The sequence below is a fragment of the Salmo trutta genome, chromosome 28 (assembly GCF_901001165.1).
Source record: "Salmo trutta chromosome 28, fSalTru1.1, whole genome shotgun sequence".
NCBI lineage: Eukaryota > Metazoa > Chordata > Actinopteri > Salmoniformes > Salmonidae > Salmo > Salmo trutta.
In genome coordinates, this window is record NC_042984.1 from 36,294,586 (window position 1) to 36,428,632 (window position 134,047).

The 134,047-nt window shown below is 43.6% G+C and overlaps 5 protein-coding genes across 8 annotated transcripts; 3 read left to right on the top strand and 2 right to left on the bottom strand.

The window, feature by feature from the left end:
• Positions 1-1,635: 1,635 nt before the first annotated feature.
• Positions 1,636-74,966, bottom strand: LOC115166126 (protein bicaudal D homolog 2). 2 transcript variants are annotated; one of them, XM_029719845.1, is made up of 11 exons: positions 74,370-74,966; positions 36,844-37,056; positions 20,982-21,134; positions 19,705-19,919; positions 19,327-19,573; positions 17,215-17,472; positions 16,918-17,121; positions 16,223-16,747; positions 15,532-15,683; positions 7,276-7,516; positions 1,636-3,925 (listed from the first exon to the last, which is right to left on the bottom strand). In XM_029719845.1, exons 1-11 carry the CDS (start codon positions 74,607-74,609, stop codon positions 3,923-3,925), a joined length of 2,451 nt encoding a protein of 816 aa, XP_029575705.1. In that variant the 5' UTR covers positions 74,610-74,966; the 3' UTR covers positions 1,636-3,922. The 2 variants fall into 2 exon arrangements, with proteins under 2 accessions (XP_029575705.1, XP_029575704.1); XM_029719844.1 differs by having other exon boundaries at positions 1,636-7,516.
• Positions 74,967-93,946: 18,980 nt separating this feature from the next.
• On the top strand, positions 93,947-98,145 carry adtrp1 (androgen dependent TFPI regulating protein 1). Of its 3 annotated transcripts, none has more exons than XM_029719849.1 (6): positions 93,947-94,123; positions 94,835-94,984; positions 95,130-95,231; positions 96,008-96,123; positions 96,265-96,482; positions 97,383-97,483. In XM_029719849.1, the coding sequence occupies exons 1-5, from the start codon at positions 94,079-94,081 to the stop codon at positions 96,470-96,472; spliced, it is 621 nt and encodes a 206-aa protein (XP_029575709.1). In that variant the 5' UTR covers positions 93,947-94,078; the 3' UTR covers positions 96,473-96,482; positions 97,383-97,483. The 3 variants fall into 3 exon arrangements, with proteins under 3 accessions (XP_029575709.1, XP_029575706.1, XP_029575707.1); XM_029719846.1 differs by lacking the exon at positions 93,947-94,123 and adding an exon at positions 94,364-94,578; XM_029719847.1 differs by lacking the exon at positions 93,947-94,123 and adding an exon at positions 94,365-94,578 and having other exon boundaries at positions 96,265-96,437; positions 97,383-98,145.
• Positions 98,146-104,094: 5,949 nt separating this feature from the next.
• Positions 104,095-111,335, top strand: LOC115166128 (protein tyrosine phosphatase domain-containing protein 1-like). Its single transcript, XM_029719850.1, has 10 exons — positions 104,095-104,514; positions 105,027-105,123; positions 105,926-106,091; positions 106,185-106,265; positions 106,381-106,502; positions 106,602-106,739; positions 106,843-107,876; positions 108,183-108,377; positions 110,586-110,696; positions 110,796-111,335. The coding sequence occupies exons 2-10, from the start codon at positions 105,114-105,116 to the stop codon at positions 110,928-110,930; spliced, it is 1,992 nt and encodes a 663-aa protein (XP_029575710.1). The 5' UTR covers positions 104,095-104,514; positions 105,027-105,113; the 3' UTR covers positions 110,931-111,335.
• On the bottom strand, positions 111,110-116,089 carry fbxw12 (F-box and WD repeat domain containing 12). Its single transcript, XM_029719851.1, has 10 exons — positions 115,884-116,089; positions 115,590-115,627; positions 113,746-113,915; positions 113,523-113,647; positions 113,113-113,319; positions 112,858-113,022; positions 112,517-112,742; positions 112,167-112,348; positions 111,772-111,902; positions 111,110-111,653 (listed from the first exon to the last, which is right to left on the bottom strand). The coding sequence occupies exons 1-10, from the start codon at positions 115,977-115,979 to the stop codon at positions 111,554-111,556; spliced, it is 1,440 nt and encodes a 479-aa protein (XP_029575711.1). The 5' UTR covers positions 115,980-116,089; the 3' UTR covers positions 111,110-111,553.
• Positions 116,090-117,091: 1,002 nt separating this feature from the next.
• On the top strand, positions 117,092-131,952 carry wnt7ab (wingless-type MMTV integration site family, member 7Ab). Its single transcript, XM_029719852.1, has 4 exons — positions 117,092-117,474; positions 118,189-118,415; positions 121,465-121,736; positions 130,140-131,952. Exons 1-4 carry the CDS (start codon positions 117,404-117,406, stop codon positions 130,620-130,622), a joined length of 1,053 nt encoding a protein of 350 aa, XP_029575712.1. The 5' UTR covers positions 117,092-117,403; the 3' UTR covers positions 130,623-131,952.
• Positions 131,953-134,047: the final 2,095 nt, after the last annotated feature.

Sequence of the window (134,047 nt, forward strand, 5' to 3'; positions counted from 1 at the left end):
ACTCACCATTGCGTACACACTCACATACAAAACACACTTGTGCACAAACACATAACCATATCATATCACTCAAAAAAGAGTGAAGAATCTCATTGGATTCAGACAGACACTGGATACCACTGTATTTGTCAGTGTTATGGTGACCCCAATTGGTCAGAGAGGATACTGCACCAACCACTGTGAGACGATGTTGCATGCTATTTCAAGTACAATCATACCACCTGAATTTTGAATGGAGCAGTGGGATAGAACATATTCCACTGACCCATATGGCATAATGAACAGGAAATGGGGGAGATGCCATGACGACAAAGCCTCCACTGTGGGGGATAGTGATGTCATAAACTGCCAATGGAGTGACCTCTCACCTTTCTTTCATACAGTATCCTGATTCTGCAAATCGGGACTTTTTTCAGTTGGGGCAGTCTCTGTTATGTAGTGTGGTTGGTAAATGGTACACTGTAGCCTAGTTGTATGTGATTCTTTGTGTATGAATAGTATGTATTATAGTTTTTATGTTTGAGCCCTGCATGCAAACCACTGATTGTCTTGATTAGAGCACTTCTTCCATCACTCAGACATCACACTCACTGTTGGCCATACACACACATTGCTTTTCAATGTCACCAGATTTGGGACAGAATTTGTTCTGTACTTGTGGGGTTTCAGAGACACAAAGCCAGTCATCCTCATCAGCCCCCCTTTACAGAGAGGACTAGAGGAGGAAATCAGGCGTTTAGAGCAGAGCACTGCTTGCAGAACTTTCGCCTCTCTCCCACCATCTCTCGCTGTGATAGATTATTTAAAAACTCAATGAATGGTCCTTTTGTTTCCATTATACTTCTGTAAGATGGTTATTAATCAAAATTGCACAGTGGTCTAAAAATGCAATTTATAAACTTGGACATTAGAATAAAATAAATCCTTCTTTTTGTAGAATGACAGCTTCTGAATGGGACCAATTCTTTTATTACTTGTATTGTTTATCAGTTTCTATATTTTGTATAAATTCTTCTTTTCTGAAAATCAATAGAGCTCTACATATTCTTGCCATATAAAACCGTCCACGTGGTATAAAACTGTTGCATGAGACAAATGGGGCAAGTCTTTATGACTCATGGAAACTGGTCCTAATGGAGCGTGGACAGGAAGTTACTGGGGGTGGAGAGGTCAAGAGTCACCGGGTTTGTTTGTATGTGGGAGTTTTTTCTAATACACAGCAGCAAATTATGGATAAGAGAGAGGGAGGAAAAGGACAGAAAAAGAGAGTAAATGGAAAAAAAAGATCTAGAGAGTTAAAGAGATATAAAGGGGAGAGATATGGAGAACAGAAAAAGAAAATGGAAAATAACAGGAAGAATAGAGAAGACAAAGGATGAGGGCAGGGAGAGAGGAAAAAGAGGGGGAGTCAGACAGAAGGTGGGGGTGGAAGAGTTTTGTGCATTGTGTGAAATTTGATCATGTCATGGAGTCTTTACAGACAGCTGGGAAGTCCCCCCTCAGTTCTCCCTCATTCTGTTTCCCAGCTGGGGATCTTCTGGGGGGGAGCCTGCAGCATCAGACTGGCTCCACAGTTAACTCTTAATTTACTTACAGTGGGAAAGTTTGGGATGAAAATACACACGGGACACTTTGTCTTTTTAGTCACATTTATTGATTTGAACCAGTATGACTACCTTTACACAGACATAACACCTCTCTATAGGAAAACAAAACCAAACACTTTCATAGGATTAGCTCAGCAGTAATACATTAGACTAAACTCATTTTTTCATCATTTTATTTTTTCACTTTTTCAGCATCTCCAAAGTTATAGGTTTGTTTTCGATTCTGTGTAAAGGTTCCCATGACTGAAAAACATGCATATGACAATAAGTTTTAATCAATATGCCACTAATAAAATGCACATTATTGATAAGAATACAGTACTGTATGACAATCCAAATAAATACCAACATACAGATGAAGTCGTTATTTCATATAAAGGTATCAAACTCAATATGGATCAATACTGAAACACAATATGACAATATAAAGTTTGCACGGCTAGTGTATTATCACAATGCTATCGCTTCCAGCAAACAGAAAACTTTTCTTTTCCTCGTAAAACAGCATTTAAATTGCACTTTATTTTCTCCGTATTTTTAGCTTCTGAACCATATTGATAACTTTTTACGCCTCAACAAACAAGCATTGGCTATGATGGCACTATTCAAGCTTGTTGATGCAAAATCTGTTTTCTATTTCCTGAAATCACAACACTTTAATATATGACGTAAAAAAAGATTCAAGAATAAAAAACAAAAACAAATAAAAGAGAAAATGTGCTCTCTGCACATTTGCCAACAATACTATGGATATTACATTACCTTCACCATACAAAGCTAGAGATCATGTCGATGTTTCCAATAGTACACTGATCTGCACAAACACACAGTGGTGTTTGGAACATATTGTTCAAAATGAGGCCAAAGGGATTTCTTTTGGTTCCCAAAGTTTGATAATAAAAAAACTACAATTTCTCAACACCCCTGAATTTGCTGTTGGGATCACTGACCTGCAGAATTCAATACAATATCAGTTGAATTGAGCTAATTTCAAAACGATCATCTCACTCCTGCAAAAAGGGCTACTCCTCTTTGCATTTATTGCTGCTCACAAAGTCATTCAACCCAAACTCCTCCCCTAAAAAATGAACAAAAAGTACTAGTCTACAATTCTCCCTTGAAACAATGAAAGGCACTACTGGTCAGAACGAAGAACAAAACAAACCCAAAGCATAACCCGGGTAGCGCTTCAGCAGAAAGCCACAGCCCCAAACTACACCTTTCTCACTGATGTACGGCTTGTCTTTCTGATTCTTGATTCTTTTCAAACCTAAACGGTGTACCAAGATTTGGCACGATAAACAAAGAGAGAATTAAACAATTCCAATTTGGAATTTAATCGTTGCACTTGCAGAGAATTATGTGAGCCAGTGATCCCTTATCAGTGTGACACCCCTGATAAGAAGATGGAAAAAACAAAATAATTTTGTCACTCCATTTTTTCCCCCAAGAACTTCTTACCATTTTTTGAGTCAGAGCGTCGTCAAGTTTCTGCGCGTTATCTTTGAACTATTCCTAGGAATAATAAATACATGAAAACCCCAGAATTAGCTCACCCTGGATTTTGTTTAGAACATGGCAGTAGAACATACATAAAAATCAAATCAACAGCATAATAAAGTAATATGATGGCAATAAAAGGGTGGTTATTCAGATGGATCAATTCTCAGACGCACAATACCAATAGATGGACTCTGGTTTGCGGTGAGACTTTAGGAGAGTAAATGGTCTCTGTAGATGGTACAAAGAGACAATATACAAGAGGAAATATATTCCTACTAATATATGTGTATACTTGACTAAATAAGTCACAAACCATAGCACTACAAACCTTTCCTAGGTTAATAATATAAAGTTATATAATCCTATAATAAAAGTGCACAGGTTAAAGAAAACAAAGAAACTAAAACAAGATAAAACCAGACAAAACAGTTGGTTGATTTACATTGAGAAAAGACAACGGTTCCCCTGGCTTCTCATTGGAGGGATAACTCCGCCAATCACAAACTCTGATCATCATTTCATGAGGAGGGCAGAGTTCACTGTACTTGTGAGCATCGGCAGCAGCGCTGGGAAATGTGAAATACCTGTTCATTCCCATGCATAGGACATAGAGGTCATGCTATATAGCGAGTTAAAGGGCAACCTGGAGGAATATTTGATTTTCATATCAGAGATTTCATTTGATCTTTTTAGTCTTGAAGTGGGTTTCATAATCTTGGCCTATAGGGCTATCTGTTTTCTGCACAATGAATGTGACGTCGGCATTGTGAGAGGATCCTGTGTTGGAGGATCCTCATCCGGGCAGAATTAAATTACTGCAAAACGGAGAAACAAAGAAATCATAAAAATGTGCATTATTGGTACATTAGAGAGATGTTAACTTGCTCAGAAATAATTTCATTCCAATCAAAAACACTAAATAACGAAGAGTAAAAAAATGTACACCGAAGCCCCAGTTAGTTACAGTAGCTACTAACTACCGGTTGGTGCAAACTGGGTTAGTTGTCCTGAAGCAGACTGTCATATCAACATTGTGTCAATATGTTTCAGAGGAGCTGATGACTTCACAAGTACCATGACCTTTGACACCTCCAAAACGCATGATGAGCCCCAAAAGTTTAAACCACACCCCAGAACCAGGTCAGTTATAGGAGGGGCTTTCCTTAATGGCATGCAGGTTAATGAGAATGGGTGTTTGTTTTTTTTTTAGCATGGAGGCATTCAACCAATCAGGAATCAGACGAAGAGCGTGTGAGAGAACTCAAAGGTGAAGTGGGCGGAGCCTAAAGGCAGAGGTAGGAGGAGCTTATTCTGGTGGCATTCTATTGATGACACCAGATAAACAGACATTGATTTCAAACTAAACCAAGAGAACTAGGGAGGGTCTCTCTAGCCACAATCACATCCTGGATTATTAAATATATAGATTATTCAGTGAATCTATAGAGCCTACACAAGGGAACAGGGATAGAGGGTCAACTAATTTTAATCAATGTCCACTGGTAAAATACCACACTTAGAGACAAAGTAGTCAAACAAAAACCTCATGTAAATAAATATTTGTCATTTTAGAGCATCTCCCTCAGAAAACCCTGGAACTCATTTCCCCAAACACAGTATCAAAATCATGTTCAGAATCGGCTGAGAGAGCTCGTCTTTCTCAGCTCTCCAGCCGCAGGTGCTTTTAAACACCAGTATTACTTCTCTCTCCTCTACTACTCTCTACACCCAGCGCAAACTGATACAAACAAAGTGTGAATCTATCACTGTCGCTTAAGTGGAACAAGAACAGAATCGTGATTTTCCCTCCCGTGGAGGTTTTTCTCTGATGTGAGCGATAGCCTTGTTTCCATACTGTGTGGTGTGACTAAAGGCCTCGTAGGGCAGCGCAGCACATACTCAACTCAAGCAGGGTTGAGGATGTACCTCGTTCTGAGGAACCAAAGCTCTCCCTCTCTATATCCGAGAGAGGTGGCCTAGGAGTATCCTAGAAGATTAGAACCTGATTACGATCGTATTATTAAGAATATATAGTTTTATATAGGTTACTGGTAGAAAAAGCATAATTGAATTAATCTTCAAGAATCTCCTCGCGTCAACCCTGCTTTTAGCATCATAAAGCTAACAACGTGTATGCATTACATGAATTTATCTAACACAAGCCCCACATCAGTTTTTTAATCTGCCTGGCGCTAGATTGCAAGGGTTAAAGCTTTTTTTGGGACAATAAAGACAGTACATTGGTTGTCCTCTCACATCCACACAGCATCTCAGAAATGAATCTATTTGCAATATTTGGAGAAAACAACATACACACAAGGGTCTTTCACCTCAGTGTCGGAGCTGAGATTACACACACACACACACGCACGCACGCACGCACGCACACACACACACACACGCAGGGTTCCAGAACACACGTGCGCAAGGACGTTAACTGACAATATTCAGGGTTTTTCCCCACAATCCCCCTCTCTACTTAAAGGGAGAGTGGCGTTGCAGGGCGAGCAAGCTGCTGACAATCTAAAAGAGAGAGGGGTTGTCATGACAACAAAGCGACGAACCACAGGTTAGAGACATGAGTAGGACAGGGTTTTCAGCCACATAACCACACATAGTTCATTTGAGAGCTCAAAAGGGCCTCCCAAAAGAGAAAGAGAGAAGCAACAGGGAGAGAGAGGAAGAGAGATCAGCATTAGGCTGACAGATAAAAAGACAGGGCTTTACATCGATAGATAGAAAGATAGATGTAACTAATTTCAAGTGTTTGTGTCGACAGGCACTTTGCCGAGGGATATTGGTCGGTTTTGTTTGTAGAATTATGATCCAGATCTGGGTGCCATTGATTTTTGTGCTCTTTTAGGATCTTTTCTGTTATTACAAAAATCACCATCAATCAAAACTATATTGTATCTGTTCACAGTTATTTGATCATTTTCTTTCGTTCTTAAGTAATATGGCTCTGAGAGAATCCACCAATATGACATATACTGGGTCACATGGAATAGCCCTGTTTGTTTCTGCAGACGTTAAATAACTGCTCTGGTTCAAATGTAGAGCCCTGTAGCACATGTGCATGTGCTGCGACACACCTGTTTACAGAGAAAAATGGTTATAAAGCTCAGTAGCATTTTCAGCTGCAAAAGCCATGCGATTGGACTGCCTGACTCTACCGTGTTGGTGTACAGCTTAAAGGATCTTGAAATTAAACCCCTGTGGTCTTAGGTGCTCCTTTACCGCCCACCTCCGACATCATTAATTATCAGCCAACCCGCTTTGAGAATTTTGAATTTCAGTTAGAAAATCCAGCAAATCACACTGGGCTCCCTAGCAACAGCACGGGGAGTTTGCATATTGTTTTGTTTAATTTGTTTATGTAAACATTAATGAGCAACCTGATTGGTCAGTGGGTTGCTGGGGCTGGCTCAGTCCTGGGGGGCCAGGAGAGAAAGGGGAAGAGGAGCGGGGGCTTTATCGAAGGAGCACCAACGCCAACAGGCAAGCAAAACGAGGAGAGGACGTCAACTTCTGTCACATGACCCTAAAAGTGACACCCTCTTCACAAGTCCCCACCCCCCAAATGCATTATGGTTACCAGGCAATATACTCAGGGGGGTCAGAACACACTAAGCACAAAAGCTGCCACCTTTTACATCATCAAGTACAGCACCATGACGGCAGAAAGAAGAGACACCCCATAATATCCACAGAAGCCCAACGGCGGCCGGTTGAGGCCATATCCACATGCCATACATTATGTCTACTACAATCCCAAACTTCTAGGGCACACTGTACTGTACGGTACAGTACATACACATCTGCATTCCCCTAAGCGTTTACACTAGCAGGCGTGAGTGGCCTTACGTGGCCATAGGCATAAGTATGTACTATAGTTTAGACATACACCAGGCTCTATGAGGCTGCAGGCTGAGCAGGCAGGGAGCTAAGCGAGCATAGTAGTGCTCTTTAACACTAAGTCAGGGGAGGACCTCGGGCTCCTCCCCTCTGTACACAGCAGTCCCATGCTGACAATGCAGCTGCTTCAGTCGCAGTAGATCTTGTACTTCTCGCTGCAGAAGACCACTGGGCCTCCCAGGATGCCGTTGGGCATGATGTTGGGCTCACTGGGGCGACCGATGCCGGCGCAGGTGAGCCCGTGACTTACGTGGGGGTTGTTGGCAGTGTTGGTCTGGCCGTTGGTGGTCCTGCCGTTGGTGGTCCTGCCTTTAGGTTTGCCCCCGCGGCGGGTCTGCTCGGTGTCAAACTCCAGGTCCTCCAAGCGCTGGGTCAGGGCTAGCTTCTGCTGGATGGCCATACGGAGGAGGGAGTTCAGGGTCTTCTTCTCATCCTCTGCCGCAGACAGCTGTCTCTGCATCTCATCCAGCTGAGTCACATACTCGTCACAGCTACAGTAGAAGGAGGGAGAGGGAGGGAGAGAGAGAGAGAGGGATGGAGGGAGAGAGATCACATTAGAATAAGGCATTTGTCTCCAACGTCAGTGAGATTCCAGTCCTTAAACATTTACTGCATTTTCACTAGCCATCCAATAGGTGGCAGTAGAAACCTCCAGTGTTAACAGTCAAAGGCACAGTGATCTGACAGTGACTGTGGTCTGTATGGTTCACTACCATTGGTAACGGTCTGGATCGCCAATCTGACTGTTCATATTGTCTGTGGCTATTTCAGATGGATTTCACTGACCTTCAAGCCCACTGAAAATCAATGCAAGAAAAAAGGCTTAACCTACATTCGTCTTGACCTTTGACGTACTTCCCCAGTGCCCGTCTTCTCCACCAGATAAAGCCCTTGAGGTGTCTACCAGAGCCTTGCCATCCGGCAGTCTACCATTTCTTCAGACTCTCTCTCCATCTCCCCAGCACCACTCTCTTCTCCCTGGAAACCTCTCTGTCCTAAACTTTTTTGTGCTGAGCGATAAGTGCTTTTTGGAGGTCAGTTCGATTTCGGTTCGATTATGAAAAAATAATCATGGTTTTCGATTTCGGTTTTGATACTTTTTTTAAACATGAAATGCACTATGCATTATGTGGGTTGAATGCTGTAACAATACAGAATAAAACAACTAATACAAGTCACATGATGGTTGTGAATGCCCATTACTGCTTATCACATATTAACCATCATTTATTCACATTACGTCACATTAATAAAAATGTTCAGCTGTTGTGTATATTACATTTGTTTTATTTCAAGTCATCACCTCATCTCTATAGAGCTGCTTCCTGACAAAATAGAGCTGCTTCTGACAAAATCACAATTTTGTAGTTTTCAATGTAAATATGGCATACTTTTATGACTGCTGAACACTATCAATCACTTAAACCAGTGGTTCCCAAACTGTAAAGGAACTTACTCTTTGTTGTAATAGTAGAATGCACAAGGTGACATCATCAGTTCCTCATCATGAGTCATGTTAGTCATTGCATACCTTAGAGAGCTATTTATAACTTGTCAGAAATGTCCAGATCAACTAGCCCATGTCAGCTAATGTTTTTTAGCTAGTTCTTTTTGCCCAGACTTTGTCGTAATGTTCGAGTCACTCAAATATGATATGAATAAACATTAGACATGGCAAAATGTATTGAATTGCAAGAACATTTGTTTTAAAACTGCAACATTTCTCTGCACCTTACGACAAACTGTGTAGAATTGCAGGAAATATGTTTTAAATCCAAATAATTGAAAGATGTAGGTGAAAAATAACTGAAAAAATAACAAAAATGTTGGTTAATGCTCAGCACTATAAATATCCTATTCAAGTAAGAACAATAGGAACTCATTTCACCCCAACAAGACTCACTTAAGACCTCATCTGTATTGCACTGGGGCAGTAGAAAATGTTGAGATGTATTTACTATTCACTAAAAGCCCAGCTACGCATGATTCACTTTGTACTGCTAATATCCAAACACAGTATGCATATATATGCAGAGTTTAATGGCTGAACATATACCCCATTTGAATGTATCCCGGGGTTGGGGTTCATGTGGGCTGTGTTGATGTTGACTATAACCCCTATTGGTGTAATTAACATTCATGAACAGCGAGGCTGAGGGCTGAGGTTGAAAGCAGCTCTACCCGGACGTCTGTCTGCATGACAATATGAGGAGTCTGAGCACAGAGTAAGTTAATAATAGATCACACACAAAGGAGGAAAGCTTTAACCCAACTCCAAGATCCCCCCCTGCGTCACTTTAGGAGTGGGCTAAGGGAGAGAGCAAACAAGAGAGGTGCAAAGAAAAGTATGGAAGAAATACTCACCAAACTGAGATTTTCCTTCCTCTCACTATCACTCAAACAACTCTCTCCACTCTTTCTCTAGCATCAGTGTAATATAACATCAAATATCAATTCTGCCTCTCACGTTAGTGTGAAATAGCACAAGATATTAACTCTCCTGTCGTCTCTCTCTCTCCCTCTCCATCTCTCTCTCTCCACGCAGGTCCAAAAAACTAGGTCATGCTGCCTGGAATGTAGAGGCAGGGGTTCATATCACTGTCCATCTGCTACACCCTTCCTCTTTCATTATTAATCATTCTGCCCTTCACTCTCTCTACCTCTCTTTCCTTTCTCTGCACCCTCATATTACATCTCTCTGTCATCCTCCCTCCATCCTTCATTTATATCTCCATCATCCTTCCTCCACCCTCCTCTCTTAATGTCCTCTTCTCTGTCTGTCTCTGCTTTCTCTTGACAAACTTGTCTACTCTCGGTACCTGCAGTCACTCCACCCCCCCACCTGTCTCCATCCTGCTGACACAGCGATCTGAGATGACATTCCCCAGTGATAATGGTAGCCACACCTCTGCAGAGATCTGTGCAGTACACCACCTTGCCTTCCAGCTGTCATTCAGCCTAACCCACATTGGAATGAAATTCCTGGCATCTGAGAACACTCCTTCAGTCCTACCTGCAGGACAAGAACAGTCTATATAAGGGCAATTACAGGTCACTCTGAATCTAAATGTGGGACAAAAACACTCCCTGTTCTATCTGGTGGATTGGAATGTTTCCTCTACACTTCCAAGTGTCAATTACAATCTACAATGAGTGGAAAAGAACACCTTCCTAATATTGAGTTGCACCCCCTTTTGCCCTCAGAACAGCCTCAATTCATCAGGGCATGGACTTTACAAGGAGTCGAAAGTTGAACTGATGTCTGTGCCCAGTGCGTCTTCTCATTGGTCACATAGGCTCGTTGAAGTGTTGTGTTATTGCACATGGGCGCTCCCCATGATGTATACATCCTCTCCCCCCACATACACAAACACAAACCCAGCCCCCCCTCGTGGGCGTGCAGTCGGACTCCCACTGGGGGACACACCCAGACAAAGGGGATCAGTGCAGCTTCATTTGACCCAGTGTGAGATGGCGAATGGGGGGGGGCGGAGGGGTTCCCAGGGGTCGCAGTGCCCTTTAAGATGGACCAACCATGCTGGGTGGAGGGTGAAAGAGGGCGTGGGTTTTCCCGGGAAAAAAATACGGGCTTCCATTCTAGGGATGAAGGGATACAATGGGGCCCTTCTTGGCCTGATAGAGAGGGACTGGAGGGCCACAATGGCCCTGGGTGGCGGCTAGCCCTTTGTAGAAGAACAGTCTCCACATTCAGAGTAGTGTGGAACAGAGTCTCCATGTCTCAGATGATCTACAGTAGCCACGGGTCACGGGACACACACAGGCGTACTGCACACACATGCTCTCAGAGTATAACGTGCACAGCATACACTCATATCCACACCCACGCACTGCATGAAACACGATGAAACGTTCATAGGGAAGGGTATGGACGACACTGACAGGCACATACCACAGGAGGTTGGTGGCATCTTAATTGGGGAGGACGGGCACGTGGTAATGGCTGGAGCGGAATAAGTGTAAAGGTTATTATGAGCCGTCCTGCCCTCAGCAGACTCCACTGGCGCATACGCCCTAAATATACTGACAAATGAGTGTAGAAACACAGCACTACAGCACATTTGTTTGTCACATGGAGTGTGAACACAGACACACACTCACCTCAGCTGTTCTCTGGCTATGTGGGAACAGCATTGGTCATTGTGGAGGAGGTTGAGTGAGAGGATTTAGGAGGGAGGAGAGGGGAGATAAAGAAGGAATAAAATAACCAACAATGAAAGTAAGAACAAAATGGGAATCAGAGAAACACAAAGAGATAGAATGAGAGTGTGTGCCTGTTCAATTTGACTGGGGGAAGGCTGTTTGATTCTTTGCATGTATAGTGCCTAGAGCCTGCTAAGAGCAGGCATGTTCAGGCAGTGCTTAATTGGAGTCCAATCCTGCACCTCTCCATTTTCAACTGTTTTGGTCCGGAATCTATTTGGCCGGATCCGGTAACTTTCGTGGCATGATTTTTTTCTTTTCACTTTTTTAAATGTAAAAATTATAATAAAAGCGATCAACGTTCATATGAGTTGCCTCTTCGTTAATTCTCCTGCCCCCACAAAAAAACGTAATGTGAAAAAGTTGATTTTAAGTCCTGGCCTAATATTTGTATGTTTGAGACCAACGGGTGGCCATGGCTGTGTGAGCACGACTGTATCTCTCACATAACTAGAATGAGATTAACTTTCTACGATCTCTCTCCCGCTCTGCTCTGATAAACATGAGCCTGTAACTCTCCAGCGGTGCACTTCATCATTTATTTCCTTATAGAATCATACCCGCGCAAAGGGTTCTGGTGGAACTGCAGCACCCATGATAAATTGAAATAAATTTGCCAAAGTTATAGAATTACTACTGTCTGTTCCGAAAAAAATTTAAGCACTCAGAATAGCCTACTACACAATGATAAGGCCTATAATTTAGCCACAGAGGATCAATAGCTTTTTTTTTTTTTTTTATTGCCTAGCTGTGGATTGTAGTCCAATAACAACGAATAGCCTACAGTCGGGAACGCACTGCAAATCCGTCAGTGAATAAACAGCATGCAGAAAAAACAGGCCTTACGCAACATTTAAAATCAATCGAGGGAAAACAAAGGTTGGAAAGCAAATGGCTCCTGCTGAAAAGAGAAGACGCAAAATATTTGATCAACTTCCAAATATTGTTTTACAAAGTAAAACGAGAGAGAGAGGCTTTTGGCACGAGTGCATCGGCCATCACCAACGAGTGAGCTGCGCATCATTGGGTGAGTCAGTGAAACTGGAAAGCATTTTAAGGACTACAGCTCAGAACTCCCCCACACCCCTCTCTCTTGCTCACTTTTTTCTCCCGGCACCTCCCAATTTCCAAATGAAGCACTGGTCTTAAGAATGTAAGAGACTGGGTCTTACTGTAAACTAAATAACACAGTCCACAGCTGGAGTACAACACACATACACAAGATGGAGACGTACAAACTGACATAGAATACACATATTAGGAGCTTGCATTATACAAAAGAGTCACACAGAGATTTGCACATTCAATCAGTCCCACTCCATTCACTCTAACTCTCTCACTCTGAGGCCACACACTCGAAACTAAGGCAGTCCACTGAAAATCTCAGGAATCCCCAAATCTACATTTAAGTCGACAGAGTATGTCAAAGATGGAATAACCATGAGAAAGACTGAAATTAGCCCCTGTCGAGAAGCTTAAATGAAAGACTCCCTCTCTCTCTGTAGGGTAGAGGGCCTTGTGTTTTGCTGTGAGGATGGATGAGGGGAGCGAGGGAAGAAACAGGGGGAGTGTGGGAAACGTGGGTCAATCACATCCCTCTGCCTCTTAAAGCCTTTCAAAGAGGCCTCCCCCCTCCTTCCCCACCATCATTCTATAGGCCAAAATTAGCATACCAATACGTACAGGCTCCAGAAGGACCTGAATGAACACCACCACGAATACCCAGGCTGTACACTGCCCAGAACATACTGAGGCTGCGTCCAAAATGGATCCCTATTCCCTATAGTGCAGTATATAGGGTTGGGTTGTCACGATAACAGTGTTGCGATACTCAGCGATATCGTGGCAAGGAAACAAAACACGAAGTGGATTTCCTATAGCACAAAACTTTACATACAGTAGGTTTTTTAAAGGACCAAAGAGTTTAGCCTGCTTTGTGCTTTTTGCCATCGTAGATACTGGTCTCATGACAACCATAATATAGGGGGTAGCAAAAACAGAATATTAATTATATCTAAGGCACATAGAAATCACCACACAAGGTAAAGACTGAGGGATTTCCTGTGGCCCCCTGAGCAGAGTTGAGCTATGTTTTGTTTTGTTATGTTGTGTTATGAGCATCTTCAGTCTCTTACGACAGCAAAGAGTGACAAGGGAAAGGCACATTTAACATGCGTGCCTCTCTGGCGCTGCCATTTTCCTCTGTATCATATCTACCACCCTCGTTCTGCTGCTAATAGCCAGTACCTCTTAAAGAACACTTGGTTTGAAACCCTGATTGGTCAGTGAAAGTTATTCTAAGCAGAATGCCAGTTCTTTTCAAAATGGCTTCCTCTGAGGTGCTCAGTGAGAGCTGATTTCCTCTCATGTCTTCAGAGGGATGGCTTAACACCCGCATCAACAGACCATCTGGCCCTGCACTGCACCAAATCGTTATGACAACAGAAACACACCCATATTTGCAGAGGAAGACAGTTTTCTCCGCCGTGTTAATCGATAAGCTACTACAGTTACATAGAATTTCTCAATAAGACCAGCTAATGGACTGGGAGTGCAGATATACCGTAGCATTACTCCACTGTAAATATGAGGGGTGCCGAGTGCACACTCTCTATGGATAGTGCAGCCCTCCCTTCTCTCCTGCCCTCTCCTTTCCTTTCTGCACAGCTTGATATGAACTTTGCTGTAAGTGGAGGAGTCTTAAAGACAGAGAGAGACTGCCTCACTGCCATCTGGTTCAGGGAGGGTTTGCAGGAGAAGGGAGGACGAACTGAGCTCCACATCAAAACAACAGAGCAAACAAAGTACTACAAGAATGTGCAGTGGGCTACATGCTTGTATATAGTGTACACACATTGCACACACACTCTTAGTCATTGTCACACTCCCACCAACATAGACCCCCAGCAGAAACACACACTCCTTCAGGAGGAAGACTACAGTACAGTGAGACTATGGTGAAACTAGAGTACATTGTATCCGAGGTAGTTATCCAGACCAGGTCGAGGTAGGGATTATAAGGGGAACCTTTGGCCTGCTTCTTATGGGAATCAGCAGGCTTAGCCAGCAAGGGGTTAACGTAGCCCCTCCATCTGATAAGCAGTCACTGGTCATAAAACACTGCTTCTCCAGCATAGTAATTATTACAGATTAGAGATGTGTCCGTCGTATGGCCATCCTCCACTGGCCCAGATTCACAAAGAAAAACAACACTCCTATTAAACCTGTCGGTTATTAAAAGCATGCTATGTTCACGTCGTTAGCATATGGTAAATATGGCTTACCATGTGGTATTAAACACACATTTACCTTGTGGTTGTCGCGAGTGTGGTCTTAGGATGGTGTGTCTGTGGTGTTACTGCTTGGTTAACATAGCAAAAGTGGTCAGATGGACACTGGGACTTCTAGGTGTTTTGGTCAATAAATCTTTCCATTTAATTTCAATGGCGACAGCGTTTTAGTAGGCTACATACATATGTATGTAAACAATATAAACTGTATGTAAACATATTGTAATGGTATTGTTTTTTTTATGCAGTGCTTTTCTTTTGGTATGATGGGTTTATTTCTGTAGATAAGCTAGGTAGGTATAGTACTTGTCTTGTAGTGTGACAAACAAAGCATAAAGGAATGAGAGAGCCTAATCTCATATGCACAGATTAATCTGTTATAGTATATAGACGGAGCACGTGTCAAGGCGTGTTCTTGGATCATGGGTGACTGACTACTCTCTTACTGTGTGGCTAAGGTATGTGATAACATGTTAAAATGTGTGTTCTAAACTAGGAGTCGAGTAGTGTGTTCCTAATAGGGCTGGGGACCTCACGATACGATATTTAGGTGCCGATGTGATATGTATTGTGATTCTCATGATTCTATATGTATTGCGATTCGATACTGCGATTTTATTGCGATTTGGTGTTCCAAACATATTGCTCACTATATGTCTGTTTCAGAGAGACGAGAGAGCATGAGAAAATGAGTTTTGATCAGTCAGGGAATTAAAAGTTCTAAAAACATGTTGGCTCACTATTTAAAAAAGAGATGGAGAACAAGGATGAAAAATACTGGAGTTTTGGCGCAGGTACAGTTGACTAGCGCAAGCTTATGCTACCTACAGTACCAAAAACAACTTCTTTTTTTAATAGATTTTTTTTACAAATCGATTCTTGGGCGTGAAATATTGATATAATATTGCGATACGTAACTGTAGCGATTTTTTTTTCTCCCATCACTAGTTCCTAACTTGTTTTAAACAGGGCGCGTGATAATGTACTCCTCTTACCGTGTGGCGAACATAGCTCGGAGTGAGGAGAAGGTAGCGGCATCCTCCTTCAGGGCCTTCAGCTCATTCCTCAGTTTCATCATGGTCTCCGTCACCATGGCCTTCTCGTTCTCATACTTACTCTTCAGATTGGCCAGCGCCACCTCAGCCGTCTGTAGGGGGGACACAACACAACAACGGTCAGACCAACGAAAATGGGTCATTTTGAGTCTTTTTCCTGCAGCTTTATGTCATTAGAGTCTGTTTTAGTGCGTGACCTTTGAAGGTTCAGTGGGGAGCAGTTCGGTGGGGAGCTGGCTGGATTTAAAGACTACAGGTGTGTTTCTTTATGAGAGGCTTTTATCTGAGAGTCAGATTCAGGAGCTGAGGAACACACACCCTCTTCAAAGATCTGACAGCAACTGGACACACAAACATTAGGGTTCTGGGCTGTTAGGGAGTGTCTGCTTTAGTAAGCTTTCATCTTTTTTAACTCTATCACGTAGACACACACAGAAACAGACACAAGCACACAGACACATACAAACACTCACAGCCACCAGCTGTCTCTCCATGTTGTTTTGTTATGAATCTTGGCTGCAGTGCATTTGCTACGACAGCTGAAGAGGCTTTAGACAGCCACCTCCCTGCCTCAGTCTCCCGACTGATTCTTAGGGGAGGGAAATACAAACATGGAGGTTCCGTATCTGACCTGCTTGTTGGCTTTGAGCACGGTCCTCAGTGTAGCGATCTGCTCCCTCTTGGTGCTGAGCAGGGACTTGAGTTTGAGGATCTCCTCCATGCAGGCCTCCTTGTCCTTATCAGCCACGGCGCCAAGCTCCAGAGACGCCACCCTCTGACGGGACAGCTCTGTGGTGCGGTCCACCGCCAGCTGCAGGTGCTTGATCTGGTCCCGGATGATGGCCACCAGGTTGTACACGTTCATTGGCTCCCGGGGCGAGGGGGAAGAGGAGATAGGGGACGAGGCGCTGTCGGCAGCATCGGGGACGGGGAACAGGCCCTTGGTGAGCAGGATGGGGGAGCGGCGGCCGCGACCTTCGGGACTCGTGCGCCCGCCCTTGCCTTCCTTGTAGAAGTCGAGCATGATGCGGTTGGGAGTTTCGTTGTTGCACATGCACACGTGGTTGTAGAGGGTGGCCAGCTCCTCGCTGAAGGTGACCAGCTCATCCTGCGCCACGTTCAGGCTGCCCTGGGACTCGCCCGCCACGTCACTCACCTTTACAGATAGAAAGAGAGAAACTTTGTCAATTAATACAATTTTATTGAAGAGAGAAATCCTACACAGAGAAAAGTGAAAAGAATCGACTACAGATAACCATTCATCAATATAACACCACATTAACTAGCCTAAGATATTGGCACTGTCTCATGGAGGGTGTTTCTCACCTTGCGCAGCTCCTTCGCCAGGATGGCCTTCTCCTCTCTCTCCACACGGCTGGTCTTCTCCAGGGAGGACAGCTTCTCTCCCAGGGCCGTGATATCAGTCTCCAGACGGCCTCGCTCCTCCTCGTAGCGTGACTGACAGGACTGGTACTCTGCCTTCAGGGTCTTCAACTCCTCCTTTAGCTCACCTGCCTCCGACACTGCAACCTGAGACAACCAGAGGCAGAGTTAGGAATAGCCAGAGTTTTAGGAATACAGTAGCTTCAACATCTGTGTATGTGTGTATACATGTTCCATTACCTTGTACTTGCACTCCAGGATCTCGGGTCCGTTGATGTCTACCTCGTAGTAGTCTCCATCGTCGTTGCTGTCGCGCTCCTTCTCGTTGTCCAGGGCTGACTGGCGCTCCTTGCTGGCCTGGAGCCTCCGGATGGCATTGAGGTTCTCGCTGAGGCGGCTGACCTTCTCCTGGTGCTCCTCTAGGGCCCCGTGGGCCTGCTCCAGCTGCTTCTGAGAGTCCTGCAGCGTGGACATCAGAGACACCTTCTCACGCTCCATCTAGACAAGGGGAGACGGAGCATAAGACAGATGTATTCATTTGGTAAGTTAAGTAATGTTAACTTACCAAATGAATACATCCGACAGAAAAAAGACTGACACAAATTATAGACAGATGACCATTTAGGCATAATTATGCAGGTTTAATCTTCCCATTTCATTGTGTTTGGCTATCCCTCTTCTTCTCTACCCAATGCATATGATTGTCCTAAAGGATGATAAAGGTGGCTGTTTTTCCAAATAACAGATAACATCTCTGGACGTTTTAGGGGCTAACTGAGGTGGCTGCAGTATAACATCTCTGGAGGTTTTAGGGGCTAACTGAGGGGGCTGCAGTATAACATCTCTGGAGGTTTTCGGGGCTAACTGAGGGGGCTGCAGTATAACATCTCTGGAGGTTTCGGGGCTAACTGAGGGGGCTGCAGTATAACATCTCTGGAGGTTTCGGGGCTAACTGAGGGGGCTGCAGTATAACATCTCTGGAGGTTTTCGGGGCTAACTGAGGGGGCTGCAGTATAACATCTCTGGAGGTTTTAGGGGCTAACTGAGGGGGCTGCAGTATGTTACCAAAGGCAGTGTGTCTCTGTGCCCAACCAACCACAGCATTAGAGGGCAAGGAGAGAACTGCCAATTCAGAGCCTAGGTGACCTTGGAGAAGTCTGGACTGGGTTCAATTCTTTGTTGGCAGAGGGACCAGGGTCCACTTACACACATAAGTGCTCACACAGAGCAGTGCAGGCCTCAGCAGCACAGAGCTATTTTCAGAGGCTCGGTGTGTGCCAATAATTAGTATCACATTCCTGTTTACATTAATCTATTATTCAGCTGTGATGAATGAGTGATCAATGACAGGACTTAAAAAGTGAACATGGTTTAATTAATATCTATTTAGAATACTAGCCAAGATAGGTATAGGAAGGTACTTTTAGCTCTCAGCATACTGTATCTTTAAGCACAGTATATAAAAACATAATTATGTGATGATATTGACACTAAGAATAGCACTTGCCATACCCCACCCCCCTTCTCCACCTAATCTGTCCCCCTCCCTAATTCTCGTTGATGACCTTGACAAACTTGTTGGTAATGCCAAGCCATTTTGGATCTGATTGCACAGTGGGGGGTATGGATTCTACTGCAACTGAGGAGTAGGGTGACCTGCTGCGAGCGATTATTCAGTCTGTGATCGATAGGACGAGGAGAAAGGGAAGAGCATTGGAGCAGCTGAATTACTGAGTAAAAAGGTTTGGGTTTCCCTGTTGCAATTCCCGCCAGTGATCTGTGGAATGGACTGCCAGTGGAGAAAAGATCCAGAGGGCTGGTGTACACTATTTTGGCTTTATGCTGAACACTAACACCTGCTGCTGCCCATGAGATTCAGTACCAAAGGACCAGAACAGGTTAAATGTTCTGTGTTAAGGGTAGGAAGACCCAGGTCCTAAGGTCATTATTCTTTTCACCCACAGGTATCCAATCAGTACACACACTGGTAACCATGGAGACAGTTGAGGCGTTCTGATGTTCTGACAGATGGCCTAACACTGTGATGTGTGTGTGTGACATCCTGGGGGTGTGTCCTACAGGATTTGCTCCCCATAACAGGATTCAGAGGCGTGTAGCCTGGCCAAAAGAACCACTGGACCCACGTGGCTATCAAAGTTAGTTTTGAACATTATTTGAGTATCAATGTGTATTGTATAATTCAAACCTTGGTGTCATTCATATCATACACAGTGTAAACAGATTCACTGAATGAATGACCTACTATGGTTAAAGCTGCAGCAGCTGGATATACCTCACTGTTAACCCTATCATACTCAATGAATGAACGGTTTGTAGGGTGTAGCTACGTACCTGCAGCAGCTGCTGTTTGAGTTTCTGGATCTCAGAGATGTTCAGTTCACTCAGCAGGTCATCTACCAGGCTGGGGACGGGACGGAACAGGTCACCCTTCTTGTGCGCAAAAGCACGGTTGTCCTCAGCAATGGCGTTGGCCAGCTTGCTGAAGCCGTTCTCGTAACCATGGAGAGCTTCGTCGTTGTTGGGTTCCGTGGCAGCGTCATCGCTGAACTTGAGTCCATCCAGAGAGATGCTGAGGGGGCTGGTGAGAGGGAGAGTACCAGAACATGAAAACATGAAGTTCACTGTTATTCTCATAACAGTTCGTACTATATAATTTTGTCTAAGGCTTTGGTGGATGCATGAGGTGTGACTTTGATTGTGTGTGTGTACCTGTGGTACATAGAGTCTCCTATGCTCATGTAGTGGGAGAGCTCTTTCCTCAGGGCGGCCTTGTGCTCACGCTCAGTCTTGATGGTCTCCAGCGCTTCCCCTAGCTGTCGCTCTGCAATCTCCTTCAGGCGGATGGCGTCCTCCAATTGGCTGTTCAGGAACTGGGTATCCTCCTCCAGACGACGAATCTCGTGCTTCAGACCCTCAAACTCCACCTGTAGGGGCGGGACAGACAAGAATGTGTCAAAGCAGAAGGGCGGGGGCTTATATGAGAGAAATGCAAATAGGATGCCATACTGGTTTAATCAACTAATTTTGTCACCATAAAATGAGGGCTTTTAAAAGTGCAAAATTGCCTTTTTTATTGTCTTTTCATCTAAATAGGATTTGGTACTGTAATTGGCCAATTAAAACTATATCCTACAGGTCTTTGTTTTAAATTCATTCCTCTAAATTTAACAAACATAATCCCTTCATATAGGGCAGATGGAGAGTGTTAGCAGTTCCCACATAAAAATCTATTTCAAAAGGAAATCCCCTATTTGTAGATTCTCTTATATTTCGTGTCTGGTTTTACTCTTGCCATCAGTGTGAATGAAAATCAGAGTATTTGCTTTGCAACTCTGTGTCTCTCTCTCTCTTTGTGTCTCTGTGGTCTACGGAGAGGGAAAGCTGGCTATCAGAAACACACCATTTAAACTGTGTTACAATCAAACATGCTCCCGCTCTCTCCGGGCGCAAATAGGTCTCCACATAAAGCCTAATCTCTTTATTACATCTGAGCGTGGTTTCTCTAATCTGAATTAAATCAGTGTATTCCAGGGCTTGTTTGGGCTGTGGCAGCAGAAACTGGATAATACAGGTAGAGGTCTATGGTGTGTGAACATGGACAACTGGGGGTTGCACATAGACTGGGATGTGTAGTAGACAGTAGTGCAATGCCTTGATTCAGAGAGCCTGCAGCAATTGGGTTAACTGAGCCTAATGAGCAGTTTCAGCTAAATGCAGATAATTGTAGTGAGGAGGAGTTCATAATGAAGTGTGAGTGGAGGAGTAACCTGCAGAAGCGAGGGAGTACATATAAAAGGTGGGTTGATCTTTTCTAATTTTCCTTCCCATTCCCCATTCCATCTAGCCCCACCCTAATCCTCTGTTTGAGCAAGGAGACCTGTTTCTGAAGGAACATGTTCCCTTTCCTGTTCTCCTACCATCCCCCGTGCCCCACCCCGAGTCTCACTACCTCCCTCCTCTCACAGTATGGTTGTGTTAATCCTTACCTGGGTCTGTTTGAGCATGGAGACCTGTTTCTGCAGGGAGATGTTCTCCTCCTCCAACTCTGTGTAGTCCTGCAGCAGACGTGCCTCCCGGAACTTATACTCCTTGATGTCATCACGCAGACTGGTCCGTTGCAACTCCACCACCTGGCTGTTCTGTAGGAGTGAATTACAGGGACAGAGGGAGAAGAGGAGAGAGGGATGGAAAGGGACAAAAAATAAGAAATATTGTCAGTGAACCATATTTTTGGCTTTTGTGCGAGTGTTTTAATACAGCCAATCTGCCTGGATAAGTATGTGCACCCATCTAGCCTCGCTCAGCGTGTATACACTGTGTGTGTGCGTGTGTGTGTGTGTGTGTGTGTGTGTGTGTATCCAGGCGCCAGGTTTCTCTATGGGCGTCGGGCCACAGGGTGCCTGTCTGCCAGTTCTGATGGCACCACGGCGAGAGCACCACACTTATCTCCCAGATGGTGACAAAAGCTCTGACACAGGAAGGCACAGTAAATGAGTCAGAGATCTCTCCCTGCCCCCTCCTCCTGCAGTGACAGACTGACAGGCTCAAAGCCAACAGGATCAGATATGCCCTGCAGAGCGGCAAGCCTGTGTCCTCACCGTCCCTCTCCGTCCCCCTGTCTGTCCTCCTCCACACCCCTTCCTCCCCCTCCGGTAGACTCGATCAACTCCCCTACCACCACCCATGAACCTCCCCTTGCCGTCCCCCATCACTACAAATCCCAGCCAGCCAGCCAGCTCTTATCTGACAAATGCAGGAAACCTGAGTCTGACGGTTAGGCAACATAAAAGCTTTACAGTAAGGAGATACTCAGCAAAGGGGGTGTGTGGTGCTTACTCTGAATGTACACTACCATTGGCCAGTTTTATTGCTTCTTTAATCAGAAGTACAGTTTTCAGATGTGCTAACATAATTGCAAAAGGGTTTTCTAATGATCAATTAGCCTATTAAAATTATAAACTTGGATAAGCTAACACAACATGCCATTGGAACACAGGAGTGATGGTTGCTGATAATGGGCCTCTGTACGCCTATGTAGATATTCCATATAAAAATCTGCCGTTTCCAGCTACAATAGTCATTTACAACATTAACAATGTCTACACTGTATTTCTGATCAATTTGATGTTATTTTAATGGACAAAAAAATGTGATTTTCTTTCAAAAACAAGGACATTTCTAAGTGACCCCAAACTTTCGAACGCTAGTGTATGTGTGTGTGACTTTGAAAGAGAGCATGTGCAATTTGTTCTCTGTAGTTATCAGTTTTGTGCATGAATGCATTGACTTTGAGAGTGAGTGTGAGTTCAGCTGCGCAGTGTGCTCTCTTTGATTCTGTTATTGTGTGTGTGTGTGTGTGTGTGTGTGTGTGTGTGTGTGTGTGTGGGTGTGTGTGTGTGTGTGTGTGTGTGTGAGAGAAGAGTTCGAAATGTAAACTCCGAAAACATCTTAGTAATTTGACTCATCACTTTAATACAATCAACCAATTTTTATTTTTTACTCTCCATTATTCATCTAATACGACTTCATGCCATTATTAGCTTAGCTTACAGATAACATTACATATTCAGAGCAAAGCAAAATCCCTGGTGTAATAATTAATCACTAAGTCCAGCGCCCGATTGATGCTGATGGTTGGGTGAAGGCTCATGAATATTCATGAGGCAGTGTGCATGTATAATGAGCGTGGGTGTAGTCTATAGTGCCTGTGTGAAAATTATGGTGCATTAATGAATAACGCATGATTTACCATACAAGATCAGACCTACTTTACAACTGTTGCGCCTTCTTCACCACGCTGTCTGTGTGGGTGGACCATTTCAGTTTGTCCGTGATGTGTACGCCGAGGAACTTACAACTTTCCACCTTCTCCACTACTGTCCCGTCGATGTGGATAGGAGGATGCTCCCTCTGCTGTTTCCTGAAGTCCACGATCATCTCCTTTGTTTTGTTGACGTTGAGTGTGAGGTTGTTTTCCTGACACCACACTCTGAAGGCCCTCACCTCCTCCCTGTTGGCCGTCTTGTCGTTGTTGGTAATCAAGCCTACCACTGTAGTGTCGTCCGCAAACTTGATGATTGAGTTGGAGGTGTGCATGGCCACTCAGTCATGGGTGAATAGGGAGTACAGGTGAGGGCTGAGAACGCACCCTTGAGGGACCCCAGTGTTGAGGATCAGCGGGGTGGAGATGTTGTTTCCTACCCTCACCACCTGGGGGCGGCCCGTCAGAAAGTCCAGTACACAGTTGCACAATGACGAGTTTGGAGGGTACTATGGTGTTAAATGCTGAGCTGTAGTCAATGAACAGCATTCTTACATAGGTATTCCTCTTGTCCAAATTGGATAGGGCAGTGTGATTGCGATTGCATCATCTGTGGACCTATTGGGGCGGTAGGCAAATTGGAGTGGGTCTAGGGTATCAGGTAGGGTGGACGTGATATGATCCTTGAATAGTCTCTCACTTCAAGATGACAGAAGTGAGTGCTACGGGGCAATAGTCGTTTAGCTCAGTTACCTTAGCTTTCTTGGGGACGGGAACAATGGTGGCCCTCTTGAAGCATGTGGGCACAGCAGACTGGGATAGGGATTGATTGAATATGTTCGTAAACATACCAGCCAGCTGGTCTGGCATGCTCTGAGAACGCAGCTAGGGATGCCGTCTGGGCCAACAGCCTTACGAGGGTTAACAAGTTTAAATGTTTTACTCACATTGGCCACGGTGAAGGAGAGCCCACAGGCTTTGGTAGCTGGCCGTGTCAGTGGTACTGTATTGTCTTCAAAGCGAGCAAAGTGGTTGTTTAATTTGTCTGGGAGCAAGTCGTCGGTGTCTGAGACGGGGCTGGTTTTCCTTTTGTAATCCGTGATTGACTCTAGACCCTGCCACATATGTCTCGTGTTTGAGCCGTTGAATTGTGACTCTACTTTGTATCTATACTGACGCTTAGCTTGTTTGACTGCCTTGCGGAGGGAATTGCTACACTGTTGGTATTCGGTCATGTTTCCGGTCGCCTTGCCATGATTAAAAGCAGTGGGCCGCGCTTTAAGTTTTGCGCGAATGCTGACATCAATCCACGGTTTCTGGTTAGGGAAGGTTTTAATAGTTACCGTGGGTACAACATCACCGATGCACTTGCTAATAAACTCGCTCACCGAGTCAGCGTATACATCAATGTTGTTGCCTGAGACTATCCGGGACATTTCCCAGTCCATATCTCTGTAGCTAAGCTATTACCTAGAGTCTAGACTTACTGGACAGTGCACTTAAACTTAGTGTTTTTTGCTTTTCTGGTTTTCAATACTCCTTTCAGTACTGATTAACAAACTTACTGTAGATGGTAGGCTACACTTATAAAGACAGTTTGAGGCTAATAAGTAACTGAAGGGTTAGGCTCTATAATATAATGACCATAATGAGGAAAGTTGAAATGTAGAAGGGCTTTTGCCTGCTTATCTGTTAATGTAAATTACATGACCTCTGTGCTCAAGTCAGTACTTAAGCCCCGTACAAGACATTCTGACATTTAGTTGAACCATATCAACAATATCCAGCAATGTAATTCAGCTTCCCCTATACACCCCCAATTTAGCAGTGACACCAGTGACACGTTTCTCAGAAACCTAATTTGGTCAGCTGCAGGACTGCAGTTCTCTGCACACAGGGTTGAAATAAGGCCATTTTAATGGCAATGACCTACTTCTGGATGTAAGAGCACTTTCAATGGAGAGAGTTTAAGAGTAGAGTCCAGGAGTAGGATACATCTATGTTAACACCATTGAGGTCTGTGAACTGCCATGGAGTGTTTCAATTTGTCAAGGATAGACAAAATAGCCAGGTGGTCCAGGTCTCTTCAGGCCCAGGCCCCAGGGTCAGTTGCCTCAGCTGGAGGGTCAGTGCTGTCTGGCCTTAAAGCGGCAATCAGCAGTGGAAACAATAACAAAGTGAACTCCCCGCCCCTGTTTTAGTAAAAAGCTGAGGGATAGGGCTGGGTAAATATAAGAACTCTCAAATTCATAGACAGAGCTAGAGATGCAAGGACTGACCATCCATATGTCAAAAATATAGTTTTAACCATGTTTTGAGGCAATATGGTGTTTGTTTACATTCACTTGGTTTACAAATATCGGAGTAAAACAATCTTAGATTTTGGGTTCTAATGATGTACGACAGTTGAACTAAGCTCATGAGGCATTTAAATACATTTAAACTCAGTTTGTCACAATTCCTGACATTTAATCCTAGTAAAAATCCTTAGGGCAGTTAGGATCACCACTTTATTTTTAGGATGTGAAATGTCAGAATAATAGTAGAGAGAATGATTTATTTCAGCTTTTATTTCTTTCATCACATTCCCAGTGGGTCAGAAGTTTACATACACTCAATTAGTATTTGGTAGCATTGCCTTTAAATTGTTTAACTTTGGTCAAACGTTTCGGGTAGCCTCCCACAAGCTTCCCACAATAAGTTTGGTGAATTTTGGTGTAGTGGTCTGGGTGTAGCTAGTACAGAGGAGTCAGGCGCAGGACAGCAGAGATGAGTAACACAAGTAACTTTACTCAAATAGTCCAATAACATGTCGTAATACCGAACATACATGAAACAATCATGCACAAAAACCATGGGAAAAACAGAGGGTTAAATAATGAACATGTAATTGGGGAATTGAAACCAGGTGTGTAAAACAAAGACAAAACAAATGGAAAATGAAAACTGGATCGGCGATGGCTAGAAAGCCGGTGACGTCGACCGCCGAATGTCGCCCAAACAAGGAGAGGGACCGACTTCGGCGGAAGTCGTGACATTTGGCCCATTCTTCCTGACAGAGCTGGTGTAACTGAGTCAGGTTTGTAGGCCTCCTTGCTCACACACGCTTTTTCAGTTCTGCCCACAAATTTTCTATGGGAATGAGGTCAGGGCTTTGTGATGGCCACTCCAATACCTTGACTTTGTTTTGTCCTTAAGCCATTTTGCCACAACTTTGGAAGTATGCTTGGGGTCATTGTCCATTTGGAAGACCCATTTGCGACCAAGCTTTAACTTCCTGACTGATGTCTTGAGATGTTTCTTAAATATATCCACAGAATTTTCCTACCTCATGATGCCATCTATTTTGTGAAGTGCACCAGTCCCTCCTGCAGCAAAGCACCCCCACAACATGATGCTGCCACCCCTGTGCTTCACGGTTGGGATGGTGTTCTTCGGCTTGCAAGCCTCCCCCTTTTTCCTCCAAAGATAACGATGGTCATTATGGCCAAATAGTTATATTTTTGTTTCATCAGACTAGAGGACATTTCTCCAAAAAGTACAATCTTTGTCCCCATGTGCAGTTGCAAACTGTAGTCTGTCTTTTTTATGGCGGTTTTGGAGCAGTGGCTTCTTCCATGCTGAGCGGCATTTCAGATTATGTCAATATAGGACTCGTTTTACTGTGGATATAGATACTTTTGTCCCTGCTTCCTCCAACATCTTCACAAGGTCCTTTACTGTTGTTCTGGGATTGATTTGCACTTTTCGCACCAAAGTACATTCATCTCTAGGAGACAGAACGTGTCTCCTTCCTGAGCAGTATGACAGCTACGTGGTCCCATTGTGTTTATACTTGCGTACTACTGTTTGTACAGATGAACGTGGTACCTTCAGGCGTTTGGAAATTGCTCCCAAGGATGAACCAGACTTGTGGAGGTCTATCAGTTTTTTTCTGAGGCCTTGGCAGATTTCTTTTGATTCTCCCATGATGTTAAGCAAAGAGGCACTGAGTTTGAAGGTAAGCCTTGAAATACATCCACAGGCACACCTCCAATTGACTCAAATTATGTCAATTAGCCTATATGAAGCTTCATTTTCTGGAATTTTCCAAGCTGTTTAGAGGCACAGTCAACTTAGTGTATGTAAACTTCTGACCCACTGGAATTGTGATACAGTGAAGTATAAGTGAAATAATCTGTCTGTAAACAATTGTTGGAAAAATTACTTGTGTCATGCACAGAGTAGATGTCCTAACCTACTTGCCAAAACTATAGTTTGTTAACAAGACATTTGTGGAGTGGTTGAAAAACGAGTTTTAATGACTCCAACCTAAGTGTATGTAAACTTTCGACTTAAACTGTATACGTTATATTCTTCAAGACTCAATGGGTATATATTATTAATTTATAAGAAAATATGTTATGTAGCAACTGCTGATTGCTCCTTTAATGAATAACAACCAACATACAAATTGATTAAGAGGCTCCTCAAACTGGTTAGGATGCAAACGAGGGTTTTGACCTTTGACCCTGCTTTCCGTAAAAGCCCACTCTGCCCTCGACCTCACTGGCCACACAGAGGTCCTCAGAGACTGCCTGACAGAAAAGGTGAGCTGTAGTTGCACAGTGGGGGTTAAGGTGGCTGTGTGCATGCATGCCTGCCTGCCATAAAACATGAATAACATTTACTCAGGCGAATGACGGAGCTCTCCCCTGAGGGTGTTAGTGATAGGGGCACAGGGGGTAGGAGATGGGTGGTCTGGTTTTATTTATGTTGCTACCTTTAAGGACCCTGTCAATGGGAGGTCTCTGATTAGCATGAACAGATGTATGGTTTATGAAACCACCCTGCCTACTGCCACTATAGGGACCCACCAGCTGCCTCACTAAACACTCAAACCCACCTGACCAGGGAGTGTGTGTGCTTGGCTAATGCTTCAGATCATTCATGTTAATGTGTGTGTAAGTAGGAGTATGTAGCTGTGTGTTAGATTAAGCCTAGTGTGCAGTATACTGTATGTGTGTAGGACATTTGAGTACTATTGAAAAGTCCTTGACTGGTCTAATCCTCTCTCTGTAGGGGATGCAGTGAGTGCCGCTGTAAAAGACATGGAAGCACTAGCTCAGTCGATTCTAGAGGTCAGAACTCCTTCCTCTGAGCTGATTCAGTCATACTGGAACTATACTCAACACTTCACTTTCTCCAGCTCCAATTTCACAACTAAAACTGCCTTTTACAGCATACTGAGTCTTAACCAGCTTAGGGCTCAGCGAAGCTTTGAGTTGACGCCTAAAGTGTTTGAGCTTAACACTGCTGTCGATTAGGTAGGCTTTGAAATGGTGGTTAGACTCTGGGTTGGTCTTAATACTATGGGATATCTGGAGTGTGTTTCTGTGAAATACCACATTTACCTTTTCCCATTTCCCAGATGGCACGAGACGGGATTACTGATATGACGGCACTGCCTGGCTTAATTTCACTGGCTGGCTTAATTTCGCATCCCCCCTCTCCTCTCTGTGTATCCCTTTTAGAGGCTGCGTATCATATCAAACAGTCACCCTTGAGTTCTCTTTCCAGGTCAAACATGAACTCTATTAGATCTATCTATCACACGGACAGGAGCAGCCTTGTCCAGCTCCGTTTACAGACAGAGATTGTCTAGCAACACTGTGTTGCTCAGAGCCGTAGAAAACGTAGAGTAGCCTATAGAGCAAAATTAGGAAAATTGAAATGTCTCTGAGACATGATTCAGCCCAGTACAGCTGTACTACCCCCAGGATGACAGAGGAGGATGAAGGGAATCAGACATACCATCTCACAACCCCCACCACACACATACTGTACAGAGACAATTCTATGGGAATACTATAGATCAGAAATCTTGCTGTTTTGCCAGAATCTGGGTGAAAATAGATATTATTTTATTCAGCTTGTTGCTGGGAGTGATTTTCATTCTATTCAACACCCCAGACACCGTGACTGGGACAAACACACTCAAGGTCACGTTCAAAGCTTTGAAAAGAATGCTAAAAGATCAGATCTCTAGTCTTCCCTTTGTGTGTGGTTGTGTTTGTGTGTAAGTCTAGAGGGCTGATATAGTGCATGCATGTGAATGAGTGCTGAGTGCTGATTGAATGAGTGCTTCTGTGTGTGTCCAGGGGTCATAAATGTGTGATGTACAGTATGTGCATTAGTGTGAGTGTGTGTGTGTGTGTGTGTGTGTGTGTGTGTGTGTGTGTGTGGGGGGGGTGTCTGAGTGTGTGTGAGGGGAGGGGGGTCTGTGTGAGTGTGTGTTTGTGTGTGTGCACTGGAGTGTGAACTGTAGTACGTGGGCGCATGCCTGACAGCTGTTGTACAGACTGACTACCAGCCTATCGATCCAACATGAACAACCACTTTGGTGTTACTGGACGTGGGGCCAGTGTGACACTTTCAAAGCCCCGGCCCTTTAAATCAGATACGAAAAGACAAATATCATTACGAATCAATGGCAGATCTTTTAAAGGTATTTAAGAGAGCCATGCTTTAGTGACTATAAATAGCCATCAATCTGAGAGACATACGGAACTGGGAAGGGTGGGGGATGGGGACAGGGCAAGGTGCGTTGGGCGGGGTGGGAAGATTACCCAGGGAACATCTGGAGGGCTTAGTGCCCCTGGTTTCACACCTGCTCTGGGCAGACGGGGTAGGTTGGCTCCCCGTAAACACCACAAAGTCAATGTCATCAGATTAGACACACAGCTGTACAGTGTCTCCCTTCTCCTCCTCCGTCCTTCCAATTCCCCATTTCTCCCCTTCTCTCAAATCTCAATCTCCCCTTCCCTCTCTAATTCTCTATCCCTTCCCACTCTACCCCTATTTTCTTCCCTATTTTTTGTCTCCTTCCCTCCCTCCTGCTGCTCACCCCATCACAACACAGGAGGAGATCATTCAAGGTAGAATACACCTTTAATATATTGGGTTTATGCCAGCTAATGTTTAGAGGGAGGGAAGAAAGAACCACCGCCCCATCATCATTCAACAACCATTCACCATCTCCTTCAAAGAGCTACTCCTCTATTATAAAAACCCTACAACCCAACCTCTGACATTCTAGAACATCCATTCTTGCCCTTGAGCATTTTCTAGATCTTTTTTTCTCCTTCCCTCGTTCCGTCTGGTCTATAATCCAGCTAATTCAAGGGTTATAATTGAGTTTGTGAAATTAAAGGGGCAGCTTAACGTCAGAGGTCTACCCACAGTGTCAAATGAGGCGGAAAAAACAATCATATTTCATGTCTGAATGACCAGCTCATTACTCTGATTGGCTAAGCCAGAGCTCACTAATGTAATGTGTAAGGGGGATAAAAAATGGAATGTTACATGTTATAGGTCAGACAGTTAAACATGGGAGCAGTGCAGGCTACACGACTACACGGTCTATCCCTGTCCTCTACTGTGTATCTGTAAGGGGATTTCTGCTACCATGTCTGAATAGTCACTAAACAGTATAGTGATAACGAATCCGTCTTTGTGTGGCTGTGAGTGAATTAGTTAAGTTCTTGAGCGGCTCACTATGGGAATTCTGTGAGTGTTGAAAAGAGTGCGGGAGGCAGCACAGATTCAGCCTGTGACATGAGAGCTTGAGTCTAATGGAGTCACGGTCATTACCGTGCCCATTGTATGGCTTTAATCCTGTACTGTAGCTCGCACCGTGGCATAGAAGTGTGGCTTATCACTGCCCGAGGCTCTCAGTCACTGGCTGGGTGTCTATGGGCCTCGTAGATGGCAGACGCTTTTATGTGACGTATGAACACCGTATACCAGTGGTATGTTAAACAGGATCAACTGAAAGAGAGGGGGAGGGAGGAGGCTACAGGATTGAGAATGCATTCCTAGGATATCTCAGACAGTCAATCATAGACAGCTGCCATTTTAGATGTTTTATAGGTCTGAGTAGTGTATAGGCTTTTACTAGCAATAGGTTAACTGTGATGGATGATTATTGAGCATGGTAGGTCATTGAGGTGCAGTGGGGTCATTACCTCATGAAAACAAGCTCACCTTATGAACCTGTCTGACAATTATTTATCACATAAAAGACCCTCTGCATCCGATGGCAGACGGGTACTGTATCAAGACTTGTTTATGTTGTCGTGACTGCCACTTTGTAATAATAATAATAATGAATAATTGGCCCATGTAATAATTGGCCCATGGGGAATACAGTTGATTGAATTAAATTGATTTGTGAAAGCTCCCATCGTTCACCTATATTTCCAAATCTCTCATAGAGAAAAAATGTCAACAATCACAAGGCGACCCAACTCTGTCTATGGAGTCACATGACAGATCAACTGACAGAGGTTTGGGATAAAACCATCCCCTTGACTAAATCAGGGCTGCCAAGCATATGCCAGAAAAAGAAACAAACACATCACATTTCAGAGTCTCTGTTTTCTCCTCCTCCTAACGGATTTCCATCTCCTCTTTCCACCCTCTCCCTTTCTCCCTCCATCCCTAGCTGCCTAATTTGAAACCCAGCTGACAAAAGGGTTCTTTCAGAGTCCTCAGTCCCATCACAATGCCAGCCTCAGTGCCCTGGCTCCCAACCGCTGCCCGCCTTCTGCTGGCTACCTCTGCCCATAAAGTGGCAGTGGATGGGTGTCATTAGCTCCTATACATAGTGAGATGTACACTCCAACTCCCTCCATCTAGGCAATTAGCCCTGGCCGCCCACCATGCCACTGCACCAGTGTGTGTGTGTGTGTGTGTGTGTGTGTGTGTGTGTGTGTGTGTGTGTGTGTGTGTGTGTGTGTGTGTGTATTCACAATGAGGTTGGCACCTGCAGGCAGACAGAGCCACACAAACAAGGGAACCAGTCGAGCACCGGTAACAGCACTAAACTGAAGACTGGCTCACAGCATTAATATGGTGCTAAAATCCGTATTCACAGAGAAAGAGTGATGTACAGTTGAAGTCGGAAGTTTACATACATCTTAGCTAAATACATTAAACTCAGTTTGTCACAATTCCTAATATTTAATCCTAGTAAAAATTCCCTGTCTTAGGTCAGCTAGGATCACCACTTTATTTTAAGAATGTGAAATGTCAGAATAATAGTAGAGAGAATAATTTATTTCAGCTTTTATTTCTTTCATCACATTCCCAGTGGGTCAGAAGTTTACATACACTCAATTAGTATTTGATAGCATTGCCTTTAAATTGTTTAACTTTGGTCAAACGTTTCGGGTAGCCTCCCACAAGCTTCCCACAATAAGTTGGGTGAATTATGGCCCATTCCTCCTGACAGAGCTGATGTAACTGAGTCAGGTGTGTAGGCCTCCTTGCTCACACACGCTTTTTCAGTTCTGCCCACACATTTTCTATGGGAATGAGGTCAGGGCTTTGTGATGGCCACTCCAATACCTTGACTTTGTTGTCCTTAAGCCATTTTGCCACAACTTTGGAAGTATGCTTGGGGTCATTGTCCATTTGGAAGACCCATCTGCGACCAAGCTTTAACTTCCTGACTGATGTCTTGAGATGTTGCTTCAATGTATCCACATAATTTTTCGTCCTATCTATTTTGTGTAGTGCACCAGTCTCTCCTGCAGCAAAGCACCCCCACAACATGATGCTGCCACCCACGTGCTTCACAGTTGGGATGGTGTTCTTCGGCTTGCAAGCCTCCCCCTTTTCCCTCCAAACATAACGATGGTCATTATGGCCAAACAGTTCTATTTTTGTTTCATCAGACCAGAGGAATTTTCTCAAAAAAGTACAATCTTTGTCCCCATGTGCAGTTGCAAACCGTAGCCTGGCTTTTTTATAGCGGTTTTGGAACAGTGGCTTCTTCCTTGCTGAGCGGCCTTTCAGGTTATGTCGATATAGGACTCATTTTACTGTGGATATAGATACTTTTGTACCTGTTTCTTCCAGCATCTTCACAAGGTCCTTTGCTGTTGTTCTGGGATTGATTTGCACTTTTCGCACCAAAGTACGTTCTTCTCTAGGAGACAGAATGTGTCTCCTTCCTGAACGGTACGACGGCTGTGTGGTCCCATGGTGTTTATACTTGCGTACTATTGTTTGTACAGATGAACGTGGTACCTTCAGGCATTTGGAAATTGCTCCAAAGGGTGAACCAGATTTTATTTCTGAGGTCTTGGCTGATTTCTTTTGATTTTCCCATGATGTCAAGCAAAGAGGCACTGAGTTTGAAGGTAGGCCTTGAAATACATCCACAGGTACACCTCCAATTGACTCAAATTATGTCAATTAGCCTATCAGAAGCTTCTAAAGCCATGACATCATTTTCGGGAATGTAAACTTCTGACCCACTGGAATTGTGATGCAGTGAATTAGAAGTGAAATAATCTGTCTGTAAACAATTGTTGGAAAAATTGCTTGTGTCATGCACAAAGTAGATGTCCTAACCGACTTGCCAAAACAACAGTTTGTTAAAAAGAAATTTGTGGAGTGATTGAAAAATGAGTTTTAATGACTCCAAACTAAGTCTATGTAAACTTGACTTCAACTGTAAGTGCAAGTATGTAGGTAATAAGTGGATCCATGTGTTCATAAAGAGGGGGCTGATACTCTTCTGTTACTGCAGACACAGCCTAAGTCAAACATAAGCTATGTTTGGAGAAAGACATCTGGCTTCCATAAAGCCAATCTTAAGGCTTGTTTCAGTCGCCAGAGTCAAGTAGCAACTGGCTATTTTCTAGAGCATGACGAAAATTGTTAGTACTTTATTTTTTGGCCCTAATATCTATAAGAAACGCCAGACTGAAAGCAAAGTGTGAGGATTTGATTACCTTGCCGCAGATGTGTTTCCAAACTGACGGGGTGTCAAACTCCCTTAGACAGGGAGGCCTTCAGACCCTCTCCCCTCCCAGAACCGGAGTAATCGCTAACTTGAGCAGCAAAACGCTGTCGCAGAGCTTAACTAAATCTGATGAGTCCCAACATGGAGGGATTTGGGGAGAGGGTTTAAACAAGGAAGGGAGAGAGTTAGCGGGAGAGAGGTTGGGAGAGAATGAGGGGGAGACAGAGGGAGAGAGAGAGAGGGCTCACAGCATGCTTTAATGATTTTCTGCTAACAAAATAAAACTCTGAGAAATTAATTTGTTTTTATTAAATACATTTCACATGAGAAGGAGACACAGGAACAGTTTTTAGGCTTATGGAGGTGAAGCACCACTGTATCGTCATGCCCTTCTTGTAATCTACTGTATATACCTTATCCTCTCCCTGCTCAGCAGCCGGTGTCAGAAATCCCTCCTCATTATTTCACCCTTAATACCTACTACTAAGAGAACACAGCCCTTCAGATCAAACAGGACAATCTAAAAGTGAGAGCCCCTCTCTTTCTTCCCTCCTTCTCTCCTTCTGTCTCTCCCTCTCTTTCTGTCTCCCTCTCGTTGTGTCAGACAGCCGGGCTCAAAAGTTCAAAGCTAACCACCTCCCCAAGAGGGGCCAGGCCCCCTTTCAACATGCCGGCCCCTCTCGTTATTTCAATCTCTTCATTGCTGGCTCAGCCCAGACACACACAGGCACACATACGCACACACACACATACACGCAGTCCCCGCTAATGAGGCTAATTAGGCCTGAATGTAAATGACATTTAAAAACAAAAGAGAGCACAGACGATACAGGATGCTATTATGATGATTGGGGATGTATGACCTGATGTCTCTGAGACAATGTGGGTGTATGTGTGTTAGTAGGGCAGTGTGTGAGGGGATGTCTCTGAGACAATGTAGGTGTATGTGTGTTAGTGGGGCAGTGTGTGAGGGGATGTCTCTGAGACAATGTAGGTGTATGTGTGTTAGTGGGGCAGTGTGTGAGGGGATGTCTCTGAGACAATGTAGGTGTATGTGTGTTAGTGGGGCAGTGTGTGAGGGGATGTCTCTGAGACAATGTAGGTGTATGTGTGTTAGTGGGGCAGTGTGTGAGGGGATGTCTCTGAGACAATGTGGGTGTATGTGTGTTAGTGGGGCAGTGTGTGAGGGGATGTCTCTGAGACAATGTAGGTGTATGTGTGTTAGTGGGGCAGTGTGTGAGGGGATGTCTCTGAGACAATGTAGGTGTATGTGTGTTAGTGGGACAGTGTGTGAGGGGATGTCTCTGAGACAATGTGGGTGTATGTGTGTTAGTAGGGCAGTGTGTGAGGGGATGTCTCTGAGACAATGTAGGTGTATGTGTGTTAGTGGGGCAGTGTGTGAGGGGATGTCTCTGAGACAATGTGGGTGTATGTGTGTTAGTGGGGCAGTGTGTGAGGGGATGTCTCTGAGACAATGTAGGTGTATGTGTGTTAGTGGGGCAGTGTGTGAGGGGATGTCTCTGAGACAATGTGGGTGTATGTGTGTTAGTGGGGCAGTGTGTGAGGGGATGTCTCTGAGACAATGTAGGTGTATGTGTGTTAGTGGGGCAGTGTGTGAGGGGATGCGAGTGGTGTGTGGCATCTCACTGGCTCTTATCTGGCCCATAGCAGACAAGAGGACAGGCAGGTGGCACGGCTGGCGCTCTCAAGCCAGGGAAGGATGCCAGATCTGATGTGAGAGGAGAGGCACGCCAGTGACGCCTGGGCTGGCCGATGGGCACTGCTGATAATCTCAGGACCTAGTGCCTGTACTCTGTGTAATGTGCACTAGTGCCACAGCATTAATGCATTACTAATGCAACAATTAACCTATAACCATAATATATGCATAATGCCTGATATGCCTAGTTTGCCTATAGTAGCAATAAGCATTTTTTTTGGGGGGGGGGGATCAGCTTCAATATTGCAAATAGATTGTGGCTTCTATCAATGTAATTGTCTGCATCATTTCCAACACCCCATATATTTTTTAATATATTTTCCTTTATTATTTTCCCCTAACCCTACCCCCCTTCCCCTAATTGGAGTAAACTAATGGACAACAACACGAGTTTTAATGACTCCAACCTAAGTGTATGTAAACCTCCGACTTCAACTGTATATAACATTCTATTGGTTGCAAGAATTTTGTATAATAATTTACATAGAAAAACTCTACGTTTTGAATCGATGTGCCATGGAATTGTAAAAAAAAAAAATCTCTTCCTAACTATTTTGCAATGTGTATGGCACAGCTGTCAATTCTTTGGTCCTTAAATGAAACTGGTATACTTTTTTATTTATCACAATTTTCTCTAACCAAGAAGCAGTTGTTAACCTTTCCCTTCATCACGCCACAGCAGAGACAGACCGTTAAGTTTCCCCTGCTCTCTCCTTCTGTAATTTCAGCCTCGCCCAGATCCCCAGGGCTGCAGAGACAGGACCACATCAGTACGACAGCCATTATGGCGCTCGTTCAATCAGCCTGATCTGTGCCAGTTCACCACAGGGGCTGAAACTATCAGGGTGTCATTAGTCCTGCCTGGACACGCCAAGCAGAGTTCTACCACTAGCACTGGAGTCAGGCAAGTCTGGAACTGTAGTCTAGTATCCACAGGCAGGGTATAAATAAACAATATCTGAATGTATAGCAAATTTGTGTGGGTGTGTACATTGTGCAAGTGTCGCCAAGTATAGATAATTGGGAAAGCTTCAATGCTAGTATGGGTACGTGTGCGCACATACATATCTGCAAAGTCGAAAGTGTGTGTGTGGGTGTGTGTATCAGCAATTGTGTAGTTGAGAATGTGCAAGTGTAATTTTGTTTACTTACATGCACATATAATAGTCTACAATAGGATCTGATCTCATATACCCAGTCTATACCCATTATCAAATCGAATCACAAATGGTCCAAAAAACATTTCACATCATTTAGCAGATGCTCTTATCCAGAGCAACTTACAGTAGTGAGTGCATACATTTTCATCATACTGGTCCCCCGTGGGAATTGAACCCACAACCCTGGCAATGCAAGCGCCATGCCCTACAAATCCAGTATTTAACTAGAATCTAGATCAAATCAAGATAGGATTACAATGTGTCTTTTGTGAATATAGTCTACACCTGTCCAGAAAATATAATCTTATGTATTTTAATACAAGGTGGGGTATTAGTCTGTATGCAAACTCGTATCTATAGTAGGATGTGGCAACTGAATCTGTTCTATCTCCCGCTTTTTTTCTCATCTTACCTCTCTCATCTCCTGGGCGATGGAGGCCAGGCGTTCGTTCTCTGACTGGGTGTTGGTGAGGACATTACGGGCCTGGCGGAGCTCCGTCTGCAGCTCCAGGACCCGCTGCTCGTAATAGGCCTCCTTACACACCGCCTCCTGGATCAGAGACTCCTCCCTGCTCTCCCCATCTGCAGCCACCTTCTTATGGTTGGAGTAGGCTTGTCCAAATGCCTGGAGAGAGAGAGACAGGAAGGGAGAGAGGTTAGGGTTTGGTAAATGCAGTGGAAAGGCTACTGTAGGCATATGTTTGAGAAGAGCACATGCATGTGAACACTATTTCAGAGAGTTCCAGCACGTAGGATTTACTCAGCTGATCTCCTGAGCTACTTTTCCCATTTGGAATTTCATCCATTTTGAAATGAGCCTATTTGTTCAGCTGAGGTTCAGCTGGGGACAGAACCAATTAAACAGAACAGAGAGGAGGAGAGTGCTGTCCCAAAAACTCTCCCTCCTAAAATAGTATATCCTGGAGAAATAACCTCTCAGTCATAACAGTTCCCACCTGGACGCCATCCTCCTCCTCTAACACCTCTATTCCTCCCTCCATCATCCCCCTCTCTTGCCCCTACCGACTCTCTCTTCTCCCCCACCCTCTCTACCCATAGGACGCTAGTCCATACTGCACATGCTCAACCAGAGACCAAGCAGAAGGCAGTTCAAACAAATAGGAACAAATCCAAGTAAAGCAGAAGACAGGCTATAGGAAACCTCCTAGACAAACACTGTCCCTCTCTGATTATAGAATATAGTCTAATGCTCTTAAGATCATTTATGACTACAGACAGATAAAATTAGGAAATCATCCAAATTCCCCAGATTGACAGCCGTTTAGAAAGGGAAGATGTCTCTACTACCACAGGCCAGGGACACACAAGAGTGTGACAGTGAGAGAGGGCTTGTATTCTCTAATCCCTTTTTGTCTCTTTGCTGCTATAATGGCCCTTAGTCAATAATGGCGTGTTTCACTTCACTAATAATTGTTCCTCTGTCGGGACTTTTTTCTGAAATGGACCATGGGGCAGCCCTATCACAGTGCCTGGTCAGAAATTTCTGGCCACACAGAGAGACTCTAGGTTTCTCTCTCCCTCTCTCTCTCGCTCTCTCTCGCTCTCTCTCAGAATAATCACCCTCTGATTACAGATTTAATTTCCAATCCCCCAGTGATCCATTTGATGGAGATTTTAATTTATCATTTTGTCTCTCAGCTGGACTACAATCCCTATGTCTGTTTTCACCTGAGGCTATCAGACATCTGACCTTGCTTTTAGCTCCTCTCACTCTCTCTCTGACCCTGACACGCTCTACAGTACACACTCTACAGTACACACTACAGTACACACTATAAAGTACACACTATAAAGTACACACTATAAAGTACACATGCACGTGACTGTGGCCAGATTAACTCGTTTTTATTGCGTTTCAACATAATCCCAGTAATTCCTTCCTTTAGAGCAGGGGTATTCAACTCTTACCCTACACGGTCTGGAGCCTGCTGTCCCTGTTTAGAAGGGAAGAATGAAAAAACGCAGTTGAGTTTGAGGGCTTTAGAGAATAAAGGAAATCTGCACTTTAAAATTACATTTCTGAAATTGAACTATTTACAGACGGAGTTAAAATAAAAATCCTGTGCAGAACTAGTTCAGTGGGTTACAGCCAGACATGAAAATGACATCATGTCTCGTTCATGATGGACGTCTCACATGATGGGGAAAGATATAGAGATTGCAGAAAAGCAGATAGAATAAACATGATCAGATAAACATTCCAGCTGAGAACACTGGAAGCTGGAAGCCTGGAATGGCTCTAGAATGGTGGAATGGTTCTGGCTGTAGCATGGAAAAAGGAGTCAAGGATCTCAGGCCACCTAGAGAACACCAATCTACACACAGGCTAGCACTGTGGAGCATTGGCTAACGCACTCATCCACAGGTCTGGAGAGCCTTATGGGGTAGAAGAATGTAAACATAGGACTCATGGAGCTTGAGGGCTCATATGAACATGCCCCTCTGAAGGCCAGCACTGTGTTCGGTTTCCACACAGACTCAACACTGCGCCCAGAGACCTTGGGATACCATAACGGGTGATAAATGACCAAGCTTGTACTACGTTGACAAACTGTATCCACACGCTTTGAGTGCTATCCCACACCACATGTGCCTCAAAACGAGCTCCTGTCCACCCAAAGCTCAACCCACCAAAACAACCGCATCCCCTCTTTGATTAAATCGTCATTAAGAGAAGGGATTAACCCAATCAGAAAGTAGGGGAATCCTATCACGATAATCTGGATTGGGGGGGGCTCTGACCCTATCAATCTAATCTAGGGGGCACGGGCAGGCAGGCTTCAAATGGGGGGCACTGAGCCGAAATCCGCTGACCCAAGCCCCTTAATCTCATTCCCTATGTGTGGGGTAACTTTTGGGGGATGGGGAGGGGGGAGCGCAAGCAATCCATAAACTTAACGCGGCACCCCTGACACACAGCCCAAAAAAATCACTAATGCAGCACCATATGTTAACTGTGAGAGGATGTGAGTAAGAATTAGCATATTGCGATATGGCTAATAAAAGGGGAATTCATGATAACATACATACAGTTGAAGTCGGAAGATAACATACACTTAGGTTGGAGTCCTTAAAACTCATTTTTCAACCACTCCACAGATTTCTTGTTAACAAACTATAGTTTTGGTAAATCTACTTTGTGTATGACACAGATCCTTTTTCCAACAATTGTTTACAGACAGATTATTTCACTTAAAAGTCACTGTATCACAATTCCAGTGGGTCAGAAGTTTACATACACTACTGTGTATGTTTACATACACTACTGTGCCTTTAAACAGCTTGAAAAAATCCCGAAAATGATGTCATGGCTTTAGAAGCTTCTGATAGGCTAATTGACATCATTTGAGTCAATTGGAGGTGTACCTGTGGATGTATTTCAAAGACTACCTTCAAACTCAGTGCCTCTTTGCTTGACATCATGTTAAAATCAAAAGAAATAAGCCAAGACCTCAAAAAAAATTGTTTAGACCTCCACAAGTCTGGGAGCAATTTCCAAACTCCTGAAGGTACCACGTTCATCTGTACAAACAATAGTACGCAAGTATAAACACCATGGGACCACGCAGCCATCATACCGCTCAGGAAGGAGAGGCGTTCTGTCTCAGAGATGAATGTACTTTGGTGCAAAAAGTGCAAATCAATCCCAGGACAACAGCAAAGGACCTTGTGAAGATGCTGGAGGAAACAGGTACAAAAGTATCTATATCCACAGTAAAACGAGTCCTATATCGACATAACCTGAAAGGCCACACAGCAAGGAAGAAGCCACTGCTCCAAAACCGCCATAAAAAAGCCAGACTACAGTTTGCAACTGCACATGGGGACAAAGATCGTACTTTTTGGACAAATGTCCTCTGGTCTAATGAAACAAAAATAGAACTGTTTGGCCATAATGACCATCGTTATGTTTGGAGGAAAAAGGGGGAGGCTTGCAAGCCGAAGAACACCATCTCAACCGTGAAGCACGGGGCTGGCAGCATCATGTTGTGGGGGTGCTTTGTTGCAGGAGGGACTGGTGCACTTCACAAAATAGATGGCATCATGAGGTTGGAAAATTATGTGGATATATTTAAGAAACATCAAGACATCAGGAAGTTAAAGCTTGGTCACAAATGGGTTTTCCAAGTGGACAATGACCCCAAGCATACTTCCAAAGTTGTGGCAAAATGGCTTAAGGACAACAAAGTCAAGGTATTGGAGTGGCCATCACAAAGCCCTGACCTCAATCCTATAGAAAATTTGTGGCCAAAACTGAAAAAGCCTGTGCGAGCAAGGAGGCCTAAAAACCTGACTCAGTTACACCAGCTCTGTCATGAGGAATGGGACAAAATTCATCCAACTTATTGTGGTAAGCTTGTGGAAGGCTACCTGAAACGTTTGACCCAAGTTAAGCAATTAAAAAGCAATGCTATCAAATACTAATTGAGTGTATGTAAACTTCTGACCCACTGGGAATGTGATGAAAGAAATAAAAGCTGAAATAAATAATTCTCTCTACTATTATTCTGACATTTCACATTCTTAAAATAAAGTGGTGATCCTAACTGACCTAAGACAGGGATTTTTTTCTAGGATTAAATGTCAGGAATTTTGAAAAACTGAGTTTAATGTATTTGGCTAAGGTGCATGTAAACTCCCGACTTCAACTATATGTATGTAAAGAAGGTGACAGCTGACTTTAAGAGAATGAATCAGTCGGATATTTGTGGTAACGCAGAAACGAGCTACAAGCTCTAGCATGTTGAAAGGGAATGGGAGAAGACAGAACCCACTGGAGATTTGGCCCTATGAAGCCAACAGGGTCTGATTCCAAATGAGCCCATATATTATGGGATGGATCTAACCAGACTTCCTGCTGGGTTCTGATCCCTATAGGCCCCAAGGCAGACAGCAAAGCACATCATCACAGTTAGCTTCATCATCATGTGATGTTCTGGGGAGGGGGATGATGTTGTGTCATCTCTGATCTTTCTCTCTCTGTCTGCTTCTCTCTCTCGCTCTCTCAATTTTTCAATTCAATTCAATTTAAGGGCTTTATTGGCATGGGAAATGTATGTTTATATTACCAAAGCAAGTTAAATAAATAATAAACAAAAGTGAAATAAACAATAAAATATTAACTTTAAACATTACACTTCCAAAAATTCCAAAAGAATAAAGATATTTCAAATGTCATAAAATGTACAGTATCTATTGAGTGCTGTAATGATGTGCAAAAAGTTGAAGTACGAAAGGGAAACTAAATAAACATAAATATAGGTTATATTTACAATGGTGTTTGTTTTTCACTAATTGCCCTTTTCTTGTGGCAAGAGATCACAAATCTTGCTGCTGTGATGGCACACTGTGGTATTTCACCCAATAGATATGGGAGTTTACCAAACTTCTTTGTGGGTTTGTGTATTTGTTTTGTGGTAATTTTAAATTGAACCTTTATTTAACTAGGCAAGTCAGTTAAGAACAAATTCTTATTTAAAACGACAACAATGACATAATATGGTCATACATTTGGCAAGAGGTTAGGAAGTGCAGCTCAGTTTCCACCTCATTTTGTGTTTTGCCAAATTGAATTACACACTTGTTGTTTGTGTACATGGATTTTATAATGTCGTTGCACACTCTTGGCATTCTCTCAACCAGGTTCCTCCTGGAATGCTTTTCCAACAGTCTTGAAGGAGTTCCCACACATGCCACGAGTTTGCAAAGCTGTCATCAAGGCAAAGGGTGGCTACTTTGAAGAATATCAAATATAAAATAGATTGATTTATTAAACACTTTTTTGGTTACTACATGATTCCATATGTGTTATTTCATAGTTTTGATGTCTTCACTATTATTATACAATGTAGAAAAAAGTAAAAATAAAGAAAAACCCTTGAATGAGTAGGTGGGTCCACACTTTTGACTGGTACTGTAGTTTTAATCTGTAGTTCGAATCAGTTTTTTTCCCCCCCGGTTGCCAAATGCTAAACAAACAAAAATTCCTTAACAAAATCATGTGTCCATGAAGTCATTATTGGACAAAAATGTTTAAATCCATGCATGATTAACATGAAGCATCAGTTGTGTGTCCCAATCTTTATATTACTTTCGCTCTGGTCTTCCACAACATGCGGGAGGATACAGCGCAATAGCTGCTCTAACTGCGACGTGAATAGTCTATCCACGGCATAGCCTCCGTCTCCCATAATCTGCATCGGATGAGCTCATAAATGCTGCTGCTACCCACAGAATGTTTTTCAGAGATCTCAAGTTATGATGCTGCATGCATTTCATCAAACAACCAATAATAAGGCATGACTGTGTTTGGTTCGGACTGCGTTCTCACCTGCAGCGAACCGCACCACGGTACTAACTGAACCGGACCAAGACCGCTCGTTCTGAGCGAACCATGGTGCATTGTTTAGTGGGCTTCCAAGTGCAGATAGTGTTCACACCAGTCAAAACGAACAGAACTAAGGGACTTAAAAACTTCTTCGGGATCAGTGTTTCATGGGATGGTTGAGCTAACGTAGGCTAATGCGATTAGCATGAGGTTTTAAGTAACAAGAACATTTCCCAGGACATAGACATATCTGATATTGGCAGAAAGCTTAAATTCTTGTTAATCTAACTGCACTGTCCAATTTACAGTAGCTATTACAGTGAAAGAATACCACGCTATTGTTTGAGGAGAGTGCACAATTTTGAACATAAAAAGTTATTAATAAACAAAATTAGGCATATTTGGGCAGTCTTGACACAAAATTTTGAACAGAAATGCAATGGTTCATTGGATCAGTCTAAAACGTTGCTCATACACTGCTGCCACCTAGTGGCCAAAATGTATATTGCACCTGGGCTGGAATAATACATTATGGCCTTTCTCTTGCATTTCAAAGATGATGGTACAAAAAAATACAAAAGAACGTTGATTTTTTTCTTTGTATTATCTTTTACCAGATCTATTGGGGTAGATTCTCCTACATTCCTTTCACATTTCCATGAACTTCAAAGTGTTTCCTTTCAAATGGTACCAAGAATATGCATATCCTTGCTTCAGGGCCCGAGCCACAGGCAGTTAGATTTAAGTATGTCATTTCAGGAGAATAATAGTTATTCCCCTGTAATCTGACAATACAGACACCACAGAGTGTTAGGGTTCAAAGGTCACTGATTAGAGGACAAGGCCTATCAGGACTGAAAAGGAGCTAGCTGTCAGTCAAATCTGTTATATGATCCTAGACAGCTCCTGGTCAAAGTCCACCTGCTTAAAGCTATACATCAGCTCAGAGAGCAGGTTAGAGTAAGGTTCAAGGGAGGGTCAGGTCAAAGAGTTGAACCTTGTTCTTCTATTCCAACAACCATCATCGAGCTGACAAGGTACAAATCTGTCGTTCTGCCCCTGAACAAGGCAGTTAACCCACTGTTCCTAGGGCGTCATTGAAAATAAGAATTTGTTCTGACTTGCCTAGTTAAATAAAGGTAAAATAAAATAAAATCCCCCATCCAGCCACCCACTCACACACCACATTCCTCTAAACCTGTTATCTTCAACCTTAAGAAGCTGAGCCTGTGATGCCAAACTAAACCCCAGCCGCATGAGATATTCTATTTTTTCCCCCTCATGTTCCGATGCGAGAGAAGCAGGCGTCTTGTTAGAGGGGTTTGAGCAGGGCCAACCCTGTGGGTGAACGAGGGGAGAGATCCTCCGGAGATCCAGCAAGACCTTCCGAAGCAGAAGATCAAACTAGCAGAAGCTAAGCCCAATCTTCTCCGTTCTCTGCTTCTTGGTGTGTGTGTGTGTGTGTGTGTATACACTACTGCGGTCCACTGAGAAAGGCCTATGGTGAACTAATCGATGCCAGATAGTAGTTTAACATTTTTTTTATTTTTTTTATTTCACCTTTATTTAACCAGGTAGGCAAGTTGAGAACAAGTTCTCATTTACAATTGCGACCTGGCCAAGATAAAGCAAAGCAGTTTGACACATACAACAACACAGAGATACACATGGAGTAAAACCAACCTACAGTCAATAATACAGTAGAAAAATAAGTCTATATACAAAGTGAGCAAATGTGGTGAGATAAGGTAGGTAAAGGCAAAAAAGGCCATGGTGGCAAAGTAAATACAATATAGCAAGTAAAACACTGGAATGGTAGATTTGCAGTGGAAGAAAGTGCAAAGTAGAAATATAAATAATGGGGTGCAAAGGAGCAAAATAAATAAATAAATAAATACAGTAGGGGAAGAGGTAGTTGTTTGGGCTAAATTATAGATGGGCTATGTACAGGTGCAGTAATCTGTGAGCTGCTCTGACAGCTGGTGCTTAAAGCTAGTGAGGGAGATAAGTGACATAACATTGCCTCAGGACCAAACCCTGTTAGAGCCCATTCTATCATGATCAATCCCATTTGGATTTGGATCAGCTTCCTCCAATCTCTGACCTTGTGATGATCTGACCCCTTAAACTCAATTTTAACCCCACACTGCTATCCCCCCATTTTCCATCACAAATAAACAGAAAAAAATGGCCCTGAATGAAAAACAGCGGGAGAGAGAGAGAAGAAAAAGACAGAGACAGGGAAAGGCAGAGAAAAGGCCAAAGTCTTTGTTTGGAACCAGACAGTAGAGCGCTGCACTTTTCGTAATGTCACACGACACACAGTGAGGTAGCTAATGACCAGAGAGAGGGGTTATCTGGCCCCTGCATTGCAATCTTGAATTGGAAGGGATGGATGTGAGTAGCATACTGATATAGAGAGTAGCCAGTCAGCACACGCAACACAAACAAACTGCAGTACTGCAGGAAATAACACAGAAATTGCATGGGCTTCACAAGCTCAACAACAAACCAAAGACTGTTCAATGTGATAGTATCTCTGTGCCAGATTCTGATAGCTAAAAGAATGGTATGCACCCTGGCTGTTTCAGATAGGACAGGATTGGGCACGCTCACTGGGCAATACCACACAACACACCCACAAGGCCGCCACCACCACCCGCATTACAGCCCAGAAACGTGAGAGAGACGGCAGAGACCTTTGGATGAGCACCACACAGTTTTAAAGATAAACATACTATGAACTTCAACTAGGTCTACAATGACTATGGAAACAAAAACACTGACTCACAGTTAAACATTTAACTGAAGGCTAAATACACACACTTTCTTAAAACCACAACACTCTCTGTAGATTATACCATTACCAATACCGAACCATTCAAACTCACACCACACTCCCAGCTCTGGCATGCAGAAGCAGTCGTGTCATATTATAAGAGAGGCCTGTAATGGTTACCCAGACAGGCAGTCATACAGCTGATGATAATCAGTACCTTGACCCTGCATGCCCCCGCAGTGCCTCAGCTCAGTGATGACTGTTCAGTGTTTCAGTGCTTTGAATGTCGTCCGAGCAGGGGAGGTTCGAAAAAAGAAAAAAACTCAATGGTTATTCCTGACTTGTGAATCGCACCACACATGGCGTGAGAGAACCTTCTGCAGTAAACAGAAACATTCTCCCTCCTTCTCTCTACCTCCCTCTCTCTCCACCTCTTATTCACGGGCCACTGCACAGACAGTGCAGTTTGTTTCTCTACATCTCACAGAGCTTTGGGGTATGTGTGCAGTTTCTATATTTAGCGGCCATTATCAAATGCTTACAATTATGGATATCTCCCAGTGTGCTCTTCATAATGTGGACACGCACACGGACACGGGCGGACAGACACACACTGACCTGGCACTGGAGGTTCACTCACATCCACTTACTCCCTATAACAGCATCTGAGGACATTTCAATTTCTAAACGACAAAAACGCGGACCCGGTTTTTCCCTTATCTACATCTACATAGCCTTCGTGAGGAATGTCAAGCCCTTCACATGTGTATGTTTGCCTCTGCTAATCATTTACCTAGGAGAACAGTGGCACTGGCGATTGATGTGCCACAGTGATCTCAAAGCCAATGGCACAGTGTTAATGAGTGACACCCCTCTCTGAATGAGCCTCTTCACCTCTTCTACAGAGAGAGAGAGAGAGAGAGAGAGAGAGAGAGAGAGAGAGAGAGAGAGATGTGAAAAGTGGATTCCTTACATCAGTGTTAACACTGTTTCTTTCCCTATAGTTCAAACCTCATCTCCCTAATCACGGAACACCTACAGTAGGCTCTCATCATGTCACACATGAAAATTTGATCTGGGCTATGTTACCGTGACAAATGGGTCTGTTCTACATGTACATTCAACAGATAGAACCCAAGTGACATGCTGTATTTTCCCTCCAACCCTCAGCAGATCCAGACATGAGTCATCTAACAGGAGATAAAAGATGATGATCTGATTAACGACTAGGCCCTTCATTACATGGAACTATTTCAGAATGAGAATCATAATTTCAGAGAGCAAGAGGGGAGCAGGGTGAGAGAGGGAGGGAAGGAACAGAGAAGCAAGGGGGATAAAAAAAAGAAAGGAAAGAAAGAGGTGGGGCGAGAGGGAAGAAAGAAGAAAGTTAGGGAAACGGAGGTAAAGAAATTAGCTTTTGTCTAGCAGAAAGCCATATTGATTCTCTGCACAGAACAGAGCCACTGGACTTTTTCTCACACACACACACACACACACACACACACACACACACACACACACACACACACACACACACACACACACACACACACACACACACACACACACACACACACACACACACACACGGCTTTACACACTTAACAAACAAGCTATTGCGCATTTTCATTTTTCCTATTTGCCCTCCAGTCAGGTGTACTGCAGCACCTGGTGCCCCATGCCTCCAGAGAGAGGAGTGTGTTCAGACTTCTCACTGCTGCTGAGGTTTTGAAAGCTGCTAGCAGCACACACACTGAAGGGAAGGAATACTACACCAAAGAGACTAGGGAGCAGTGTGTGAGAGGTTAGACAACTCGCAAACACACACAAAATGAAACTCACAGACACACAATAGGAAAATAGCTCAGCAGAATAGAGTTTTTTCTGGTTGGGGATCAGAGTGTTTTTGTGTTTTCCTCTGCTCAGCATGAGACTAAACTTTCGAAAGACTTGAGGGCTTGAATCTAAACTTCCACTCCTAAGAAACAACTACTAGGCCCGAGAGAGTGTACAGCTCTAGGGCAGGAGGGTAATGCTAGATGGAGAACGCCAGAGAGGTTGCAGAAATGAGAACCCCCCCTTAACACAAACACACCCACACACCTCTCTGCAACGTCTCCGCGCTACAATGCCCTGCTATTCCGACTTAGGAGGCTCTTTACACGGCTGGCAGAAAAACATCAGCCTACCGTGTATATCTATGATGCAAAGGAGGCTGCTGAGGGGAGGACAGCTCATAATAATGGCTGGAACAGAGCGAATGGAATGGTATTAAACACCAGGAAACCATGTGTTGGATGTATTTGATACCATCACACTCCAACACCATCATTAAGTTTGCCTGATGACACAACAGTTGTAGGCCTGATCACCGACAATGACCAGACAGCCTATAGGGAGGAGGTCAGAGACCTGGCCGTGGGGTGCCAGGACAACAACCTCTTCCTCAACGTGATCAAGACAAAGGAGATGATTGTGGACTTCAGGAAAAGGAGGACCGAACGGGGCTGTAGTGGAGCAGGGGGTGCAGTGGAGCAGGTTCAGAGCTTCAAGATCCTTGGTGTCCACATCTCCAACCAACTAACATGGTCCAAGCACACCAAGACAGTCGTGAAGAGGGCACGACAAAACCTATTCCCCCTCAGGAGACTGAAAGATTTGGCAAGGGTCCTCAGATCCTCAAAAGGTTCTACAGATGCACCATCGAGAGCATCCTGACTGGTTTTATCACTGCCTGGTATGGCAACTGCTCGGCCTCCGACCGCAAGGCATACAGAGGGTAGTGCGTACGTCCCAGTACATCACTGGGGCCAAGCTTCCTGCCATCCAGGACCTCTATACCAGGTGGTGCCAGAGGAAGGCCCTAAAAATTGCCAAAGACTCCTGCCACCCTAGTCATAGACTGTTCTCTCTGCTACCGCACGACAAGCTGTACCGGAGCGCCAAGTCTAGGTCCAAGAGGCTTCTAAACAGTTTCTACCCCCAAGCCATAAGACTCCTGAACATCTAATCAAATGGCTACTCAGACTATTTGCTGCTGCTACTCTGTTATTATCTATGCATAGTCACTTTAATAACTCTACATACATGTACATATTACCTCAATTACCTCGAATAACCGGTGCCCCCACACATTGACTCTGTACCGGTACCCCCTGTATATAGCCTTGCTATTGTTATTTTACTGTTGTTCATTAATTATTTGTTCCTTTAATTTTTTTTTCCTAAAACTGCATTGTTGGTTAAGGGCTTGTAAGTATGCATTTCACTGTAAGGTCTACCTACACCTGTTGTATTCGGCACATGTGAATAAATAAAATTTGATTTGATTTGATTCCACTCCAGCCATTACCACGAGCCCGTCCACCCCAATTAAGGTGCCACCAACCTCCTGTGCTGTGATCCTTCCTTTTTTATTCCTTGAATGTACTCCTAGTAGCTGTGTTAGCTATCACGTCAGCTGTGTTAGCTATCATGGCAGCTGTGTTAGCTATCATGGCAGCTGTGTTAGCTATCATGCAATCTTCATCTTGAACCCTTATTTTAGCAGGTTAGTAGGCTGGGAACAACACATTCTATTTTACAGATCTCCAACACAAGAAGAAATGTTGAATGTATCATTTGGAAGTTTACTGAAACACCTGTTGTGGGAGGACCCATAACCTTGCACTGTTATTAGACTACACAGAAAGAGAGAGACTGTGTCTGTATCTGTCTGGGGCTCAGTGTGTCAGTAGGGTAAAAGCAGTCATTATCTACCCCTGATGTGGCATTAATCCACCGAGCTTTGCACTCAAACACTTTCTCTTTTTTTATATAAAGAGGTGTTATCTGTGGGTGGTTTTTAGCAGTTAGGGCCTATTACACGATATGGAATGTTTTATGTAGGTAGTATAGCCATTATGATTCCAGGCCAGAGTGAAATGTACACTTGCCCTAAATAAACCATGTTCCATATTTAACATTTATACAAAATAACAGAAATATGTGCGGTTACGAGGTAAGGTAGTTTTCTGAACGGTTTGGATCTGAACTGACTTGGTGGTTTATTTACATAGGAAGAACACTGGAGGTTAAAACTCTGAGGGAGAGAAAAAAATTTGTGTTATTTCTCCCTCCCCACAAAAAAAGCTGTTATTCTGCCCGGGTGCTGTTTCGCAACTCAAAGGAGAGAACCGGATTTCTCAGAGCAATTTTCTTAGTTTATTTCCCCGTCTCAACAGACAAATATGGAACGGGCAGGTTAAACTAACAATGCCTTACATGCCACATTAATTCTGATTACAACCTCTCACTTTTGGTTATTTGAAAATGAAATAATCTCCAAAATATCACTATTTTTATAACAAGTCATAGAAAGTTGGTTGCAATTTCAGTTTTTTGTGGTTAAACTCAAATATACTAATTGATAAAAATAAAAAAAATCGATTAAATGTTTACAAAATGTATAATCTTTGTAAATGATATCATAAATAGGACTGGTGGAGTTATGTCACACATACAGCTAACAAACATACATGGAAATTTCTGCTCTACCCAAAATTACAACCAACTAATTGCAGCATTACCGCAAAAATGTTTTACAGTGTTGATAGCATGATGGCGCCGACAGAGATGGTTGCCTCGCTTTGAGCTCTTAGGAAACTATCCAGTATTTGTTTTTTTATGTATTATTTCTAACATTGTTACCCCAGGAAATCTTAAGTCTTATTACATACAGCCTGGAAGAACTATTGGATATATGAGCAACGTCAACTTACCAACATTACGACCAGGAATACGACTTTCCCGAAGCGGATCCTCTGTTCGGACCACCACCCAGGACAATGGATCTAATTCCAGTAGTCGAACCAAAACAACGGCGCCGCAGTAGGGGCAGACGAAGCGGCCACCTGGTCAGGCTCTGTAGACGTGCACATTGCCCACCACTCTCGAGTATACTACTAGCCAATGTCCAGTCTCTTGACAACAAGGTAGACGAAATTCGAGCAAGGGTTGCCTTCCAGAGAAACATCAGAGATTGTAACATTCTCTGTTTCACAGAAACATAGCTCTCTCGGGATACGTTGTCGAAATCGGTTCAGCCACCGGGCTTCTCCATGCATCGCACCGACAGAGATAAACACCACTCTGGGAAGAGGAAGGGCGGGGGTGTATCCTTGATGATTAACAGCTCATGGTGTAATCATAACATCATACAGGAACTCAAGTCCTACTGCTCATCCCACCTAGAATTCCTTACAATCAAATGCCGGCCATATTACCTTCCAAGAGAATTATTGTCAGTTATAGTCACAGGTGTACATTCCCCCTCAAGCAGACACCAAGACGGCCATCAAGGAACTTCACTGGACTATATGCAAACTGGAAACCATATATCCTGAGGCTGCATTTACCGTAGCTGGGGATTTTAACAAAGCAAATTTGAGAACAAGGCTACCTAAATTCTACCAGCATATTGATTGCGCTACGCGCATGGGCAGTATCCTCGACCACTGCTTCTCTAACTTCCGCGATGCACAAAGCCCTCCCCCGCCCTTCGAGAAATCCTACCACGACACCATCTTTCTCCTACCGTCTAATGGCAGAAACTCAAACAGGATGTACCAGTGATGAGAACCATTCAACACTGGTCAGACCAATTGGAAGCCACGCTTCAAGATTCGTTTGATTACGCAGACTGGAATATGTTCATGTCAGCCTCAGAGAACAACATCGACCTATACGCTGCCTCGGTGAGTGCATTTATAAAGAAGTGCATTGAAGATGTTGTACCCACTGTGACTATTAAAACCTACCCTAACCAGAAACCGTGGATGGATGGTGGCATTCGTGCAAAACTGAGAGCGCGATCCACCGCATTTAACCATGGAAAGAGGTCTGGGAATATGACTGAATATAAACAGTGTAGTTATTCCCTTTGCAAGGCAATCAAAGAAGCGAAATGCCAGTACAGGGACAAGGTGGAGTAGCAATTAAACGGCTCAAAGACGAGACGTATGTAGCAGGGTCTACAGGAAATCACGGACTACAAAAAGAAAACCAGCCATGTCACGGACAACGACTTCATGCTTCCAAACAAACTAAACACTTTCTTTGCCCGCTTTGAGGATAATACAGTGCCACCGTTGCGGCCCGTTAACAGTGCCACCATTGTGGCCCGCTAACCCCGCCCTGTGCAATTGGGTCCTGGACTTTCTGACGGGCCGCCCCCAGGTGGTGATGGTAGTAAACAACATCTCCACTTCGCTTACCCTCAACACTGGGGCCCCACAAGGGTGCGTGCTCAGCCTCCTCCTGTTCACCAACGACTGCGTGGCCATGCACACCTCCAACTCAATCATCAAGTTTGCAGACGACACAACAGTAGTGGGCTTGATTACCAACAACGACGAGACAGCCTACAGGGAGAAGGTGAGGGCACTCGGAGTGTGGTGTCAGGAAAACAACCTCTCACTCAACGTCAACAAAACAAAAGAGATGATCATGGACTTCAGGAAACAGCAGAGGGAGCACCCCCCTAACCACATCGACAGGACAGTAGTGGAGAGGGTGGAAAGTTTTAAGTTCCTCGGCGTACACATCACAGACAAACTGAAATGGTCCACCCACACAGACAGTGTGGTGAAGAAGGCGCAACAGCACCTCTTCAACCTCTGGAGGCTGAAGAAATTTGGCTTGTCACCCAAAACCCTGACAAACTTTTACAGATGCACAATCGAGAGCATCCTGTCGGGCTGTATCACAGCCTGGTACGGCAACTGCACCACCCTCAACCGCAAGACTCTCCAGAGGGTGGTGCGGTCTGCACAACACATCACCGGTGGAAAACTACCTGCCCTCCATGACACCTACAGCACCCGATGTCACAGGAAGGCCAAAAAGATCATCAAGGACATCAACCACCCGAGCCACTGCCTGTTCACACATCTTCCATCCAGAAGGCGAGGTCAGTACAGGTGTATCAAGGCCATCAGACTGCTAAACAGCAATCAATAACTCAGAGAGGCTGCTGCCTACATTGAGACCCAATCACTGGCCACTTTAATAAATGGATCACTAGTCACTTTATACAATGCAACTATAAATAATGCCACTTTAATAATGTTTACATATCTTACATTTATCATATCACATGTACATACTGTATTTTATTTATAATGTTTACATATCTTACATTACTCATATCACATGTATATACTGTATTTATACCATCTATTGCACCTTGCCTAAGCCGCTCGGCCATCGCTCATCCATATACTTACATGTACATACTCTCATTCACCCCTTTAGATTTTTGTGTATTAGGTAGTCGTTGGGGATTGTTAGATTACTTGTTAGATATTACTGCACTGTCGGAACTAGAAGCACAAGCATTTCGCTACACTCGCATTAACATCTGCTAACCATGTGTATGTGAAAAATTTGATTTGATTTGAAAATGGAAGAGGAAGGGAGAAAAAGTAAGGAACTTGTCTGTCGGCCTTGCATTAAAGACCAAAATAGGTTAAAGAAAATTGTGATAAATAAAAAAGTATACCAGTTTCCTTTTAAGGACCAAAAAATTGACAGCTGTGCCATATAGACTGCAAAACAGTTGGTAAGATGTTTTTGATGTACTGATTCCATGCACATAGTTTATGAACTGATACGCAATATAACGCCAGAACGTGATAAATATGGGGATACAACCTTCCCAGCTCTAAAGATTTTGTCATTAGTCATTAGATCATTTATTTTGGTACTGTGCATATGTAGCTTGTTTTTGGTTACAGATCGAGGAACGGCTGAAGAATTGCAACATTTACCTGGAGCTAGCTCTGGAAATAGCACTACTGGGTGATTTGAAAAGTCATAGTCAATCGATCAATAACATAATAATACTTATAGCAAAAATATTTATCTTTAATTTACAATCTGTAGAAACTATGAGAATAGAAAGGTTTAGAACTTTTGTTAAACATCACAGCACAGTTGAAAAATGTATGGCAAATAGAGATAGATGGGAGGGGTTGAATGGAGCTGAAGGGTGGGACTAATAACAACAAGATAACTAATGTAAAATATACTTTGTCCATAAAATGTATATAGGTTCAGAACTTTTGTGAAACAGCAGTTAAAAATATATGGCAAATAGAAATCAAACTGGATGGACATCAGAAATAGATGGGAGAGGTTGAGGAAGGAATAAAAACAAACAAAATATAACTATTGTAAAATAGATTGTGTCTGTAAAATGTATATAGTATGTATAAGCTGGAAGTAGAAGCCTACGTGTTGTTGTTCATTAGTTTACTCCAATTAGGGGAGGAGTGGTAGGGTTAGTGGAAAATAATAAAGGAAAATATGTTTAAAAAATATATGTATGTATCTCTTTATTTGGTTACTACATGATTCCATATGTGTTATTCCATAGTTTTGATGTCTTCACTATTATTCTATAATGTAGAAAATAGTCAAAATAGTAAAAACCCTTGAATGAGTAGGTGTGTCCAAACTTTTGACTGGTACTGTATATATTTACAAAAAAAAGATATGGGGGATTGGAAATGATGCAGACAATTACACTGATGGAAGCTACAACCTGCAATATTAAAGCTGATCTACCCCCTAAAATTAAAAAATGCCTTCATTGCAGTCTATTGAATAGTAAGGGAGGGACCGATTGTATTTTGTAGTATTGGTTTTAATCCAGTCTATTGAATAGTAAGGAACCATCTGTATATATAGAGGATGTTTATAAGCAGCAGTCTATAGAAAATAAGGAGAGCAGCTGTAAGGGACTGACCTCTAGAGGTTGCTTATGCAGTCTATTGTTTGGCTGCTGAATCTACTATCAACCATGAGGAAAGGGAACTCTCTAAAGGGAGAGCACTGATTCTAAAGGTCCAATATGGACCATACATCAGGTTCGCCTATCAGTGATTGTGTCTGGCGTTGATATCATTACTCATATCACAGACGCTCAGTGCAGCGCAGGCTTAGTCAGGACTTAGTCTCTCTGTGATTTGCAATGCAAAGACAGACTTATCTGGTGCCGGGCCGTGCGTCCATTGCTCTAACCGCTCCCCGCTATTAAACAGAGGGAGATTTGTCTATCTGTCTGTCTGGGCCATATTTCATTGATCCACACGCCCACGGCCGAGGGGAACAGCCGTCGTTATGGTTACCATGCCAATTACTGTGACAGAACCGGGGGCGGGCAGAGGGGGCTGGCCGAGGGGACACTCTGACACAGATGGCTGTTTCAGAGCACTGCTGCCCTATCGCCAGAGACCGAGAGAGACCGAGAGAGAGAGAGAGAGAGAGAGAGAGACCAATGTGGTGCTCTGATTCCTTACACTCCTTTTCTCCCCAACTCCCCTCACCAAACTGACCAAATCTTCTCACCTCTCTTTGGTGGATTTTAAGTATTTGTTTGGGTCTGTACTGTCTCTGTGACAGTGTCATGATGATTAACAGTTCTACATCCATGAAGTGAATGAACTCTCCTCTGTGTATTAAGTCATCCCCTCAGACTCATTCTTTCTTATGTCACACACACACACACACATACACAAACACAAACAAACGTGATTGCATTCCCTTGCCAAAGCCAAGGTCAGGGAAGGGGGAGTAACTCCCAGACCATAATCAATTTGTTTTCCTCTTCCAGAGTTCCGGTCAGGCTTGTAGAGAAGGGGGTTTAGCTGGTACTTAGCACAGTCTTGGAAAGCAGCATATCACTCAGCTCATTTTAATATCATTCCAATTCATAAAACCAGCTGTCATTTAATCTGAGTCATTATCTTACACTAGATGAATATTGTATATGAGACCGTAATGCACTCTCCTAAATCAGCACAGTCTCATATCACTACTCAGACATGTCTAATCAATCAGGAAGTGAGGAAGGGGGTGGGGGTGAGGGTGAGGGAGGGAGAAGTGATTGTGACCGATATATAGCAGATTTGCCTCCTTCCTGTGGATCCCCAACTCGTAAAACGACTCTATTCACTCACCCGGTCCATCCCTCATTCCAAACTCCTTCCGTATCTCCCTCTACCCTCTTACACCCCAAAACCTTTAACCTCCATTCCACACCCATCCACCGCTCACCCCAATTCCCTCTCTGCTAACCCACCCACCCTAACCAACCCAGTCTCTTGGGCTAGCCCCCTACTCCGGATGGAGAATAATGACCCCTTTCCCACTAGCTGTAATTACAGTCTCTCTCTCTCTCTCTGTATGTGTGTGTGTGTGTGTGTGTGTGTGTGTGTGTGTGTGTGTGTGTGTGTGTGTGTGTGTGTGTGTGTGTGTGTGTCACTGTGTGTGTGTGTGTCACTGTGTGTCACTGTGTTTGCATGTGTGTCACAGTGTGTGTGCCACTGTGTGTCACTGTGTTTGCATGTGTGTCACAGTGTGTGTGCCACTGTGTGTGTGCGTGTGTGTCACTGTGTGTGTGTGTGTCACTCTGCCCTCTCTCCCAGTGGGGTTAAGTCTCAGGTCAGGAGGGACATGGATGCCATATGAGACCCAATTTGTCACATAGACAGACAGACACTGTCATATGCATTTTCCATTCTGCATTACAATGGCAAAAGGCTAGGTTCCATATGCACCACACTATTTGGCCTTTCAGACACTTCACATCCAAGAATTGCATTGACTTTTTGACAAACGATCGATATCTTAGCATTAGGCCTCCTCCATTAATATGCTCTAACTCTAACATACACAATGCACTGAAATACTTGGGAGAGAAATACAGTGCAAATGCAGGTCACATATCCCTCATAACACAGCCTAACAATGGTTAAGCACTTCCACTTTGAGTTGTGGCTCTCTAAACTCATTAAGAAGGCTACTGATGGGACCGAGCAGGGTTTTGCTCTCCTCTATTCTCCTCACACCTAAAAGACAGCGTCCTTGTTCCCACAGGAAAGTCTGGCATCGGGCCCTGCCCTCTCTGCATCTCTTAGTCCAATTTCTCAAAGACCCCTGAGAGACTGTAATTGGCTGTGTGCCAATCTCCCCCTACCTTCCCTCATTTCTAAAACACACAATCCATCCCCCCTCCAACCCCACTGCCATCCCCCTCCACGGTCTACAAGTCCGTTGCTGTGATCGTTCTTGATCTACCCCCCAACGCTCCACCCATTTTTTACCACCACCCCGCCCTCCCCATCCATGCCTGACATACAATAGCCCATATAGCAGTGGTCCACTGGGGTTCCCTGACTAGGGTCCGCTCTCCTCCACACCCACCCAGCACCAACTCTACTAGTGTGTGAGCCACCAAGGCATAGAGAAGAGTTTAATTTGGGAGAAAGGGGGTGGCATAAGGAGAGTGAGAAGGGGCCCAGACCCACTGGCCTACTTTCACTGAGGGCCTGGGGAGGCAGGGGAGAGGGATGGCGCGGGGGGTGGGGGGACCTGTCATGATGATAATGGTCATGTTAACAGAAGCCCCGGGCGAGAGCCTGGAATGAGAGGGTGGCCCGGTGGAACTGGGTGTGGTAGTGTGGTGGGACTCCAGAGACAGAGTAGAGAGGGGATCTATTAAATCTAGGCTACTTCATGGTGAGAGGCTCTAAATCAACCCCTGTGGTAAAATTAATATAGACAAGAGGAGTGGAGAGGAGAGGCCACTTCATGATAATCACAAGTGGACACGGCTGACAATTATAGCGGAGCTGAAGAGGAGGGTGTCAAAACACATTTCAACAGGGAACGATAATATCTGTTGACTATTTCCTCTAGACTCTACCATCAGACCACAAAGCAATCAAAAAGCTCCTGAAGGCAGACCTTGGACCTACCTTGATACACTATACTCCCACTGCAGCCGAGGTCTTCTACATGGCAAAGCAAATAGTCAGCTGCAGACTGCAGTGTAAGATGGATGGATGGGTGGACCACCGAGTCGGACACCTTCCTGTGTCGGAGACCCTCGATTGAAGATAGGGGTGAGGCTGGTCATGCCTGTGTGTTCGTGTGTTCGTGTGTGTGTGTGTGGGGGGGGGGGGGGGGGTTGGGGGGGTCAAGGCATCCACCAACTGTCTACTTATGCCATAAAATCCTTATTCCTGCGCTCTGTATTATGCTAATTTGTGCAGGGTAACTCTATCCCCTCCCCCTGCGGCCTGCGCTCCTCTTTTGTTTTTGGGCACACTCCCGTACCCCAAGGGGTTCTCTCATACACCCTCGGGGCCAATTCTTCCCCAATACGCCCTGAGGGTGTTCTTCTAGGGGAGAGGCTAGTGTAATAGCCAAGTCAGTATCGCATTCACACATATTCACTAGAGCGCGTATATGTGTGTTAGATTAGAAGAGCTTAGTGAATGCTTATAATGACACTGGTCCAACTCTCCATGTCACAGAATCAGTGTCAGAGCGTCAGCTCAGAGGGGTGGGTATCCTCCATTTCCTTGGCGATAGCCAGAGCAGATTTCCTGAGAAGAAACAAACACATTTCTTCCACAAACACCCATCTTCAGTCTTGAAAACATAAAGGTGGGTGGCTTTTAATGAACTCTTTGCCTCTGCTCCATCTCTCCTATTCTCTCAAAGACGTCAGGTCTGGTCCATAGAGCCATATTTCAGCTGCTTCCGGCCTCCTATTAATACCCAGCTAGGGTTGTGTTGCGGTAAACAGGATACAGCGCTGGACTGTAATTCAATAGAGGGAAGGAGCTGCGGAGAGCATTAGGGAGCTTGCTGAGGGAGAGGGGGCAGCCTGGGAGTCAGATTCAAGATGGCATTGGTTAGGAGTGAGAAGGCCAAGCAGGGGTGAGATGACTATAATACCCTTGACAGTCTAGAGCTGCCCTTGCTGTATGGCCTTACCTTTCTGCCCTTAACTTCTGAGGATGGCTGGGGGCAAGAAACATGTCTTGTTGTTTGGCTCTGAAGTAGGGACATGATCCTAAATCATGTGTTAAAGGTCTAAAATCACAGAACGGGGAGAGGGAAGGTATAGTGTTGCTCACAACAAGAGTGTAGGAGTGTGGTAGGGTGTAAGGCTATCTGTTTCCCTGTATCGGTTAGGGTGTGTGGGTGTAAACTAAACTACTGTATCTCAAGTTGCCTGGAGCACTTGGCAGAGAGCATAAACAGAGTTTGAGGGGGATCCGATGATAGAGTTAATCCACACACTCTAATAAAAGGAACAATGCAGGCGAGAGTCAAAACACACACACACACACACATTTATACAACACACACGTTTATATAACACACACGTTTATATAACACACGCGTTTGGAGAAACAGTATCACATAACCAGCCAAAGCACTGAGAAGCATTTACTCTTCACAAGGTGGAGAACAGAATCACTACATAACCAAGTGACTTGGGTTACTTAATTCAGTGAGTTAGTATAGTGCAGTATAGTGCAGATCGTATGTATCGGTAAGTGAATCTAAAAGTACCCAGTGTCTAGCCGAAAACCAGTGAAAGTCATGGGACTAACTCAGTGGAGGCTGTTAAGTTGAGGATGGCTGATAATAATGGCTGGAATGGAGCAAATTGAAGGGCATCAAACACATGGAAACCATGTGTTTGATCTATTTGATACCATTCCGCTGATTCCGCTCCAGCCATTACCACGAGCCCCTTCTCCCCAATTAAGGTGCCACCAACATCCTGTGGACGAACTAGCCTTTCTCTCTCAGAATATGTGTAATAATAATCATCAGCACAATCATTGTGATATAGGACACATTACAGAGAGAAAATTAAGAAACACCAGTTGGATACAAAATGTGCTGAAGAATACATTCTGTGGTGAAGACAAAACGTCTAGCCTAATCAGCTAGTTGAGAAATGGACTGAATGTGATGACGGAGAAAAAAAGAATAACAGGACAGGGAGGAGGAGAGGAGGAGGAGAGGGGAAGGAGTGGACCCAGGAGTCCTGTGTGGCTCAGTTGGCAGAGCATGGTGCTTGCAACGCCAGAGTTCTGGTTTCGATTCTGTTTGGCACCAGTACGAAAAAGTATGAAAATGTATGCACTCACTACTGTATGTCGCTCTGGATAAGAGCGTCTACTAAATCAGGGTTTCCCAAGCTCGGGTCCTGGGGTCCCCACCTGGATGCACGTTTTGCTTTTTGCCCTAGCACTAAACAGCTGATTCAAATCACCAACTCATCATCGAGCTTTGATTATTTGAATCAGCCGTGTAGTGCTAGCGCAAAAACATTGGGTGATTTGTGTTGAGGCATTAATGAAGGTGATGAGTGGAGGAGGCAGGAGAATGTCAGCCGTACACATAGAGACCAGAGCTCTTCTGTTGGAGTCGTGACAGAGGACCTCAGTCCAGCGATGATGACCTCATCCTCTACTTATAGACTGATCTGGCTATAGTGCTCCACTAACAGAAGTGGAAAAATGACCCTGCTGGGCCACCGTACTGCTACTCTTAATGCACTGTGACTGGATTAATTAATTCAGAGCTGCCTCAATCTAATGTCCAAACAAGTAATCACTATTCCCCACACACACACACACACATTTTGGGTCTTTGTGCCCTCCTGAATCCCAAGGGTACTCCGGGTGGGTGAGGATGTATTTATGTATGTATGTATTATGTACAATGTATTTTTATAAATAACAGCTGGTGCACGATATCTAAGTAAAGTATCTCATGATAAGCTGTAGACCACACTATCTACCTAGAGAGTTTTAATCTGTATTTTTCGTAGCTGTTTACATACCACCACAGACTCTGGCTGTGTAGGACAGTACGACAGCATTGAATAAACTGTATTTTGCCATAAGCAAACAAGAAAACGCTCTCACCCAGAGGCAGCCCTCCTAGTAGCCGGGGACATTAATGCAGAGCAACTTAAATCCGTATTACCAAATTTCTATCAGAATGTTAAATGTGCAACCAGAGGAGAAAAAAAAACTCAGGACCACCTTTACGTCACACACAGAGATGCATACAAAGCTCTCCCTCGCCCTCCATTTGTCAAATCTGACCATAATTCTATCCTCCTGATTCCTGCTTACAAGCAAAAATGAAAGCAGGAAGCACCAGTGATTAGATAATTGAAAAAGTGGTCAGATGAAGCAGATGCTAAGCTACAGGACTGTTTTGCTAGCACAGACTGGAATATGTTCTGGGATTCCTGCGATGGCATTGAGGAGTACACCACATCAGTCATTGGCTTCATCAATAAGTGCATCGATGACGTCGTCCCCACAGTGACCGTACGTACATACCCAAACCAGAAGCCATGGATTACAGCCAACATCCGCACTGAGCTAAAGGCTAGACCTGCCACTTTCAAGGAGTGGGACTCTAACCTCGGAAGCTTATAAGAAATCCCACTATGCCCTCCGACGAACCATCAAACAGGCAAAGCATCAATACAGGACTAAGATCGAATCGTACTACATCGAGCTCTGACGCTCATCGGATGTGGCAGGGCTTGCAAACCATTACAGACTACAAAGGGAAGCACAGCCGAGAGCTGCCCAGTGACACGAGCCAACCAGACGAGCTATACTACTTCTATGCTCGCTTCGAGGAAAATAACAATGAAACATGCATTAGAGCAGCAGCTGTTCCAGAAGACTGTGTGATCACGCTCTCCGCAGCCGATGTGAGTAAGACCATTAAAGAGGTCAACATTCACAAGGCCGCAGGGCCAGACGGGGCCCCTCAGGGGTGCGATGACACAACAGTGGTAGGCCTGATCACCGACTACGACGAAACAGCTTATAGGGAGGAGGTCAGAGACCTGGCCATGTGGTGCTAAAAACTAATTTTTTCACAATTCCAGACATTTAATCCCAGTAAAAATTCCTTGTTTTAGGTCAGTTAGGATCACCACTTTATTTTACTGCTTTTCTTTAATTACTTGTTACTTTTATTTCTTATTCTTATCCATATATTTTTTAACTGCACTGTTGGTTAGGTGCTCGTAAGTAAGCATTTCACTGTAAGGTCTACACCTGTTGTATTCAGCGCATGTGACTAATAAAATTGTATTTTATTTTATAACTCCAAATTGCTGTTATCCTCAGGCTAACGCCCTCCGAAAGCTGAATACAGCTAATATGGCCCATGCTCTAATCTGAGGTTCATACTGCACTAGAGAGGCTAGATGCAGGTCGGGAATTAACCCACTCTAGGGCGGCATCGAGAGAAGTAGCAGTCTCAACTGGGCATATGTTTAGAAACGGTGGCTGAAGTGAGTAAAGAAAAAAACTGAACTTCTACGACACCAAGTCTGACAGGACTGAGGACAGGGTCAGCGAGAGTTGGCCAGGGAGAGGGATCGTGACGAGACACAGGTAAGCCGCTTGATCTACATTTTACATTTTTACATTTTAGTCATTTAGCAGACACTCTTATCCAGAGTGACTTACAGTAGTGAATGCATACATTTCATCCAATTTCATACATATTTTTTTTTTTTTTTCTGTGCTGATCTCTGATCTGACGTGGCGAGAAACCTCCCCATTGCAGTCAATGATGACATCATCCTGCATACAATGGTAAAGGGGCAGTCCATCTCCACATGGCGTCCAGCATGTGTGTTGCACTATAGGCCAGAGAGGTTATCGAACAGACAGCTACCCTGGAAAGCTAAGAGAGACATACCAAGCACCCGAAATTCAAAACCTTTGCCCTTGCTGATGTCATGCCTGCTGTCTCCCAAAGTCACAACAGTTCACCAGCTTCCCTGTCTAACCCTCTCCCAACCAGAGACTCACCCACACCAAACCTCATAACTGAAGGGAAACAAACACAGCTGCTTCCCCTCCTACACCACCCAGCCACCTTGGCCCTGTGGACTGCTTCACTAACCCGCAGCTCCTGTTTCAATACAGCCAACAAACAACCCAAAGCCCTTCACTGTACAGTACCTCAGACTTAAACACCCAAACATATGCTTGATCTGTGATGAATACAGCCTGCTGATCTTTTATCCATCATTGAGGGAAGAAACAAAAGCCCTTAAAGTTATTAAGCTTTAACAGAAGTTGGTCTTATTCAAATTTGGGTGAGATTGGGATCTTTTTGTTTGTATAATCCAAGCCACCATATGGTCACTCGGTCCAAATGACTGTAGTTACACCAGATTCACAAGGGCCTCCCTTGACATGAACCTCTGACTCAAGTTACACAAATCTAGAGTGGAACTCCTTCCTGAAGTACACTATATATACAAAAGTATGTGGACAGCCCTTCAAATTAGTGGATTTGGCCATTTCAGCCACACCCGCTGCTGAAAGATGTATAAAATCAAGCACACAGCCATGCAATCTCTATAGACAAACATTAGCAGTAGAATGGCCTTACTGAAGAGCTCAGTGACTATCAACGTGGCACCGTCAAAGGATGCCACATTTCCAACAAGTCAGTTCATCAAATGTCTGCCCTGCTAGAGCTGCCCCGGTCAACTGTAAGTGCTGTTATTGTGAAGTGGAAACGTCTAGGAGCAACAATGGCTCAGCCGGGAAGTGGTAGGCCACACAAGCTCACAGAATGGGACCGCTGCGTGCTGAAGCGTGTAACACTCACTACCGAGTTCCAAAATGCCTCTGGAAGCAACGTCAGCACAAGAACTGTTCGTCTGGAGCTTCATGAAATGGGTTTCCATGGCCGAGCAGCCTAAGATCCTAAGATCACAATGCTCAATGCCAAGCGCTGGCTGGAGTGGTATAAAGCTCGACGCCATTGGACTCTGGAGCAGTGGAAACACATTCTCTGGAGTGATGAATCAAGCTTCACCATCTGGACTAATCTGTGTTTGGCGGATGCCAGGAGAACGCTACCTGCCACAATGCATAGTGCCCACTGTAACTGGTAGAGGAGGAATAATGGTCTGGGGATGTTTTTCATAGTTTGAAATAGGCCCCTTAGTTCCAGTGAAGGGAAATCTTAACGCTACAGCATACAATGCCACTCTAGACGATTCTGTGGTTCCAACTTTGTGGCAACAGTTTGGGGAAGGCCCTTTTCTGTTTCAGCATTACAATGCCTCCGTGCACAAAGCGTGGTCCATACAGAAATGGTTTATAGAGATCATTGTGGAAGAACTTGACTGGTGTGCACAGAGCTCTGACCTCAACCCCATTGAACACATTTAGGATGAATTGGAACGCCGACTGCGAGCCAGGCCTAATCGCCCAACATCAGTGCCCAACCTCACTAATGCTCTTGTGGCTGAATGGAAGCAAGTCCCCACAGCAATGTTTCAACATCTAGTGGAAAGCCTTCCCAGAAGAGTGAAGGCTGTTATAGCAGCAAAGGGGGGCCAACTCCATATCAATGCCCATGATTTTGGAATGAGAGGTTCGATGAGCAGGTGTCCACATACTTTTGGTCATGTAGTGTATGTATTTTTGAAACATTGCCGACAATGCTTTCTGCTCTACTGCCTTATGGAACCACACATCGTCTGTCTGCATTAATCCCAGCTAGCCCATTCCATGGGACACCAGAGTAGCAGGACAGACCCAGTGGAGACATACAGACGTTGGAGTAGAAGGGAACAAGTGCCGGTAGAGCACCAGGCAGGGGAGGGCAGGGAAGCACCAGGGCAGCAGCAACCAGGCAGGCACTCTTTTCCCTGGGCTGAGTGTCGCCCGGGTCCTGGCCTTGCTCCCAGACATCCATAAGCCCTGAGCACAGCGGCTGGGATTCATCCTCTTAGACCAAGAAGGGAGAGGATTTGGGACTTTATTTAGTGCCATTTAGAAAAGATTACCCCTTAATTGCGGAGCGGGTGTCCAGCACAGGGCCGCCAGATATGAAAGGAACGGTTAAAATACCCTCTAAAACAATATGGGGAGGGGGTGTGGGGATCCCAAAGTACATAGTTTAGAGAAGCATCCATATCAACCACACATGGTCTGGTGGCTCCAGGGAGGGAGGCCCTGCCAATCACTGACCAACCCCACTATTAGAGCGCCATATTGGGGCAAACACCCCAGACAAACACCCCCCTACTAGAGCCCAATCCAACCGTGGGACTACAACAATCAAACTGAGGATGACTTTAGGACATCTCTTCCCTTACAAGGGAGCAAATGTACTGTGTTATCCTATTTTTAAAAGGCATCTAATAGATAGGGCTGTGACGTTCATGGAATTTTGTCAGCCTGTGATTGTCAAGCAAATAACTGACGGTTTCACGGTAATTGACCGGTAATTAACAAACCCATTTAGCATCTCCTGGCTTCAACACAAGCCACTGATGCAGACCTTTGGAACATCTACATTTTAAAAAAGTCTAATAAATCCATGTAATATAACCTACACCTTCACAATAAATCCATTACTTATTTTAGACAGGTTTAAAGAAACATGATATGAAGAAAATGTAGTCTATTTCAGAAGAACAGAACAGCATACTCTGAGTTGTCCTTATGTTAGGTCCTGATCTGGCTATGCCAAATGGCTGTTGGGTACACTATTTCATTTAGAATACAGGATTTGCTTAGAATTCCGTGGCATTATTTTATATTATTTTATAGTATGAAGAATACAATTGAACAAAGCTGAATAAAATAGAAAGGATATTTTCTCCAAATGATTTCTAATGGAGTGTGCACATGCGGCTATTCTGTGTTGAGCGTTAACAAAGAAACAGGTCCTCCTATATTCTTAATTTAGAGTTATTTATGTAACTTTAGTTGTTCTACAAACGTCGGGCTATATGTTTGGATTTTTAATACATGGTAAGGCTGCATGATGCGACTCTAATGATGACTTGAAAAAAGTTTTTTGTTTTATTGCCGACCTGTACACACTTTATCAGTCTCTCATTCACAATTTGAAAAGTACTTGATAACAATGCGCACGCAGCAGTAGGATATAAGCACAAATGTTCCATTAGTGGAAAATAATACTATCAAAAGTGACCGCAAATGCGATAATGCATGTAATGCTTTTATTATAAAGGTGCATTTTTATGGTGAAAAGTACCTTCACCAAACTTGAAATTCACACGCTGCTTATGTATCCCAGTTAGACTCTACACCCCTTGTAAAGCAGAGTAATGTGCTTAATTTTAAGAAGTTATTTGGCTACTTTCTTTGTGATACAAACCTTATCAAAACATATAGGCCTATGGGCTAGGCTACATGAGGTGTGCAACTATGATTTGAAAAAGTTACAAAAAAAGGGCATTGCTTCTTGCTTTAAACTGGGCATAATTCACAAGTGATAATATATCATTCACAAGTGATATGCTAATATTGTCACCCATCAGACTCTTCTTGATTTAATCTTGTCTTTAAAAATACAGTTGAAGTCGGAAGTTTACATACACCTTAGCCAAATACATTTAAACTCCTGACATTTAATCCTAGTAAAAATTCCCGGTCTTATGTCAGTTAGGATCACCACTTTATTTTAAGAATGTGAAATGTCAGAATAATAGTAGAGAGAATTATTTATTTCAGCTTTTATTTCTTTCATCACATTCCCAGTGGGTCAGAAGTTTACATACACCCAATAAGTATTTGGTAGCATTGGTAGCATTGTTTAACTTGGGTCAAACGTTTTGCGTAGTCTACCACAAGCTTCCCACAATAAATTAGGTGAATTATGGCCCATTCCTCCTGACAAAAGCTGGTGTAACTGAGTCAGGTTTCTAGGCCTCCTTTGCTCGCACACGCTTTTTCAGTTCTGCCCACACATTTTCTGTAGGATTGAGGTCAGGGCTTTGTGATGGTCACTCCAATACCTTGACTTTGTTGTGCTTAAGCCATTTTGCCACAACTTTGGAAGTATGCTTGGGGTCATTGTCCATTTGGAAGACCCATTTGCGACCAAGCTTTAACTTTCTGACTGATGTCTTGAGATGTTGCTTCAATATATCCACATCATTTTCCTACCTCATGATGCCATCTATTTTGTGAAGTGCACCAGTCCCTCCTGCAGCAAAAGCACCCCCACAACATGATGCTGCCACCCCATGCTTCACAGTTGGGATGGTGTTCTTCGGCTTGCAAGCCTCCCCCTTTTTCCTCCAAACATCGTGGTCATCATGGCCAAACAGTTCTATTTCTGTTTCATCAGCCCAGAGGTCAATTCTCCAAAAAGTACGATCTTTGTCCCCATGTGCAGTTGCAAACCGTAGTTTGGCTTTATTATGGCGGTTTGGGGGCAGTGGCTTCTTCCTTGCTGAGTGGCCTTTCAGGTTATGTCGATATAGGACTTGTTTTACTGTGGATATAGATACTTTCTAACCTGTTTCCTCCAGCATCTTCACAAGGTCCTTTGCTGTTGTTCTGGGATTGATTTGCACTTTTCACACCAAAGTACGTTCCTCTCTAGGAGGCAGAACGAGTCTCCTTCCTGAGCGCTATGATGGCTGTGTGGTCCCATGGTGTTTACACTTGCATACTATTGTTTGTACAGATGAACGTGGTACCTTCAGGCATTTGGAAATTGCTCCCAAGGATGAACCAGACTTGTGGAGGTCTACAATTTTTTTTCTTAGGTCTTGGCTGATTTCTTTTGATTTTCCCATGATGTCAAGCAAAGAGGCACTGAGTTTGAAGGTAGGCCTTGAAGTACATCCACAGGTACACCTCCAATTGACTCAAATGATGTCAATTAGCCTATCAGAAGCTTCTAAAGCCATGACATAATTTTCTGAATTTTCCAAGCTGTTTAAAGTGTGTATGACCCACTGGAATTGTGATACAGTGAATTATAAATTAAATAATCTGTCTAAACAATTGTTGGAAAAATTACTTGTGTCATGCAAAGTAGGATGTCCTAACTGACTTGCCAAAACTATAGCTTGTTAACAAGAAATTTGTGTAGTGGTTGCAAAACGAGTTTTAATGACTCCAACCTAAGTGTATGTAAACTTTCGACTTAAACTGTATACGTTATATTCTTCAAGACTCAATGGGTATATATTATTAATTTATAAGAAAATATGTTATGTAGCAACTGCTGATTGCTCCTTTAATGAATAACAACCAACATACAAATTGATTAAGAGGCTCCTCAAACTGGTTAGGATGCAAACGAGGGTTTTGACCTTAAGTGTACGTAAACTTCCGACTTCAACCGTACTAAATAATATATGTGTGAAATTTGTTTTGATTTAGATTGGACAATTATCAAAAAATACATTTACATTTTTTTATTTAACCTTCATTTAACTAGGCAAGTCAGTTAAGAACAAATTCTTATTTACAATGACGGCCTAGGAACAGTGGGTTAACTGCCTTGTTCAGGGGCAGAACGACAGATTTTTTTACTTGTCACCTCGGGGATTCAAACTGAGAACCTTTCATTTACTGCCCCAACCCTCAAACCACTAGGCTACCTGCACTTAAATAGCAAATGGAGGACGCGTTTCCTGTGGTTCATCTTCATGCCAGCCAGGTAGGCTATACTCCTGTTGTAAAGATAATCAATGTGCTAAATATATTCTTAATATTAGGAAAGTTGAGAAATAAATATAGTAGGCCTAGCCTATAGAAAGCTGATGGGATCCTCCTCTTTTTAATAGAGGCCATCACTCTGTTTTCTTGCGCAATTGCATAGCCTATAGAAATGTTGCGCAACATGAGCTCATGGTATCTCATGAAGTGTTTGATTAGATTTTCGATTACATTAGCATTGTTGTCAGAGTGATTAGAGGGATAATGGAGTCCTGAGTACCAGGCAGTTAGCAAGTTGGTAGTCTACTAAAGACTATCAGCAGCATCAGAGCTTGGAGAAGCCTAATTACCGTGACTAAACTGCCTTCATGACTCATGACTGCCGGTGTGGCGGTAATACGGTCACCACAACAGCCCTAATCCTAGGGGTTTGACACAACGAACACAGTGGAGGGGTTTAAAGTCACACCTAACATCTTTGTTAAAGGACATATAGATATGTGCTTTAGCGATCTGGCATTTAAAAAGGGACAAAGTCCTTACAAATACAGCCACAATGGGACCTCTCTCAATCTCTCCTGAAGTCATTCCTCTGTGTTCTGGGAGCGTTTGACGCTCCCTTCATCTTTGACACCCAAGACCTGTTAACTCTATCGGGCTTAGGCACACAAAGGCCAGCGAGCCGAGCACAGAGTGCCCAGTTCTTCTGAGTTTAACTGTGTTTAGCCTCCGATTGTCAGGGAGAATTCCACAGCCTGATGCACAGCTGCTGGAGAGAGAGGGAGCGAGAAAAAGAGGGAGAGAGGGAGGGGGCGTGACTGAATGGCTATAGTGTGTTCTCTGACACTCTCCACAATGTCACAAGAACTCAGAGAACACTGACCTTTGTCATGACAACAGTAGTGTGTGTGTGTTGACTAACAGCATTGGAGAGAAACAAAGAAAAAGATGTGGAAAGAGAAGGCTATGGAATGTTCTATGGGCCCGTTGTCTGCTCCCACAAAAATCTGAGAATGCTGTCATCTTTATGGCCACCCGGGCAACCTCGTGACAATCGGTTCCACAGGCCTGAGAGAGGCCCAGAGCATTAGATTTGCTACATGTAACAGCACCATTTGCTTGAGATTATGTCACATGCAACATTGCATCCTAGTTGTGTAACACCAGTCTCAACATTCACAACAAGACAGATATTCCACAGTCTCAGTGAAGTTACCCCTAACCACTGTTTTATTTCCCTGTAATAGTTATGGTTAAAATGGGTTTTGAGGAAACCTCAATTTCCAGCCCAGTGATAAACGATACCTGGAAGGATGGCATCACGAGACTATGGGGTTAAAGTAATCTAATCCTGGATCTGTGGTTGGGGACTCCCACGAGTCACAAGAACAGATAAAGAAAGGTGTGGCACATGATGTCTTTGCTGAGTGGTTTAAATTAAGAATATAAACAACAGCTGTGGGGGCTGGAGTCTGTAAACCTGTGATATCATCAACTGGTAAGGTGAAGGTGTATTATAATATCATTAACTTGTCATTTGAAGTTGTACTGTTAATGGTAAAGAGGCTAAAGTCCACAGTCTTATCATCATAAGGTGGAGAGTATAGCAGCCTAATCACGTTATAGGACTAAGGAGGATTGTGCTAAACCTGCTCATATAAACCTACGCTTTGACAGCAGGTTTACCTTGTGTTTTGATAGGATCTTATCATTGGAGATGAAGGAGAGGAAAAAAAAGGAAACGAGGAGAGGAATCCATTTTAATTTATCGAGAAGCACCCTAGGACACCCCAGAGGAGCCGGGGGCCAAGTGACCTAGGATGTAGGTCTAACAAGCCAACAGATGGACACTATAATCCAAGATAGCCGTAGCAGCTATTTTGGCTATCAATGGGCTATCAATGGGTAGCAACAGTCAACAAACAGTAAGTGCCCTCTAACCCCTGAAAGGTGTGGTAAGATTGGGGGAGGGGGAAAGTTGGCCTGCCAACGGTCCACTCACTTAGAAACAATGACAAGTGTCAAAGCAAAGCCAAACAGAGAGGTTGTGACCTTATGTTACAGTAACATGTAAGGGGAGGGTGAGAGACCCAAGGAATGATAATATACCAACAGTAGGAATCTAAAGCCTGAGCAGTATGTTAGTATGGGAGCAGCATGTCAGGGTGACTAGCAAGTAGCAGGGCAGGATTCCTAGAATACTGGCTACTAGAAAATCTGGAACAACAAGAGGGAAATAACATGTAAGGAATCAGTGTATAGAAAGATATAGAAAGACAGAAAATATCCTCAGAATATACAATATCAAATCTATCCATAGAATAGCCTCCATCCATGGATGGTCTCTGATGATTCACTGTATGTGTGCCATTCTGCAGCAGCAGGTAGCTGTAAAGCCTTAATTTGCAGAGCAGCAGCCTCAGTCACACACTCACAGTCACACTGGTAGAAACACCTGCTGGGAAGGCAGCATGCCGGATTCTCAAATTAAGGCAAAGATCTGTGCTGTTACTAGGCAACAGACTAGGCAACAGCACAGAGATGAATTCCTCCAATTTATTGCACTGCCTCCCAAGTGGTGTTGACTAGCGCGTGTGTGTGCGTGTGTGTGTCCTCTTCTGCAGTTTGTCCTTCCCTGCCCCCGGGGTTAGACCTACTCCAGTTTAAAGGGCAACTGGACTTTGCTCAATGCCAACAATGATTTCTGGCCTGCTTTTTCCCACCCAGATTAGGGTCAAAAGAGTAACATCTGTCCTTTTAACACACAACAAACTTGAATTATGTGCACACGCAGAGACGAACACAGGGTCCAATGTTGGACAGACAGTGATGTGTAAATCTCCCAGAGAGGACAACCAAACATGGTATTCACCATTGTAAATAGTAGCCAGGTACAGCTATGTAATAACCATCTCCAGAGACAATGGTCATCCAACATTTACCTGACTAGACAGTAGTCCATCAGTCCTAACAACCCCTAGAGACAAAGGACAGGCAACATTCTGTTTGTATAAGTCAGCTAGACCATTTTACCAGTCGCCAAAGTTGCTGTTAATGGTGCTTCCTTAACTCAGCACACAGTGGCAGGCCAATAGAAATTGACAGAAGTACTATAATGACATGAGTGCACTGTACTTCTACAGGCCATCTGAGTTAATAGTGTGTTTCAGCAGAATAACATCTCACCCTCTTCTATTACAGATTATTCTATTCAGGCATCCTGTACAAAATGAAATATGAAGAAATGTTTTGTTATTATTGTATTGTATTATTGTATTTTCTGTGGATATCATCCACTGAGATAAGGTTTATTTTTAGATTTATTTTTTCTTCTGGGGGTGCTGCAGCACCCTCAGCACCCATACCCATACTTCCTGCGGCTATGCATCGAGGGCAGTCATTAAAATATCAATTCAATTTGGCACACAGCAAACGGATCCAGGCATGACTCTATGGAAATCTCAATATCCACTATAGTCTCACAAATGGCAACCCGACAAACAATTAACTGATTTCCTGGTGGACAAGTCTCAATGATCATCAAACCAGAATTGCTCAAACAAACGGTGGATATTAGACATTTGTTCATTCAAAACACAATTTTCCGTGACTAACCAACGAGTCATCACCAACTTGGTAAGTCAGACAAAAATGCAATGATTCAGGCTGTTTTTTTTTAAACAATAGTCTGCTTCGAAAAGTGGAAGAAAAACAAAAGCACCCCTATAATTATCTTGAAGCAATCAGTTTACCCTATTCTTGCTCTATCGCTGTCAGTCTGTTTCCTCTATTCAGGAGTTTTCCATGTTATTCTGAGATACTGGCCAAAGGAAAGCATGGGAACACAGAGCAGAGGCTGCTGAGAAAGCACTCTAAAAACCCAGCCACTAACCACAGAGAGCGGTAGAGAGAGCGGTAGAGAGAGCGATAGAGAGAGCGGTAGAGAGAGCGGTAGAGAGAGTGGTAGAGAGAGCGGTAGAGAGAGCGGTAGAGAGAGCGGTAGAGAGAGAGAGAGAGAGAGAAAGATAGGTAGAGAGATAGAGAGATAGAGATGCAACAGTGAGGGGGAGAAAGAGGGAGAAGAGACAGAGGAAAGGGACGACAGAGAGAAACAATGTGTTTATTGCCTTAAGCTTTTACTGTGTTATATCTGTTCAGCCAAGGGTCCCTCTCCCTTTTTCTCTGCCTCCCTCCTCTCGCTGCCTCATTCCTCATCCCACTCACATATTTACAGACCCAAGGGAGCTGTCATCATAGGGTACCCAGCCCACTGAGCCATGATGATTGGTCTGTTCTAGTCATGTGGGAGGTAACAGGGAAGTAAAATCTCAGAGATAGGTTCCACATAGCAGGAAGTGACTCATCCAGGCCATGCAGTGAATCTCTGGGGAGAAATCTCAGTGCAAAAAAAGGACATGCCCCTTTTCTACCAAACTGCTCTGGGACACGTAAGCTGTTCAGCAGCTGCAGCAGTTCACTCTGACTCCCTACCCTACTTCTTACCCCACTCTCCTTCTTTCCTAATCAAAATCACAAGGCTGCTGAAACCTCTGCCAGGAAAAGGAAGGTAGAACTAGGACTGGCGTGTTACATTTAAGTGGGAAAGGGGTTTTCACAGTTTGGAAAGACAGACCAGTCCTTTATCCTGTCTCCCTGCCCTAACATTCCTCCCATTCCTGAATGGTCAAAACTCATTTTGTTTCCTCTGTGAGTAGGTTACTCATCCTTCCTCTTTTTCAGGCGGGAACTTTCAAAATTCAAAAACCACATGCCCGCCTCTTTTTCAAACCAGACTGGAAATACCAGATAATTAAGGTCCTCTGGTTTGAGAAACTACTTTACTAAGAGTATTGTCAAAATTGGCATTAGAGAGGACTTATGTGTGTTTAAATGAGGGATAAAATGATATCAACCAAAAGCAATTGAGTGAATGACCACTTTTTTTTATCAGTTACACATTAATAGAAAGAGTGGCAGTGGATAACCATTACTCAGATACATTAGTGAAGATATAATGTTCAGCATGTCAGATAACTCATCTTCATCCTCATTGGAGTAAGCCTATAATATTTCAGCAGTGCAATATACACTGAACAAAAATATAAACACAACATGTAAAGTTTTGGTCCCATGTTTCATGAGCTGAAATAAAAGATTCCAGAAATGTTTCATACCCACAAAAACCTTATTTCTCTCAAATTATGTCCACAAATATGTTTACAGCCCTGTTAGTCAGCATTTCTCCTTTGCCAAGATAATCCATCCCCCTGAAAGGTGTGGTATATCAAGAAGCTGATTAAACAGCATGACCATTACACAGGTGCACCTTGTGCTGGGGACAATAAAAAGCCATGCTAAAATGTGCCGTTTTGTCACACAACTTTTGATGGAGCGTGCAATTGGCGTGCTGACTGCAGGAATCTCCACCAGATCTGTTGCCAGATAATTTTATGTTAATTTCTCTTCCATAAGCACCTCCAGTGTCATTTTAGAGAATTTGGCAGCAAGTCCAACCGGCCACTCAACCACAGACCACGTGTATGGTGTCGTGTGGGTGAGCGTTTGCTGATGTCAAAGTTGTCAACAGAGTGCCCCATGGTGGCGGTGGGGTTATGATATAGGGCAGGCATAAACTACGGACAATGACCACAATTGCATTTTATCAATGGCAATTTGAACGCACAGATACTGTGACGAGATTCTGAGGCCCATTGTGGTGCTATTCATCCGCCGACATCACCTTATGTTTTAGCATGATAATGCACAGCTCCATGTCGCAAAGATCTGTATGCAAATCCTGGAAGCTGAAAATTACAACATTCCACAGGCCACAATCAACAGTCTGCCAGCCCGTATGCAAAGGATGTGTGTCGTGCTGCATGATGCAAATGGTGGTCACACCAGATACTGACTGGTTTTCTGATCCACGGCCAAGGTATCTGTGACCAACATATGCATATCTGTATTCCCAGTCGTGAAATCCATAGAATAGGGCCTAATGCATTTTTTCAATTGACTGATTTTATTTCAACTGTAACTCAGTAAAATCTTTTAAATTGTTAGATGTTGCGTTTATATTTTTGTTCAGTATATTTGAGTTTACATTTCAAATCCCACAGCAAATGACAATACACAACAAACACTGTATGGGCATGGAAAAAACAGAACGCATGTCTCTAACCCCAATATCTTAAATTAGAAAAAGCTAATTCCACAGCAGCTTGGCAAGATATTACGAAGCCTATAGCTAGAAGGGGTAGTATGGCAATAATATAAATTCACCCTGAAAGGGGAATCATTGATAGAACATAAGGCAAAGTTACAAGTACTTCATTACACCCCCCCCCCCCCCCCCCCCCCCCCACACACACCAAAACATTTATGGAATTTTATAGCAGTTTAAATGTATATTTCAATTTCATACAGCAAATACACACCGTTAAAAGACTACAACGTACCTCTTTGAGCATGTCCAGTTCCTGGCGCACGGTCTCGTATTCGATCTCCAGGTCGTCATACTGATGTTTAAGCTGCTGCTTCTCCTCCAGCACTGCCAGCCCGTACTCCGCCGCCTGGATCTTCTCATGGGTGGTCTCACTCAGCTCCCGGGAAATGCGCTCTATCTCGGCTCGCAGACACTCCGGTTCGGCCTCTAGCACGAGCATCGTTTCAGAATAGCGCTGCTCCTCCACGGACATACTGTGGATGTTGGTGATGGATCAACCTTGGCCGATGCGCCAGCTAATCCTACGACGAGGGGATGAGACGGCTTCAAGCGGGTCCAATCTTGAAGGATCGAGGAGAACCCTTTCGTTTTAATAGATTATTAGATTCTTCTGTATTTGAACTGCATGATCGGTACTCTTGCGTTTCTCGTTGCCACTTTGGGTATTGCGTTTTCGGTCATGAAGCTGTGGTTTCTTTATTTCTTCCGACAGGAGAGGCTTGCCTGTTATCCCTACAACTGCTCCATGACTGCAGTTCCTTTGCCCTTCGCCTCTCCCCGGCTGCTCAGAGCGATTGGGGAGAAGCTGTCTAGCGCTGTCAGATCACTCAGCTGAGAGAACCAGAAGATAAGAATGGTGGTTGAAGGGAAATGTAGTACCACAAACGCCAATGCAAAGATGTCAGGGAAATGCACTCATATCCCATCAGGCATTGTGTGCAGGCTAGTCTAAGGTGAAACGTGTGGAACACGGAAGCGGCATTTTATTTTCAAAGGAATGGGTCAAGAAAAGATTTGGTCACTGTGCATCTCGTGCCATCTGTCGGTTATTTCTGTACATTCACGATGCTGTAGTCATAGTTATAGCCTATAATAAAAGTGTTTCCAGCGGCTTTTGACAAGAGCATCACTCTCAACTTGATCAAATGACTAAAGCAGACAATAGGTTATGAACTAAATAGCCTATTGTCATTGATATTGCCATGCGTTTATTGAGGCTAGGCGCTACTGGACGCGTCGTTTTTTTTGCCGTTGTGGTGGTATAACTCAAGCTGTTGGAATATGACAATATGAGCGCTTATTGTAAAGAGCGATCCGTAAGCCATCCCCTGTGGGCAGAGCTAGGCATGTTGCATTGTACACGTTTTAATAGGATGATTTTTGTTTATACAATGGGCCCCCTGTTGGTCTGTATGGTCTAGTTATGCTAATAGACAATATTTGAGGCCATTGCAGTTAATTTCGTCTTTGACTTAATAAGTAAAATATATTTGAGTAGTAGGCCTAAACAGGGAAACAACAAGTCCCAGATCAAATTTCAATCAAATGTATTTATTAAGCCCGTCTTACATCAGCTGATGTCAAAGTGCTGTACAGAAACCAAGCCTAAAACCCCAAACAGCAAACAATGTAGGTGTAGAAGCACCTGCAGGTGTAGAAGCACCAGACAGTTCTCAATAGAACATACCAAAGGGGGGCATAGTTTTCTATTTAAATTATTGGGGGTCATCTGAAATCAGTGGCAACCCATAATTTTTGGAGCCCAACCTGTTTAGCCCACCCCTACACACAATGTTTTTTATTTTGACATTAATACGTGTCACATATCAGTTTACAAACAATGTAAAAAATAAATTGAGTTAATAAAGCCGCATACAAACATGGTCTCTTTTTTGCTTTCTTGAGTAAGACAGCTTCAAAATGCAGGTGTTTTAGCCTAGGTCAGTGCTTTCGGTGGTGCTTTCGGCAGCCAGCTGAAAATACAGAGAGGAAGGGTTGGTAATGTTCTCTAGTTGCGCAGTGATTGGCTCAGTGTTCTGTCCCTCATCGGGATACTACATCACCGAAAAATCTACCGGGAGAGCTATTGATTTACATTAGAAGTGCCATCCAAGAAGGCTCAAGGTCATTGGCCACAGACAAAATTACGTCAAATCACGTTATATCTACCGTAGCTTTGATTGGACTGATCATGTCAACATCATACTTTCAAAATCTTAACTAACTACGTAAACAAGCAGTCATCATCATGAATCAAGTCGACAATCTACTGGCAAATCCTTATGTAGCCAAATCCACATGTAGCCTATAGCCTGTTTTAGAGAAATGTCATCATCAAATATTGCAAGAGCTTTCATTGTCTGCTTATATGCCCCCTTTATTTATCCGACGGTTCTGACTTGGTGTATAGGAAGAATACTGTAAGAACGGCCCAAGTTCTGCATTCTGTCAATGTACATTTCAAAAGTGCTGAACAAATAGTTATATTGAATACGTCCGTCTTAGCTCGCTCATTGTTTTCATCGAAATTACGGATTGCCTCTTATCAGCTCATAGTTTGTAGATCTCAATTGTCAGTAGAAACCACATTTGTTTAAGCAAGTCAGCCATATCAGCTATGTTTTTTAAAAAGGCAGTAAATGAGGCTGAATGAACTGTTTCGCTGCCAGACAAGGCCAGGTGTAGTGTTATGTTGTGTTGTGTAGTGACTTTGCTGGCATGCATCTAAAACATTTTGGGGGAGTTTGCTCCACCAAGATTTACATGCTAAAATCGCCACTGTCTGAAATATCAATAGAGATATAATTAAATTGTGTTTTTGAAAAGATGGTCCTGGCTGAGAATAGAACATGTTTTTTTTCTACTTTGGTTTGGCACTGTTTACCACAATTTTCTGGAAAAGTCCATACTTAACCTATACATCTCTGGATCCAATGTCATACCACTGTAACAACTTGTGAATTATTTACCCCTTTATAGAATACACTTTTTTACTCATGACTCAACGGTGTGTTACCGTTAACATTGGCTGCATATCCATTGTCCTTCTCCCAAAGTGTGGACTTGCAACTTTATTCTCATCTCAGGGATTTCATAATGGTGTAAAGTAGCTCAAGCCAATGCTTACACCTATCCAATGCTTGGGCGAGGAGAGTGATGAACAATTGGTATGCAGAAATTGATTTCAGCTGGCTTCATCAACAGAGGGTCTGTGTTCCAAATGGCACCCTGTTCCCTTTACATAGTGCAGTAATTTTGACCAGGGCCCATAGGTGGTCAAAAGTAGTGCATTATACAGGGAAATGTTATAGGGAATAGGGTCCCCTTTTGGATGCATTCAGCCTGATGAGCCCCACACTTCTTATTGTAAACCATTTATCCACCCCATTCGCCCAGTTAAGCAAATGAAGGAGCGAGACTAACTTTTTTTTTCACCTTTATTTAACCAGGTAGGCCAGATGAGAACAAGTTCTCATTTACAACTGCGACCTAGCCAAGATAAAGCAAAGCAGTGCGACAAAGACAACAACACAGAGTAACACATGGGATAAACAAACATACAGTCAATAACACAATAGAAAAGAAACACAATAGAAAAATCTATATACACTGTGTGCAAATGTAGTAAGGTTAGGGAGGTAAGGCAATAAATAGGCCATAGTGGCGAAGTAATTGCAATTTAGCATTAACACTGGAGTGATAGATGTGCAGATGATGATGTGCAAGTAGAGATACAAGGGTGCAAAAAGAGAACAAATAAATAACAATTTGGGGAATGAGGTATTTGGGTGGGCTATTTACAGATGGGCCGTGTACAGGTGCAGTGATCGGTAAGCTTAACGTTAATGAGGGAGATACAGTTGAAGTCGGAAGTTTACATACACCTTAGCCAAATACATTAAACTCAGTTTTTCACAATTCCTGACATTTAATCCTAGAAAACATTCCCTGTCTTAGGTCAGTTAGGATCGCCACTTTATTTTAAGAATGTGAAATGTCAGAATAATAGTAGAGAGAATTATTTATTTCAGCTTTTATTTCTTTCATCACATTCCCAGTGTGTCAGAAGTTTACATACACTCAATTAGTATTTGGTAGCATTGCCTTTCAATTGTTTAACTTGGGTCAAACATTTTGGGTAGCCCTTCCACAAGCTTCCCACAATATGTTGGGTGAATTTTGGCCCATTCCTCCGGACAGAGCTGGTGTAACTGAGTCAGGTTTGTAGGCCTCCTTGCTCGCACATGCTTTTTCAATTCTGCCCACAAATGTTCTATAGGCTTGAGGTCAGGGCTTTGTGATGGCCACTACAATACCTTGACTTTGTTGTCCTTAAACCTTTTTGCCAAAACTTTGGAAGTATGCTTGAGGTCATTGTCCATTTGGAAGATCCATTTGCAACCAAGATTTAACTTCCTGACTGATGTCTTGAGATGTTGCTTCAATATATCCACATAATTTTCATGATGCCATATATTTTGCTTTAACTTCCTGATGTCTTGAGATGTTTCTTAAATATATCCACAGAATTTTCCAACCTCATGATGCCATCTATTTTGTGAAGTGCACCAGTCCCTCCTGCAACAAAGCACCCCCCCCCCAACATGATGCTGCCACCCCCTGGAAAAAGTAAAGGGGTCTGAATACTTTCCGACTGCACTGTATACTATTCTGTCCTACGTATTCTACATATGTACTAAATATTCTATCGACATACTAATGTCTATACATCCCATCATATATTGAAAAAAAACAATGCTTTCGGTAGGATACAATTCATATTGTGTCTACAACGAGCTGGGGGTCCCGTTCCAATGGAAAACTAGCATATAAAACAGATGACATGACAATAAACACATATATATTTATACTCTAGACTGACATTGCTCATCCTAATATTTCTTAATTCCATTATTTTACTTTTAGATCTGTGTGTATTGTTGGGAATTGTTAGATATTACTACACTGCTGGAGCTAGGAGCTAGGAACACAAGCATTTCGCTACAGCCGTAATAACATCTGCTAAATATGTGTATGGACCAATACAATTTGATACAAAAAAAAGTTATTTGATTTGATTACTTTTCGTATGGTTTCAGCTAGGGGGCAGCGTCATTTAGTTACTTATGGTTCGTGCAAGACAACTGGGAACTCGGAAAAAAACGAGATCAAATCGTCCGTGATCATAAGGTCGGAAATTCGGAGCTATAAAAAGAGGCACAAATTCCTGACTTGGAATTCGGATTTGGATGACCGTTCAAACTAACTTTCCCAGTCGGAGCTCGTTTTTTCCGAGTTCCCTGTTATCGTGAACGCATTGCCGGCGATTTCCGAGCTCCAGTTGGAGCGCTTCTGTTGGGATGACGTTTGTTGTCTCCTCTTCAAAAAGCGTGTCCACTCCTACAACCCGTCCTAGTACGCCATACTCCGACACTGATCATTTATTAGTCTAGTCATTTGTTTTGAGTTTGAGAGGAGAAATGATGATGATGATCAAGTCTGGGTCTGAGGCTCCCATTCAATCAGAGGAGAGCGAGACGCAGAAGCATGGATTTGGGAAATGGTTTCCAGAAACGCACAGACCATGTAGCACACTCAGAAAACGATGGGGGCTACATTTCAACAGGTAGGCCTAATGTCTTAAATTGGTACAATGTTCTTTGAATTTATTCCGCGTGTTCCCAAATGATGAAAGTATGCAACATTTGAGAACTAGGCTATTTTTGATTTTGGGGGGGCTAGCTTTTGCTACAGCCTATATCAATTAGCGTTAACATTCTAGCTAACTGCCGCATCAAATAGTTATTTTGCAAAGATCACAACCACATGTAATCTTAGCGAAGTTTTTTTGTTTTTAATCTCGTTGTTTAGGAGTGCAAAGGCGAATTGAGTTAGTGCACACGTTTCGGAAATATGCAGGAGGCATTTCGGAAATATGCAGATGTCTGCTAGAACGTGCCAATAAGATCTTGCGCTTGGCTCTTTTATTTAACCCTTTTATTTAGCTAAGCAAGTCATTAAAAATATATTATTATTTACAATGACGGCCTACCACCTCCTTGATTCCAGACACACTACTCTTACATCATTGTAAGCGTATGAGAACCCCCAAAAGTTATTTTTACATTTTTTTTTAGAAGTAATAAACACGTAAATAAATCTAGGTTATGTTGAATGGGCACTTATGGCGATGGCTTTCTTACGTGTTGACATTACGCTATCTTTACGAACCGCATAGCATTACAGTATGTACCGGAATGTTAGATAGTTAACGTTACCATCCCAACGTTAGCTGGCTACTAATACATCGAACTTGTCAGGCAGTATATTAACTATATGCTATCTAACTACCCAACAACTTCTGATTTGATTATTCACGCCATTCTTAGCTAAGTGGTATGTATAGTCGTTGTTAATTCTGGCTATCTACTCCGATTGCAGAGCACTAATTATCCTAACCTGTGGCTTTAATTTATGGGAATTATGATATCACGGGGCTCTATTTTTACAGCTCGGGACTCTTCGCAATTCTTTGCACACCCTTTGTATGGAGCCTCTGGACCACAATCAAGGATACATTGTCATGGTCACACAGTGAGAATTTGAGCCATAACACATTATTCTGACAATGTTGTTTATTTAACCTACATCACAAATGCCATTTAGTGGACAATTTTGGCACTGTTTGACAGGAGTGGCTAAAAAGACTGGTTCATGGACTAGGAAATTGACTTTCTAGCTGAATTAACTTAAGTGTAAAAGTGAACATACATGTTTTGATGTCTGTCGATTTGTGTAGGCAATTGTAGAGCAGAATATTCCTCCCCCCTCTTGCACCTGGTAACCCACTTATGGAAGTTTATGGGGATGGCGAAGTACAGCTTTTGCTTCAAAGGGCCAGGTGCAGCCGTCCAGCGCTCAAGAGGCCAGGTGCAGCCCTTCACCTGGTGCCAAGTGGAGACTAATTTTCCTGCTGTCGGGGAGAGGGCCAGGGAGGGGGTCGCCGACAGACATGTTGCCGGAGGAGAGGGCCACCGACTGTGACATGTTGCACTGCCCACCGGGCAAATTCCATAGCATTTAGGGAGTCCCTAGAATCATGCGTATTATCAGGGTTAGGCTATCATTAAATTGGAACATTTCCCATGATGGTAAATTTACATTTGAAACCAAAAGGATATAGACTTCTGTCTCTGTCTTTCTCTCTGATCGATCTAACCACTAGGCTACCTGGGGCGGCAGGTAGCCTAGTGGTTAGAGCGTTGGGCCAGTAACCGAAAGGTTGCTAGATCAAATCCCTGAGCTGACAAGGTAAAAATCTGTTCTGCACCTGAACAAGGCAGGTAACCTAGTTCCTAGGCCATCATTGTAAATAAGAATTTGTTCTTAACTGACTTGCCTAGTTAAATAAAGGTAAAATTAAAATATCTATCACAATATGATTTATGTTTGAATGCATTTTACACACACAGATCCTGTCACGGTATCTCCATAGCAACTCAACATAGACATGAAGCTCCATCCTGAGTCTCCACCCTACCACAACAGACCTCCTGTGAGACACTTTCATAAACCTAGGTCGTATTCACTAGACACCAAACAGAAGAAAACAGACAAACGTGTGCACTAATAAATATGACCCTGGATACTGTGTAGCATCAGTAAACTCACTCACGTTCTCCTTCACTTAACAACTATGGTACTTCTGACAGTCTTCCATTAAGAAGGAAGATTGGATCCCCATCCATTGCCAAACCACCAACCAACTGGACTCAGCATCTCTCTCTTTCGCCATCTCTCTCGGTTGAATGTTAGCACAGACAGACTGGTACACAGTGCCCAGGCTACTCACACCCTCAATGCACTTTATTCTTTAATTTATGCACCTTTTTGTGGCATTGTATTGTCTGTGCTGGCTCTATTCATTGTATTGACAATTCCGTGTCATGTCAAATTTCCAGCGATAAAAGTACGCTAGTTAGTCGTGTGGAATTTATGCTGTGGAATGCACAAGTGGAAGCGGGATCAACTTCAGGCTTTGATGCCATCATGCAAGAAGGTTTTTAAACTGAACTGTTCTATTGGTCGAGCAATATATTTTTTTAATAAGACTTATTTTTAAATGAATTATTTTTAATAATGTCCATGTTCTTTATTGTAAACTGCTAAAGTGCACCATTGTAGCGCAGGCATTTGTATAAATTAAACCTGTCTATATATCTGACCGTTGTGTTGTAGACATTATACATCAATTTGTAATACACTGTACGAAGATATTAACTATATAGGTATCAACTGTACATAGTCACTTTCACTCCCGCTCTTATCCCCCATTGATCCCTCCATTCTCTCGCTTTCTCCTGCTGCAACAGAATACAGCACTTTCTTTTCTCATGTTTATGCACCTTGGTAGCATTGTTGTTTAATGTGCTCAGCTGGTAATAACAGCAATCTCCCCTTGTATCAAAGTGACTCTGAACACTGCACCACCATATGCAAGTATGATCAGTAGAGAGACAGACAGAGAGAGAAATGAGAGGGGGGATCAATGAGGGTTAAGGGGGGGAGTGAAAGTGACTCAAGTTATCTATTAATCCATTGCCCCTGGGCAGTCAGACAGAACAGAAGTCCAGCTAGAGTACTATATGTGTTAGCTGGTGATGGAGGGAGTCCTAGACATGAGATGTGCCAGTGTTCCATCGCAGAGATTCAGGGGGACATTAACCAAGGTACACAGCCTGTTCAACTTATCCCCCAGCCATGGTGGACATATGTTTGCCATCAATGTGGAGTAAGGAGCTGAAACCAAACCCTCTCCTGCCATCTATTGGCCAGACACCAAAACAGCAGCTACAATGTTCCCTAACCTTTTCACTCAGGCCCCCCTTCCAGCATTGGGGAACGTCCTGCGTCTTTCTATGGGCACAAGTACTGTTCATGATACGAACTGTTCAGACCCCTCTTATTGGTGGAGCAATTTTTTCTTCTTCTTGCAATTCTATACATTTTGGCATATCTAATGTGTATTAATGTGATATGAGTCAAACACTACACAGGTGATCAAATATTCAAAGCTTGGTGATGAGTTGGTTGTTTGAATCAGCTGTGTACTGCTGGAGCAAACAAAACAATGTGTACCCAGGAGGAGCCCCAGGGCAGAGTTTGGAAACCCCTAAGCTAGTTGACTGCTGTGGCTAGCCAAAAATGACTTGTTTTGAAAGTTGAATCATCTAATTTAAGTGTTCTTACACTATGATTTGTAACATTCAAAGCAACTGGGAAACGTCCATGGCAGGCATTGTCACCTTCGCTTGCTACATAACTTCTGAGTGATAGGAAGCATGAGCACCAACACCAAACAGCCTACACCACTGCGCACACCCGTTGTTACTATGACAACTAGTGTAGCCATGTCAGCAAATGACTGCTGTCTGAGCACACACACATCTGATTTGGTCACTTGTAACTTTAAAAAACAAAACTGATTTGAGCATTAAAGTCTGCAGTGTGAAGAAAGCTTTAGAGATGGGCCAGATCCAGGAACAACCCCCTAGTCCAGCTATTCAATCTGCCTTGATGTAAAGCTCACTGATTGGTCCACATACCCGGTGTCCCATTTTCCTGATTAGACGGAGACAATGAGAGCCAGCAGTACTTTGGTCCTCAAGTGTACAGTACATTTGAACAGACTCACTTTCAGTCAATTACGACGCAATCTGGATGCAAACTAGTAAAAAAGTTACATTTTGCCTTTTGACGCTGACATCTTTTTGTCTTGTTTTATTTACAGATCCTTGCAATATCACCGAGTGGACCAATGTTCCCAAGGCAGTTGGTATGTACACTGAACAAGAATATAAATGCAACATGTGAAGTGTTGGTCCCATGTTTCTTGTGCTGAAATAAAAGATCCCAGAAACTGCAGGAATGCCCACCAGAGCTGTTGCCAGAGAATTTAATGTTAATTTCTCTACCATAAGCCACCTCCAACGTCGTTTTAGAGAATTTGGCAGTACGTCCAACCGGCCTCACAACCGCAGACCACGTGTTTGGCGTCGTGTGTGCGTGTGAGCAGTTTGCTGATGTCAACGTTGTGAATAGTGCCCAATGGTGGCTTTGGTAAGGGCAGGCAAAAATACTGTGATGAGATCCTGAGGCTCTTTTAAGGTATCTGTGACCAAGACATGCATATCTGTATTTGCAGTCATGTGAAATCCATAGATTAGGGCATAATGAATTTATTTCAATTGACTGCTTTTTCTCATATGAACTCTAACTCAGTAAAATGTTAAATTCTTGCATGTTGCATTCATATTTCTGTTCAGTATACTATATAAATTGTACTATATTTACAAATTGTTTTGACCAACTTAAATTATAATAGTTGGTTAGGGTGTGCATACACACTGATTTGTGAGATCATCAGCAGTGTGGAACAACTCATGGTCATACAGTATATGTAATAAACATGGAATTGTTTGAGTGCTTTACAATCACCAGTCACTTTTCTCCCAGTGCTGTCCATAGCCTATACTGTATAGTATGCATATGGGCCTACTTTCTTTTTGACTGAGGATGTAATAATGCTACCGTGCACTTTCATGTTTTTTTTGTAGTGTTTCTCTAATATCAACAGTTGTCTGATGCCGCTTTTTGAAAAAGCTCAAAGATAAATGTTTGTAGTGTTGGGTTCTTATTTTTCAGAGTAAATAACTCACGGACACTAGAGAAGCTTTAACCAAGTTTAATTCTGCCCAAAGGTTCTGTACAGCTGTAATTCAGACAGCCAAACATTTCTCACCATCAGTTATATACATCCCACTTAAGACACTCCTCCTCTCCGATCCTTACATCTTATGGTTCTACAGGAAGAGGGTAACCAGATACTAAACCCTGATTACTCCCTTAAGGGGATCTGACCTCAACCCCTCCTTCCCCTAATCCACAGATGATCATCTGTCTCCCCTATACATTTACATTTAAGTCATTTAGCAGACGCTCTTATCCAGAGCGACTTACAAATTGGTGCATTCACCTTATGATATCCAGTGGAACAACCACTTTACAATAGTGCATCTAAATCTTTTAAGGGGGGGGGGGGGGGGGGGGGTTAGAAGGATTACTTTATCCTATCCCAGGTATTCCTTAAAGAGGTGGGGTTTCAGGTGTCTCCGGAAGGTGGTGATTGACTCCGCTGTCCTGGCGTCGTGAGGGAGCTTGTTCCACCATTGGGGTGCCAGAGCAGCGAACAGTTTGGACTGGGCTGAGCGGGAACCGTGCTTCCTCAGAGGTAGGGGGGCCAGCAGGCCAGAGGTGGATGAACGCAGTATATACATGCAACCATCCATCAATTCCACTATCAATCGTCTCGCTGTCTGTCTTTCAGTCTGTCTCTTTCCCAACATTCTAATACTCCTCCACAACATTCTAATACTCCTCCACAAGACATTTGTTTTGCCTTTACTGTTGCTCATAATCTATCTCAATGCTTTGCTCTCCTCCCTCCCTTCCACCCAACACATTCCAACGCTATCTGCCTTCCTACAGAGAACCATTAACTTCTGACATTAAAACCCAGTCTCTTTCACTCCTTCTATTCTAGGCTTCTTCTCTATCATTTATTTAATATCTCAATGTTCAAAGTTGAGCTGATTCCAACAGTTACAATAGACTTAATTTGTAGTGCATAACACATTTTCTTGCATTTTTTTTTTAATAGCAGCTGTGTGGTAGATGCAAAGATGGATGTTTATTTTGTTTGCTTTTTAATTAGTTGCGTGATTGTTCAAGTGCATAATACCTAAATCTGGCACTTTCTTAATCTTGCAGCTATTCCTTGGACAGATGCCCTACTCCAGGAGCTCTTTGAGACTTCCGATGTCCACAATGAGGTCTCGCCACCATCGCTCACAGCCTTATCAGACTGGGCTAGCAGACAGCAAATGACTTCAGAAAGGCTGAGGGAGGCGAGACCATATCTCATTGACAACTGGCAACAGTGTGGTACCAACCCAGCTGTCTTGCGCTGTAGCGACCGCCTTCCGTGTCCCTTCTTTGGTGCCGATTTTGACACAGCCAGGCATTCTCTTTTTGTGTTCCACAATCGGGATGCCATGATGAAAGGCTTCCTACAGCCACGGCCTCCTACTGCCGGCATCAGCCATTGACGGCAGCCCTGAACTGCATTGCTGGTTAAGGACTTGTAAGCATTTCACAGTAAGGTCTACACCCGTTGTATTAGGTGCATGTGCCAATTTAAGATTTGATTTGATCCAAACCAACTTGGTAACCTTTTAGTGTTTTAAAGATCACATTCTATTTACCTTCCTTGCTATGTTGAATGTCATTTGGTGTTGACTATCCTTTGTCATTAATTGTATTTGGATATTTGATGTCTTTATTTAGCTCGTCTTCTGCCTGTAGAGATCCTGCAACGTTTCTGTCTGTGCCCACAACCGGCAATTAGGGTTTGCTCTGGCAGATCTGTTGCACTTGTAACCATGGATGCTAAGGATGCAGTATACCTTTATTTAGTTAGTCTTATTCCAATATGTTTGAATTTTAAACCAATCAACTTTACTGACCCATTCCTCACTTTTAGGTTGTTTAAAATCTGGCAGAGCTCCATTGTGAGACCTGCAAGGAGACCGGTACAGCAGGCATGAAAGACCTGCAAAGCAGTGGCAACTGGCCTGTCACCATTTAACTTTTGCCTCATTCATTTATTCTTTTACTTTTTACCCCAATTTCGCGATATCCAATTGGTAGTTAGTCTTGTCCCATTGCTGCAACTCCCGTACAGACTCGAAGGCCGAGAGCCATGCGTCCTCTGAAACATGACCCGCCAAGCCGCACTGCTTTTTTTCTTTGCAACTCTGCCTAGAAGGCCAGCATCCCAGAGTCGCCTCTTCACTGACGTTGAGACAGGTGTTTTGCGGGTATTATTTAATGAAGCTGCCAGTTGAGGACTTGTGAGGCGTCGGTTTCTCAAACTAGACACTAATGTACTTGTCCTCTTGCTCAGTTGTGCACCGGGGCCTCACACTCTTTCTATTCTGGTTACAGCCAGTTTGCGCTGTTCTTTGTAGGGAGTAGTACACATCGTTGTATGAGATCTTCAGTTTCTTGGCAATTTCTCACATGGAATAGCCTTCATTTCTCAGACCAAGAATATACTGACGAGTTTCAGAAGAAAGTTCTTTGTTTCTGGCCATTTTGAGCCTGTAATCGAACCCACAAATGCTGATGCTCCAGATACTCAACTAGTCTAAAGAAGGCCTGTTTTATTGCTTCTTTAATCAGTACACAGTTTTCAGCTGTGCTAACATACAGTTGAAGTCAGAAGTGTACATACACTTAGGTTGGAGTCATTAACTCGTTTTTCAACTACTCCACAAATTTCATGTTAACAAACTAGTTTTGGCAAATCGGTTAGGACATCTGTGTGCAAGTCATTTTTCCAACAATTGTTTAGACATTATTTGACTTACAATCACAATTCCAGTGGGTCAGAAGTTTACATACGAAGTTGACTGTGCCTTTAAACAGCTTGGAAAATGTCACGGCTTTAGATGCTTCTGATAGGCTAATTGACATCATTTGAGTCAATTGGAGGTGTACCTCTGGATGTATTTCAAGGCCTACCTTCAAACTCAGTGCCTCGTTGCTTGACATCATGGGAAAATCAAAAGGAATCAGCCAAGACTTCAGATTTATTTATTTTTTGACCACAAGTCTGGTTCATCCTTGGGAGCACTTTCCAAACGCCTGAAGGTACCACGTTCATCTGTACAAACAATAGTACGCAAGTATAAACACCACGGGACCACGCAGCCGTCATACCGCTCAGGAAGGAGACGCGTTCTGTCTCTTAGAGATAAACGTACTTTGGTGCGAAAAGTGCAAATCCATCCCAGAACAGCAAAGGACCTTGTGAAGATGCTGAAGGAAACAGGTAGAAAAGTATCTATATTCACAGTAAAACGAGTCCTAAATCGAAATAACCTGAAAGCCCGCTCAGCAAGGAAGAAGCCACGGCTCCAAAATCGGCATAAAAAAAGCCAGACTATGGTTTGCAATTGCACATGGGGACAAAGATAGTACTTTTTGGAGAAATGTCCGCTGGTCTGATGAAACACAAATAGAACTGTTTGACCATTATAATGACCATCGTTATGTTTGGAGGAAAAAGGGGGAGGCTTGCAAGCTGAAGAACACCATCCCAACCATGAAGCGTGGGGGTGGCAGCATCATGTGGGGGTGCTTTGTTGCAAGAGGGACTGGTGCACATCACAAAATAGATGGCATCACGAGGAAGGAAAATTATGTGGATATATTGAAGCAACATCAATCAGGAAGTTAAAGCTTGGTCGCAAATGGGTCTTCCAAATGGACAATGACCCCAAGCATACTTCCAAAGTTGTGGCAAAATGGCTTAAGGACAACAAAGTTAAGGTATTGGAGTGGCCATCACAAAGCCCTGACCTCAATCCTATAGAACATTTGTGTGCAGAACTGAAAAAGCATGTGCGAGCAAGGAGGCCTACAAACCTGACTGAGTTCCTCCTGACAGAGCTGGTGTAATGGGCCAAAATTCACCCAACTTATTGTGGGAAGCTTGTGGAAGGCTACCCAAAACGTTTGACCCAAGTTAAAAAATGTAAAGGCAATGCTACCAAATACTAATTGAGTGTAATGTAAATGTCTGATCTACTGGGAATGTGATGAAAGAAATAAAAGCTGAAATAAATAATTCTCTCTACTATTATTCTGACATTTCACATTCTTAAAATAAAGTGGTGATCCTAACTGACCTAAGACAGGGAATTTTTACTAGGATTAAATGGCAGGAATTGTGAAACTGAGTTTAATGTATTTGGCTAAGGTGTATGTAAACTTCCGACTTCAACTGTGTATATATACGGAAGTATGTGGACACCCCTTCAAATGAGTGGTTTTGGCTATTTCATCCACACCTATTGCTGACAGATGTATAAAATCAAGCCCACAGCCATGCAATCTCCATAGACAAACATTGGCAGTAGAATGGCCTTACTGAAGAGCTGTGACTTTCAACGTGGCATCGTCATGTTACCTTTCCACAAGTCATTTTGTCAAATTTCTGCCCTTCTAAAGCTGCCCCAGTCAACTGTAAGTGCTATTATTGTGAAGTGGAAACAGTGTTCAGCTGTGCTAACATAATTGCAAAAGGGTTTTCTCATGATCAAGTAGCCTTTTAAAATGATAAACTTGGATTAGCTAACACAACGTGCCATTGGAACACAGGAGTGATGGTTGCTGATAATGGGCCTCTGTTCACCTATGTACATATTCCATAAAACAACATTAACAATGTCTGCACTGTATTTCTGATCAATTTGATGTTATTTTAAATGGAAAAATGCTTTTCTTTCATAAACAAGGATATTTCTAAGTGACCCTAAACTTTTGAACGGTAGTGTATATCAAGCAACTATTTTTATATTCCACAAGTACTATCAGATTAACTTTTTGTACAGATAATGATCAGACTACTTTCACAAGAGTAGTGCACTGGGCCTTTACTGGTACTGTAGTAGCAGATGATAGAGGTATTTAGAGCAGGCATTTTTTCCCTACTGCACCCCCAAAAATGTTAACGAATTGCAGCACCCCACCCCAAACTACTTCCCGCGGCTATGCGTGCTGGGCGGTGCCTGAACCCGCCTTGTTGGTTCTTGGCTGGGGTTAGCTAGCTGGAATTAGAGCCTTCTGGCTAGCCAGTAATTTATGGTTGTAATTACGTTGTGTAAGAGCAAAATGTCTATGTACTTGTGTTACGAATCCCTTTGGCCCTGCAGTTTAGGGGGGATGGAAACGAGACCCGTAACATAACTCATGCAAATTATAACAGTGAAAAGGAACAGTGAGAACAAAAACCACAGACAACTTAAATCTACCGTCAAACACATTGGTTTATTTTTAAACACATGGTAAAGGGGGGCGGGAAAAGGGGCTGAGCTGGACCCAAGGAAAGAAACAATCCCAAAACACCCCTAAACTAGACTAGCCTACTTCAATACAGCTAACTAACCAAAAATCCAGTGGGTGGCCCGCCCAGTTCTAACTATGGGCGACTAGTCTTGGTATGGGCGACTAGTCTTGGTACCCCTTTTTCGACTAATCTTGGTACCCCTTTTTCCCACCATCAAACAAACACTATAACAAAACTATACTCACAGGCTGACGGACAAAGTGACATGTAAGTGCAAACAAAAGAGAGCTCTGCATACAGAGAGAGATTGAATGTCTTGTAGATTGAGCTTCTGACTGGGTTTTTAAACCAAGGGCAAGGGGCTGTGATAGGTTAAGGGAAAAGGAGCAGGTGTCTTCTGATTGGGGAATGATTGCCACCTGTGAGGGGAGGAGGAGAGAAAATAAATACATACACAGGACACCTGTATCCGTAACAACTTGTCATTTGGTTGTAACTAACATTAGTTTAAGTTGGCTGGCTAGCTATTGTTTTGAGGAGAACAGGCTAGCTCCCTGTAGAAACTAGACCAGAGGGGATGCCCAGATGTGCAGCTGCTTCTATCTGGCTGATGCAGTGCCCAGATAACTCTAGAAGATTGCTCTCATCTTAAAGTAAAATCTCTCAGATTATATCTTCAATTCAATGTTAAACAAATTTGAAGATTGACATTTTTTGGGCTTGCTAATTGAGCTGCTTTTCCTGGTAGTGGCGGTTCTAGACCATTTCAACTGGGGGGGGCCAAGCTGGGGCCAGTTGTACTGTTAGAGGGGCCAGTTACATTAGACATTATTGTTGTTATTGTTTTCTTCACTGCATTAGCAGGCAAAAGACCATGTTCATCATCATTGCCACTGTCTAATAACGGATGTAAAAAAAGAACACATTTTTGCTATCATTATGTAAAAATTATTTCATACTCCACATTTAGGGGGGCCACAAGGGGGTCCAAGATTGTCCCAGGGGCACTGCCCAGCTAGTTATTGTTCTACATTGACATTTTAGTCATTTAGTAAAGTGCCTTGCTAAAGGGCACATCAGATTTTTCACCTAGTCAGCTCAGGGATTAACTAGATCTGTATTATATTCCATAGTTTTTAATCTAATTGCACTGTGTTGCTATCTGTCTCATGCTATACAGTTAATTCGCATGAAGATTGAATTGTCAAGTGGACTAAACTCATTAAAATAACATTGTGCCTCTTTCAGATCTGCCAAACACACCTCTGACGGCTTCTCCCTGTGCTGACCACCGATGGACCTTACACATGAGAACTGCCGTTGATGGGCTCCTGGCCAAGCAACACAGGGAGAAAGACATCCTGACGCGGGTGGATGGGACATACAGCTCTACCACCAGTGTCATGACTGTGTCATTAGCTGCCACAGCTAAACTAATTTACTAATGTTTACTGCACCATATAGTATTTTTTTTTTTCTCTCCATACAAGATCTAGGGCAACTGTGCCTCAGTGGTTGGCTAAGCTCCTTCCTGGTTGGCCCTGTCCGTTGAACAGCACCAGTGTCTCACAACTCCTCTGTCTCAGTCACCAGTAATTATGCTGCAATAGTTTGTGCCAGGGGCTAGGGTCATTTTTTTCTTATCTGGTGTACTGTGTGTTCTTAGGCATACTCCCACTAATCCCCCACATTTGTCAATAACAGCTTCGACACATCATAGCAACATGCTTGACTGAAAATCTTTAAACATGTATATAGACTAAGGTGGAGGCTGCTGAGGGGAGGGCGGCTCATAATAATGGCTGGAATGGAGTCAATGGAATGGTATCAAATGTGATTTCCATGTGGTTGATACCATTCCATTGAATCCATTACTGTGAGCCGTCCTCCTCTCAGCAGCCTCCACTGATAGACTTTATGGGGGTGATGCTGTTGCCCATCAAATTTCATATATTATGTCAAAGTTCTCAATTAGGAAGATGATGTTCAGAATGACATGTTCATGACTGTTGATGTTTACAGGACTCTCCAATGCTATGTTGAATGAGCACCAGAGAGGGAGGGAGAGGGAAAACAGATAGCTTCTCGCTACCACACCTTCACCAAGTCATCCAATTTTTGCTTCATTTTCTAAAATAAATACAGAATTAATTTTAGTTCTAATAGTTTTTTAGGCTAGATGTGAGTTAATTTAGCAGGTCTATATTGTTTTGGAATGTTATTAAATATATACTCAGTCACAAGTCATTGCCTTTTAAAATATTTGCTGAAACAGTCATTGGTTTTGGGCTATGATCTGTAAATGTCTACGACCCTTTTTAAAAAGTTGAGTGAAATGATTTGTTTTGCTACTGTCTGGTGAGGAAGTGGGCAATATGTAATCAGTTTATGGATGTATAAATGGAGGGCATCTGTAAAAGACATGGACAACGTCAGGAAATAAGCAGGTAAATGTAGAGGTTGTCAATGACCAACGGTGCAGAGAAATAATATATATATATATATATATATATATAGTATGTATGTGGACACCCCTTCAAATTAGTGGTTTCAGCTATTTCAGCCACACCTGTTGCTGACAGGTGTATAAAATTGAGCACACCGTCATGCAATCTCCATAGACAAACATTGGCAGTAGAATGGCCTTACTGAAGAGCTGTGACTTTCGACGTGGCACTGTCATAGGATGGCAAGTCCAACAAGTCCGTTTGTAAAATGTCTGCCCTAGTCAACTGTAAGTGCTGTTATTGTGAAGTGGAAACATCTAGGAGCAACAACGGCTTAGTCATGAAGTGGTAGGACACAAGCTCACATAACGGGACCGCCGAGTGCTGAAGCGAGAAAAAATTGTCTGTCCTCGGTTGCAACACTTACTACCAAGTTCCAAACTGCCTCTGGAAGCAACGTCAGCACAAGAACTGTTCGTCGGGAGCTTCATGAAATGGGCTTCCATGGCCGAGCAGCTGCACACAAGCTTTAGATCACTGCCATTGGATTCTGGAGCAGTGTAAATTCGTTCTCTGGAGTGATGAATCACGCTTCACCATCTGGCAGTCCGACGGACAAATGTGGGTTTGGCGGATACCAGGAGAACGCTACCTGCCAGAATGCATAGTGCCAACTGTAAAGTTAGGTGGAGGAGGAATAATGGTCTGGGGCTGTTTATCATGATTCATGCTTGGTCTCTTAGTTCCAGTGACGGAAATCTTAATGCTACAGCATAAAATGACATTCTATACGATTCTTTCCAACTTTGTGGCTCCTGTTTCAACATGACAATGCCCACGTGTACAAGCCAGGTCCATACAGAAATGGTTTGTCGAGATCGGTGTAGAACTTTACTGGCCTGCACAGAGCCCTGACCTCAACTCCATCGAACACCTTTGGTATGAATTGGAATGCGGACTGAGAGTCAAGCCTAATTGCCCAACATCAGTGCCCGGCCTAACTGGCTGAATTGAAGCAAGTCCCCGCATCAGTGTTCCAGAGTGGAGGCTGTTATAGCAGCGAAGTCCATGACTTTGGAATGAGAAATTCGACGAGCAGGAGTCCACTTACTTTTGGTCATGTAGTGTATGTTAGCTGGACGTGGCTAGCTAGCTGTTTTCAAAACATTGGACCAACTTGAGCAATGAGATCCCAGCTTGCTACTGTAGATAGCGTAGCCTAACCAAATATACACCTTAGAAAACAATTTAGTAAAATACTGTTAGCTTCAACTAACATAACAAGTACATAGACCTATTTCTCTGTAAAACAACGTTAGATCCAGTCTGACATTAGCCAGAAGGTTCTGATTCTAGCTAGCATCAGCTTTGTAGTGGTTATACTATGTTGAAACACTCATTTTAAAAATGTTTTCCACAAGCGTATTGCTGTAGATTTTAAATTCTGTAAATGTAATTTAGCAATTTTAACAAAATCTCCTGTTGGCTGCCTGACATCGCACCCGAAACGGCTTCCCCGGTATGAAGAGCGGTTGGAACTTTCGAGCGTGGAATGTGCATTGGAGGGTAATGCATCCTTCTCTTTACATGTCCTTATAATTCGAAAGATTGCTCAGAAAACCAGGTGTTTTAAACGGCGTATGCCTTACGATTATTAACATAATCAGAGTAAGGTGTTTACATGGCTAATTACATACTCGGCCATCTGTCATAATCAGTTTAATATCGATTTTTTTTTGGTGAATCGTTTCATGAACATTGTGCAGTACTGTACTCGGCCTCTAGGATGTGTCATTGACTCACATTAGGTCCTTAGGCGCACACTGCGTCCATACGGAGGTTCAGAAGCTGTTAAAATGGCTACGACTATGTCATGGGCATCATATCTCCTTATTCATTTAGTAATATTTTCATGGTATGTCTTTACGTTATCGGCGAATTGCTCATTGAAAAGCACAGAGATACATCCAGGAGCCAAAACATTTGGAGGCCGCTGGAAATATCTGACTTTCCTCAATCTGGTAAATGTGCTTGGTTGTTGATATCGAGGGCGATGCAAACGAAATGTCATTGGAATGAATGGGACCTGTACAGTAGTAGGCAAAAAACCGACAGCGTATGTTAGAAATCGGTTCCACATCCTCGTCTGCGTTACATCCCTTTTGATCTTGCTGTGGCTTCAGGACATGTTAGACAATGATTAATTCACTGCTTTATTTATATAGCTAGCCATAGTGTGCAGAGTGGCCTAACCATTACTGAATCATTATTCCACAGGTTTTGCAGACTGTGTTCTTCGGACTCGTTGTTTTGATTGACATCATCCACCTGATATTGCCATCCAAAAGTTTGAAGTGTGGTGTACCGCTCCTCCTAGTGAAATTAAGAGACACCATTTTCACTATTTTGGCGTTTCCTATTGGGACAGTAAGTGCCTTTTTTTTTCTCTACATGTTATGTATTTATATTTTCTGTGTGCGCATATTAGACGTGTGTATAAGCTACATTTATTACTGATAACATGCATTGTATTGGACATAATATAACCCCTTTTCTCTTCTGTTCTCCCCAGTTTGTGTTCTTGTCCTTCTGGTCGATATATCACTATGACAGAGAGATGGTCTATCCTAAGTTTCTAGATGACATTATTCCTAGCTGGCTGAACCATGCTCTGGTAAGCACACAATCATTTGCACATGCTGGACTTTGTACTAAAGTGATCCCAATGTATTCACTTAAAGATGGGGCTTCATCCAATTGGCAGTGCTGCTCAGCGCGGCTTGCTCTTGCTAGAAATTGCTAGAAATTTGCTAGAAATTTCTTGCTAGAAATTCAAGGGAAGACGTTTTTTATAGGATCATACTCAGATTCACATAGCTTTGTCTCCTATGATCATTATATTATGGTTGCATTGTAAATGAATTAATGTAGCCAGTCACACAGCAATTTGGTGTTTCCAATATTTTTCAACCAACTGAGCCAATTTTAGAGCTACATTAGTAATCTGTCAGTGCATAATGGACACTCCTCTCACTTTTTGTGGCCTCTTTCTCCACTACACCTATACAGTACATACTTAGCCAGTTTTACAAGTTGACAGTAGAATACTTTGTCAGAACTGGTTTTAACCAGTTGCGAGCTGTAAAACAGTGTAACAGACACTTGCTGTAGATGTTTCACAACAGGCAGTGATGATTACACAATCGCCGGACCTCTTCCTCCGTCTCTCCAGTCTCTCCAGTCTATCTCATTGTTTCTCAATCTATTTCAGGAGGTGCATTGTTTTTGTTCTGGCCCAACACTAACATGTCATACCCTTGTTTATGTGGCCACAACGCATTAACACATGCAATGGTCTATTGGTCTACACATTTGTTACACATGGGGCTATGATGATAGGGTTGTGTTCTATCATTCTTCAATTGGCATGTCTTTTCCCTCTGTTTGCAGCACACTGTCATCCTGCCCCTGGCACTGCTGCAGATGTATATTCAGCCTCATCGATATGGCAGCAAGATGAGAGGCATCCTAGGTCTGGCCTTCTTTTCTGCTGTATATCTGGGATGGTAAGCAATCACATTAAGTTAACATTTTCTGTTTCTTTAAGTCTTCTTCGTCTCGCTCACTCCTCCCCTTTCCTTGACTGAATGTTATGATACTTTTACAACATTTAGAAAATCTAGAACAATCCTCCATCCCCATCATAGGGTTCTGTGGGTGCACCATGCGGCTGGTATCTGGGTCTACCCCATCATGGAGCGCCTGAGTACCGTGGGCCTGGTTATATTCCTGGGGGTGGCTTGCATCACCCTGGCCCCCCTCTACCTGCTGGGGGAGAAACTCAACCACAAAATCTGGAGGAGCACTGCAGGATCTGCAGGTGGGACCGCTCTCATACTGTATGACAGGGAATAATCGCACACAGGTTAGATGCCCCCACCATTTTAATGTAGCAGTGTTTCTCTCCTAGAGTGCCACAAGGCCTCTGAATTTGATTTGGAAGTTTGTCAGAGGAGAAGTTTACCTTTGGTGTGTTAGTTAAGCAATAATACACAAGGCCATGTGTTAAGACATGGTTATGGGTGTATTATTACTTTTATAAAATGGGTTACCAGCATTAAAAAGCAATATTCTTTCCCAAACCATACATTTTTCAACTAAACGTGATGCTACATTCACTAACACTGGTTGTCAAGTGCAATTTTAGGCGTTCTCTAGTCGTTAGTTATTCGTATTGACTGCCATGTAAAGCAAAACCACCCAGAACTTTGCAGGTTTCTATGGCAAACAAAAAATTGTTGCTATGGAGGCTCTCTTTCCCCCTTGCTAGCTAGCCATCTTCAGTTAACACCATCACTTTAGACTGAAGCTGTAAAGACGGGCAAGCTAGCTGCGTTTCGTTTGACCTGTTTTTCGATTGACATTATTTTGTATCTATAAAAATTATGCTGATTTCATGATGTTGACTGGTTGAGAAAAGCTGCCTGTCTGACTTGTCCCGACTTGTTCTTTATTATGGGATACAATGGAGATCGAATTTTAATATTGCAACAATGTTACAAATGTTGGAGATAATGTCTAGATGCTTTTTACAGTGGAGATCAAGTTTATGAATTGCATGGGAGGGCAGATGACAGTGGATCTGTAAAAGTAGTAGCAGTGCGTCGCTAAGTAACGACAAACAATGGCACTTTTTATGAATGTACTGGGCATGTGTATGTGTTCTATATCATGGGCAGGATAGGCTCTAACAATGAGAATTCCAAACCAACCTTTGAATAATTGTTAATTAACTACTACTACTCTTTTTCGCTCTCTTTAAAAGGACCTCAGAAGAAAAAGAAGAAGTAAGAGTGTGCTGGCATGAGTGCCACAGAGGGGACCAGAGAGGCCTATATGATGATATCACACGAGGACAGACATACAGCACCCCCAGCACTGATTACCTCAACCAGAAGAGACTGGTGGATCTCTTGTTGGAGGTAGAAGTTGCCCCGAACCACAGATCTAGAATCAGATTACCTTATCCTCAGTCCTAATTTTAACCATTAAGATGGGAAAAAAAGTATATTATTCTGATCCTATATCAGCAGTTAGAGGCAACTTGTGCCTGCTCTGTAACGCTCAGGCAGATCTCAGGCAGTGGGCATAATGTGCTTCTATGGTCAAGCCAAATTATTTTAAGATTAAATTCAATAATTAGACTTAATTTACTCCACAAGGGGATATTGTGCTACTTGTCACAGTGAGATAACAGCTCAATATAAAACTTAATATTAAGTTGATCCTTAATGGTTGTTAACCCAATTTTGTTCTCTCACCATCCGTGAAGTAGACTTGCACTGACAGTAGAATAATACTTTAGTATATGCAACTCTAGTGATCTCTCATATTTTGTGATGCCATTTCCTTTATCATGATACTGTTTAACTTGATACTGTTGGTTGTGAAAGGGACAGTTCTATATGTGCACTTGTTAGTTTACCCTTTGAATTCATGCGTATATGCTCACTTTTAGAACACTAATTCCTTATGTAACTTGGCGAGAAATAAGACCATGATGATGAAATTAAAAGATTTGAAATATACACATTGATGTCACTCCCTTTTTATTAGGTGAAATATTCAACACATTGCAATCTGAGCTGCTTTATGACCAAGGTGAGGATTCATTCTATTATACCGCGCTGGAATCTTTGCCCATCACTGCCATTTGTAGCCAGGTGATGGAGCCATCAGGTCAACATTTTCTCCTCTACAGGCAACCAGGGTAAACCTTGTCTATGGAAAATATCCCCACTCCTAGGGTATCGGAGGGTAGAATGGAGCTACTACCATTTTGTGTAAGTAAAGCCTTGTTCACACTGCAGGCCTTAATGCTCATCAGTTTTGTTTTTCAAATCTGTTTTGGACTACTGACTGTCCAAACAGCAAGTGACCAAATCGGATTTGTGTGTGTCCAGACAGCAGTCATTTGCTGACATGGCTACGCTAGTTGTAACGACAGGTGTGTGCGCAGTGTTGTAGGCTGATTGGTGGTGCACATTCTTTCTATCACTCAGAAGTTATGTAGCAAGCGAAGAAGACAACAATGCCTGACGTTTTCCAGTTTCATAGACATTTCTAAATCATCGTGTAAGAACACTTTTAAAGCCTCAAAGGATAAGATGATCCAACTTTCAAAATAAATCCTGTTCGGTTAGACACAGCAGTCAACTAGTGAGCTAGGTAGCTGTTTAGCTTTTCTAGCACATTCACTAATTTGTTTGCAAACAATTAACAAGCTCGTTAGCTACCACATGTTATTGTAAAACTGTCAACCGAGTAGCTAGCAAGATGCAAGATATACCAAATAACAGTCTGAAAACCACTTGAGGGCAAATAAATCAGATTTGACCCTTCAGACAAGTCACATGACCAGGAATCTGATTTGTATCGGATTTCAAACCACCTACGAAGGTGGTTTGAAATGTGGCTTGAAATATCAGAGTCCATGTGATTTTTAGCTGTTCAGACTGCAGGAAAAAGAACAGATTCTAATCGGATATGCAAATAAATAGGATGAGTCACTTCAAACTGCCAATGTGAACATGGCTTTAAGGTTCCTGTTTATGTAACGCTAGGCAGCTTGATGTACAAGTTTACCACCTGGACAGAGCGCTAGTGTGTCGCAGGGCCTTAATGGGGCATCATTTTGATAGTCTTTGGTATGACTCAACCGGGGATCAAATCCCCATCCATCTAAGAGTGGACATTCTAACCACGAGGTGACTAAGCTGGTATTACCATTTTGTTTACCTACCAAAACAGGTCTATATGAAGTGTCGAGCGGTGGGGACTATAAGTTGTTTTATAGATGTTAATTTAGTTAGTGTCTATCCCTGGGTAGCTGTCCCCACACCATGATCTCACTCATCAGGCCAGGGTAATCTTCTCAACAGCATTCTCTCACCCAGAGGCCGTGTATCACCCTCTTTATGTAAGACTCCTACACAATTAGATATCTGTACAAAAGAGTGTACAACTAAGCAGAAAAGTAGTGGTATTTGGTCACACTTTAAATGAGGTGATGTGTAATGGCACAGTCCTGCACAATGGTGCATTGTGTCCCCAGAGGATCCAACAAGACTGAAATATTAAGCTTAGATATTAAATAAGATCCTTCTCAACAATTGAGCCCCCTGATCCTGTCACACGTTCATCAATCATCTGTTGTGAAAGCCATTGCTGGCAACACCTTCTACCATACCAGAAGGTTCTACTTTACCATAGGGACGTCAAGGAAACCTGAAGTAACACCTTCTCTGCCAATTAAGAAGACCCAATTACCATTAATTGTGGAGTCGTTAAAGAGTGGCCTAAGATAGTCAGCGTCATATCTTTTACTTCTTTCCTTCTTAGTGGATGTATACATAATCAGCTTTCACGTACCTCAGGTAATCCAATCAGGAGCTAACTTGACAGTGCTTCCTATGTCATTCAGGCTACTTTGCAGTATCTGAGACTGGATGTCACACTTAATGATAGCTGCTTCAGTTAGGTTGTTATTCACATCAACAAACAAATGTACTGTAAGTTGTACATACAGTGAGGGGAAAAAAGTATTTGATCCCCTGCTGATTTTGTACGTTTGCCCACTGACAAAGACATGATCAGTCTATCATTTTAATGGTAGGTTTATTTGAACAGTGAGAGACAGAATAACAACAAAAAAAACAGAAAAAAACGCATGTCAAAAATGTTATAAATTGATTTGCATTTTAATGAGGGAAATAAGTATTTGACCCCTCTGCAAAACATGACTTAGTACTTGGTGGCAAAACCCTTGTTGGCAATCAGAGGTCAGATGTTTCATGTAGTTGGCCACCAGGTTTGCACACATCTCAGGAGGGATTTTGTCCCACTCCTCTTTGCAGATCTTCTCCAAGTCATTAAGGTTTCGAGGCTAACGTTTGGCAACTCGAACCTTCAGCTCCCACCACAGATTTTCTATGGGATTAAGGTCTGGAGACTGGCTAGGCCACTCCAGAACCTTAATGTGCTTCTTCTTGAGCCACTCCTTTGTTGCCTTGGCCGTGTGTTTTGGGTCATTGTCATGCTGGAATACCCATTTTCAATGCCCTGGCTGAGGGAAGGAGGTTCTCACCCAAGATTTGACGGTACATGGCCCTGTCCATCGTCCCTTTGATGCGGTGAAGTTGTCCTGTCCCCTTAGCAGAAAAACACCCCCAAAGCATAATGTTTCCACCTCCATGTTTGACGGTGGGGATGGTGCTCTTGGGGTCATAGGCAGCATTCTTCCTCCTCCAAACATGGCAAGTTGAGTTGATGCCAAATAGCTCCATTTTGGTCTCATCTGACCACAACACTTTCACCCAGTTGTCCTCTGAATCATTCAGATGTTCATTGGCAAACTTCAGACGGGCATGTATATGTGCCTTCCAGAGCAGGGGGTCCTTGCGGGCGCTGCAGGATTTCAGTCCTTCACGTGTGTTACCAATTGTTTTCTTGGTGACTATGGTCCCAGCTGCCTTGAGATCATTGCCAAGATCCTCCCGTGTAGTTCTGGGCTGATTCCTCACCTTTCTCATGATCATTGCAACTCCACGAGGTGAGATCTTGCATGGAGCCCCAGGCCGAGGGAGATTGACAGTTCTTTTGTGTTTCTTCCATTTGCGAATATTCGCACCAACTGTTGTCACCTTCTCACCAAGCTGCTTGGCGATGGTCTTGTAGCCCATTCCAGCCTTGTGTAGGTCTACAATCTTGTCCCTGACATCCTTGGAGAGCTCTTTGGTCTTGGCCATGGTGGAGAGTTTGGAATCTGATTGATTGATTGCTTCTGTGGACAGGTGTCTTTTATACAGGTAACAAACTGAGATTAGGAGCACTCCCTTTAAGAGTGTGCTCCTAATCTCAGCTCGTTACCTGTATAAAAGACACCTGGGAGCCATAAATCTTTCTGATTGAGAGGGGGTCAAATACAAATCAATTTATAACATTTTTGACATGTGTTTTTCTGGATTTTTTTGTTGTTATTCTGTCTCTCACTGTTCAAATAAACCTACCATTAAAATTATAGACTGATCATTTCTTTGTCAGTGGGCAAACATACAAAATCAGCAGGGGATCAAATACTTTTTTCCCTCACTGTATATACACTGCTCAAAAAAATAAAGGGAACACTTAAACAACACAATGTAACTCCAAGTCAATCACACTTCTGTGAAATCAAACTGTCCACTTAGGAAGCAACACTGATTGACAATAAATTTCACATGCTGTTGTGCAAATGGAATAGACAACAGGTGGAAATTATAGGCAATTAGCAAGACACCCCCAATAAAGGAGTGGTTCTGCAGGTGGGGACCACAGACCACTCCTCAGTCCTATGCTTCCTGGCTGATGTTTTGGTCACTTTTGAATGCTGGCGGTGCTTTCACTCTAGTGGTAGCATGAGACGGAGTCTACAACCCACACAAGTGGCTCAGGTAGTGCAGCTCATCCAGGATGGCACATCAATGCGAGCTGTGGCAAGAAGGTTTGCTGTGTCTGTCAGCATAGTGTCCAGAGCATGGAGGCGCTACCAGGAGACAGGCCAGTACATCAGGAGACGTGGAGGAGGCCATAGGAGGACAACAACCCAGCAGCAGGACCGCTACCTCCGCGTTTGTGCAAGGAGGAGCAGGAGAAGCACTGCCAGAGCCCTGCAAAATGACCTCCAGCAGGCCACAAATGTGCATGTGTCTGCTCAAACAGTCAGAAACAGACTCCATGAGGGTGGTATGAGGGCCCGACGTCCACAGGTGGGGGTTGTGCTTACAGCCCAACACCGTGCAGGACGTTTGGCATTTGCCAGAGAACACCAAGATTGGCAAATTCGCCACTGGCGCCCTGTGCTCTTCACAGATGAAAGCAGGTTCACACTGAGCACGTGACAGAGTCTGGAGACGCCGTGGAGAACGTTCTGCTGCCTGCAACAACCTCCAGCATGACCGGTTTGGCGGTGGGTCAGTCATGGTGTGGGGTGGCATTTCTTTGGGGGGCCGCACAGCCCTCCATGTGCTCGCCAGAGGTAGCCTGACTGCCATTAGGTACCGAGATGAGATCCTCAGACCCCTTGTGAGACCATATGCTGGTGCGGTTGGCCCTGGGTTCCTCCTAATGCAAGACAATGCTAGACCTCATGTAGCTAGAGTGTGTCAGCAGTTCCTGCAAGAGGAAGGCATTGATGCTATGGACTGGCCCGCCCGTTCCCCAGACCTGAATCCAATTGAGCACATCTGGGACATCATGTCTCGCTCCATCCACCAACGCCACGTTGCACCACAGACTGTCCAGGAGTTGGCGGATGCTTTAGTCCAGGTCTGGGAGGAGATCCCTCAGGAGACCACCCGCCACCTCATCAGGAGCATGTCCAGGCGTTGTAGGGAGGTCATACAGGCACGTGGAGGCCACACACACTACTGAGCCTCATTTTGACTTGTTTTAAGGACATTACATCAAAGTTGGATCAGCCTGTAGTGTGGTTTTCCACTTTAATTTTGAGTGTGACTCCAAATCCAGACCTCCATGGGTTGATAAATTGGATTTCCATTGATTATTTTTGTGTGATTTTGTTGTCAGCACATTCAACTATGTAAAGAAAAAAGTATTTAATAAGATTATTTCTTTCATTCAGATCTAGGATGTGTTGTTTAAGTGTTCCCTTTATTTTTTGGAGCAGTATATATACAGTACAGCATAGCACCCTTAATGATTCCATGAGATTACAGTTAATATTTTGGTATTGTATTGCGGAGCATTTTACATACAACCTTTTCCATATAGTGGACAAGAGCAAAAAGAGACAGAACAATGGCCAACCATTACTTTTATACCATTTGACCTGTTTGTATTTGAAATCAGTTGTTGACCAACCACAGACCAAATCAGAAGTAATACAACTATGATAGCCAATCAGATCAAACCAGCTAACATTCTCTATGAAGGGGGTCACACCTTAGTGTGATGGCCTGAGGGGGAAGTCTGAGTACAATAGAGGTTTACTCTGAACAGAATACAGATGGCCACAGACATACAGCATATTAAACCTCACATATCCATATAGATGACATCAAAGTTCTCAGAATAACACTATTGCATCCATGTTTGGTATCTAACACACATTGCAGTAGTCAGGCCTCTGGATACTGTAAGGCAGTATTTTGTCCTCTCAACGGGGAAAGGGATGACTGGCCCCTAAAATAATATTTTGTATTGTTTGAGGGAATTTATCCATTCGGACCGAGGTGAAATTGGATGTATTGATTTCTGATCACATGATATCTCTGGCTGATTGATCCAGAGCCAGTAATGAAATGTCAAACAAATATTATCTCATTGTGGTTATCAACTGAAGGGAGTTCAAACAGATGGTCAGAGATGATCAGTAATTTTTGCTCTACTGTGAGGTGAAGTGGCCACGGGGGCCTTTGCCTCTTGAACCTACTTCTACAGCAATGAGATTAGTGGGTTAATCCGAAAGGAGGAGTCAGGAATGGATCTAGGTGCAGTACATGTCTAATGAATAAGGAGTGAGGAGGAGCATCCAGTGAGGTGTGTTACCATTCAGAGCCATGCTACAGATGAACCTACACCTCTGATGGTCCTCCTTTCTCTGACACCTCACAGTGGAGGCCAGGCCAGGGTACTGTATTCCTATGGCTGAAGCAAAATGCCTGTTCCTGGTGAACATAAAGGATGAAGTGGATGGTGTTGTTGCCACACCCTAATTTACAAAGATAATCTGGACTGAATTAACTGAAGACCCGAGGTGGTGCAGGACTACCAAAACTGAGAAAGAAAGCATTTGAGGACATTGCTGTGTCAGTGGTCCAACGTGGGAAAGTGGAGTAGTTTTATGTTGATGTCTGAAGATGCTGACGATCTCTAACTCCACAATCTTTTTGCTTCAGGTAAAAGTGCTGAGGATACTTTATTGGGAGGTTGCTGTGTGATGTAGGTAGGCACTATCGAACCATGTTCCAATTCCTAAATGGATTATTACATTACGGATTATAATGGTTGATGTCACCTATGTCATCTTGGACTATCATCTTTGACAGCTGACACTGCTCTCTGATTATGTGTGTACACTGTAAACATTTTTTAAAAAGCATGTTTTTACAGTAAGTTACTGGCAGCCAGTTATCTGTAAATTACTGCAAAAAAAAGTACAGTATGTTACCGTAAATTCCAAATCGACTTTGGTTTACCAGTACATTACTGTAAATAAGTGCTTTCTTTGGAATTTACAGTAACATACTGTACTTGTTTTTACAGTAACTTACATGTAACAGCTTCCAGTATGTTTTTTTTTACAATGTAGCTTCGTAAACTGATCAATATAAGGACCTACCACACTATTTCAATATTATGAAATGTAAATGAGGTTTTATCTTAGACTAACGTGAGTGTGTGTCCCAAGGCACTGCCATGGCAGTGGAGGTCTGCTTGAGTGTTCAGTCATACAACACTCCACCCTCAGACAAGCAGTGGAGTCCCCTACCCCCTAATGGAGTCAGGTATGCCTATACTATATCATTACTCACATTTCTAACATAGAGGATCATGTAGTACCGTTAACTAATATAATTCAATCTATTTGAAGAGAGTTTGAACAGGGTGTTGCGTTGCTATTTTTATAGTAATGCTGTTAAGCCTGGTGGTGTGTGCCAGATGACAGATTAGCTTGCTGTAGATGGCACACTCCCTGCTGAACATTTCTTAGTCAAGCTTGACACTACTTCTTTACATTGGGAACACCTCATAGTTAAGCTCGACACTACTTCTTTACAATGTGAACACCTCAGTTAAACTTAACACTACTTTATATTAGGAACAACTCATAGTTAAACTTGACACTACTTCTTTACATTAAGAACATCTCATAGTTAAGCTTGACACTACTTCTTTACATTAGGAATATCTCATAGTTAAGCTTGACACTACTTCTTTACAATGTGAACACCTCAGTTAAGCTTAACACTACTTCTTTATATTGGGAACAACTCATAGTTACGTTTGACACTACTTCTTTACATTGGGAACACCTCATAGTTAAGCTTGACACCACTTCTTTACAATGTGCTAATCACAGATATTGTCACTACAGTTTGTTTCAGTAAGAAGACACACTAGTGTATGCTTTATTACATTGATTGGGCTCCACTAGTCAAACTTACATGTATGGTAGTCCATTGAAGTATCAGTTCTTTCCAGACTGCAACATAAAATATAATTCTGAATGTAAACTGCTGAGGTCAGCTGGTTGAAATGACAGAGGACATTGTTTCAAACCCCCCAACCCTCCATGCGTACTCCCAGTCAGGAAACCCCAGTCGAAGTACACGTTGGTGGGGGAGGTGATACGTCACGTCATCCCTGGAGCCACACAATGCTCCATAGGGTGTGGAGGTCAGAACTGCAAGTATGAGAACCCTGACCGCTGGAGCAAGGACAAGCAAGCCATCAAAGGCCTCTACTCCTCCTGGTAGGAATCAGAAAGGCTCTATAAAAATGTGTATGTTGAATGTAAGTGAATTATACCCGTAAGTTTAATGCAGAAACATGTCTTTCCTTTCAGGGTCACGGAAAACCTACTTGCCACGGCCAGACCATCTACTGTATTAATAGAAAAGTACAACATTATTGACCAGTTTAAAAGGTAACACTATATTTTATTTCAGGCTTTGCTGTCACCATAAGTCAATTCAATGCTCCTAGTATAGATCAAATAAATGAATTGATGTGTTATTAATTGTTTGTGTTCGTGTGTGTAGATGTGGCCTGAAGACAGTGATAAACCTGCAGAGACCTGGGGAACACGCCAGCTGTGGTCCCAATGCACTGGAATCAGAGAGTGGATTCTCCTACCAACCTGAGGTCTTCATGGAGAACAACAGTAAGTCTATGACCATTCCTCTACAATGAGAAAAACTGAAGGGAGCCAAGGCAAATTTACTGTGTGAATGGTTAAATAATGACTGTCCTTATATTCCAGTATATTTCTACAACTTCGGTTGGAATGACTATGGGGTGGCCTCTCTCACATCCATCCTGGACATGGTGAAGGTCATGTCCTTTGCGATGCAGGAGGGGAAAATGGCTGTCCACTGTCATGCTGGTCTGGGAAGAACAGGTCATGTATAGGACAAAAAAGTTGTATTATTAATCGAATGATTATGCTTTGTGGTCACATGACTGACCCTCTCGCTAACGGTTTTGCCACTGTCTTCCATCAGGTGTGTTGTTAGCGTGTTACCTGGTCTTCGCCACCAGGATGACCGCTGACCAGGCCATCGTGTTTGTGCGTTCCAAACGACCAAACTCCATCCAGACCAGAAGTCAGCTGTATTGCGTGCGGGAGTTTGCCCAGTTCCTAGTCCCTGTCAGGAGTATTTTCTCCTGCGCTGAGCCCAGGACTAACCCCATCACCCTGTCCCAGTTCCTGACCCGCCAGGGACACATGCTGCATGGCTATGAGCGGCGGGAGCTCAGGCACCTGCCCAAGATCATCCAGGTGATCTGCAAGCTGCTGCTGGACATCGCTGAGAACCGGCAGGTCATCGAGGAGGACATGCTGGACATCCTTGACATGACGGCCGAGGAGGAGATAGAGTTTGAGCGCTATCGTGACTTTGGATTCACCAAGGGAAGCGTCGGGGGAGGCGGCCTTGGAGGGCAGCCCCGCTTACCGGGACCCCCAACCAAACCCCGGCACGCCAACGAACCGCCCCTGTTCTACCACCGCAAGAGCCTGAGCTACAGCGAGTCGGACCTGCGGAGGCTGGGCTCTGAGCTGAACCTGCCGACCCTACCCCTCTCCAACTCGCTGTCCGCTTGCAACATGTCTGTGGCCTGTTCTCCCTCCCTGAACTCCCTGCCTAGGACCCCGGCCATAGGTAGCCCCATGGGGCCCAGGCAAATAACCACCACCTACGGCTCCCAAGATGGATCCCTCTGGGAGCAGAAGAGCCTCGCAGAGGGATCACCGCTCCTAAAGAAGACACAGAAAGCCTGCCAGCGCAGCGAGTCCGAGTGCAACCCCGAGAAGAAAGGGTATAGCAGCATGTTGTTTAGGTGGAAGGAGGAGCAGAGGGGCAAGTTAGCGAACAATGGTGATGTGTCTCAGATAGAGGAGTCAGAGGTGCCCTTCATCACCATCCAGACAGAGCTGTCCAAGGAGGCCAGGCAGCTGCTGGTGGCCCAGGCCCTGGCTGTGGATCTGGAGGTGGATGGAGAGGAGGAGCACAGGGAGAGACTACAAGCCTGGCAGGTACGAACTTCATATTCAACACCATTGTTATTAAAATACTGTATCTACCTTTTGGAATACTGTACATACAATATTATATATTGAAATAGTCTAGTCAGACATGTGGTGGTAGTAATAGAGTAGCATAGCACAATTGACGAATCCTGTTTACCTGAACAATATCTGACAACTAAGTTTGTATATAAAGGAAATTCATAGAGGTTTGACTTTCCGTTTTTAATACTGGAGTGGCGTTAGATTATTAGCTCCACTACACCTGATGTGGGTTTTGGTGACACTGATTGTGTATTCTGTGTGCTTTTGCAGTCAGAGTTGAACATGGGAGGGGCATGGGAGAGGCTGTGTACATTGGAGAAGGACCCGTTTGTGCTGTCTGGGCTGATGTGGACCTGGCTGGAGCAGCTGAAGGAGCCAGTCATCTCCATCAAGGATGTACAGAATCTGGACCATAACAACATGGACCCTGCTAACCCAGAGGCTGTCTTCAAACCACTGGACCAGGTCAGCAGCACTTACTGTAGGCCATTACATTTACAGTACCAGTCAAAAGTTTGGACACATACTCATTGAAGGGTTTTCTTTATTTGTTCTCTTTTCTACATTGTAGAATAATAGTAAATACATAAAAAATATGAAATAACACATATGGAATCATGTAGTAACCAAAAAATGTGTTAAACAAATCAAAATATTTTATATTTGAGATTCTTCAAAAAAGCCACCCTTTGCCTTGATGCCAGCTTTGCACACTTTTGGCATTCTCTCAACCAGCTTCATGAGGTAGTCACCTGGAATGCATTTCAATTAACAGGTGTGCTTTGTTAAAAGTTAATTTGTGGAATTGCTTTCCTTCTTAATGCATTTGAGCCAATCAGTTGTGTTGTGACAAGGTAGGAGTGGTATACAGAAGATAGCCCCATTTGATAAAAGACCAAGTCCATATTATGGCAAGAACAGCTCAAATAAGGAAAGAGAAATGACAGTCCATCATTACTTTAAGACATGAAGGTCAGTCAATACGGAACATTTCAAGAACTTTGAAAGTTTCTTCAAGTGCAGTCGCAAAAACCATCAAGCTCTATGATGAAACTGGCTCTCATGAGGACCGCCACAGGAAAGGAAGACCCAGAGTTATCTTTGCTGCAGAGGATACGTTCATTAGAGTTAACTGCACCTCAGATTGCAGCCCAAATAAATGCTACAGAGTTGAAGTAACAGATACATCTCAACATCAACTGTTCAGAGGAGACTGTGTGAATCTGGCCTTCATGGTCGAATTGCTGCAAAGAAACCACTACTAAAGGACACCAATAAGAAGAAGAGAGGACACCAATAAGAAGAGAGGACACCAATTAGAAGAAGAGACTTGCTTAGACCAAGAAACACGAGCAATGGACATTTGACTGGTGGGAATCTGTCCTTTGTTCTGATGAGTCCAAATTTGAGATTTTTGGTTCCAACCGCCGTGTCTTTGTGAGATGCAGAGTAGGTGAACGGATGATCTCTGCATGTGTGGTTCCCACCGTGAAGCATGGAGGAGGAGGTGAGATAGTGTGGGGATGCTTTGCTGGTGACATTGTCAATGATTTATTTAGAATTCAAGGCACACTTAACCAGCATGGCTACCACAGCATTCTGCAGCGATACGCCATCCCATCTGGTTTGCGCTTAGTTATTTGTTTTACAACAGGACAATGACCCAAAACACCTCCAGGCTGTGTAAGGGATATTTGACCAAGGAGGAGAGTGATGGAGTGCTGCATCAGAAGACCTGGACTCCACAGTCACCTGACCTCAACCCAATTGAGATGGTATGGGAAGAGTTGGACCGCAGAGTGAAGGAAAAGCAGCCAACAAGTGCTCAGCTTATGTGGGAACTCCTTCAAGACTGTTGGAAAAAGCATTCCTCATGAAGCTGGTTGATAGAATGCCAAGAGTGTGCAAAGCTGTCATCAAGGCAAAGGGAGGCTACTTTGAAGAATCTAAAATATGAACTATTTTCATTTGTTTAACACTTTTTTGGTTACTACATGATTCCATAAGGGCTATTTCATAGTTTGATGTCTTCACTATTATTCTACAGTACATCGTAGAAAATAGTAAAAATAAAGAAAAACCCTAGAATGAGTAGAGGTGTCCAAACTTTGACTGGTACTGTACATTTGTCAATTAGCAGGCACTTATCTAGAGTGACTTACAGTAGAGTTCATACATTTTCATATTTGTTCGTACTGGTCCCCCGTGGGAATCGAACCCACAACCCTGGCGTTGCAAGTGCCATGCTCTACCAACTGAGCCACAAAAGGGCTTCTCACTCTGGACCCAATCATACTCCACATGACAGATTTACTACAGAAAACTTGGAATAGCTCCATACTGTATGAAATTAATTTATACTGACTACTTCTGTTCAGTTAAGCAACTTATTTGGGGTGGCAGTAGCCTAGATGTTAGAGAGGCCGACCAGCAGCTGAAAGGTTGCTGGTACAAGCCTTGGGCCAGGCAACACAAAATGGGAATGGAACTGGCAGCTAAAAGGGTGCTGGTCTTTGATCCCATGTACGATCTCAAGGCACTTAACGCCCACAGTTGCTCTTCATCCAAGGATGTGTGTATCTGGGGGTGTTGTGAAAGGCAGAAGACACATTTTAGTTCTAACCAATGGACAATAAAGTTATATTCTATTCTATTCAACCACATCCCCTCCAGGCTCCCAGGGAGATGTTAGTGTGCATTCTGGACTGTATGGCTCATGTTCTCACAATTCCAGAGGAGGTGGAGGCTGCTTTCCTGGAGCGCACCATCAAGGCTTTCACAAAGGTAGAACACTAGATGATGTAGGGTTCTCCTTTTTAACCGCGGCACAGTTAAAAAATATATATATTCAATGGGTATCTCAATCGTTCTGACTCTCCACAGATGGGAAAAGGCTCAGCGGTGTATCCGGCCATGACAGAGATCCTTAGGCTGGTCCTACACGACATGAGGTTTATAGCCATAGAGGAGGATGAGGTACCAGATATGGCGCCCATCCCTACTGTACTGATCCCATAAACCTGCTGTATTCTGTTCCAGACCATCCCTTGCTATATTAAAACATATGGTGTGCCTTCCTGCGCAGTTTGGATCGTTAACATACTGTACAGTAATTAATGACAGAATATTGTAAGTGTATTGTATATGAAAGATCACTTTCCATTGTTTACCTCTGTATTGTACAGTTACAATGCAGACCCAAGAAAAAGCAGTTTATTTGAGTTTGTCAGTTTGGTTAAGAAGATCAAGGGGCAGTATTTGTTACAGTATATGCCCAAAAGATTTAAGCTATACTGAACATGTAACATCCAACACAGGGATTTAAATACCTAATCTCCACAAAGCCAGCTAAGTGATTATAACCATTCATTCCTGTACAGAAATGTGTTATTTCACAAAAATAAAGTATCATGGCACAGCAAACTGCAATGTTTTTCCCCTTCATACTTGCATGCTTTGCATAACATATAAACACATCCGCGATAACTCTTGATTACAATGTATATTCCATAAACAGAGGGTTTGTAAAGGCAAGGCACAACATCAGTGAATAAACTACTCAGAAACATGCACAATTAATTGTTAGTGACTGATGCTAACTACTGTAGTACCTTCGAAGTCCTCCTAGAGGACAGTGTTGCTCAGGAGTTGAAAGAGTAGGCCTTCAGGACATCCTTCCCATCCACTGCTTCCACTGAAGCCACAATGGTTGAGTAGTCACAAACCACATAACTGAACCCTCTGTCAACACAACATGAAATGTACATCGGTTCATTACTACATTATAACAATCCAACTTTAAATACAGAGCCAGAAGGTACCATTTGTTTCCTTGACGGACGGAAATGTCTTTCTGTACCTGGACATGGAGTGAGAGCCTCCCAGTAAGTGGTATCGACTTTCCAGGGTGAGCCCTTTGTTACTGTCAGTTTTCCACGTCAGCACTCTTAAAGACAGGTCCCGAGAACCAGTGACTACACGGAAACTATCCTGAAAGAAAAGCCTCACCTTTAGGATAAATTTCATGGACAGCCTTTCCCCGAGCACCATATAACCTTAAACGTCAATTCCCACACACTCTTACCACAAGGCCTGAATCCCAAGGGATATTCTGCTAAATAAGAGCCAAACTATTTAAAAAATAAATCAATGGGAAAATATATATGTATAGAGCTTTGAACTCCAATATATAAATTCCAATGCGTAATTACTATTATCGGTAGTCCATACGCACAATAAGAGTGAAAAGCATACCACACAAATAGAGCAGATAGGTTCAGTATGGTCCTTGAAGCTACAGATGAGTTCTCCTTTCACAGTGTAGACCTTCAGCTCTCTGTGAGCAGCTACAACCAGAGTGCTGCTTCCCTTGCCCTCCAGAAGGATGTCCGAAGTCCTGCCCTCAAATACCAACTCGAATTTCTCCACCTGCTCAACTGAAATAGTAGAACATCTGTGAAAGTTAGGCCAAATCTCCATTTCTAGCATAACCCCAAAAATGAGTACAACTGACAAAATGGCACATGGGGACAAGCTTGCTAACGTAACAGGTAATGATAATCTAAATAGATTAAGATATTAAACATCTCAATTTGACACTTTACCCTGGATCTCTGTCTTAAATCTGGTCTTTTTTATGATGATGTCGAACACAGAGAGGACCTTGTTGTGATGCGTGTTTAAGTGTGAGTTGTTCTTGCAGTGGACCGTGGCCAGTCTGGCCGGCTGGGAGGGCAGGAAGGCAGCAGCATTGCAGCCTGAGACTGGCAGACACTGGCACAGAAGATCCTCCTTCTCAGAGGGACACGTCACACTCTGACTGGACAACACCTGCCAGTCAAACAACACAATACACATTTGAACAAAGACGAAACATTACTACTTTTCAGGACTTCTGGGATCCATAATAATTATTATAGACAAACATGTCACTTGTTACAATTACCTTTGGACTCATATCCATATCCTCTGTAGTTCCAGCTAGGATCCATTTTTTGTCTGGCGATGCCAGGAGTAGGTTTACTTTGAATGTGTCACACACCACCAGAGTGGACAGCTTTGACAGTGAGGGGCTAGTCAGAGTATGGACAGAGCCTTGACTGGTCCCCACCTGGTGAAAAGTAAAAATATGATGTATTATGTGTCAGTCAGATATTGATCTGGCAACCAACCAGACATGGTTGGCTGTTTGGGTACTCACTGAGAGAAAAGAGCTGCCTTCCATACTGTAGGGCAGTAAGGTGCACTGTGGGGATGCTGAGGAGTAGAAGGACATCTCCTGTCCACTCTGACCATCCCAGGCTTTGAGTAGCCCTGTGGAATCTGACGTGATGACTCCACCATGCCCACCGTCAGCTACCATCCCAGTCAGAGGACTCTGAACAGGACTGCACCACAGCTGTACCCCCTGGTTAAAAGGGGAAAAAGAAACACCATTTCCTAAGTGCTAACTGCAAATCCTTCTTTGTGTAGACCATATAATATGGCTACTGAAGTGGGTGCTACACCTTGGTGGTGGGTTGGATGAGAAGCCTACATACAATGTAACGCACTCTGAAGCCTGGTAAATAAAGCCTCATAATAAGTATAAAAGGGCAATATTGTTTTCACCTGCTGGACATCCCAGGCACGGACTGTACCATCTGAGGATGAACTGCAGACAGTAGGGGTGGAGCTCCAGAAGTCAGGGAGCTGGGGAGAGTTCCCTGACAGGTACACACACCCAACCACCCTGCCTGGAAGATATAGATGTTGTAGACCATACAGCTATCTAAATACTGTTTCCATAGACAGTTCCATCCTTTCTAAAGAAAGAGAGAGGCTGTATGCTCACCTGTGTGTCCCCTCAAGCTTTTACAGGTGTAGTCCCCACCGGACCTGCCCTTGGTCATCTTCAGCTCCAGGTGAGAGCGACGCAGGAAGTAGCTCTTCCAAGCCTGCTTCCCATGTTCAGAGCCCAGCACCGCAATGTTACAGAAACCCCAACGCTGCAGACACATTTCTCTGTGGGGACAGATTACTAGGCATTAATATACGTGTTATATAGAATATACAGTGCCTTTGGAAAGTATTCAGACCCCTTGACTTTTTGTTTCGTTACAGCCTTAGTCTAAAATGGATAAAATAAAATCTACAATCTACTAACAATTCCCCATAATGACAAAGTAAAAACGTATTAGAAATGTATTAAAATAAAATAAAATACATTATTTACAGAAGTATTCAGACCCTTAGCTATGAGATTCGAAATTGAGCTCAGGTGCATCCTGTTTTTATTGATCATCCTTGAGATGTTTCTACAACCTGTGGTAAATTCAATTGATTAGACATGATTTGGAAAGACTTACACCTGTCTATATAAGGTCACACGGTTAACAGTGCATGTCAGAGCAAAAACCAAGCCATGAGGTCGAAGGAATTGTCCGTAGAGCTCCGAGATAGGATTGTGTTGTGTGTGAGGATTGTGTTGTGTACCCTACCCTGGGGAAGGGTACACAACATTTCTGCAGCATTGAAGGTTCCCAAGAACACAATGGCCTCCATCATTCTTAAATGGAAGAAGTTTGGTTCCACCAAAACTCTTCCTAGAGCTGGCCGCCCGGCCAAACTGAGCAATCGGGGGAGAAGGGCTTTGGTCAGGGAGGTGACTAAGAACCCAATGGTCAATCTGACAGAGCTCTAGAGTTCCTCTGTGGAGATGGGAGAACCTTCCAGAAAGACAACCATCTCTGCAGCACTCTACCAATCAGGCCTTTATGGTAGAGTGCCAGACAAAAGCCATTCCTCACTAAAAGGCACATGACAGCACGCTTGGAATTTGCCAGAAGTCACCTAAAAGACTCTCAGACCATGAGAAACAAGATTCTCTGGTCTGATGAAACCAAGATTACACTTTTTGGCCTGAATGCCAAGCGTCACGTCTAGAGGAAACATGGCACCATCCCTACAGTGAAGTATGGTGGTGGCAGTATCATGCTGTGGGGATGTTTTTTAGCAGCAGGGACTGGGAGACTAGTCAGGATTGAGGCAAAGATGAACGGAGAAATGTACAGAGAGATCCTTGATTGAAAACCTGTTCCAGAGCGTTCCGGACCTCAGACTGGGGCAAAGGTTCACCTTCCAACAGGACAACAACCCTAAGCACACAGCCAATACAATGCAGGAGTGGCTTTGATACACGTCTCTGAATGTCCTTGAGTGGCGCAGCCAGAGCCTGGAATTGAACCCAATCGAACATCTCTGGAGAGACTTACGTAAATGTGATATTCCCGTTATAATAATAAAACATTTTTGAAAACATTTCTAATAACCTGTTTTTGCTTTGTCATTATGGGATATTGTGTGTGTAATGATGAGGGGGAAAAAAACATTTAATTCATTTTAGAATAAGGCTGTAACCTAACAAAATGTGGAAAAAGTAAAGGAGTATTTTTACTTTGAATACTTTCCCGAAGGCACTGTACTTCAAATATGATGCAGCTGACCACATTGTCAAAAACATGCCAAGAAACATTGATGAATAAGCTATGCAAATGTCTGGTGAATAAAGTATGCAAATCAACCCACCCACACTCCCGCCCTCACCCATATCTTAACCAACCTCATACCCACCCAGTATATTATTCATTCTGACATGGGTATGTAAAACTGATCAGTGGGTAAAACCCTCAAACTCACCGCCACAACCAAGGTGTTTCTGCTGCTTCTTGCCATTCCTAGATAAAAAGCCACAAGGTATGGGGGTTGTTAAGATAGGCTGTCAGGCTGTCACACCAGTCCAGTTATTAAAATAAATCTATCAACATATATTACAAACTAATAATAACAACATGATGTTTCAAAGTAAAGCAACCACTTGACAAAATAACAATATGTCGAACATTATAACAGAAAATAGAGAATATATTCAGAACTGTTTTACATAACCAGATTTCATACCTCTACTTCCGCAAGTTTTTGTGACTCTCTTACCTTACAGACACTTGATGCTCGAATTAAATCATCTTCTTGAAAAAAAGAGAAAATGTGAATTAGGCAATCATTAGTTAGGTAAGGATGATAATCCATTTCGAAGTTTTACAGCTGTGCTGTATTGCTGGCTGTGAAGTAAGACTATCAGCGCATTATCAATATTTTGTCCACCATTTCTACATAGGCTACGGGGAGGCTGAAAGGACAAAAATCCTTTCCGTTCTTTTTATTTTTTCAATACTACCAATACTTATTTGTCTGCAGATGGCGCTATTATAAAGGGTACAAACATCTCCAAAGCAGAAATGCAGAGGAGACACACTGGATACTTGATGAAGGAGCTTTCACAGCTAAGCAAATCGTGTAGAAATGTTGTGCCAATATACTATATATAAAGGTGACCATTTGTTGGCATTGTTTGATGCCCAGTAGGTTATGTGAACAATTTATCAAGTGAGTGCAATGAAATGTGATGCATGCAATTCAATTTGAGTTTTTGCGCGGCAGTTCGAGTTACATGCGTGCATCAAGTACACTATATTGCCTAGGCCTAGATTAGTTTTAAACCCATATAAAGAAAAAAAAACATATACAAAATAGACAGAAAAATGTCAAATAGTTTTTGTAGTTACATATTTCAAAGTATTATTCAATGATAATCATACGACTTCAGTGAAAGTCATTAATTCTCATTATAATCACACAATATTTATTTTGGCAACGGAAAAGATGGCTGACGTTTTACGTGCCCCTAACCGAATGTGTTTTTTCGTTAGTTTTTTTGCGTTGTTTGTATCTTTTTTTAAATGTTTGTACTTATTCTGTACATAATCTTGCGACTACAGTCTCTTATGCTCGCTATTGTTATTTTACTGCTGCTCTTTAATTACGTGTTCCTTTTATTTCGTATTTTTAAAATTGCATTATTGGTTAGGGGCTTGTAAGTAAGCATTTCAGTTTACAACTGTTGTATTCGTCGCATGTGACAAATACAATTTGATTTGATTTGATATTGACAACCACCACTATCCACTGCTTGTGTTGTTTTTTATTAGAAAGTTAATTAATGAGCAATTAATGAGCAGGTGAATTGACACAACTGGAATAGTTGTGGAGAGATTCTTCCCAGGCGGGATTCCAGAGTAGGGCTCCATGCCATGACTTCTCTGAACACGCCCCAGATAGATGAGCCAGATAGCCTATATAGATCCTGCTGGTAGCAACAAAAAAAACTGCGAGAAGGAGATAATCGCACTACAGCACTTGCTCATCCTCCGTTTTACCTGTGACACCCTCGCAATGATAAAACGGCACAGCAAAGGGGCCACGCAGGGGAGTTTACGGATATCATTAGCCTACAGCTAAGACTAGCCTAGTATATAAAATAATAAGCCTTTCTGTTGGGGATATTCGTTTGTACCGACTTGAAGTAATTTTGGATAACTTGGACAGTGACTATCAGAGAATATATATTCATCGCTTTCTCTTACACACTGCATGAAGCTGAGAGTGGAAGCACCATGAGTCGAAAAACTAGACGCTGGATTTTTCGGGTTTTGCTTTGCCTTGGGATTGTCTATTTGAAAATCGGGTGAGTTTGTCATTGGCATGTTCATTAGGTAGCCCGTGTTCCTAAAAATAAAAATTGAAAATATAAGAGTAGCCTATAACAGAAAGTTTCGGTGTGAAGTTTGTTTGACTAGACATAGCCTACATTTCTATAAATTAAACTGTATTTAAATTATTATAATTATTCATCTAACTAAGCTATGTTCATTGCTTATTTGACATTGCCCTGTCATCATGTCTGAGAGTTTCATTCATCTGTTCTAAAAAGCATATATAGTTTGCGTTTTTACAGTTAGAAACCAGCTGACAAAGGTTTATTCTGATTTATTTGCCTATCTATAGGCTACACATCAAATAAATGTTTTCCGGGTTAATTTATAAATTAGAGATGGCTTCAGATGTGTCCTTCACATTTTGTGACACTTGTATTTCACTCAAAGACAGAGTAATTGAGTTTAAGATAAACCGTGTTCTCACCACTTATCTCTCGTATTTCTACAGCCCATATTTTTTTATAACCTCATCTAGACAAGGAAAACGTTATAAACATGTAGGTTATAAAGCTTTAATAAACACCCTTTTATAGCCTATAGGACGTTGAAAACCATGTTCAATGTCCTATAGGCTATCTGGCAGTCAGTACTTTATCTTTAAATAGCCACAAAACTACAATATACCATTGTTATATGGGTTTTAAAAAAATGTCATTCAATGTCTAACTATTATACCCTTACAGTGGCTTTTCATCGGTGGTCGCGCTAGGTGCGAGTATAATCTGTAACAAGATTCCCGGTTTGGCTCCCCGACAACGGATAATCTGTCAGAGTCGCCCGGATGCCATTATCGTCATCGGAGAGGGAGCACAAATGGGGATAAACGAGTGTCAGTTTCAGTTCAAAAATGGGCGCTGGAACTGCTCTGCGCTTGGAGAAAGGACGGTCTTCGGAAAAGAGTTGAAAGTGGGTATGTTGCAAATCAATTAAAGTTTGGTTAGAACATTTTGAAATGTCATTTCATCACTGAAAATGTCCCCATGTTTATATAGGCCTGAAGGTTCATTGTGCGTCAATAGCGCACTGTGGCGCATGTAGCCAAATGGCCCGTATATTTTTGAGTACCTGCATATCTGTTCCAATGAGAGTTGACACAAATCGTTCCTGGCTTTTCTGAATGTCATTTGCGGATGACACATTATGTGTGCCTTGACAACACGGACAGACTTTGGAGAAAGGTTATTGTGTGTCATTTGAGAACAACATGGGGTGGCAATTACAATAGTTCAATTTGAGCTTTAAAAACGTTTCCCATAGGCTATACACTAGAAGTATCGACAGGGAACTTTTCCCCAAAACTTAAATGCTCATAATTGGTGAAAATAATGAAGATGTGTCTTACACTGGTCTATCAAAATAGAGACAGAGTGCGAGAGAAAGGAGGGAAACTTAACAAGTCCAAAAGGTATCAGAAGCCAGCACGGTAACAAAGCTCTTGTGAACATTGACAGCCTGTCTTTTCAGGTCAGTGTAGTCTCCTGAGGCACATATTCACTGGTCTTTATCCTTCTCTATCACTGGGTGCTGTGGCTCTCACTGTAAAGACGGCGATCTTACCACGGGTATAAGTTACAGTAGATAGAAAGTACAGAGGAATAAAAGCTTTAAATACTGAGCTGAACATACACAGGGGAGTAATGAAAGAAAGGAAAAGTTCAAATGAAGTACTGTAGCTACCTGGTTAGGCAATAGGTTTCACAGCATTGATGGATGTTTTTGATGTCTTTGAGGACACAGGGATGGCCTACAGTAGGTGCAGGTTCATGGCTGGTCTACTGGAAGCTGAACTTTCCAAAGAAACATGTTCAGTTTTCTTGTTCTGCTTCAAAACGTTTCCATGTTGTGCCTATCACACATGCCCTGAAGTTGTCTGAATGACTTCTTGGGGTATTCTCCTGTGCATAATATTACATGATATTCTCTACTATACTGACTGTAATGACTGTACAGTTACAGTTACTCTGAATAACACAGCAGTAGATTGCTAATCTGTGCAGATTCTGTGGTACTCACCAGATTGTTGCATATTCAGGGAGCAACTAGAACGTAATATAGGATCGTATCTTATCCCAACCTGGATTTGGGCTGTTCAGTACAGTCACACACAACAAATAACTAATAGCATTGTAATAGAAAATGTGCTTTAACCATCAAGCAGCTAGACTAGAGAGACCTTCATACAATGTATTACTATAAATCCACAACTAGTGCATTCAATGGTCATTCATAATATTACTGTGAAAAGCTCTTTACAGCTGTTGGTGTGAAGGGCATAATCCTCTTCTGCTGTTCAAGTGGAAGCTGTGGTCTTTCACAATATGTTTTCTTCTTGAATGAGTGTTTTAAGTCACTGAAGAGTCTGGCATAGACAACCATGCAAAATAGATTGGTTTCACTGATCAGATTAGAGGTTAGAAATGAATGCCATTGTTGATGTCTAGTGTGAGTTGGGTGGAGCTTGCACACTCTCGCTTGTGGCAGCCAAAGAAAGGCAGCCTGTCTAGGGTTTCTGTTTGCAGGGGTGCAAGGTGCATCTAATGTTTTTAGTGTTTCTGTAGTATTTTGTGCATTCCAGATCAACCAACATGCATATGTAAAGTTAAAACTAAAATAACATTTGATGTGACTATTCTACACTTGGTGCAATGAGAGTATTCAATTTGCATATGGCTCTTACTACTTACTTACTTAAAACAGGATAAAGCATTGCTTCCGTTGCTTTTAGGTCTTTCCACTCAGGTCTCATGACAAAGTACTGAAGAATTCCTGCCATCCTTTGTTTTGAACCAATGCACTAGGGACTCCTGGGGAAAAATTAACAACGGAGCAGTTAGAACTGACTGCCCGGCACACCTTCTTTTTTGGCTCGGGGCCCATTGAATCTATAAAAATGTCCACATAATTGATGCCTCAATATGAGGTTTTCTTTCAATGGCAAGGGCGCAGATCATAGATGTTTATCAAAAACAGGGCAGCAGCACCTAGTGAATCTGGGTTCACCAGGAAATACAGAGGAAGGTATCATGTTTGTTTTGAAGAAATGTGGAGTAGTTTGTTTACAAAGATATGATGGATATTGCCATCAGTAGCTGGTTGTTTGTATATATATATAATTTCACTCTATATGCATGCATACACAGAATTACAATTTGGTTAATAATACGATTAATATTGATAACTGCAACCCATTTGTTTGCGTCAGGAGATAACATTAAACTAAACAAACATATTGGAAAATGGCACATGGATGCACTTGTACAGTAAAAATTTGTATTGGTATAAGCCAGTTTTCCAGTTGTCTATTTACATAGCATGATGGACCTTAAAATAGATGCTATGACTAAGAACTTTTAACAAGAAGCTCACTCTTTCAATCATGACAGGTTAACCTTTAATTATATGCTGATAATTCAAACATCCCAGTGTGCGTAAATTATTTGTTCAGTGGACATGGAAGAGATAACCTCTGAATCAAGATCCTCCCTGCAAGAATACACAGAGCGTACCAGGCTCTAATCTGATCAATAGCTCATCCTTCTCCACAGCCATCTCATTCATACTACTTTATTGACTAGGAAGTTCACAGACATTTTGTTTCAAAGGCAGGCCAGTTTCCAGGTCAGTTTTCAGATGACTGTAGTCCTTGAATGGTTTGTCTGACAAATATGTTGACATGAGCTCTGACACTTAATGGTTAAACTGCTCTCAAGTTGCTATTTTTTAACATACAGTATACAATATATTTGATATACACCATATAGACGGAAGTATGTGATAGAAATCCAGATTTCCTCCCCCATCCCTGTGCCATTTATCAAGCTGTGAAACATACAGCTGTAGCACCATACAAAAAATATGAATTCTCCCAGATATCTGATATCTCCCAGATATCACACCAGTTTACACATTAAAATGATTAAGCATACTAAATACTAAGTCCCAACTGTGTTCCCTCCTAGGCAGTAAAGAGGCCGCGTTCACCTACGCCATCATAGCAGCCGGTGTTGCCCACGCCATTACTGCAGCCTGTACTCAGGGAAACCTGAGTGACTGCAGCTGTGACACGGAGAAGCAGGGTTTCTACAGTAAAGGCCAGGGCTGGAAGTGGGGCGGCTGTTCAGCAGACATCAGCTACGGCCTGGGCTTCTCCAAGGTGTTCGTGGACGCCAGAGAGGTCAAACAGAATGCCAGGTCTCTCATGAACCTGCACAACAACGAAGTGGGACGCAAGGTACGTGACCACGCCACTCCTCTTCCTTTTTCTCTCTCCATAGGGAAGGATTTTAGATGGAAGGCTGCGGATATCATAAGGTAAATGCACCAATTTGCAAGTCGCTCTGGATAAGAGCGATGTAAAATGTAAATGTAATGTATTTTTTATGGTAAAAATGTAATCCCAGCAAACCTAAACTGCATCCCGGAATATTTCATTCAGTTGTGGGAAAGAAGCAGGACCATTCCAAAAAAAGGTTAAATACAGCAAAATCTGGGGGTAGTTCACTCAACAACAAAAAATAAAACTTTTTGTGGTAAGAAAACTAAAATAGATGATTTTGGATGAATTGCTTTATTCTCTTATATGTCTTTACTGTAATCAGGAGATAGTTCCTTGAAGATTAACACGTGCTGTAGTTTACTTAAACAGTTAGGCTGTTGTTACACAACTGTAATGGCTTCGGTAGTCGGGTAGGAGGAATGAGGCGCAGGAAGCAGCGAACACAGGGGGTGGTGTTTTTAATAACACTGGATAAACAAAAGTTCCCAACCATAGGGAATAAATACAAAATAGACGACCAGGTAAAGCCGACGAACAACACGTCGTCAATGAACAAAATGAATCCCGCACAAACAACGGACGGGCCAGCTAAACTAAATACCCCCTCTAATAGCTAATTGGCCACAGGTGCCCAAAACCAAAAAAAGGGGAAACCAAAAAGGGGATCGGTAGTAGCTAATAGGCCGGCGACGACGACCGCCGAGCGCCACCCGAGCAGGAGGGGGCGCCACCGTCGGTGGGAATCGTGACAGTACCCCCCTCCTGACGCGCGGCTCCCGCAGCGCGCCGACACCGGCCTCGAGGTCGACCCGGAGGGCGAGGCGCAGGGCGCTCCGGACAGAGGTGGTGGAAATCCCTCAACATAGATGGGTCCAGGACGTCCTCCGCCGGCACCCAGCACCTCTCCTCCGGGCCGTACCCCTCCCAGTCCACAAGGTACTGCAGGCCCCTCGCCCGGCGTCTTGAGTCCAGAATGGCCTGAATGCTGTACGCCGGGGACCCCCCGATGTCCAGAGGGGGCGGAGGGACCTCCGGCACCTCATTTTCCTGAAGGGGACCAGCTACCACCGGCCTGAGGAGAAACACATGAAACGAGGAGTTAATGCGGTAATAGGAAGGGAGTTGCAACCGATAACACACCTCGTTTATCCTCCTCAGGACTTTGAAGGGCCCCACACACTGCGGCCCCAGCTTCCGGCAGGGCACGCGGAGGGGCGGTTCCGGGTCGAGAGCCAGACCCTGTCTCCCGGTGCGAACACGGGCGCCTCACTCCGGTGGCGGTCAGCACTCCTCTTCTGCCGCGCACTGGCCTCCTTTAGTGAGTCCTGGACGGCTCTCCAGGTCTCCTTGGAGTGCTGGACCCAGTCCTCCACCGCAGGAGCCTCGGTCTGGCTCCGGTGCCATGGTGCCAGGACCGGCTGGTAACCTAACACACACTGAAAGGGTGATATGTTAGTAGAGGAGTGGCGAAGTGAGTTCTGGGCTAATTCAGCCCAGGGAATATACCTCGCTCACTCCCCTGGCCGGTCCTAGCAATACGACCTCAGGAACCTGCCCACCTCCTGGTTCACCCTCTCCGCCTGCCAATTGCTCTCGGGGTGATAACCGGAGGTCAAACTGACCGAGACCCCCAGCCGCTCCATAAACGCTCTCCAGACCCTGGATGTGAACTGGGAACCTCGATCAGAGACAATGTCCTCCAGCACCCCGTAGTGCCGGAAGACGTGGGTAAATAGGGCCTCCGCAGTCTGCAGGGCCGTAGGGAGACCGGGCAATGGGAGGAGACGGCAGGACTTAGAGAACCGATCCACAACCACCAGAATCGCCGTGTTCCCCTGAGAGGGGGGAAGATCTGTCAAGAAGTCAATGGACAGGTGCGACCATGGTCGTTGTGGAACGGGAAGGGGCTGTAACTTCCCTCTCGGTAGATGCCTAGGAGCCTTACTCTGGGCACATACCGAACAGGAAGAGACATAGGACCTCACGTCCTTAGCCAAGGTGGGCCACCAGTACTTCCCCCTTGGACTCCGCACTGTCCTCGCCTCACCAGGATGACCCGCAGTAGGTAGCGTGTGCGCCCACCGAATCAAACGATCACGAACACCGAGCGGCACATACATGCGCCCCACGGGCACCTGCGCAGGCGCAGGTTCCAACACCAATGCCCGCTCGATGTCCGCGTCCACCTCCCATACCACTGGTGCCACCAGCCTAGACGCTGGAATGATGGGAGTTGGATCGATGGGCCGGTCCTCCGCGTCATAGAGACGGGACAGCGTGTCGGTTTTAGTATTCAGGGAACCCGGTCTATAGGAGATGGTAAACCTAAACCGGGCGAAGAACATGGCCCACCTCGCCTGACGTGGATTCAGTCTCCTCGCTGCCCGGATGTACTCCAGGTTTCAGTGGTCGGTCCAGATGAGAAAGGGGTGCTTAGCCCCCTCAAGCCAGTGCCGCCACACCCTCAGGGCTTTGACCACCGCTAGCAACTCCCTGTCCCCCACATCGTAGTTACGCTCTGCCGAACTGAGCTTCTTCGAAAAGAAAGCGCAGGGGCGGAGTTTCGATGGCGTACCCGAGCGCTGTGATAGCAGGGCACCCACCCCAGCCTCGGATGCGTCCACCTCCACTATGAACGCTAAAGACGGGTCCGGGTGCGCCAACACGGGTGCGTCGGTGAACAGCGTCTTCAACTTCTTGAAGGCTCCGTCCACCTCCGTCGACCATCGCAAATGCACCGGCCCCCCCTTCAGCAGTGAGGTAATGGGAGCCGCTACCTGGCCAAAACCCCGGATAAACCTCCGGTAGTAATTGGCAAAGCCTAAGAACCGCTGCACCTCCTTCACCGTGGTTGGAGTCAGCCAATTACGCACGGCCTTAACGCGGTCACACTCCATCACCACCCCCGTGGTGGAAATGCGATAACCCAGAAAGGAGACGGCTCGTTTGGAAAACTCACACTTCTCAGCCTTAACGTATAGGTCATGCTCCAGCAGTCTACCAAGCACCTTGCGTACCAGGGACACATGCGCGGAGCGGGTGGCGGAATATATCAGAATGTCATCGATATAGACTATCATGCCCTGCCCGTGCAGGTCCCTGAGAATTTCGTCAACAAAGGATTGAAAGACGTCTGGAGCATTTTTCAACCCATACGGCATGACGAGGTACTCATAATGGCCTGATGTGGTACTAAAGGCGGTTTTCCACTCGTCTCCCTTCTTGATACGCACCAGGTTATACGCGCTCCTGAGATCCAGTTTTGTGAAGAACTGTGCTCCGTGAAATGATTCCACCGCCGTAGCGATGAGAGGTAGTGGGTAACTAAACCCCACCGTGATAGCGTTTAGACCTCGGTAATCAATGCACGGACGCAGACCTCCCTCCTTTTTCTTCACAAAAAAGAAACTCGAGGAGGCGGGTGAGATGGAGGGCCGAATGTACCCCTGTCCCAGGGATTCCGTGACATATGTCTCCATAGCCGCCGTCTCCTCCTGTGACAAGGGGTACACGTGACTCCTGGGAAGCGCAGCGTTAACCTGGAGATCTATCGCACAATCCCCCTGTCGATGAGGTGGTAATTTGGTCGCCCTCTTTTTACAAAAAGCGATCGCCAAATCAGCGTATTCAGGGGGAATGCGCACGGTGGACACCTGGTCTGGACTTTCCACCGATGTGGCACCTATGGAAACTCCTAGACACCTCCCTGAACACTCCTCTGACCACCCCTGGAGAACCCCCTGTTTCCACGAAATACGGGGATTGTGACCAGCCAGCCAGGGGACCCCCAGCACCACCGGAAACGCAGGCAAATCAATAAAAAAAAAACTAATGCGTTCCTTATGATTCCCCTGCGTTACCATGTCCAGTGGCACCGTAGACTCCCTGACTAGCCCTGACCCTAATGGTCGGCTATCTAGGGAGTGCACGGGGAAGGGGGAATCTAACGGCACCCACGGAATGCCCAGCTTGATGGCAAGTCCACGATCCATAAAGTTCCCAGCTGCGCCTGAATCGACTAGCGCCCTATGCTGGGAAGAGGGAAAAAATTTGGTAAACAAAACAGGTAAAAACACGTGACCAACAGGGGGTTCTGGGTGACTCTGGTGCTGACTCACCTGAGGTGACCGAGAAGTGTTCTGCCTGCCCACTCGACTCCCAGACTGGCTCCTCCAGCACCGGTCGGCCGTGTGTCCTCTCCGACCACAGCTGGTGCAGGAGGAGCCACCTCCTCCGGTGCCCCTTGGCACAGCCCCCCTACCTCCATAGGGGTAGGGGCGGGGGTGCACGGGGGTGGAACGGGCGGGACCCTCTCCGAACGCCCGCGGGCAGCCAGCAAATTATCGAGACGTATGGACATGTCTATAAGCTCGTCCAGGGACAGAGCTGTGTCCCGACAGGCCAGCTCCCTGCGGACGTCCGCCCGGAGACTGCAGCGGTAGTGGTTTATGAGGGCCCTGTCGTTCCACCCCGCCCCAGCAGCCAAGGTCCTGAACTCCAGCGCGAAGTCCTGAGCACTCCTCGTCTCCTGCCTGAGGTGGAACAGCCATTCACCCGCCGCTCTTCCTTCTGGAGGGTGGTCGAACACAGCCCGAAAGCGGCGGGTGAACTCTGGGTAGTGGTCCCTCGCCGAGTCTGGGCTGTTCCAGACCGCATTAGCCCATTCCAGAGCCCGGCCCGTCAGGCAGGAAACGAGGGCACTCACGCTCTCCTCTCCTGTGGGAGCAGGTCTGACGGTGGCCAGGTACAGCTCAAGCTGGAGCAAAAACCCCTGGCACCCAGCCGCCGCCCCATCGTACTCCCTTGGGAGCGCCAAACGAAGCGTGCCAGAGCCAGACGTAGTGGGAGGCGAAGGTGGCTATATCGGAGGAGGTGGAGGTGGAGAGAGGATTCCACTTCTCTCCCATCGGTCCATCCTCTCCATAATCTGGTCCATCGCTGATCCGATGCGGTGTAGGACCATAGTGTGGTGAAGCACACGTTCCTCCATCGAGGGAAGAGGAGTGCCCGCTGCTCCCGCTGATTGCATGCCTTTTTCAGTGGTGCGGGATTCTGTAATGGCTTCGGTAGTCGGGTAGGAGGAATGAGGCGCAGGAAGCAGCGAACACAGGGAGTGGTGTTTTTAATAACACTGGATAAACAAAAGTTCCCAACCATAGGGAATAAATACAAAATAGACGACCAGGTAAAGCCGACGAACAACACGTCGTCAATGAACAAAATGAATCCCGCACAAACAACGGACGGGCCAGCTAAACTAAATACCCCCTCTAATAGCTAATTGGCCACAGGTGCCCAAAACCAAAAAAAGGGAAAACCAAAAAGGGGATCGGTAGTAGCTAATAGGCCTGCGACGACGACCGCCGAGCGCCACCCGAGCAGGAGGGGGCGCCACCGTCGGTGGGAATTGTGACAACAACACAGCTTGCATTGCTTCTTGATTGCTTCATGAAACACCCCATTGCAACTAATAAGCAACTGATCTGCAACTTGGTTGCATCCAGTTAAAACTTTTCAACCTTGTGCAAATAGTTTCAAGCAACAGCCAATCAAAACAAAAACTTTTGTCACATGATCCATTCGATGGTTCGGAATTACAACCCTGTTTTCATGTCAACATAGCTGTCAGTGCTGTGCAGCAGAACCCACAATCAGGGCTTTTAGTGAACCCAAACCTCTCAATTGAAATTGTCCCCTATGAACTATGCTACTGTAGCTAGCTTAGTTCATTGCTAGCTTGGTTAGCTTGTTTCTAGCTAGCTAGCTGTGTTTGTGGGCAGCAGGTAGTCTAGTGGTTAGACCATTGGGCCAGTAACCGAAAGGTTGTTGGATCGAATCCCTGAGCTGACAAGGTAAAAATCTGTCCTTCTGCCCCTGAACAAGACAGTTCCCCGGAGGGCTGTCATTGTAAATAACAATTTGTTCTTAACTGACTTGCCTAGATAAATAAAGGTTCCATTTAAAAAGTTAGCTAAATTGTACAGGCTGCATTTCTTCTACATCCTTGCTGTTACAATAACCAAATGTTGGATAAACAAATGATTTGTCAAACCAAGGTGTAAAGCAGCAGATGACATGGGGTGAGATTAGATTTCTCAAACAAGCAGCTTCAATTTGATTGGCTGTTGCATGCAATTTTAATCACGTTGCTTCATGTAACAGCAAAGTTGCTTGAGATTATGCCACTTGCAACTGCAACTAAAATTGTGTGAAAGTTGCTTCGTGTAACCCCAGCCTTACAGAGAAGAGTAAAGTAAAGACCGAATCTAAATCTGAGACCGAAGTGTTGGTTAACTACACGGCCTACCGAATATAGGCTAGGCCTCAGTAACCATGGTTGTTGTGATTTAGTAGTCTCCACCATGCTTGGGAGTGGCTGGACCTTGCCAAGGATCTGGGTATTGGGGCCAAGATTAAACAGGCAGTGAAATAAAGGGACGTTTTTTTAGAGGTGAAGAGCAGTTTAAGTGGCAGGGTTTTATTACGACCCAGATCTCTGGGCTGAAAACAGATTGACACTGTACAAAAAGGCATTAGCCTGCTCCCCTATGATCTGCACTGTTGGGAGAGGATACAGTTACTGTTTATCGCAATTCCTAAATTCCTTGCGCTTATCGTGTGTAATAGTCTTGTGCCACGGGTTGCTGTGTGGTACTTAGTATTGTCGAATCATATCTACTGTATCACTATGTCTCTTGGAAGTGGTTACCTGCCTAACAGAGACGTTACGTTAACTTGTGTGATACACCTAGTGTTTTGTAGGGTTTGTAGTCTGTCAATGACTCACATTGTGGCAAATCCCTTGAAACAACCAAGATGGATCAGGGACTAGGTAATGTTCACATTCTCAGATCAAGGCTCCTGTGCATCCATGGTTGAAGCAAATAGTAGATCAGCTCTGAGACTCCAGCAAGTCTGGAGGTCAAAAAATGAGCGGAATAATTGTGCCAAACAACTTGGGCGAGGCTCCTTAGCAGTACACTGGAGTTAGTGAAGAGGAAAGAAGCACCTCTCCCTCCAGAGTCAAGCCTTACCCCTCTCGCCTCTCTCTGTGCCACAGAGGCCTGATTCAAACCACCAACACGTACCCAGACAGACTGAAAAGCCTCCACTCACACATTGTGCTCAACAGCCCACTGTTGCCTTTCTGTGTGGGGCCTGAATTCAATCCTGCTTATCTAGACAGCTAAATTGCCTCTCACAGTGAAACAGGCTACACTCGTGGATTCAGATTATCAGTTGGGCTTTTTCTTTTTTCCGTATCCTTGGTAATAAATGGCCTCTCTGTTTTGATAGTTGTCCCCCCCACCCTTTATTTATGCTAATCAACGCAGTGACACTGAGAAGGAGCGCAGTTCACAGCCCCCAGGTCCAATACGACCAGACAAAGCCTGTCACAAGTGTTGGTCACAGGGCTGCTGAGGGATTAGTAGCTGGGAAGCCAAGTGTTGTCTGGTATACCACGGAAAGCTAACTGCATTTGTATGCATTTTCAGTACAAGGCACTAAAATTCATTTGTTTTATTGATTCTAGAATCAAATTGCATTTGTGGAAAAGGAAAATCCATATATATTTTTGTTATACGACATTATTGAAGGTTTTTCACTATTTAAGTTTTTTTTCTCACTTTTCACTCATTGACTCACAAAATCTCTATCTTTCCTAGTATGAAGATAATAGAATGCCAAACAAGCTCCTCGTACATTTTAGTTCAAGGAATTGGGACAAATAGTGTAGCTATGGTGTTGGCTGTGTCTTTTCAGGTATGAGACAGCAGACACTTGTAATAGTCATCGGAGCAGGCTTTAACAGTTATATCCACATCATTCAGCAGCTTGTGCAGTCAAACCTGACCTTACCGTGTTGTGTTGTGACTACACACGAGGAGACTGTAACCTGATCCAGCATTATGGCTTCTGTGTACAGTCTGTACAAAGCTACTGTTTTGTAAAGGGCTGTTGTATTCAACCTCACAAGTAGCTTGTTGCTGATCTAATGCTGCACTGTGCGTACAATGTTACCCACCTCCTAGACTTGAACATACCTGAGTGTCAGTGTGTGTCACCGTGCTATGTTGCTGTTTTCAATGGGATTGCAACAATCAAATTATGTAGACCTATCATTTACTTCAACCTCCACTGACCCTTGGGCCCATACACAATGTTTAGATTTTAGAGGGATCATTTTCAGGTTATTATGACAATAAACATATAAGTTCATTATATACATAATAGTATGGTATGTTTGCAGAGGCTTGTCTTTTTCAGTGACTTGCTCATATATAGTAATATAACCTTCAGCAGATTGTTTGCAAGGTCTGTAAAGGTAACCTCTCTCTCGGTTGTTTGTGTGTCTAGATCCTGGAGAAGAACATGCATTTGGAATGCAAGTGTCATGGTGTTTCGGGCTCCTGCACCACCAAAACCTGCTGGACGACACTTCCCAAGTTCCGCGAGCTCGGCTACATTCTCAAAGAGAAGTACGCCCATGCTGTGCACGTGGAACCAGTCAAAGCCAGCCGCAACAAGCGGCCCAAATTCCTCAAGATCAAGAAGCTCTACTCCTACCGGAAACCCATGGACACAGACCTGGTGTACATGGAGAAGTCCCCTAACTACTGCGAAGCGGACCCGATGACGGGCAGTGTTGGGACGCAAGGCCGGCTGTGTAATAAGACTGTTATGCAGCAGATCAGCGGCTGTGACCTGATGTGCTGCGGACGGGGGTACAACACACACCAGTACTCCCGTGTGTGGCAGTGCAACTGCAAGTTCTTGTGGTGCTGCTACGTCAAGTGCAACACCTGCAGCGAGAGGACAGAGGTGTACACCTGCAAATGACAATATTTATTGGACCGTCAGATGTGTGTGTGTGTTTGTGTGTGTGTGCATAGTGGATTTCTTTTTTACTAATGGATAGATGCTGTCTTTGCAGAAATAGACATTGAGGAACTATAAGCGGAAGATGGAACAACAACGATTTTGTTTGCACACAATGCTCCTCCTCCCCTCTCAATATACATGTACTGGGATGCTTGCATTCGCTGGTGACATAAGGAGCTGTGTGCGATGGTGCAACACATCACCATAAAGGGAAACACTGTGTCTTGGAAGCCAGGATGGGACAGCCTCAGGACATGAACTATAAGACACTGAGCTGCCTACCTGCCTTCCTACCTGGATGGATGTGTACTAGCTACTTACTGTTGACTGTAGAGCTAATGGATTCTCCAACGCTCACCATGAATCAATGCTGGATATAATGCTGGACTGTGCTACTACTGTAGTTCTCTGTACCTGTAGCTCAATAGGACACGCTATGCACAAATAAAATTAAAGAGCCATCTGGAATATTTAACATACTGTATTTAGAGACAAAATAATAATATTAATTTATTTTATAAAGAAACTACTGATTTTGTCCGTTATGGAGCAAGTCTTAATTGTGTAGATGATGAGTGGTTCCCCCAATTAGAGTTTGTTATTGGTTTGTTTGTTGCAATCAAACATAGAACATACATACACTGGAATGAGTCAGCCTGGAATTTTCCTCTGTGGAATATTATGTCCCTCATATTGTTCCAGGTTAGGCTTGTAATAGGCTACTGACATTGACTTTCTCATGAGTTTGGGCTAATCTGAAATCCTATTCCCTTTATAGTGTCTCTGACCAAAAGTAGTGCACTATATGGGGACTATGGTGCCATTTCAAGTGTGGCTTTAGTCTTCCTTCTGTTTGCTGCTAGCCTGGAGAGTCCCTCACTGTGCTCTAAGGGCATCAACACTACTGTCTGTGTTAAATGATAATGCTCACCTCAAGCTGACTAAATTTAACAAGACATATTCAACCAGACACTCTTTTTGGTAAATACTGGTAAAGAGAGTATATTTTGTTAAAGCCTATTTTTATATGAATGTCTTATTTATACTATTTCTTCTGGCATAATTCAATTTCAAGCTCTTCCCTCTTTATCCCTCTGTAAAATCCTTGTGGAAAAATGTGTGATCTTGTTTTCGCCACTGGTGTCACTTCACTGCCATTGTTGTATACTGTATGTGATTGGAACCCTGAGTTTATCCCTGTGAGTATATGGCTGTGTTCAAACTGCTCTGTTTACTGCATTTCATGACTGGTATGGTTGGAATACAGGAACAGGATATGACTAACAAACCATGACTCTGAGGGTTTCATTTCACTACCAACCCTAACTTGCATGATAAAACAGGCAGCTGAAATTGGTTCTGATTTGCAGCCTGAATCTAGCCCGGTCGCTAAAACACACTGTTATTACATATTAATTACATGTTAACTACACATTCATTAACTATGGGATTTATTACTTGGACTTTAAGTTGATTGTATTGTATGACAGTTTAATGCTGCCATTAGGCTACAGCACACCACATTGAGAAAGCTATTATCTACTAAAGACAATGAAGTTAAAAGAACATAGATTTCATATGGTGATCATGGGTAGGCCTACATGCCTTGAGTTAAATCAATCACTGAAATGGTTCACTCTATGATTGCAATCCGTGAAGTAAGTAGCGGAAAAGAAAGAAAGACATTCTTGGAAAGAGGGGGCAAAGTTATTCAGGCTTAATTGAGGGCCCATCTTGGCCCTGCAGACTGGGAAGGAAGTGGATGAATGTAGCGGAGGAGAAAAGTGTTTGTGCACTAATGGTAGGGTGTTTGTGTAATTGATGAGGCTGGTTGGGCTGGCTGTCATGGTGGTGATGACTTGCTCGGGCAGGGAGGAGTTGGAGCTGTCTGTTGATAGATGACTAGCACATCTGCTTCATTCACTCTTAAAGCCGCTAGTTGCTACAGCAACTCCCTCTGCGCCCCAGAAAATGTGAGGCAGTCTCCAGGAGATGCCGGCCGACACGTCAAGGAAATGTTAACGATGCTCAAGCCCACAATTGGCCGCCAATATATAACTAGAACACGGAGAGAAAGGTGTTAACGGAAAAGTTGGTCCCAATGAATTTGGCCCCTAGCTCAATATTTCACCAATGTTGAGTATACCACTTACATTCCTATAGTGAGGGCCCTTCTTTCTCTCCCAAATAAAATCTTCTGATGTAATATTCTGTATCATGGCCGCATTCGTAAAGCATATCAGAGTAGGACTGCTGATCTAGGATCCGTTTTGTATTTGAGATAATAATGAATGGATAGTGGGACCTGATCCTAGATCAGCACTACAGGCCCAAGGATATAAGGTTCCGGCTAACTTAAAGTACTTGTACTAAAAGGACCCTGGAATATATTGCTTTTGATGACCCCTGAAGAGGAACATGGGAGTGAAGGAGGGTAGTAACTGTGACATATTTTTGATTGACAGAAAACCTCCCAGCGTTCATAATATTGCTTCAACAGAGTCCCGCATAAGAAAGGCAGCTGGCTAAACAGCCCTGGTTAAAGTTAAACCAGGGTTTGTGTTGAAGACACACATTACATTATGTCAGTGTCAAAAGAAGACCTCCCTCTCTTTACATATCTGAGGATCTAATATGGGTCATCTATTTAGACCTATTCACACTCACCTAGTCATGTCTTCAGCTAACCTTTAAATGACTGTGGAGAATCTCAGGCTTGGGTAGACTGTGAATGATGTGTCCTTATGTTAGAGCTCCCCTAATGGTTCAGCATCCATTAATGGTGAGTAATGACTAAATGAGGTGCTGTAACAGTCATACTGTCACCTATCCACTAGTCAGATCCAGTGACCCAAAGAAACCCTACATATGTATGTGTATGTGTGATCGACCTGCAGCGTGACCCCAGTCAGATCTACACCACAACAGAAGACACAGTCACCCCCCCCCCACACACACACACCGTTTCATCAACCCAAAACCCCATGTTCTTTGATATCACGGCATACAGTAAGCCAGAAACCCTACATCAAGTTAGAAGATCACAGCATTACTAATTATACGCTAAGCTGTGTTTCTCCATAAACACGACTATGTCACTGCCAAAACATTCAGGTGTAATATCCATGTCACTCTGAAGTGGAGGGTTTGTACACTTTAGATGATTGTTTACAAATACACAAACATACAGACACACTCGCATGTGCACACACACACACACACACACACACACACACACACACACACACACACACACACACACACACACACACACACACACACACACACACACACTTATGCCAGGGGTAGTACCTGTGTTACCTGGAGATTGGCGGTAGTGACTGATTTATAGTTGGTAGTCTCGCTCACTCCCTGTGTTGTTA

Excerpts from the sequence above, each read along its gene's own strand:
- LOC115166126 (XM_029719844.1), bottom strand. The coding sequence starts at position 74,609 with ATGTCCGTGGAGGAGCAGCGCTATTCTGAAACGATGCTCGTGCTAGAG. Across the intron at positions 19,920-20,981 it reads CCATGCTCAAACAGACCCAG|GTGGAGTTTGAGGGTCTGAA; the intron begins GTAAGGATTAAC and ends CCGCCCCTACAG. Across the intron at positions 17,122-17,214 it reads TCCTGGAGTGCAAGTACAAG|GTTGCAGTGTCGGAGGCAGG; the intron begins GTAATGGAACAT and ends TGGTTGTCTCAG.
- adtrp1 (XM_029719846.1), top strand. The coding sequence starts at position 94,414 with ATGGCTACGACTATGTCATGGGCATCATATCTCCTTATTCATTTAGTA. Across the intron at positions 94,985-95,129 it reads TGGCGTTTCCTATTGGGACA|TTTGTGTTCTTGTCCTTCTG; the intron begins GTAAGTGCCTTT and ends TGTTCTCCCCAG. Across the intron at positions 95,232-96,007 it reads GCTGGCTGAACCATGCTCTG|CACACTGTCATCCTGCCCCT; the intron begins GTAAGCACACAA and ends CTCTGTTTGCAG.
- LOC115166128 (XM_029719850.1), top strand. Across the intron at positions 106,740-106,842 it reads TGCTGGTCTGGGAAGAACAG|GTGTGTTGTTAGCGTGTTAC; the intron begins GTCATGTATAGG and ends GTCTTCCATCAG. Across the intron at positions 110,697-110,795 it reads CCATCAAGGCTTTCACAAAG|ATGGGAAAAGGCTCAGCGGT; the intron begins GTAGAACACTAG and ends GACTCTCCACAG.
- fbxw12 (XM_029719851.1), bottom strand. The coding sequence starts at position 115,979 with ATGGATTATCATCCTTACCTAACTAATGATTGCCTAATTCACATTTTC. Across the intron at positions 113,023-113,112 it reads AAGGCAGCTCTTTTCTCTCA|GTGGGGACCAGTCAAGGCTC; the intron begins GTGAGTACCCAA and ends ACTTTTCACCAG. Across the intron at positions 112,349-112,516 it reads ATTTAAGACAGAGATCCAGG|TTGAGCAGGTGGAGAAATTC; the intron begins GTAAAGTGTCAA and ends CTACTATTTCAG.
- wnt7ab (XM_029719852.1), top strand. The coding sequence starts at position 117,404 with ATGAGTCGAAAAACTAGACGCTGGATTTTTCGGGTTTTGCTTTGCCTT. Across the intron at positions 117,475-118,188 it reads ATTGTCTATTTGAAAATCGG|TGGCTTTTCATCGGTGGTCG; the intron begins GTGAGTTTGTCA and ends ATACCCTTACAG. Across the intron at positions 121,737-130,139 it reads ACAACGAAGTGGGACGCAAG|ATCCTGGAGAAGAACATGCA; the intron begins GTACGTGACCAC and ends TTGTGTGTCTAG.